The sequence below is a fragment of the Pinus tabuliformis genome, chromosome 6 (assembly GCF_031772625.1).
Source record: "Pinus tabuliformis cultivar Carrire ecotype Pingquan chromosome 6, CPIR1, whole genome shotgun sequence".
Classification (NCBI taxonomy): domain Eukaryota; kingdom Viridiplantae; phylum Streptophyta; class Pinopsida; order Pinales; family Pinaceae; genus Pinus; species Pinus tabuliformis.
The window spans coordinates 500938568-501082746 of record NC_142292.1 but is presented as its reverse complement, the minus strand read 5'-3'; positions in this window follow the sequence as shown (position 1 = coordinate 501082746).

Here is a 144179-nt window from a genome sequence, read left to right as displayed (position 1 = left end):
TAACATGGCCCTCACAGACATGAATGTGTGGGACCCCAATGCCAAACTAGGGGACCTGCAATTAATGGCAATGGCCTCATGGATTAATCATGAAGAATTGAGGGCAACAAAAATGAAAAGATTGATGATAAAAGAGCAGAATGAGACATTAATGATAAGAGCTAAGACATCAGATCCTATGGCACTCATTAGCACAAACAACCTGCTTGCAATGGTCTTCAGATTTCCCCCAAATATCTAACTAATCAAGGACAAGCCATTGCACACTTTGAAGATATGCAAAGGCTACTTGGGGATGACTGTGTGCATGCATGCATGAAAATATGGAACACCTTACCTCACAGTTTGCAGATCAGGGAATACGATTCCCCCATCAGGCTGAATGAGGCAATGAAAAGAGTGATAATGTACAAGCACTCCATGCAAAGGCTGAAGGTCAATTGGATTGGCCTCAAACTGAGTCCTCCACTCCTCTTAGACATGTTGGAAGGTAGAAGAGAAGAAGAAAAAGAGGAGAAATGGAAGGACATAGAAAGAAAGGTAGGGTTGTATGGCCAACATGAGTAGACCACATTAGAAGCTTGCGATGCTATGGAGGCCACCAAGGCCATAAAAGATGAGGAGATTGACTAAGTTGCTCAGAGGATGAGCAACAACTTCAGTAGGGGGGTGATGATGAGCCTTATAAATGGGTAATTATATGGGCTCATTTTAACTCGTAACCTAGTCAAATCAACCATTCTCTTAGCTTATTGTATGTTTTTTTGATTATATGTATGCTTATAGAGTGAGTTGAGTTAGTTATGATGCCATGTGATCTAACATGCATTTAATGCAGATTATTGATGGATTTCGAGGTCAAAGTATAGGATCCAGTGGTCAAAGGGTAATAATAACTTGAAGTAGACAGAGGAGAGGACTTATAGGAGGGAATCCCCCTCATTTATTACTCCTCACTTCAAATTCCCCTTCATTCAGCTCAGAGTACAAGCAGCTGAATCACGCACTAGAAGGAAGTCGAGCAAGTGGAGGATGACTGATAATTATTTCTCGTTTTGGGAGCCAAGCCTCCCTAATTTTAAGGAAGCTGTTGGTAGCTTCAAATGTATAAGTAGGAGGGATAGGGCCTCACTAGGGTTGGATTTTTTTCTTATGTAAACTTTCCTCAAATTTTGAGCTTATTATTTTGTGACAGTTTCATGTAAACTTGCTATTTTTTGATAATGAAGATGGAATCTTTTTTGAGCTAGCACTGAGTTACCTCATAGGGCTGAAGCTCTTGGGTTAGGGCCCAATCCTTGCAACCAAGCTTCTCTTTACTTGTATTTGTATGCTTTACTTTAGTTTGTAGATTAATTTGTTGTTAGATGTATTTATTTCATGGTTAAGAATAGGTTGCTTTTGATGATTTAGTAGTTTGATTTTATTTGTGCTTTCTGTAGCAAGTTAAGTAGTGATTAGAAAAGATTCAAAAGGCTAGCAACAGTGCCTTGGCCTCTCTTCCTCCCTCTGGGACCATGATTTGAGGAAAAGACCCTCTTGCTTCCCCAAAAGCACAGATTTTCCTCCTTTATAGGACTTCTAGTGTTTGCAGCTTTATGGTAGGATAATAGTCCAGTTTTTCTTTGCTTCAGATCTCCCTTATCATATTCACTTCTTGATTTGCAATAGTCCTTTTTCATGCTTTCCTGGATTGCAACATTTCTCAGCATTTCCTTTCATGGGTCATAGTTTAGATCATTTTAATGCAAAACTCTGTTTTTCCTAAATACACTCATTTCATTGTTCGCTTGATCTTCTTGGTTAACTGTCAATTCCTATGCAGTAAATCTCTTCCAATAGTAGGCCATCTTATCAGAAATCACATCCTCCATCTGATCCATGCCCTACAGGTCTCTGAAACCTCACCTCAATTTTGCCCTAGTTTCTTGCATTTTTCATAGAACTTCTTCCTCTCTCCTTGAGCAAACCCAATCATCTTTCCCTCTCCTGGTGGTTCATGGTAGACCTTAGGCACCTTAATACATCCTCCCAACCTTCATACACCTTTTCCACACCCTCAAAATAGCGGAAATTTCTCTCGGCCTCCTCCTGTAGGCCTCTTGTAGTTTCCCTGTTTTCCTCTTGTAGTTCCCCTGTGTCCTCCTGTATTTTTCCTGTAGGCATTCCTTTGAAGATCAAGTGTGGGAAAATCCTCCAGAAGGCCACCTAAGACCTCCTAGGATTAATTCACACCATCTTCCATCCTCTTAAGCTCCAAAACCACCCTTTAACACCACCTGTTCACTACTACACTCACACACAATAAATTAGGTGCATGTCAAATTCAGATAAAAGCACATAAAAGTCCAAAAACATGTTTTTTACTTATTTACTTGCAGAAATAGCATGGTTAGATGTTGTTTACTCTCTTGAGTAGGTAATGACATTTCGTTCATGGTTTTGATAGTGCTTTTGGCAAAAGTAGAGTTATCTTGTTAATTAGGGTTTACTAGGTCTTGCTTTACATTCTAGTTTTTTTCCTTTCTGAAATTAGAATAACTTTTGTAGAGTAATCTTTCTTTTGTTCCATCACACATAAAGCTTTTTCTGAAATCTATAGAAGTTGGCTTGAGCTCCTAGTGATCTCACGCCGGCTAATGAAGTGACAACCTGCAGTGAGAACTAGTACTTGTGCATACAGCACTGATGCTTCCAAGTTTGTTACAAACTATCGGGTTGATAAAATTAAAGTTGGTAGCCCAGGAGTTGCAACATTCTTGTTGCAATACTGGTGCTCACCATACATCTCTTCAGTCTGAACTTTTGCATCAGAGGTTTTCCCACCTCCAGTATAAAGCTCTACCCGATGTAAGACAAAGGGTGACAGGGATGCTCGAATTCCGAGTAGAGAAAGAAGTTGTATGTCCAGGTTGTGCTGAAGGAAAGCTCAAAATGGGACCATTCCTCTCAATCCAAAGCAAGACCTCCGATATATTACAGTTGGTTCACTCAGACATACCTACTATGATGCATGTGAACTCCTTGGGAGGATATTCATATTACCTTACTTTTACAAATGACTATTCTCGAAAGACTTGGATATACTTCTTGAAAAAGAAGGATGAAGTGTTCTCTTGGTTTCGACACTTCAAAGCCTTGATCGAGAATCAAACCGAAAATAAGATCAAGATCTTAAGGAATGATAATGGGACTGAATATGAATCTAACGAGTTTCATGACTTTTGTAAAGAGGCTGGCATTAAGAGGGAAACTACTACACCATATACTCCTGAATAGAATGGTGTGGCAGAAAGGAAGAACCGTATGATTGTGGAAGTTATCCGTGCCATGCTCCATGATCAAAGACTTCTGAAATTTCTATGGCCCGAAGCTGCAAGCACTGCCGTATATGTACCAAACTGATGCCCTCATCAAGCATTGGGTTCCAAGACTCCTGAAGAAATGTTCATCGGTAAGAAACTTGACGTATCTCATTTTAGAATTTTTGGAAGCCTTGTATATTTTCATGTGCCGGAAGAGAAAAGGAATAAATTGGGTGCATCTGGAAAGAAAGGAATCTTCGTGGGCTATGGTGAAAACACTAAGGGCTATAGAATCTATGTAGCTGGTCAAAGGGAAGTCGTAATTAGTCATGATGTCACCTTTGACAAAGATATGGCTCTCAGCAAGGTGAACAATCTTCCTACTTTAAGGAGCTCTCAAGAAGCTGACACTAGGGAACCAAAAGAAAACGATGACGTAACAATGCCCGATGTGGATGAACCCATGGATCCTATTGATCCACCTAAGCCTTCCTCTTCTAGGAAGAGGCCCTCTTGGCTTAGGGGGCTACTTGATGATGCTGAAGGACACACTGCACCCTGAGAAACCTTCCATTAAAGTAAGAAACATAATAGGTATCAGGGATACCTGACCATCATGAGCACGATCATACAAAATGAACCTTCATCATTCTCAGATGCCATTAAGCATCAAGTATGGAGGGATGCTATGACCGAAGAATATGAGCCTATTATGAAGAATGATGTCTTAGAAGTAGTTCCCAGACCCCATGACAAGACAATTGTCACTTCTAAATAGCTTTACAAGATAAAGCATGCAGCAGATGGAAGTATGGAAAAGTACAAGGCTCGTTTTGTTGCTCGTGGCTTCTCCTAGAAGGAAGGTATAGACTATGACAAGATATCTGCACTTGTTTCCAGATATACCACCATCCGCTTGATCATAGCCCTTGCGGCTTCACAAGGATGGAACCTACATCAGATGGATGTCAAGGCTGTGTTCTTGCATGGTTCGATCAAATAAGAGGTCTACGTGGAGTAGCTCGAAGGATTTGGAATTTATGATTGAAAATCTTATGTATGCAGGTTGAAGAAGGCTCTCTATGGGCTGAAGCAAGCACCTCAAGCATGGTATGAGAGGATCGAAAGCTACTTGATGAAGCTAGGTTTCACTAGGAGTGAAGCCGATCCTAACCTTTACTTTAAGGTTGAAGATGACAAACCTCTCATACTGGTACTATATGTGGATGACCTCTTTCTAACAAGTGCAGACCCTCTCATTCACAAATTTAAGAGTGAGTTGGCTTCTGAATTTGAAATGAAGGACCTAGGACTAATGCATTATTTCCTAAGACTTGAAGTCTGGTAGAAGCCAAGGGAAATTTTCCTATCTCAAGGAAAATATGTGGTGAAGATATTGGAAAGATTCGGTAGGGTGGACTGCAAGCATGTTACTACCGCGATGGAGCTTGACTTTAAGAATTTAAGCGGTAGCGCCACTGGACCTGTTTTACGAAATGCCACCAAGTATCGTCAACTCGTCAGAGCATTAATATTCTTAGTGAACTCCCGTCCAGATATATGCTTCGCAATCAACATGTTGAGTCAACATATGGTTGAACCTCACCACATACATTGGATTGGTGCCAAGAATCTGTTGAGATATCTTAGTGGCACAATTACTTATGGGTTAAGATACACTATAGAAGATGTGAGACTACTTGGATACACTGATATTGATTGGACAGGCAATGTGGTGGATCATAAGAGCACTTCCGGGTGCTATTTCTCCTTGGGGATCTACTTTGATATCTTGGATGAGCAAGAAGCAGAAGTTGGTGGCTTTGAGCACTGTCGAGGCAGAGTATATTGCTGCTAGCATGGCCAAATGTGAGGCAATCTGGTTACGGAAGCTATTCAGTGAGCTGTTTGGATTTACATTAGATACCACCATGATCCTGTGTGATAACTAGAGTTGGATTTGTTTATCAGAGAATCTTGTATTTCATGATCACTCCAAGCATATCAATATTAGGTACCACTATATTCGAGATATGGTGTAGTGGGGAGCTATAAGGCTCCAACATATCGGTACAGATGAACAAGTCCCCGACATTTTGACAAAGCCCCTAGGAAAGGTCAAATTTTTTACTTTCTGAGAATGACTTGGTGTCATTTAGAAACCCTCTGATGAGGGTCATGTATGATGTATGGAGCCCTTGGAGCTCTGGGGGGGCGCAGGGTACTTCTTGGAGCGACATATGACCACAGGGTGACTTACCATCCCCTGGTGGTGTACGTGTATAGGATAAAAGAATCAAAAATTTCCTTGTGACACCCCATGGTGACTATGTAATAGGATGATCAGTTCTCCTGTGAGGTCTAGATGATGTGTTCTCCATGACGATTGTGTAGCAGGATGATCAATTCTCCTATGAGGTCTAGATGATGTGCTCTCCATGATGATTGTGTAGCAGGATGATTAGTTCTCCTGTGAGGTCTGGATGATGTGTTCTCCATGATGATTGTGTAGCAGGATGATTAGTTCTCATGTGAGGCCTAGATCATGTGTTCTCCATGGCAATTATGGTACAGGATGATTCACTCTCCTGTGGGATAGGATGACTAGTTCTCCATCGCATCCACTGGATATGATGATTCACTCTCCTGTGGACAGGATGATTAGTTATCCTGTCGAGGCATCCTACACATGCAGTCTGGGACTCATGGGAAGTACCTCTCATCCGATCAATGAGCAAGGAAATGAGGATAGGGACCATAGTAGTACCGATCAATGCATCGATGTATCTACTATACTCCCTATGCTAGGATGATCTTCATTGATCTGGGATCAATGATACTGGTTTGGGACCAGTGGTAGGAGTTGTACCCACTATGAAACTGACTTCGGGTCAGTTGAGGATTGGTCTGCGACTAGTGGTACACACTCTGAGACTGACTTTGAGTCAGTGGAGGATGGTATGATACATCCTCGATCACTTCTTCTTCATCATAATTCGAGTAGAGTAGAATAGAGCAGAGTAGAGCAGATTAGCACAAGGCAAAACAGACCAAAGTAGAGTAGGGGTCAAGCCGTACAGGGTAGTGCATTTGATGGATGAATAGTAGCGATAGTCAGACGAATTGTTGATGAAGTTCTTCCTAGTTGAGAGGGAGTGTTAAAATTGGCAACTAGGGCCAAACTCCATGTGGGTCACCTTATTCATGGTTGATAATATTTTTCCTAGATTCCTCTCATCGAGAGGTGTAGTAGTGATCTAAATATCATCCGATTCCGATAAGTATTTAAGGAGATATGAATTTATTTTGATTATGGAATAATTATCAAGCTGACCAACAACTCATGTAGGCTCAAAAGCCCAACAGATGCATCTATTCATCATCAACATTTTTATATAAATACAGGAGGTCTTTTCCTCATTTGGACACTCACATCTCATCACATCTCTCTCTCTCTCCTGTGCGGAAAAGAGACTCTTCTCCTACTGCGCAGAAAGGGACTCTTCTCTCACATGTGTGGAAGGAAGGATGTAAAATTTAGGGCTACAATTGCAGATCAAAATTTTGACCAGCATTGACCATCGAACTCTCTCTCAAAACTGTGTTGTAGGTGGAACTGACTCTCCTCATAAGGCCGTACACATTGGTGAAGGAATCAAGGCAATCCGACGATCGGTTTGCAAGATATTGTCTGCCCTAGTTTAGCACTGATCTAGGGTTTGCTACTGCTAATCCAAATAATATTTTCATACTATTTCTCTCTGCTGAATTATTGAAGATAAAAGAAGATTTGATGAAAGGGTTTCCCCATATTGGGGTTTGTCCCTGGCTAGCTGCCACATCTTGTGTCTCTTGACTTGGCTTGTTTTTTCTCGATCGTTTAATGTTCTATCTGCACTTTACTTAATGCACATGTGATTGCTAATCCGTGGATAATAATAATAAAAAGAAGTAAACTTCTCTAAGCATAGAACATACCGTATTTTAATAGTTGACCCACCATTAAAATCATTGATTTTAATACTTATGATGATTTCTTTAATTGCAATTGAAAAATATAATTACAATGGTCTAGTGCAAGTAAACAAACTAATTATATATTAACTTCCACATACAATATACTAAAATTTTTAAATTTCAAACCTAATTAATTATATGCTAATTTCTAGAGTCTCTATCTTAGTTGCTTTTGGTGCTTCTTTTAGTACAAATTGTATGTTTATTGTGGGTGTTTCGTAGAACCTAATATAGTTTTTCAACTTACATGGAATAAAAAAAGTTATAAGAATGCAATGGGTCATCCTTCACATTACTAACTTCTAAGAGGTATAATGATAACTTAAACCACGATTGAAACAAATAATTGTAATGATCTAGTTCAAACAAATATACCCGTTATCTATTAATTTTTACATGTAATGTAATCCAGTGTAAAAATTTCTATAGCATGGGAAATTTTGATATGAAAAAATTAAATGACCATTCAAATCAATAATTGTTATCAACACAATATCTCACCAAAAATAAATAAAATAAAAATATTTTATTTCTAGTAATGACAAACTAAATCAACAATTATTTTATTAGTGTCGTGAAATAAAAGCAATAATTCATGATGTCATACATATAATAGCATGAAATAGACATCATTCATCTTAAGGTACTTCTAAATGCAATTCATGGCTATGTATTCGGTCTCGGCAGTGCTTATAACAACCGACTTCTACTTCCTGCTCATCCATAATATCGAAGCAGAACCCAAAAAGAACCAACACTGAGAAGTGCTCTAGTGATCCTCCACACTGGATGCCCTATTAGCATTTGAATAATAATGCAGCTTCATATTTCCAATAGTGTATCTCAATCCATGAGAGATTGTGCCCCGAAGATATCTCAGAAGATTCTTGGCACCAATCTAGTGAGGCTCAACCAAATATGAGCTCATCATGCTAACTGCAAAACATATATTTGAATGGAAGTTCACCAAGAACATCAATGCAAATGAGTTTATGAAACTCAGAGGAATTTCCCAAATCTGGTCTAGAATCACCACCATATAGCTTTTGAAAGTTAAGATCCTCGAGGTAGTCATGGGCTTGCAGTTTATCATTCCATATCTGGAATCCAACTCCCTCTTACTTCTGCAAGTGATAGGGTCTACACTTGTCAGAAATAGGTTGTTCTTAGAAGGCACTGGTATGAGAGGTCTATCATCCACAACCTTCAAACAATGGTTTGGATCACCTTCACTCTTACTGAATCTTAGCTTCATCTGATAGCTATCAATCCTCTCATATCAAACCTGAGGTGATTTGCCTCAAGCCATAGACAACTTTCTTCCACCTACACACATGAGATTCCTGATCATGAATCTCAAACCTCCCCGAGTTGTTCTAGACCTATGGACCTGCTACATGAGGGGAATGGTCCCCTTATGATATTTTCCTTCAGTACATCTCAGGCATGTACCTTCATGCTCCTTTTGAATTCAAGCATCCCTGTCATCATCTAACTCACAGACCTCTGGTGCTATGTGTCAACTGAGATGATCCCCATTGGAATTTCTGCAATTTGATACAAATTACCAACCCTGAACCCATGAGTAAAAGCATCCTTGAAAATTCTATATTCAAACACATACCTTTCCATCGATGAATGCCACCCTAAAACCTTTAACTTCCATTGCAAAAATGGGCACCACATTATCCTCACGATTAGGTACATAAAAGAGATTATGTAAATGAATCGAGTTACCCTCATTCAATTGAGGGGTAACACCCTTTCCGGGATAGGTGGCATCGACTCCAAGTATAATCCCATGAATGTTTCCATCTCTACCAAATTAGAGAGAGAGCACCCTTCTATCTGATGGAGTGCCTTGAAGCACTACAATCAATAAGCTAGATTCCCAAAGAATCTGAAGGAGAGGGCCAATACAAGATAACACTTCTTTATCTTATCATAAACAACATTTGATTCTTCATATCTGGGGTTCCTTGGTTTCTCTGAAGAGTTGGCTGTGTCCTGTCATTCCTCTGATCATTGAAGATCTCCTTGGAATGACTATTATCATCATCAAGTGATGTGTCCCTGCCAGTCGGACACTCCTTTGCATAATGGCTGAGCTTATTTCAACCAATGCATCTGCCTTTCCTTCCACCCTTAGATTCAAACTTCCCATTGAAGTGATCTTCAAGTAGGCCATGAGAAACTACCACTGCACTATTTTGATAATATTCTTTGCTTCGACTTCACCCTTGGTGAATTAGAAGAGGGATGAGTAATCCACTGATCCTTTTGTCCTTTCCCAACTATCTTCGGTGATTGCTCTTTCACTCTTGCTTGGGATTTGTCTTCACCTCAGCTCTGATACCATGTTAAGTTTTGGGTGTGTTCTATTCTAGAGCAATTTATTTCAATTTTCATAGTTAGCTCAATATTTTTTCCAGATTAGAAATCACATCAGCATTAAAGTAAACTACAGATAGAACATAAATATAAATCATAGAAGACAAGCCAAGAAAAGAGGACACAAGATGTGGCACTAGCCAGGGACAAACCCCAATGTGGGGAAACCCTTGATCAATTCGTCTTATATGTTCTTCAATAGTTTAGCAGAGAGAGAGAGATAGTACATATACAACTGAATTCAACACTTTGACTTATCTAAATGAGAGCATAGATCATCTCTAAGAATATTATGCATGAGATCAGTTGAAGACGTACTGCTTCAACTGATTCTCCAAGGTGACTTCTTTTCACCTAACATCATGTTGCATCTCGTCAACATGTTGCACCATGTTGCACCCATCATCACAATGTTGGACCTCATGGATACTACACTTAATGTTGTATTGTTGTCCCATGTGTCATGGTTGAACCATGTTGTCCATGTTTGTTGTCCCATTGCTTGCTTTTTGTCCCTTGCATGCTTGGTGTATTTATTGCTAAGTACCATACAGTTGTCCCAATGTTATTTTGATGTCCCTTACACATTGATGTATCATTTCATGCTTGGTGTATTTTTTGCTAAGTACCATACAATTGTCCCAATGTTAGTTTGTTGTCCCTTACATGATGTTGTACCATTGCATGCTTGGTGTACTTACTGCTATGTACCATAAAACTATCCCAATGTTAGTTTTTTTTCCCTTGCGTGTTGTTGTGCCAATGTGCTATACTTGCAGCACCATGAACTTGCTATATCATACTACTGGACCTCACCATTGTGTTTCCCCTCATTATGTTATGATACACTTCGTCACTATACCCATCATGTTGCAGCATTCATCATCATGTTGCTACATTATATCATCATCATGTTGCTTCGATCATCATGCTACTTCAATGTATCATCATCACTGTTTTGGGGCTTTTATATTTGCTGCATTTTTGGACTGGTTAGGGCATTCTAACAATAGTCCTAACAACCTTTAAAAATGTGGCCAAAATAGCCCTCCACAACTGCGGTTGCCTTTCCAAGAGGGGAGGAAAGCCTTGGCTGCAATGCTCAGCTGTTCCAACCCATATTCCATCCTTCGGCCTCCTCTTATCTATTGTGGCTTGCTACAGCAAGCTATCCCTTAGTTGTGATAGCCCTTCTAAGGGATATTCCTTTACCTAACCACCCCAAAACAATCCCCCTGCCTCGTAACCTCAAGATGTGGGATGCGACCTTCTTCAACAACTCCTCGACCTCCTGGAATAGCCTCTTAACTCCTCGTTGTTCTCTTCTAGGCTTGTTGTGGCTAGGTTATATCCATACCACCCTTAGGACAACGTATAGACTTCTTCATAGGCTACATTAGGGCTTCCTCATAGGGCAGCATCAGGGCTTCTTAATAGGGAAGCGTTAGGTCTTCTCCATAGGGCAGTGGTATTCCTTAGGATCTGTCCTCCTACTAAAACCCAAAGAAAAGTAGAGAGGAAGAGATCCCAAGTGTATGTAGAAATGACTTGAGGGCCACCTCTATTTATACTAAAAGGTTAGGCACAAGTGGGGTTTATTTGGTTGTTGGCCAACCTTGACGAATTGTCCCATAACACAAATAAATTCATATCTCCATGAATACTTATCAGAATCAGATTATCTTTAGATCAATCCTACACCTCTCGATGAGAGGGATCCAAGAAAAATATCAACTACCATTAATAAGATGACCCACATGGAGTTTTTCCCTAGTTTCCAATTTTAACAGCATAAAAACGTTATAGGGTGAAATAAATCTAGCATGTGCTAGAATTACGTTTAGCAAAAAGACAAACATGTTTCCAATGACAATATTACAAAGAAAAATAAATGTAGCACATGATAGATTTATTTCTAGTACAAAAAAGCACATTTCCAATAACAACATTAGAAGGGGAAAGAAATTTAAGCATAATAAAAAAAAGAAAAACTCATATCAACATTGGTAGGTGAAAGAAATCTAAAAAGTGCTAGATTTACTTCTAGCACAAACACAAATATGTTGTCAAAAACAACATTACAGCAAGGTAAAAGAAAATCTAGCACATGCTATATTTCCTTCTAGCACAAACATAAGTAAACAACATTATTGTATGGTTAAAGAAACCTAATACATTTTGGATTTACTTCTAGCACAAACACAGGCATATTATGAATAACATCATTGTAAGGAAAAATGAATCTAGCACCCACAAGATTTTCTTCTAGCACAAAAAAAAACACATTGCGAATAAGAACATTGTAAGGTGAAAGAAATCTAATGTGTGTTATATTTCATTCTATCATAAACACAAGCACATAAAAACATTGCAAGGTGTCAGAAATCTTGTATGTGTTAGATTTACTTCTATCACAAGCACAAGTATATTGTCAACAACAACACTGCAAGAAAAAAAAATAAAAAATTATTGCATCCTAAATTTCCTTCTAGCATAGATAGAAACACATGCAAAATAAAAACAATGCAAGGCATTTGATTTCCTTCTAGCACAAATAACTATATTGTCAAAAATAATATTGCATTGTGAAAAAAATATAACACATATTAGATTTCCTTCTAGTACAAATTCACAAACATATTGCCAACAACAACATTACCAGACAAAACAAATCCAACACATGCTAGATTTCCTCCTATCAAAAGCACAAGCACGTTGCAAATAACAACATTACAAGGTGAAAGAAATAAAATGCATGGTATATATTTCCTTCTAATGAAACATAATCACATAACAACATTCTAGGGTGAGAATAATTTAGTCTATGTTATATTTACTTCTAAAACAAGAATATAAATATTTCCAATGACAACATTACAAAACAAAACAAATCTAGCACAAGCTAGATTTCCTTTTAGCCCAAACAAAAACATGTTAGCAATAACAACATTGCAAGGTAAAAGAAAATCTATCTAACATGTGTTAGATTTCGTATTAGCGCAAACACAAGTACATAGCAACAATGTAGAGTGAGAAATCTAGCAAGCGCTAGATTTATGTCTACCACAAATACAAGCATGTTGCCAACAACAACATTGTAGAGTATAAGAAATATAGCATGTGCTAAAAAAATTTCCAACACAAACACAAGCACATTTCAATTTGAAAGAAATCTAACACATGTTATATTTCCTTCTAGCACAAACACAAGCACATAACAACATTTTAGAACTAAAGAATTCTAGTGCATGCTAGATTCATTTCTATCACAAACACAAGCAAATTACAAGCTGAAGGAAACAAAACACATGCTAGATTCCTTCTAACCATTGTTTTAGGAAACGACCAAGTTGACTTCAACTCGGCCGAGTCAGACCAAGCCAATGCCTCGCCAGGTCAGCTCGATGGCCGAAACAAAATGACTGGTCGAGTTGTTATCGAGCCATTCATTGACTCGGTCAACTCGATAAAAAATTGGTTGACTCGGTAATGACCTGGCTGGCTCGGTAACAACTCGATCGGCTAGGTTATTTGACAAAAATCCTGAAGCACATTTGTCAAAAGTTGTTTCGCCTCCTACATATCAATGGTTGGGTTGTTGTTTATTGCATATTTATATCCCTAAAGTAATCTATTGCTGTGAGAAAGTTTTGAAAATTACAAGGCCGAAGTATGGCTATCCTAGTGGCATGAACTAGAAAACTGAAACAATGCATTGAGCCATACATTGTTTTTAAAAAGGAAAACATTCCGGCAATGGATTAATAAATACATATTTACCTCTGATTGTTCTGGATCTTGACCAAAATTAAATCAAGGGTTTTGAGACTTCATTAGGGGCAGAGAATTGGTATTAATGTTGTTGTTGTCTAGTGATTGTCCTTAAGCTGAGGCAAAAAAGAATCCTGGCAGTGGGGGCTAAGTATGAAATTTGTATTGGACAGTGCACTAAGTGCCATTTTGATTTAATGGATATATTCATGAGCCTACTTTGATCATATGTTGTCTTCTCTCTATATTCTAAAGCTTTATGTTTAGGAACATGAATGAAAATCTTTAAAATTATGTTTTTTATAAAAAAAAAAAATTTAATGTATTTTTTACAACTATCAAGTCATTGAAATCAAACCAGTTGATTCGATACCAATTCAGAGTCAAATTCAGAGCTGACCCTCAGCCATTTCTGAACCAGAGTCAGAGTTCTAAAACATTACTTCTAGCACAAGCAACCATATTTCCAAAAAAAATGCATTGTGAAATAAATCGATTGCATGCAAAATTTCCTTCTAGCCCAAAGACAAGCACATCGCCAATAACAACATTGCAAGGTGAAAAAAATCTATGTGTTTTAGATTTTCTTCTAGTATAAACACACGCAGACACAAACATTGTAAGGTGAAATAATTCTAGCTCGCGCTAGATTTACTTCTAGCACAAACACAACCATGTTGACAACAACAACATTACACGGCAAGGAAACCTAGCGCATGCTAGATTTCTTTCTAACACAAAAAAAGCACATTACAAGATGAAAGGAATATAACCCGTGCTAGATTTTCTTTTAGCACAAACAAAAGAACATAACAACACTGTAGGGTTAAGGAAATATAGCACACACTAAATTTACTTCTAGCACAAACTGAAACATATTGCCAATAAAAATATTGCAATAAAAGAAATCTAGCATGTGCTAAATTTCCTTCTAACACAATCACATACAAAATTCCAATAACAACAGTGCAAGGTCAAAGAATTCTAGCATATTTCCTTCTAGCACAAACAACCAAATTTCCAACCAGAACATTGCATTGTGAAAGAAATTTTGTGCATGCTAAATTTCCTTATAGCTCAAACACAAGCACATAAAAACAATGTAAGGTGAAAAAATTCTAACATGTGTTATATTTACATTTAGCGAAAACACAAGCCTATTGCCAATAACAACATTATCAATAAAAAAAAAGCTAACACATGCTACATTTCATTCTATCATACACAAGTGTATTACTAATAACGACATTGTAAGATGAAAGAAATCTAACGAATGTTAGATTTTGTTTAGCACAAATAAGCACATAACAACTTTAACCCTTAGTATCTCCCACACACATACTTTTATTTTCATGTTTGTTTTTTGACACCTAACATCCCTCAAGTCATTTCATGGACTTTTTTGAGAAGCCAATGCACTTTTATCATAATTATTAAGTTATATGAAACGCACTTTGTATGCAGATGGGGTCTTACCCCCATACTCTTTCATCTTATTTGGTCTATAGTGCTAATGCGTTTATTAGTGTGCATGAAATATCATATTTGCAACACCAGACTTTTTAGCCTCAAAACATATAAAAGCATATGCACATTGATACTCTGGTCCCAAAACATATACACATACATACACATGGGCATGATACCCCCACTAGCCTAATCTTTGCATGTACATGTTATTTACAATCGAGGGGTTGGAATTGGGGTGTTAGAAAAATCATCCAACATAGACAAAATTTTAGAACCTAAAATACACTAGAGGATGTGTTCCACAGTTGGAAGAAGGTAGTTATATTTATCTAATACTTTATTGATATTTTTGAAATCAACGAAAATCTCGATTTCTCCATTCTTATTCCAAACAGGGATTGTATTGGATATCCATAGGGAATGATGTATGATAAAAAATACTTTTCCTCTTATATTCATTTTCATTTTTTATTATATTGTTGAATACATATCTAAGAATGTTTGTTGAATAACAATATATATTTCTTGAATGATATCACATCCTGAATGATTTTAGTGTCATGGGTCTTTGAATCAGTGTAATTCTATGAGAAAAAAGTCTTTATAATTCCTTAAGGAAATGAAAAAATGTAGCCCTCTCAATAGACATGTGTCCAATACCTAGATTAATATTTTGTGGATATTATTTGTTACAGAGATTCGAACCACGTATTTAAGAAATAAGTTCTCACTCTTTGGTTTTTCATCTAGAGGAAATGCGTTAATTTGTTGATCACAATGTCAATTTTCATCAATGATTGATCCCCTAAAAGTATCTCCCTATGTGAGGAATTCTAAAATAGGGGCATCATCATCAAAAAATATCTAGTTTGTAATATTGTTTGGTATAGAAGGTCTGGAAAATTGTTCATTAGAAAACATGTCCATAGAAAACATGCTAGGCACAAACCCCAATGTGGGGAAACCCTTGATCAATTCTTCTTATGTTCTTCAATAGTTCGGCAGAGATCTTCACTAAGAAGATAACACATGAGGTAGCTGATTTGAACTCAGGTGAAGGCATACTACTTCCATTAATTCTCCAAGGTGATTCCATCATAGGGAAAATTTTAAGAACCCCCCCTAAATTTACATGTATAATAAATGGGTGAATCGCCATGGTATATAGGAAAAATGGAAGGTGATTTTATCAATAATATGATATGTATATATAATTTTTTGGCAAATCTCTCACCAAGCATGGCGAATATTTTACTCAATTATAAAATCTTGTGTTTATTGAATACACAAATGAAATCATTGCATTTCTTTAAAATATCTTTTGAAATCAAAATTACCGAAATTACATATCGATAACCTAGTGGGTGTAGGATAAAATTCACCCGTGCCATTCACAGAAAGCATGAGAAAAAACCTAATACTATATATAAAACCAAGAAAAATTCAAATTCATCACTTCTAGGGACCTCGTAACCACCCTGCCAATACACAAGTATGTTCCTGTTTGCAATTAGAAAAATTACCCAAATTACAATCTGTTTACTCCAGCATATGTTGGAAAGTTATAGAAGGATGACTAGTGCAATCAATCCATTCCTTTTAGCCCTGGATTTGCTTCAGTTTAAAACAGAAGTATACGAATATACTTGTCCAATGTCTATGCTTTAACCATTCACCTTAAGATGTTTTTACAATATAATTTCCTAAGTCTATTTAATATCTTCATTATCATAAAACCCAACCTATATCCATCTTAACTCCACATCTACCACTCTTAGGGGGATGAAATTTATTTATCCCTCTGAGCACTTGGTAGACCCAGAATTAAGATGGATCTAAGATGATAGAATTTCCCCTTTAAATAGTCTATGCTCACATGAATACCATGGTATTACCATGGGTCAATACCATGTGTTATCATAAAGCTGGAGCTTAAAAATTACTATTAGTAATTTATAAAAATTAATAAAATTAATATTTTATTTTTATTTTATTTTTTATTTTAACCAAGCTAAAATGTTTAACATACATTAAATTACAACATCCATTTTTACTCTTGATCGGATCAAATATTTTTTCACTCTATGCTAGTTTTCATATCACGATATTTGATACCTCTCGGGGGTTAGTAGATCCAGAGTAAAGATGGATCTATGCTGGTTTAATTCCCCCATTTAAATAGGCTACATTCCAGGTGAATACCATGGGTCAATACCATGTTCCATTTTGGTGAATACCATGGGTCAATACCATGTGCCATTGTTATTTTTATTAATACTAATATTAGGGTTAATAATGTTTTTTTGCATAGTATTAATAACAATCTAGTCCATGGTATTTGTCCCATAGTATTTTGCCCATAGGTTTCACCTAAATATAACGCATTTTTTGAGTGTTCGTAAATATAAGGTGACTTATGGACTAAATATAAAAAAATGTTTTATTTGTTTACCATACCTCTCGTTTATTTATATTTTTATTAATTTACCATACCTCTTTTACAAATATGGTATTTGGCCCATAGGATTCACTTAAATAAAACCTCTTTCTTGAGCCTTCATAAATAGAACTAGGGTTATGGACTAAATATAAAAAGAGGTTTTATTTATTTACCATGCGTCTAGTTTATTTATATTTTTATTTATTTACCATACCTCTCATTTATTTATATTTTTATTAATTTACCATACCTCTTTTATAAATATGGTATTTGGGCCTTTAGCCCATAGGATTCGCTTAAATAAAACCTATTCTTGAAAATGGGCGAATGGAAGGTTGTAACTACTAATTTCAAGGGCTAAATTTACCTTTTTTACCCTCTCCCTTAAAATAAGGTGGGCTATTTGAGGTGATTTGTAAAAATGTACTATGATACAAAATATTCGCCCACTAAAAATTTAAAACCCCTTAATTTCGCCAAAGGGCGAACATTCACCCTTAAAATTTTCTATGCTCCATCACCATGCTGCACCCATCACAGTGTTGCACCGATCACTATGTTGCACCCATCACTGAGTTGTTCTCATCACTATGTTGCTCCCATCACTAAGTTGCACCCATCACTGTCTTGCACTTCATTACACTATGTTGCACTCATCATACTGCATACAATCATCATTGCGCTACACCCATCATGTTGCACTTCATCATCACTATGTTGCACCATGCTGCACTATGTAGCACTATGTTGCACCATTCATCATAATTATGTTGCACCATTGTCATGATGCACTATGCTCCACCATTCATCATCATTATGTTGCATTATTCATCATCACTATGTTGCACCCATCATGCTGCACTTCATCATCACTATGCTGCACCATTCATGTTGCACTATGTTGTACTATTCATGTTGCACTTTCATCAATACTCTCATGGAACAGCCTTACATGCTTGCTATGGCTTGCAGCCTAGCAAAGCAACTAGCTACCAAGTTCTTAAATGGCAACAATACCCTCAGACTTCTAATATAGGGATAGTTGCCCCCAACTTACCTATGCCTTATAACAATTGTCATTAACATTATTGCTACTAGGATTCCTTTGCAATGTTAGCTGCATTCATGACAGTGAATTAAGCCTTCCTCAGGCCTAAGATTAGGGCCTCTTCCAGTCCTCCTTCCTGCGGCTTAGGGCAGCGTATGAGTAGCATATAGAAGGCTAAGTATATGCATCCTCCTTGACTACGGCCACAATGATTAGGGAACTCAAGGAAAATGTTAGGGTGACTGTGTATTCCCTATCATTAGGTTACCTTATAGATCTCAACTCAGTGGATAGAGTCTCCATTATGATAGAGGACATTAGGAGTTGTTCAGACATCAGATTAAGGCTCTCTTTGATTGTATCTTGAGGATATCTTGTAACAACAAATTGTGACCAGTAGCTAGGGCATTTAGGCTTATCCTTCAGTTGAGTGTAAGCCTATTTTACAAGGGCTTAGACTTCATTGCCCTCCTTGACATTGTTGTGTGTGCATCTAGGGCTTATGACTTTAGGGCAGCGTTAGAAGCCTATCTTCATAATTGTGTTAGGCCTTCATCTCCATGCCAATGTTAGGAGCTAGGGCATCTTCTCTTAGGGCAACGTATTCTCTTAGGAACTCTTCCTTCCACTAAAACCCAAACAAGTGGGGAGGAAGAGATCACAAGAGGTGTAAGTGTGTGTCTCAAATGACTTGCAAACCTCTTCTATTTATAGTAAAACATTGAAGATAGATGGGGTAATTTGGTTGTTCAATTGACGAATTGTCACATAACACAATTAAATTCATATATCCATGAATACATGTCAGAATCAGATGATTTTTAGATTAATCCTACACCTCTCGAAGAGAGGAATCTATGAAAAATATCAACTGCCATGAATAAGTAGACCCACATGGAGTTTGGCCCTAGTTGTCAATTTTAATAGTACCCTTCTCCTTCCCACTGGTCAGTCTATCACCATCCACCATACCATACCTTTGGCATTAAATTATTGCATTGGGTATAGGGTATTAGTTGCAGGTGCCACAAAAAACAATGGAAAATGGATTGTAACCTAATTCTTATCCAAAGGATTCAATATCAGGGTTGGTGTCTACAATGTGGACAGTACCAAGAACAGGGTGCTGCTTAACTGAGTGAAGTAATGGGCAATGTTGAAGCTACCATCTATGCAACGAGGTTCCGCTCTTTTTTGGATTTTCTAGCTCATATTTTATGCATGCCAGAGTTTACAGCTCTATCGTGTTTACAACTTTTACCTAACGAGGCGTGGATGTGTAAGAATTATACAACATTGAAAGGCCTAAGTTCCTCTTCTCTCCATTGATTACCTCTGTCTTCACTATTCTAGAGCTCTGACGCAGGCGCCAAGCATAAGGTTAAGATTTTTTTCATCATAAGCCTTGGATTCCTAATTTCCCATTATTCATTTTCAGAATTGCGATTGATAGGTTTAGCAATCTTAGTTTTTGGGTATCTGGGTACTCAAAAAACTATTGATTTACTGTGTGAAAAGGAAGTGGGTCTAATCAAGCACGTCTTCTACAGGATAGAATTTGGGAGGGTTTTCATTGGATTTTGGCACCTGCGGTTATTTGGCATGCTGGGGAAAATTTCCTTGTTCTTTTCCTTGAGGGCCCAAATACCGCTTTTGTGATACATTTTCTATTGTTTCGAATGTTGGGAAAAACTACCCTCGTTCTTTTCCTTGAGGGCCCAAATACCCCTTTTGTGATACATTTTCGATCTAGAAAAACGACCTACTCCCCTTATCGGTTCTTTGTTTCTTGAAACACTATTCTTCCCATGGTAATCTCTCCTGCTACTACAACAATCTTTTCCTTTGATATCAGCTACAGAAGATGACTTACTATGAAATGCTACAATTTTGCTACTAGTGTTCAAGATTTAAAAAAGGTTTGGTGCACCTAGTTTGGTAATAAAAACATGTGTAGAAAGTAGTGATTTTTCTTTATATGCCAAGTTTGGTCCCTTGGATCCTAATATAATATGTGTTGAGTTTAAAATGACCTTGCCTCCAAATAAAAAATAAGACCAAAGAGTCCTAAATGTTGAAGCCCTAAAGGCCTTATAATTTGTTCTTGAGATGAAGCATTGTTTGGTTGTGAGGTTTAGTTTGAGATTAGGAATGAAGCCACATTATGTAAGTTTCCTAGGCAGCGTGAATACAATATACCCCACTACTAAATTTTCAACATATAGATAGGTAAATATACAAATAATGCAAATCTAAATTGTGTCATATCTTTCCTTCCTGCTGTGAGTCAATTGCATTAAAAAATGCCTTGGTTTTAGCAAATAAATGACAACTTTTCAAGTGCATGTAGCACAAATAGTTGGCTATAGAATTTCCAAGCCTCTCTAGTGTAAAACTGATGGTTATGTTCTGAACTTAGAATACGCATGTAAACAAAGATAGAAACCCAAATGTAAAGCCATATGGCCAACATACAAGTATAGACATGAATACTGTTATGTAGATGCAAACCAATTCTTTTAAGCATCTTGTAAAATAGTTTTCATTCAAACACATAACAAATTTAGAGTTATAAATTTTGAGTCATAATTAAGAGAGGATTGTTATTTCCAGGCATTAAGAAAAATTCTCAAATGTTTATTTTGCATCTATAGTCATCATCAAAAGAATAAACCAACTCTGTTGTGCATGTACAATAAAATTCATTCAGAAATTTCATAAAATTTAAGTCTCTTGTCCAGCCAATTAGGGCCAGTTTGTACTAGTTAGGTACCAGTCTAGTCAACAGGCTGGTTCAATATCATGCCCAGTCGAATGGGGTGATTTGGCTAGTTCTGATTCTGGCAGTACCTACATATGAAAAAGCATTAAAATAATTGGATTGCTTTCTGATGTTGAATAATAAGACCCTAGTGCCTATTTCTACTCAGAAAAACCACTATAACACTTGCATGATAAAGATAGGGTAAACACCCACGGGGGTCTATAAAAGATTCTCTAGACCTAAAGCTAAATTACTAGCACTTTCCATTGTCTGAGACTGAGAAAGGGAAGCAAAAACACAAACTGAAATTTCAAATTGTAAACAATGAAAAAATATGGAAAGTTTTACTTCTACTGTCACTTCAGTGATCAATAAACAACCTCCTCCAGTCTCCTAAAAAGACCCTCAAGTATGTCCAAGACTTTTTAGTGATTGTCCTGCCATATCTCTCAACGTGGCTATCAAAGGTAGAGAGTGCAATATTGATATCGAAATATGCATGGGTAATGAAATTTCTTGAAATAAAGATGCACATTCAGCACCGAGAAGCATAGGAACCCACAATGGAAAGCTCACATATAGGGTAGATATTGCCTTGTATGAGCGGAACAAAGCATGTTGTACAATATGGACATGACACATCCTTCTGATTAACCATGGTATATAGGTGTAAAAGTTGCTGCACCACCAACAAAAGGCTTTCTGAAGTCAAAATCATAATTCAATTTTTTGGCATCCTGAAGCTACCTTTCGCATGCCTGCAGAACTTTTTGTACCTTTCTTGAATGGTTTTCAGGGGTTCACTTTCCAATAGTCATAAAGAAAAGTTAGCTGGTGTACTAAATCTCCATCCCTTATAACAAACACCCATGGTATTCAGCAAATCCAACCTCGAATGGAATTTTTAAAGGTTGCTATGACTAAAATAAACTGCAAGCTCTCTCTATTGAATAGTATCATCATTAACTTCCTTTCTCTTGAACTGCTGCATCTAAAGACCCAGAACACAACTGCAAGCTCACATATAGCACATAGATTTCCCTTTATGATTGGAATAAAGTGTGGTGCACAATGTGGACACGACACATACTTCTGACCACAGTATAGAGGTGTAAAAGTTGCTCCAAAAACAACAAAAGGATTTCTGAAGTCATATTCATTATTTTTAGCATCCTGCAACTGCCTCCCACATGCTTGAAAAAATTGTTGGGCCTTTGTTTCATGGTTTGCAGTGAGATTATTTACCAGCAATTATCAAGCCAAGTTAGCAGTTGTACTGAATTTCCCTAACAAACACCTATGGTGTTCAGCAAAGCCAACCTCAAATGGACTTTTTGAATGTTGTAATGAGTAAAATAGGCTGCAAGCTCTTGTTGTTCGATAGTATGATCCTTAACTTCCTCTTGACCCCCATTTGAAGACCCAGAACACATTCTTTAGCAATTCCAATCAATTTCTTCACCTTCTCAACCTCCTAAACAAATTCTACATCAATAACTAGAATTTCGTGCAAGATTGTAAGAAATAACCTTAATGCTTCACTAAACTTCCCATCTACTGTGGCTTTCTAAGCTAACTTCCCATCTGTTGTGGCTTTGTAAGCTAGTCTAAGTTTCTCATCTAATAGAAAAAGCTTAAATACCAAAGCTCATGGACCTCTGACATTTGAGCTAGCAGTCTCACTCCAGCCTCCCTCTATTGCTAAGAAGACCATAGTGCAAAAACAAAAGTAGGGAGGTATGTATGGCTATCCATGTACAGATCCAAAAACAAAGGTTTTATCTTTTAATGGAGTGAAATTCTTAATACCAAGTTGTTTACTTGAGAGCTACATAACCATAAACAAAGTTTTTAACTTTTAATGGAGTGAAATTCTTAATACAAGTTGTTGACTTGAGAGATACATCACCATATTAATGTTACTAGCAGCTACATTCTCACCTACAAGAAAAGATTTTCTATATCCATATTTGAATTACTGGCATACGTGGTGATGGCATAACTAATGACATTATGAGTTGTACCTGCAACATTTGCAGCTTAGACATCTGTAGGGAGCTTCAAATATTCTACATCCCATCCTACCTCATCATCATTGTCTCCTTTCACTTCTCTTTCATTGACCACTAAAACCTCGCCATTTTGTTTTTCAACTCTAGAAGTGTCAAGGTCTTAACCCCTATTGGCTGCAACTCCTTCATCCTCTTCTTCATGGACTGCACCCCCTACATTATCCAACCCACCAGAAGTGTCAAGGTCTTAACCCCTATTGGTTGCAGCTCCTTCATCCTCTTCTTCATGGATTGCAACCCCTGCATTATCCAACCCACCCTCAAAAAGGCCTTCAGTAACCCTCAATAACAACCATTCATGATTGCGAAAAATTGATGGAGGAGGCACAATAAGTGATGATTTCTTTCCAGATGGCAGAGTGGGCAGATTTCCACCTAACTATTAAGTACAAGCATATCAACAATCTCTGTAAGCCCATGAACTGCTGCACTCACATATGGGCATTGTGAAACTGACCCATAACATCATTTTATATTTATGCAATCCCTAACATCTTCAAAAACTTATCAATATTGTTTGTGACAAGACAAAAAATGAAAGCCTTTCAAAATTATTTAATCTTTGGTAAGCATATTCAACAATGGCAGCATTTCCTTACCAAAGGGCCTCAGTTCCAAGTGTATACCAGTGACCTTAACATCTCTCTGTTTTGCAGAAGCAACATCAATTTGAATAGTTTCACCCTACACTGCTAATTTAAATCATGCCTTCTCATCTTTGAAAAAGTGAAGAGCCACTTCTGGGAAGCCCTTCAGATGTAGCTAAGCAATCACTGCCTGTCCACAAATCAGTTCTTAATCATGCTCGTAACATTGTCATACTTCCTTTTTATCAGTGCCATCTTGAATATATACTCATGCATCAATCTGTATGACACGGTTATTTCCAACTGATTCATGCAATTGAAAAAATTCTTAGACACCTTCATTATACATAATTAAACATCAAGTGTTCCAATAAGGCCATCGTTTCTATTTGGACGAAAACAAAGCACAATTGTCACCCTGAGCACCACTCTTAAGTTTTAACACAAATAATCTTATGCAAAGAACAATGTACAAGCTCCTTGCTTCCAATGATGATTGCATGGTTTCTCATCAAGGCTACATTTTCCATGTCATTTGACTAAATGTATTTAACAAATGGAATATGGAGGTCCCTAGGTACAATCCTTTGCTGCAAACCAAGGTTGTTGTCTTTTCTTCCTGCATTGTGTCACTCTTCTATCCCAACATTCTCTTCTGGCCCAAGAAGAAGGTTTTATGTTCCTACACAGAAAATTGTATCCACAATTACTGGACAACTAGACTTCTTGATCATTTTTGCAATTTTTATCACTTGGTTCTGACTCATGCCAGTGACGGCTGATTGATTGCCAGCAAAAAAGGCAACAGGACCTCCAAGTCACTGTCTTTTCTTCCTGCATTGCGTCACTTCTCCCAACACTATCCTCTAGCCCAAGAATAAGTTCATATCACCCACCATCAACATCCAAACATATTAGGACAACATTCTCCATGGGGTTAAACAATAATGATCATCATCCTTAATCCAATTCATGGATCCAACCCTTCTTATATGTATAAGCTGAGAGCATTTTTGAGTTGCAAATTGATGAGCAAACAAAAAATGGTCATTGTTGCAGTATAGGGTTCCCTCGTAAACAAAAAAATAAGATCTTTCTCTTTCTAACTTGAAAACAATCATCCCACAGTCATTCCCAACAGCAAGAAGATTCATATAAAGATGTGATACAAGGATCCAGAAGTAATCATAGTCTCTATGAAATGTTTGGACACCTCTATAATACTTGGACACATTTCAAACTTAGATACTTTTATCTTCTAATTTTTAACAATAATGTCGTGGTGTGGATGGAACATCACATGAGACATATAGTTCACATATCCTCTTAAAAGTTAAAATATCGAACTTTCCAAGCTTGGTACCTGAGAACAAAAAACATACAAACTTTTCACAAAAGAATTATCTAGAAATTTTTCACATGCCCTCCTAAAGTATTCAACTTCCCAGGCGTTGATCTCTGAGAACAAAACTAACTTTTCACAAACGAATTATCTACAAACTTTTAACATGCCCTCTTAAATTATCCAACTTACCAGGCCTTGGTATCCGAGAACAAACAAACTAACTTTTCACAAATGAATTAGATGCAAACTGAGATGCTACTCAAGAAACAGGAGTAACACAAAAATAAAATAAATAAAAAATGGAAATAGATATAACTTCACAAAGCAATTGAATCTGCATGCCATTCAATCTCCTTGGTGACCATCTACTCTTGACACAATCAATGGCAAGATGGGATGAAAAGAAGCAGCCCAGTTCACTCCACAGTCATGACATTCAAAAACATATTTGACAATAGAATCACCCTCTCCAAAAATATCTGTGTTCATTTGTGTTAAACTTAATATCATTAGCAGAAGGTTTTCCTCCTTGGAGCACAAATATCCCATACATAATCAGTTTGATCCAAGGGGATTCAAATGACCAAATCTTCCTTAGGATGAAAATAAACACAGATTACACAAAAAATATCGCCAGTAAGGTCAGATACAAGTTCAATATTACCAGTTCCATATCGTTATTATTTGTACATCATTGGTACTGACAATCTGAGGATATTTATTGTGGAACTTAACTCTCCAGATATAGGCAACGGTGCATATTGTAGTTCCATATATTGATCTTAAAGACATTCCCTGTAACATTAACAAGTAAATTGGGGTTATAACAACTTTTCATAATTGTATTTTTGACTGTTATGTCAGATGACTTGTAGTTAATATTATTTACAATCAAAGACTCTACTCTTTAGATGTCCTAAATATACATGCACAATGTCTACATAAGAAGCTACATGGTTGGGAAGCTTCGCTAAACCTACCAATTCTAAAACAACTTTGTTCCTTGGATGGGAGAGGGTGGGATTTTTTCTTGCAACTCTCCTTTGGCTAAGTGGCTGCACTATGAGAGGCATTTCTAAGCCTGCCAAAATCACCAAGGACTTGTCATCTGGCCCAATCCCCACCAAATCAGAAGGTTTTAAACTAGGTATACTGGTTTGATTACCTTGCGACCTTTCTCCTTACGTGTAATTTCTCACCCCACCCTCCATCCGGTAGTGAGACTGATATATTCCTCATAGCTCCAAACAAAAATTGACTCTATTCCTCATAGCTCATGAAGAAGAGATCCAAACAACAATTGACTCACAAACAGCGAAAGATAACATTTTCTTCCAACCAACCCAAGCTAAACCAATTGACACTGTTAGCGCTTGAGATTTCACCCTAGGCTGAGGAAGGTAAACCTTCAAGGCAACATCAAACCATTTCACCTCGTAGCTAGCCCTACGGGGTATGAGAAGGCTCTCTCCGGTCAAGCTCGGTAGATCTTTCAATAGGATGAGCTGACCCAATTAGGAACACTGATATTAGGCTAGTAAACTGATAAGGAGGGTTGATTTAAAGTTTTTTGGGGTTTTTGGTGGCAATTGGAGGAAGTGCAATTCAGGGTGCGGGGATTGAGCTCAGTTTTTGCAGGTGGGTCTTTGGGGCAAGGTAGGAGTTTGTGCTGATGCCTTTAGCTGAGAAGGATGATCAAGGAAGAAAAAGTGAAGCTAAAGAGGGAAAACAATGACTTTGAATCCTCTCTAGACAGTGGAAAACCTAAACATTAAACAAATTTGAAAGCTGAGCATGGCAAGCATGAATTCAAACTTTATCACTTCATTTGTTTAATAAGCTGCAGTAAAGAAAGAGATGGAACACATAAACACACTTACAATTTCAATAAGAGAACACACCATCAACACAAGAGTCCACAAGAATCCCAATGATGTCTGCAAAACCCTGGTCTTCCTTTTCCTCAAATTGCAGAGATACAAGTAAAATATACAATAGGAGCTTCTCCCTCAAGAGTCCAACCATGAAAATGAGCAAGAGAAGGCATAATATAGATGATCTAACTCCTTTCCCCACCTCTAGGGGTCGAGCTCAGCTTCCTAGGAGCTCTTTCAACTAATTCTAAACTGAGCACTAGATAATAGGCAGTCAAAACAACTTGCCTCTAAAACTTAGGAAACCTATCCATGCATTAAATATTTACCATTTACATCAAAGAATCTTCTAGAAGTGTTCAAGGAGAGTAAGAGTATCTAAGTGCCATGAAAATTACACAAAAATCCATCATTTACATGCCTCAAAAGTCAACCAAGATGAAAACAGTATTTTGCTGGCCGAACTGGTCAAAACAGGCAAATTTCCCTGACTGGTCGCGCACATCACTCTGACTGGTCGCGCACATTCACAGCTCCGTTTGAGGGCCTTCCTGGTGTCCAAATCAGGTCCAAGATAGCTCGTTGGAAAGGTCTGCGAATCTACTTTCCAACCCCACTGGAATTTCTGAATTTGGAGTTGATTTGACCCCTCAAAAGTCATTTCTCCCAAGACAGCTTTCTGCAACTCAAAATAGGGGCAGAAAGTCAAAATTTGCATGTATTTTGAGCTTTTGGAAGCCCAAATCTCCATAAAATCTGAAACCCATCCATAGGCAAGTGTATTTTTGCATGAAAATTCCAAAAATGCAAAGTTTTCCCCGTTCTGAGTTGCCCCCATGTATGGTCGCGCGCGGGGTGAGGCCAGTCGAATGGCCAAAACCTGTAAAATTCCCAAAAATGCTAAAAATGCCTCAAAACTCTCAAAATTTCTTAGGCTCCTCTCTTTTATGATGACCACCTCTGCCTCCCCTACGAGGCCTCCGCTGTACCTCGATCTCTGTGGAAGAAGACCGGTCATCACCTTGCTCATAGGTTTCAGTGGTTGACATGGTGCTTTTGAGCAAAGTGGAGAAAATATATAAAGTAAACTGCTGCCCTTGCCTGCAAAAATACTGAGTTGTATGCTGTTTTCAAGGGGAACAAAATCATGAAGGAAATGTTAGGGGAGGGGATTTTTCATAAGGAAAGGGAAACATATAAAAATAGGGAATTTCTAAGGGACAATTCACAAACTGTCAAACATACAATCTCATCTTAATCACCAGGAAATCATTTGCAAAGAAATGTTTTTATTAGGGAAACATGGATGATAATAACCAAGGGAAAGGGTATACATGCTCAACAGGGGGTAAGAGACAGCATGTATAATAGGGGTATGGGACAGCATTGTTCATTTGATTTTTTGTCTTCTAATGTACATCATAGGGCAAACTCTGTTTTTTCAAAGGGATTCATGTACATTTGGTCATAAGGGGAAATGGGATTTTATTTAAACAGGGATATTAGGGATAAAAGGGAAAACAGGGCTTATGGTTTTGGGAGATACAGCAACATGATTTTGTAATCACCATTCATAGCAATATGTCCTCTGTTTTTGTAAGGAACATGCACAGTCATATTGCCTTTCTTTTAGTTTTTGTCATTTTGCCATCATATTGCCTTTTCCTTTTTGCACATCATTTTATTCTTGCTGTGTTTATTTGTTATCCTTGCTGTGTGAAGGATGTTAGGGTTTTGGGTAGATTAGATGGAGGGCATTACGGTTTAGGGAATGTATGTGAGGGAGGGATAGGGTTTAGGTATTGGGGATGGGAAATTTAACATTCTTTGCAAATGACATAAGATAGAGACATATCATAACAATTGTGAATTTAATGGGAAACAATGGAGGGAATAAATGGGAGTTTAAAACCTTGAAAAAACACCAACCCTAGCACTATGCCTACATGAACAAGCAATAACTAAAATCCATTCCTCTTTACATTCTTGGTAGCAAATATATATCAGCACAAGCCCAACATCCTTGATTTCAAACATCCATCATGTTAGAAGACCCTACCTCGATCAATTTAGCAAGCAAGAGGGCGATTGAGCAAATTTGAAGTGGTTTTGTGGAAGACAGTTTGACTAGTCGCGCACGGGCTTTGACTGGTCGCGCACAACCTGACTGGTCGCGCCCGTTAGGAATTAACACTGCGGAGGAGCTGCTAACTGGTCGCGCACAGCTCCTGAGTGGTCGCGCACCTGAAAATGACCCAAATTCTCTGCAATTCGCCTCCTTTCGCCTTCTTCGCCCTCTCACTCTTCTTTGCAAGCTCTTAGATGCACAATGAGGGTGTTTTAGAGGGAATTTGACTCTTTATAAGCCCAATTTGAAAAAATTTACTTACCAAACCCACTTTCTAATGTTTTGTTTTGGCACTTTCTTTTAACACTGTTTTGAGTTTACTTTTGTCCTGAATTTGACTTTTTGAGTGCTTCAACTCCGTTCTTTTTGCAGGTAGACCATCTGATGGACTCTGGCGAGGAGACCAAGGTTATTTCCGGCATTGTGAAGAATTTTTGAAATTTCCTTATTTTTTACAAAATTGACATGACCTTGGCTTTAAAAACATGGTTTTTAAATCCAAGGTATAAATGAGCTGTACCTGATGAAAATATCCATGAAACATATTTACATACCTCCTTCTGGCTTGCTGGGGACCCATGGACCTCTGACTCATGATCTTGCAATGACATTTGACTGAAACCCTAGACCTAAGACTTTGGACTTCAAGACAAAACAAAACAAGCGTGACACAAGTTCATTAGCTGATATGACCTGATCCAGCAAAGCCAAGAAGGGAACAAGGACCAGCTCCTCCATCAGTTTTATGGCATGCCTAATGGAATGCAAAACTGACATCGATGAGACACCTACTTATGCATATGCAAAGAGTTTTTTGATCACTGATGGAGGGCACAATGACCGACACTAACAGAAACCACTACAAAACTTGCCACTAGACGTGTGTAATTTCCAAACAATTTACTATACAAAGCAAGTAAACGTAATCTCCTAGTTTATCCATGAAATTTTTGTCAAAATACATGAGGGACTCACACAACAGCAATATGTTCAAGACCCTCTCCATGTCACCAAGGTGTTAGACACCCACCATTCCAAGATATAAAAATGTATCCATTAAAACCCATATCAATCGTCCAATTGATGGTACTACTGAAAAATGAACCTTGGTGATCAATTTCAAAGTGCTGCTCAATCTCTGAAATACATAAAAAAAAGAGGTTCACATGGACCACAAAACATGCAATAAATATCCAAGCCAGTTGGCTTACCTACAGACACAAACACGGTCGAGCCTTGTGAAAATGTACTCCTCTAACCGACCCATCATGCTCATCAAATCTATCAATGTTCCCATATGATAATGCCATAACTAAATAACCCCACCATGAAGACTGGCCAAGATCCATGGCCTTTTCATATAAAAGCTCAACCCCTTTACCCTGTTACTCTGGGACTCGAATTTGGTCGACATTGCAAATGATCTTCCAGCCTATATACCATAAAAGGGGTTGAATCAACATACAGAACCAGTACAAACCCTAGACCAAACCCCACATGCAATGTCATGAACGATCCAAACCATTTGCCCCATATTTATGTGGTATTGTAGTGATGTGTTATTATTTCTCCTTTAAGATTCTTATTTATAACAAACTTTTTGAGGCATTCCCCTCCTTTATGGGGAGAAATTGCTTAATGTGAATTTTATAGATGGCCTTGCTCTCACTACAAAGCTCATTTAGTCATTTAGTGGAGGGAATGACACAATGTCTTGATATCGCCACTACATCAACAAGCATCATGGTTAATCAAGAAAAGATAGAGGCCTTTATTATTTGGGCAGGAAGACTTTCTAGATTGGCTTGTCAATTAGGGGATTATTGTTTCTTAAGAGAACTTAAGGTTGGGTTCCCTCACTTGCCTTGATAGTTCCTCTTCATAGAAACTTAAGGTAAGTGAATTCAAAGAAACTCTTCAAGTTATGATCATTTCTGTATTATTTATGTTGGCGATGCATATGTTGGTAATGCAATTGACATTGATAAGGAAAATTTTGTAACTCTCTCAATAAAGGAAATCATTTTCCTTTTCTATAGGGAAATCCATTTACTAGTGAGGGAAGGATATTCCTTTCCTCTAACTCAAGGAATCACCTTGCCAGTATAAAATGAAAGTCCTTTTCTTACAGAAGATTAGAGAAGTATAAATCTCAAAAATAATTAAAAAGTAATTTGAAGAACGAACTTGAGAATTGGTTGAAACATGTTCTTGAGAGGAGATCCTAGAAAGAATCAAAGCATAGTTAATCATTAAAACAGAATGACTTATGGAGACAAAAATGATAACTACCAATACTACAAAAAAACTTTTGGGGGGGTCGTACACTGCCTCCAAAAGTGGGAATTAGAAGCGGTTTTCTTCAGAGATTGAACAAATGCAAATGAAATACAAGACCATACCAATTTCAATTTTGGATTTGAACATTTAGAACTCACTCTTTTTGTTTGTTTCTCACCAGTTATTCCAAAGCAATTAGATTTCTATGTTGAAGTTTTAAATATCCCATAGCTTCCATGAGAGAAAATAGATTTATGTACTGAATTTGCCTACAGATTTTGAAAATTGAAGTTGCCTCCTCTTATCAGGCAACCTAGTCATGTGATTTGATGACCACCAAGATGGTAATAATTCCATTAACTACTGATAACATAAATTTTTTTTCTCACCCCCATCATCTACCGCATTCTCAACGATTTTGAAAAAGTGATTCCCAAAAGAATCCTTGAGAGGCCCTCAAAATAGAATCAAAAGATCCTCCATGCACAAAAATCAAGTTGGCCTAAAGAGAGCAATTTGTACCCCTCACAAGCCTATAAATAAGAGGGAACTCAACCTCATTGTGACTCACCAAAAGAAAGTTCGATCTTCTCAAGATATAAGCTGGTAAAAGGACGAAAAGGAAGGCAAAGAAATAGATCTAAGTTTTTGGGCCTCTCTCTCTCTCGTGTTAGGGTCTCTACATTTGATGGGCAAAAGAATTTGTTGGGAAGTTGAAGTTGCAGAAGAATTTGTTGGGCAAGTCAAAGTTGTAGAAGAGTTTGTTGGGCATATCGAAATTGCAAAAGAATGTGTTGGGTAGGTCGAAGTTCCAGAAAAATCTGGTGGGAAAGTCGAAATTGCAGAAGTTGTTGGAATCAACTTCTTGTCATTTTTCCTATTTCATGCAGTTTCATAAAAAGTCTACCCTGATGTTTTGGCACTTTTTGGACTGTTACCCTATCCATTTACAGAAATTCATTGCTTAACATTTCCTAATTTTTATTTCCTTCAGTTCCTTGATTATTTTGATTTTGACTTATTTGGGGTATAGTGATGGGATTTTTAACTTTCACATTAACAGTAAACACTTAAAAATAATCCAAATCCTGTTACAATCCTTCACGCTAGTTTATCATTTCGTTTCTCATTATTTTGTTACTAAGGTGGAGCACTTGAAGAAAGAAACTAACAATCAATTCCTTGGTGAGGAGCATACAATGATCTCTTTGATTTCGGTGGGAACAAGTGTCAAATAATACACAAAATCCTCAAAATTTTTGCTATAAGATAAGTGTTGACGAATGTACAAGAATGTATCAAAATAACTAATAGCATAGTTAAAACCTCAAATTCGTTTACAACCCTTTGGAAACAAAATGTTTTTCTGAAATGCATCTGGATAACTAGCAAAATAAGGTAAAACATAATGTATTTTTGATAGCCCTCTCGATAACAAAAAGCTAAAACCTACTATATTTTTGGCAACCCTTCAAATTTTGGACCATACTGATCCTACCAGCCATTCATGTCTTAACAATGCTCTTAAGCCACTTTGAAAATGAAGCAGAAGAAACCCTTGCTAAAACTGAAAATAAAAGCTTAATAAAAATTTTGCAAATGCTAGTTATGATCATTTTATATTCGAAGGAAATTTTAGGATTATTTCAAATAGTGTCATTTGAATTAGTAAAATGAGATAGGTTTCCTATAAGAAACCATCTATTTTGCATGTTGTTATGTAATTTTCGTCTTAAATCCCACAAATTTTATTATTCTCTTAAAATAGCTCACAAGGATCTATAGAAAATCATTACCCTTGAAGTTGCTCCCCAATGTTCTTTAAGAAAATTATTTATCCTTGCAAACCCCCAAGTTCAGGGGCCGGTTGCCAAGTTATTCAATCTAATTAAAGTACCACTACAAAATGACAGTTAAGCGACCCTATCTACTCAACGTGGAAACTTATTCTTCGTCATGGGGTTGCATACAGAATGACATTTTCATTGTCGAAGCTTAAAATAAACCAAGAAACTAAAAACCCTAAACTTTTCAGACCCTGATGATTTTAATGAGACCCCAGTAAAAACACGTGGAAAACCACAGTCTATTCTAGAATAATATTTTTACTTAAAAAATAAGATTGAAGACCCAATACATTGTTCGATGACTAAAATGTATAGCCAGGAATGGCTGACTTAAGACAACTTCATTAAAAATATTGGGTATGAAACCTCAAACTAAGAAGAAAACATGAAGATACGAACCTCACGTCTAGAGAAATATTTTGGACCAGAAGGATAGTGGGCAGAGTGAAGTGCATGTCTCCGAACCTATCTCACTCCCTGTATTGATCGCTCTCCTTGCAATTTTTGTAACGTCTTCTATGAGGAGGGCTTTGGCTCCTCTTGGGGATGTCACTTCTACTGCGTCTCTAGTTTCCTCCCATTTTGCCCCCTGCATAACTATTTGATACGAATCAAATGTGAGAGAATCTATGAACAAGTATTTACACAGATAAATTTTCTCTGTCACTTGTTGTGGCTATCTAGCTGATGTGTCAAATGCTTTGTTGCAAGTACTGTGACAGTCCTCAACTTCACAAATGGAGAGAGGCTAAAGGAATGAACGTGTGTGGGATAATAATGGCTTATCTCAATTCTTTAACTCACATTAAATTGATATAAATTAAGATTATACATAAATCATTTATAAATTAGGTAATTATTTATTATTAAATTGGGATTTTATATAAATTATTTATTAATGTTAATTTATAGTGATTTTTAATATATTTTTGTTAAATAGAATTATTTGAATTATTATAGTATCAAGATTTTTGTTGATTTTTCTATTATTATATTTTAATTTGCTTTAAACATGTTTAAAATATGCTTTCATCTTCATGTGTGGAGGTTATCTACTTGCATATTCAAAGAGTTGTTTTTACCTTTATATGTGGAGGTTATCTATTTGCATATTCAAAAAGTTTTGATGTAGCTTTTGCCTTAAAAAATGACTATTGTGACTCTGATGGTGAGAAAGTAATCTATAAATAGAGTTAAGAGTTATTTAGAATAAATAGGAGATTCTTTCCCATTATCTATGACTAATCTTTGAGAGATTGGGTATACATTCCCTAATTATCACATAAACAAGAGTTTAATCTTGCATTTAGTGTTTTATCTCCATGGAGGTTCACTAAACAAAGGGAATACCTCCTCCTATGTGACTTTGATTATCTCTCCCTCTCAAAGGATTGCTAAACATTAAGAATTGAATCTTCATTACTTTAAAGATGCAGTCTTGTCAAATATACCAAAAACATAGTAGGATTCTTTCATTGTGGACAAACTCAAGTACATGTTAGAGGGAAGTATTCCTCTATGGATGGTTAACAAGTTGATCAATAACTACAATCAAATGCTTCAATCTATATATTTAATGATATCTAGTCATCATCTAAAGAGTTCAAGAATCAAATAAATTCCAACCTAACTTCTAAGTATATAGTAAGCTTGTACTTTAGAGGTTCTATTATTGTAAAATTTGACAATTATGGAAGTTGTGGCAAGGTCTTGGAGGAGGGATTGTCATTTTGGAGCAAAGCTAGACTCTTTTTAAAGGATAGTTTCTAAAATTGAATCCATCTTCAATATTTGTCTCTTCAACCCCACTTTAGATTTGAATTTTGAATATCCCCCTACTTATTTTGGGACGAGACAATCTTTCAAAAGGAAACATAAATATATTGGGGATGTATAACAAGATACAAACCAATCAAGGAAGGTTATACACACATGTGTTAAAATTTGCATTGAAGTTGACTTGAGCAAGGGTATATTAATGCATATTTAATTAAATATTAGTGATTTTAACAACCCATCCATTTGATCAAAATAATGATACTTTATGTGTATCTATGTGCAAAGAGAATATACTCGAAAAACACCTTCCCAACAACAAAATGATTATAAGAAAAAATGAAAAAATAACAACTAATGGGTGGTAGGATTGAATGAAGAATCAAGGATCACGAAAGAAGAGGTGTCGAATTTTAGTCCCAATAAAATATTCTTTGACACCCTCCAAGGAATGTGTTATTAACAGTGACACAAACATGATCATGGATTACATGCCAAAATATTATGGGAAAAACAGGAAGCAGCATGAATGAGATATTATGGATTTCAAAGTGAGTTCATTTTATTCAATCCATTGGAAGAAAGGCAGTTGGTGCTACTTGAGCCTCCCTAAGATCTAAATAAACTGGATGAAAGAAAGAAATGCAAAAGAGAAATGCAAATAAAGGAATATTGAGTTGTTAATATGTTGAGAAGTATTTTTAATCATTGGAATTTAGTCTTCAAATCAAAGCAGCCATATAAGAGTTCTACCATTTTCTATTGCACATGTTTAGAGATATTGAATTCTACATGAATTGAAATTTTTTGAGATTTGTGTCCAAGAGACCTTCAAATAAAATAAAATGATCTAGTTTCTTTGTAATATGAGCATCTCTTCGTATATCATTAGGCAAGTTGGCATAGGTTTTGTAGGGAGGATATCACAAAGGCCAATGTCATCAAAAAGGTCTATAAAGAACTTTGAGAGAGGGTCTTCTTGGCCATATGGATCCCAAACATAAAAACCCTCCAAAGAGAAATTTAAATCTCCCTTGGCCATAATGTAACCTATTACCGCTCAAACTAGCGGGGGTCCTAAAAGGGGATCCTTGAAGGGTTACTACTAGCCTAAGGGAAACAATAGACCAATAGCCCATTGTCACCTTGGCTTAGGCTCCCTTCTCTTTACAAATTTTCACTGATGGGAGAAGACCCATTATGATAAGGATCACAAAATTGATGGACCAATGAGAGGGTGAGGGGTGATCCTAGAAATCTATTCACAAGAGAGTCTCAAATATGTGGCTTGATTCTCTTGGAAGACAAGATGTAAGGCTCTTTGTGAAGGGCTTGGGAAAAATTTATAAGGTTAGGTTTTAAGTATGTGCCTTATAAAGGAGATCCCTAAGTCCTATAATTCTTGTCGAAACTTAGGTTCCATGTGATGTTTGAAGAATTAACCTTGATAGTGCATGGAACCACACGGGACCAAGTGGACCCGAGGTTCAGTCAAGGGGATAGGATTTAGCAACCAATGATATGCTTGACCTAATTAGGGAGGGGAAAGGGATCAATGAATGAATTTTCAATGAAAGACAATGCAAGGATACCAACAATGTTTCTAGTCTAAGGGAAACCAAGGGAAAGAATTGGTCTTTGAACTATGGCTTGTGATATCTCAAGATCCCACCATCAAAACCTCATGAAATTTTTGAGGGATTATTGAGAAAACAAATGTATGTGTATGTATTGATTATATGCATATGGTGTCACAGTCTCAAAGCTATGTATGGTGAACTCTTATCTAGTGGGTATTTGATCCAACCTTGTGAAGGCAGAGGGGCATTAGTCATCATGGTTGATCACATGACTTAGAGGCTTGAAATGTACCTGAATCACTTCGTACCTTATATGAGTCATCTACAAATTTGTGAGCATACTTTTCAGATTTATGCATAAACCATGTAAAGGACATTGGTTTGCTGCAAAAAGAGTCATGAGATACTTAAAGGGGACTCAAGATTATGGGCTTAAGTACACCAAGGTGGATGAATTTTGTCTTATTGCACATTCTAATTCATACTTCAATGGGGACAAGGAGAACATTGTATCAACTTTAGGATATCTCATGAATCTTGGATCAACAATGGTCTCCTACACGAGGCTTCACTCAATGAACCTCTCACATATCACGTGCATTCATGGCATACTAAACGATACCCCTAATTTGCTTACATATTGAAAAACACCTCTATAAATCACATTATATAACCCCATTATGAATGAAAGTGGTATGGTATTTCTCCCCAGATGAAGCCCTCGTGGTCTCCTAGAGGTCATACAAGCAATCAGTTTCGATAGATTCAACAACAAAAGCAGAATATGTGGCATTCGCAGAAGCGACAAAGGAAATTGTGTGGCTCAGGAAAATAATTGAAGGCTTGCAAGAGAAACAAGTGAAATCAACTCCTTTACGTTTAGATAATACTTCTGCAATCAAGTTGGCCAAGAACCCAAGATTTTGATCGAAGCAAGCACATCAATATGAAATATCATTTGATTCGATATTATGTAGAGGCCAAAACTATTCATCCAATACATTGTTCTACAACTAAGCATATTGTAGACATCTTCACCAAAGCTCTAGGAAGAGAAATATCTGAAAAGTACAAAATGATGCTTGGGCTAACAAAAACTCCTTCAAATTAAAGGGGAGAATGTTAGACATTGCAACCCTTCGAGATTATAGTGTAAAATAATTAGATGTAAAATTAGGTGAGGTAACGAATAATGGGTTGGGTTTTAATAACTATATTTTTATGTGATAAATTTGTTCTCATTTCTCAATGAATGACCATTAAAAATATTCGATCCTCAAAGAGTACAACCTTTCAAACCCATTTCCTTTTTATCTTTCCTAAAAGAATATCCTTGCTTAAATGACAATGAGCTTGAAAATAAATAAATAAAAAATAATGCACTCCTTAATAGTCAAAAACTTCAAAAAATAAATAAAAATACACATAATTTTTCCAATATTCAAATTTTAAAATTCTACATTCTCTTGCACCTTCCTTGTGTGACCACAATATCTCCAAATTTGAGTAAAAGAAAAATAAAATCTATTTATGCAAAATAGAGAGTATAATGATTCTAAATTATTTCCTCCAAATTTACTAATTTGAATTATTGCCTCCAAATTTATGAATTTGGTCAAATTTTCACAAATCACTAAATCAATGTGCAATCCGAATTAAACCATGTGAAGAGTTTCATATTTTTCCCCAATGAGGGAGAGAATTCTATAGTAATTGGATCCCCTTTCCCCCCTCCACCATTGATTCTTGTATAATGACAATATGAGGGTAGTGAACTTGATTAATCTGTTTATAGCTATTTTTTTTATAGGGTTGGCTAAGGACTTGCAATTCAAGGATAAGATTTTCATTTTGAAAGATATTCAACGTTTGAAGCTCTAAGGTGAAATATGATATATATATATATATATATATATATATATATATATATATATATATATATATATATTCATGGAGAAAATTTCAAAATTTTCATATTTATGTTCCATTGACAAAAAGGATTTTCCTCCTCTCTTGGGGACATTTAGCCGATCATTGCTATGAGGCCTCAACCCTCTACCAGAGTCTAAAAAGGGATGTTCGATGAGTGAAAGAAGGGGGAAACAAAAAGGCGAGTAGAGAATCATAAACTATAACAAGGGGGGAGGCTAAAGAGGAGGAGGGTAGCAGGGGAACAAAAGTAATAGGGAGAGAGGGGGGAATAGAGGGGAGGGAAGGGATGAAGGAGAACATCAAGGAGGAAACAGAAAAGGAGACTCTTGGGAGAAAAATTATGTTGTCCCTAAGATCCAAGGGGGTGGAAGTGATTCATGGAAGGAAACTAAAGCACAAAAACACAATAAGACATAGGCTAGGAACTAGAAAAAAGGAGGTTGTTGCTTTGGGAGGGAGGGCCCTACTATGAGGTTGGAGGAGCTTGTCTGATAGTGTCTAGAAAAATCGATTGAAGTTGAAGATCAGGAGCACTCTACCGTGCATGACACAAGGGAGAAAAAGAGGCTCTAGATTATGATATTCAAGGAGATGCTTGAATGTGTGGAGTTATGAGAGGTTTTCCATTGATGCCAAAGAAAGGGTCATTGCTAAATTGGAGGTAAACCTTAATATGTTGCTTGTCTCATCAGTCTTATTGAGAAATGTTCAAGACTTCTTAAAATATTGCCAACAAGGAATTCAGTATCCCCTGAAGTTGACTATAATCCCTTGCCTAAAAGAATTCAGCATCACACCATGTGTCAAGCAAAAGATTCAATGCTCTCATAATAGGAGGAAGCAATTGCATAGTAAAAATGCAATAGAGTATGAATAGTGTAGACATGTGTGTAGATCAATAAATAATAAACATATGTATGCCTATATGTTGATTGTATGCATATGGTATCACAATCTCAAAGATGTGTCTGGTGAACTCTTATCTAGTGGGTATTTGATCCGACCTAGTGAAGGCAGAGGAACATTAGTCATCATGGTTGACCACATGACTTAGAGGCTTCAAGTTTACTTGAAACACTTTGTACCTTACACGAGTCATCTACATTATTTGCATAGAAGATGACAATTGAGGTAGTGAACACATTATCTATTGATGGTTGGATGTCATTGTCCAAACATGGCTTGGGGGATGTCACTATTTATATAAAGTCTTTGTCAAAATAAATAAACCATATATCATCGTTAAGTAGCCTATGTTCAATAGACATGATCATCTTGAGTGTAAAATATTCTTTGCTTTTACAAGAGGTTTATATTGTAGACATATTGAAGGAATGATTTTGAAGTAATTTGATATATATATATATTTTTTTGAAGTATAGTTAAAGGCTTGAACATAAGAGGATTGATGTCCTCATATTGACTAGGTTGGTGCCTAGATTGGCCTAAGAGGCTTTTTGTCCTCATTCAAGGTTGGTGCCTTGAAGAATTAAAGAACTTATATTACAAGTTGGAGCCCATATTTATAAATCAGAATCAAAGTCCTCACTATATTTAATAAAATTAATATTTTTGTTCTACTTCTTATGTTCTGTCTTAACCTCTTAACTAACATAATATAACAATTGTAAGAAGTATCAATTCACCCTCCCAGTATTTCCAACAAGGGTTGAGACATATTTGGACATACCAAAGCCCATCATTATGTTGTTTATGTGATAGATAAGTATTTTCCACCTACGTGTCCACTGAGACCCTCTCTCTCACACTATAATTCTATAATGGTTAGTAATGGAAGCAAAACTACATGTACAAACTACTTGCAATATGTTTCAACATATAATTTTCTAAGTTGATATTCAGATCTATCATTAGGTAATGGAGATATTTTGCACTGATTTTTCAAACTATTTATCATTCATAATTTCAAACCCTCATCATATAGCCTATATCAACAAACTCATCTGCTCTCCAAAGTCATCTTCAAATAATTAGGAGGTTGATAATAAGGGAGTGTTCCCCAAATAGATTTGTTGACCTCAGAGTGTAATGTACCAATTGTGCTTTCCACATACTCTCGAGGTGGGACATTCCTTCAAACAATCTAACAAAATCTTCAAAATAGAAACATGTGCCAAGATGGTAGCTCTCATTTAATAAATCCATATCTATTTATAATGAGGTCATGATAAGCTCATTAGATTCTACTTATAATCGTTGTTCCAACTTACACCTCAAGCCTCGAAAATGCTCTTTCTAAATTCAACTCAGCTGGTAAATCTCTCAACTTTGCGTCAATTATGTTGGATGTTTAAGGGTTTAAAATGGGTCTAGATTGGTGCATTTCTATTCTCAAACTGCTTGATTCATCTTCCAACTTATGTTGAATCCAATGATAAATATTAGCATAAATGATTCCCTCTAACAGACTCCCAAAAAAGCACTTAAAGTTGGGCTAGTGCTTTCATTCCCTCCAAAAATCTAACAATTTTGAAAATACATCTCAATTTTTTAATTTATATATTTTACTAAAAATATATTTATATTATCAAGATAATTTTTTTTAAATATATATAATTAATATATATTGAATCAATAAATTTTAATTAACAGATTAAATTAAACAAAATAAAATAATTAATAAATATTAAATCAATAGATCCTAATTAACACATTAAAATTATGTAATTATTACATAAATAAAAAATCGATTGGGCACTTTTCAAACAATTTGGTGGGAAATTTTCAAATTTCAAGCGCTTCTGGAACAATTTGGTGTTGAAGCATTTTGGGACACTTTTTAGCAAACAGATAAACCGTTTGAGGAACATTAGCTGGTGCACACAGCTATAGATATATGATTAACTCCACTATCCTCGGGGAGTATCATGGAGCATTAACAGGTGAGGTGCTTCTGGCAATAATCCTTCCGCACCATAAGACATGTTTACAAGCTATGTAGTTATAGCCATTCCTTCTACAAGGCCCGATCTTCCATGGATTTTGCAAGGCCCGATCTTCCATAGTTTTTTCCTAAAACAGGTATTTTTTTGTTCTTCTCAAAAATTAGCTCTTTGAATAAATTATCATCTCCAGTAGGTGAAAAAGGAAAACATTATCTAGTCTCTCCGTGATAAGGATTACACTTTTTCCCTACAGAAAAGATAGGTGGTAGAACTACAGGGCACTTCAATCGACAAAGTTTCCTTTAAGTTAGATTGAATACATAAGCAATTGCTCCCAGTAATGAGAAATGTAATGCTTGAGACAATAACAAGGGTCAAACTAATTGACTCGAAGTTTAACCTTCAAAACTAGGACAGCAGACAACCTGAACTTTAACCTTACTGTCAGAACAAGACACCATGCAGAAGACATACTGGTACATATATGCTATTTAGTAGTCCATGCCTCCCATACTGTCTGTCATACCTGGGATTTCCTTCTTATCCTTCATAATCACAACAATGATGCACTCTGTTGTGGTTAACAATTAAGACACACTTGCAGCATCAACCAAAACAACTCTGATCACTTTCATGGGATCAATAATCACTTCCTTCACCTTATCAATGTATTCACCTTAGTCAGCATCATAGCGAAGGTCAAGATTATATTTCTCATTAATTTCCCAACAACCATTGCACCTTCCACACCAACATTTGCAACAATCGTACATGAAAACATCTTCAATCGTATATGCAGTTTGACCTTCCTGAGGCAGAGTTCATCATTTTTCCCTGAGGTAGGGTTTGGACCCTTTCTGAAGTAATTTGGGCTTTCACTTCCTTATTTTTATGCAATGCCAATTCATGAAAATCTGTAGATTGAATTATAACATCCTTGACAATATCTTACAGATCGTTTTCTTTCAAAAACAATGCTACCTTGGCTTTCGATGACACCTATCTGGAGGCACCATCTAATTTGTCCTCAAATCTGAGACTTGATGCTGCCATCTCTGAGATATATTTTACAAACTTTTCAGATATGAAAATAAAACAACAAAAATATACCTGTTTAGTTAATTTAGTATCCTAAATTGCTTTGCATAAATTATCAACCAAGGCTCGTAAGCTAATGAAGTGTAGTGCATTGTATGTGCTAGTTAACCCTTCTTACATCGTTGTTTTGTATTTTATATTGTTTTGGGGGTTTCTGTTCTTTGATCCCTAATGATGTACAATTTGAACTATGAGAAACCGAATCTAAAATTCTTAAAGGTGAATCAAGAGCTCAAAAGCTAGTCAAAATCTAAGTTAAAAGAAGGAAAAAACTGAGTGTTTATTTGATTTTGTCATTGATCCTATGTAAAGAATTAAAAGGTGAGATTTGTAAGGAAAATTGAAATCATTACAGAGAATGAAACTAACTGAAGTACTTCCAGTTGCCCAAACCTTCAATTTTGAAAGATAACTTTCTTGAGATGGCATACAAGCAACTTCATGTACTGTGTGGTCCAAAGAACTAAGTAAAACATGCAGATAGTAACTGATTGGTTTCAATCCTTGTGTAAAATGAATGTTTAACCATTTAGTTTGGAATTGATATCAGCTTGAAATGGTGGTCAAAAACATTTATTCACACAGTACATTGGCAATCTGAACTAGGAAATAAATAACCAACAAAACAATGAGTAAACTAATCAACAATGCATCCTTATTACTTTTCAACCTTACCCTGTTAAAAAAAAGCAAGTTTCATTTATGAAATAGATAGGAGAAACAAGAGTGCACCATTGAATTCTAACATTATGCTATTAATTAGAACTAAAAGAAAACAAAATACAGGGAATCAACCTAAACTAGAAATACTGCTGAAAGTAAATAATGAAACTAAACTAAATAGTAAACAAAATAAAAGGAAAAACCTCCTTCAGTGCAGGGGCCCTCTACAACTGATTGAGTTGAGCTACTAATTAGTTGAAGGTATTCTTTGAAATGATCACTTGGTCAAACAAGGCTTCATATTATTAATAGGAAAACAAGTTCCAAAATTACAGAGCCGTAAATTTGAGCTTAATACATCCAAAAATTCAAACTCTTTTCTCTCAGTTCTGTATAACTGATATTTAAAGAAACATTCCTAACTATATTTTGAGAGAATTTAGCTACAGGTGGTCTACATGTTTACAACAATTCTGCGTAAGTGGTTGATCAGCTATAGGTGACTATAAGTTAGCAATATGGTTGCACGAAACCATTATCACCGATGGCTGGTTCAAGTTATTACTACAACAAAACTGTCGGGTTTCATTAATTAACCATGAAGAGTGGACAAAGTGTCCTATTGCTCTTAGGTTTCTTCGTTTCACTCCTCCTTTGACTGTGGTCTTGAGCTGGCTTTTTTGTCGATCTGGGCTGGGTGACTAGGATAGGATCCATGTCGAGGCAATTCTAGAGATTCCCATGTGGCCGGTTTCTTCATTTGACATCTGTAACCTGTTCAACCATGGAAGTAGCTACAAAACACATGGTTAGCTGTAGAATAGGCTGCGTTATGTAGCTAATTTGCAAAAACTTATTTCTAATAGCAAAAGCATAAAAGTATAACATGTCAATCATTTAATGTCTTCCTTGAGACAAAATCTATCATTTATCAGTGATGGGGATCTATCTATTATGGAAAACAAGAGAAATAAGTGAGAAAATTTGTCAAAGAGAGTAATTCTGAGGTCCAACATACCCCCACTGCAAAATCATTGCATGTCCCCATGCAATTTTGCCAAAACTGTGAACTCTTCTTTCTTATTGCACCTGCTCAGGTACCTCTGCTAGTACATCTAACTTGCTTCTCTTTCTCCTCCGAACTGATTACCATCCTTGGCTTCTTCATAAGAAGTTTGCATTTAAGGTTGATGACTGTTTTGTTCAAGTTTCTATTCTTCCTCTTCAACTTCCTATTATTCTTGTACCACAGCCCTAGGTTCAGTATTGTATTATCATGAATGGCTTTATCCAATTTTCTTTATTCCTTCAGGGTTTCATTTTATTTCTTGATATGCCTATTCAATATCTCTAACTCATAGATTTCCTATTTGAGAGAGTCAGTTAGAGGTTCTTGTGGATTGACAGGTTGTTCTGGATTGGCTGAGGATCTTGGATCCATTGAGGCACTTTTATTTTTCAGTGATTCTATGTAATCATAAATTTGTTGCTGCACTGGGTCTATGCCTGGGGATCCTCTACTGGGGCTACCTTCAAACACTGTTTAGGAGAGTTTTGAGGACTGTATGTAAATGGAACATTTTCAGGAGATGGTACTGGGGTTTCTTCTTCTAGATTTATGAACTATGTTCCCTTTGATGATACTTTCTTTACCATACCTTGGAGTCTAGAGCTCCTTCTAAGTTGTAGGGGGTTTATGTTCTCCTCCTTTGTACCCTTTTTCTCCTTTCCTATCTTTTCCTTCCTCTTGATTTGTTTCCTAATCTCTGTCAATTTTTTAGAGATCAGTTGTTCATCATCTCATTGTAATGAAGATTCAGGTTTGTTCTCAGTAATTCCACCAACTTTCTTTTTTATCTTTCCTTTTTGCCTGATCTACTCCCTAATCTCTATCTCAGAGACTGGCTCTTCATCATTTTTTTGTGTGGAGGACTCAGGTTTTCTTTGAATGGTCATATTTGTCTTTTTCCTCTTACTACTTCTGACATTATCCTCTTCAAGTGATTTTGGTGTCTATTGGAAATAGTTACTTATCAAGAAGTTTTCCCAAGTATCTCCTATTATTTTCAGATGACACTCAACCAATATTTTTACCAACCCATGATGGTACACAGTTGTGTCTATCAATTCTATTTTATTCTATACATTTGAAGCCATCCTCCTTAGACTATTTAGAAGGAAGAAAGAGAGGTTGATGTTTCCATTTTCTAGAAAGTTCATCAATAAACATATATGATAAACATATGTGAATCTGAATCTTCCCTCATAGGTAATAAATTTTGTAATATCAAATGCATGCTTCTCCATTTATTTTTAAGTGCTGAAATAGAAATTCCTTTTCTAAACACAGTGACATCCATACCTGGGTTCCTAAGGATTACCTTCCACGATTCACTATGAAATTCTTTATTTTTGAACCACCTCTCACCAAGTCTTGGCAGTTCTGTAGCCTCTATTATATAAGATTTTGTTACTGCAAACTTAATGTCTCCAATCTCTAGTTCTATACCATTGAATGATCTAGCAAAAAAATTTATGATCTCCTTGTGATATCCATCAAATTTTTCAATGAAATGGAGCCATCTAGTCTTCTACAACATCTCCTTAAGTTGTGGGTACCCTTCCACAAACTTTTCCCATATGAGCTCTACCCTGACAATGAGTCCCATGGTCTCTGTTTCGTAGAATTTTCTAACCTTCAAAATTACTCTCCTGGTCTATGAAATGGACTAACTGCGGGTATGGTGAAAAAGAACTATGGGTTTTCATGGAATAAGTAGACGGTGAGGGTTCGGAGAGACGTGAATATGTTGGTCACATCATAGTTTTGACTGTTAACAGATGGAGTTATTAGAGATCGTTTAAGTACAGAGTAGTGGAGGTGTGGTATGATGAAATCATTATAGACCATTTGGTATCAAATGTGGAAGATGTGGCGGAGATGTGGTATCATGAAGTGGAAGTCAAATCAAATGATGACTTGTTAAGGAGACATATGATCATTCATATTATACATGACTTATGTTTATGACTTGTTGTTTGAAATAAATTTGCATTTTAACTTTAGAACTTAACCTTTTTCTTGATAATTCTTTTGGTGTTGATCCGTAGGTACTTTGAGCATGGTTGATCTCCAAAACTTGATTCTTCAATTTCCCTGCATTCATGATTTATTTGTAAGTTGTACAATTGTACCAGAGCTGATAAGTAAATTGTAGTTGCAGAATCAGATTAGTTGCGGAATGGAATAAGCTACAGAATGTGAAAAGAAGGAAAAGTGAAATATGTCTTATGAAATATGGATGTAAAAATAAAATGGAAATGAGTTATGACAGTGAGATGGAATGAGATGTAAGATCAAATGAAAAATAGGGTGAAATGTGGTAAAACTGTAAAAAGATAAAATGTAAATGAAATATGACAGTGACATGAAGTGGAACTGTAGAAAAAAAATGAAGACAGGATGAGATGGAATGAGATCATGAATTTGCAGACTCTAAACTATAAATGAATGTAGTTTTTTGTCACTACTTATTACAGAAAGGAAATGGAAAATATAGGATGTTAGAAATCTGTGATTTTCACCCTGTAGTTTCTATATAAGGATGCCAATAAATGATTGGTTTTCAACCTCATACAATTTTTTTATTATTATTTTTTTTTCTTTTTTTTTTTCATCAGGAAAAATAAAGACTATGTTAGTGGATAAGAAGAATTCTTCTCCACTAGCTTCATTTCAGAGTTATCCTGGAAAATCTTAATGAACTCCTCTCTTGAAACTAGTTTTTGATATATCTTCAACCAATGACCATTCACAAGAAGAGGTATTTTGCTTCCATCTATTGTCCTTATCTTTACTGCTCCGTTATTAAAGACTTCATCAATATCATATGGTCCAAGCCAATGAGTTTGAAACTTCCCTTGAAAATATTTGAACTTTGAATTGAACAACAGTGCCCAATCTCCTGCTGAAACTTCTTCTCCTTAATATATTTATCATGCCATTTAGCCCTCTGTTGTTCGACTATACTAGTTCTTTGGACTGCATCTTGCCTGATTTCATCAAGTTCATTGAGTTGCTCCAATCTATGTTTCTATGCCTCTGATAAATCCAATCCCAATTGTACTGACATCTTGAAGGTTTTGATTTGAAACTCTGTAGGGAACAGGGCTTGTTTCCCATAAACAAGTTCATAGGGTGTATGTCCCGTTGTGTTCCTCCATGTAGTTCTATAGGCCCATAAGGCTTCAGGAAGCCTTTCTACCTAATCTCTTCTATGTAGATGCACAATCTTAGTGAGAATTCCTTCAATCACCTTATTTGTAGATTCAACTTGACCATTTTCTTGTGGATGATAGGGAGTAGATTTCCTATTTTTGATCTTGTAATTTTCCACAAGACCCTTCACCATTTTAGATGTAAATTGAGATCCCTGATCTGTCACAATTTCTCTTGGAACACCAAAACAAGTGAAGATGTCCTCAAAAACAAAATTAACTACATATTTTTCATTAGCAAAAGGTAATTCTTTGACCTCTACCGATTTTGGTGACATAATCAATGCATACAAACATATAGTTCTTTTGCTTAGATGAAGGATTAATTGGCCCAACAAAATCTAAAGCCCATTTTCAAAAGGTTCAATGAGTACCTGAATTTGTAGTGGCATTTGATTTGAAGGAGAAGGTTTCCCTACCCTTTGGTACCTGTCACACCTCTTCACATATTCTTTGGCATCTTTGAAGATGGATGGCCAATAATATCCTAAAGAAAGGCTTTTATAGGTTGTCCTCTTGTCAGCAAAGTGTCCACCACACGGCTCATCATGACATGCCTTAAGAATCTCAGGCATTTCATCTTCCCTAACACATCTTCTGATCATAAGATCTGGGCCTATTTTATATAATTCATTAGTGATCCATGAGTATCTTGAACTTATATGAATGATTTTTTTTTTCTATAGGAAACAAATGTGAAGGTAATTTCCCTATGACTAAGTACTTACCAATATCTGCAAACCGAGGAGTTTGAGTATTCACTGCGAAAAGATATTCATCAGGAAACTTATCTTCTACCGGAGTTTCATCTTTGATATTTTTAATTCTGGATAGGAAATCAACAACTATGTTTTGTTTTCCAGGTCTATCTAGCACAATAATATTGAATTCTTGCAAGAGTAAAAGCCGTATTGTAACTATGCCATTAGTAATAGGTTTATTCATGAAATATCTAATTGCAGAGTGATCTGTATGAACAAAGGATTCATAGCCTGTTATATAATGTCTGAACTTGTTGATTGCATGAACAACAGCTAAAAATTCCTTTTCAGTTACAGTATAGTTCAACTCAGTGGGAGTCAAATTCTTACTTGTATAGTAGATGGCATAGGGAATCAAGTCCTTTTGTCCTAATACATCTCCCAGAGCTGTATCAGAAGCATCGGTTGAAATGTGAAAAGGTAGTTTCCAATTTGTACCTCTTAAGATGGGTGCTTCAAAAATTGCTGTTTTTAAAGTCCCAAATGCTAACTAGTAATCAGGATTCCAATTGAATTCACAATCCTTGGTGAGTAATTTGAAGAGTGGGGATGCTATTTTAGTGAAATTTTCTATAAATCGTCTATAGTATCCTGTGAATCCTAGAAAACTTCGAACATCCTTTTGGCAATTTGGAATTGATAATTTAGAGATGACTTCAACTTTAGATTTATCAACTTTAATCCCATCTTCTGAAATGTGATGCCCTAAAACAATACCTTCTGTAAACATCATAAAACATTTTTCATGGCTTAGTGAAAGGTTTTCTTCCTTACATATTTTAAGAACTTTTTCCAAATTTTCCAAAGCTTCTTCAAATGTATTCCCATAAACTATAAAGTCATCCATATATACCTCTACACAATCATGTATTATATCAGAAAAAATTCCTAGTACTACTCTTTGGAATGTTGGAGGTGCACTACATAACCCAAAAGGAAGTACTCGGTAGGCATAGGTTCCCCATGGACAAGTAAATGCGGTTTTATCTTGATCTTCAGGTGCCACCTAAATTTGATTATAACCACTAAAACCATCCAAGAATGAGAAATACTTATTACCTGTTAATTTATCTAACACTTGATCTATAAAGGGCAAAGGAAAATGATATTTAGGGGTAGCTTTATTCAATTCTCAGTAATTGATGCACACCCTCCATTTACCATTCTTTTTAGGCACAATTACTAAAGGGGAAACCCATTGGCTGTCTGAAATTGGGTAAATGAAGTTTACATTCAACAGTTTTTGTAGCTCTTCTTTCACAACTTCACTAATATTTGGATTCATTCTTCTCTGAGGTTGTCTAATAGGTCTACAATTTTCCTCAATGTAGATGTGATGTATACAAGTCTTAGGACTAATTCCTTTCATGTCAATATATTCCCATGCATATGAAACAGAATGTTGTTGTAATGTCTTGATTAGATTTTGCTATTGTGATTTCTCCAAGTTATTGTTTATGTTCAATGTTCTCCATGGAAAGATTTCAACTGTAGAGCTAACAAATTCTTCCATAGAATAAAGAGATATTTTCCTAGATGACAAATATTCAATATTGGATTTTTCTTGAAACTGATCATGTTCATATTCTGGAGATGATTCAAAATTTTCCATTGTATTTAAGATTTGACTATCTTCCCTAATATCTGAAATAGTAAAGAGAGGCTGAATGTCATCTTCATCATCAATCCATTCTTTGTCATCTATTTCTGTGATTGTTCTTGTTGGAGGATATGGAGTGAATTTCTTTGTTGAATTCTCGTCAGAAATATACATATCACCAGATCTATAGCTAATGAAAGCATCAGCTGTGGTCAGCCAAGGTCTTCCTAATATGAATGGATGCCCTCCTATATTATTCTTGGGGGTTAAGATCATAAAATCAATAGGATATTCCCAAGAATCTAAGGATACTGAAATATCTTCTAACACTCCATCTGGTTTGATTACAGATCTATTCGCTAATTGTAGTAATGTAGGGGTGTAAAGAAGATTAGGAAGCTTGAGCTATTCCAAGGTTTGTTTACTCATGATGTTCATTGCTGCCCCTAAATCAATCAATGTATTTGGAATTTCAACTCCATTGATATGTGTTTTCACAATTGGACTTCCTAGATCTACATATTTGTGTATAGCCATTTTTCCTATCATTATATATGCTATTTTTCCTACCAGGTGAATTCTTTTTGTTTTTTCTGCTTTTCTTCCTGGTTTCTTTATGCTCAACTCCTTTACTGTTTTAGCTAGGATTGGAATCTCCTTAATGGCTTGTAACAAAGGAATTTTGATACAAACATTTTTTAATTCATCTAGAGAATCATAATTAGGCAACATGATCTGCTTTTCTACTCCTCTATCAACTTGTAATCTTTCAGGAAAAGGAGGTGTAGAAGTAGATACTGGCTGCTCAATGATAGGAGTTGAGTTCAGTGGTTCTTTCTATTTTTCATTTTCAGTATTTTGGTTTTGGAGAGATGTTCCCTCAAAATTTTCATTGGGTTGTAGAGAATCTTCCTTAGAATTGTCTTGTTCTTGAATAACTACATAAGGCCTTTCCTTTTCTAATACCCTACTAGATCTTAGTTGAACATCATTGAGATCTAGAGGAGTGATCATATAAGTTGGAAATTGTTGTCCTTCCACCATGTAAGTATTCTGAGGATTTTTATTGTTGGGGTTTGCTAATGGTTGGGCAAGTAGCTGATTTGGTCTTTGCTAAAATGGCATTAAGAGTTGACGACTTTGGTTTTGTTGTGGAATTTGTTATGGATTTTGTTGTGGAAATGGTAATGAAAGTTGAGGGTTCTGATTTTGAAGTTGTGGCTATTGATTTTGTTGTGGAATGTGTGGGGGAGGATAATTCTGATATGATGGAGGATATTGATAATATTGAGAAAATCTCCCATAAGGATTTTGTACTCCTTGTGCCCAAGATGAGATTGAGATTGAGGTTGACGCCAAGGTTGCTACCAAGAATTTGAATTTGATGGGGGCTGAAGATACATTTGATTGTTAAATCCTTGATTTTGTGGCCCCTGCTAAGGTTTTCTAGAGACAAAGCAAAGGGTTTCTGCTGAATTTGGAACTGCTTCTTCTTGAAAAACAACCGTAAGACCTGGAATCGGAGGACAACCCTTGGCATGATTCTCTGAGCAAATCATACAAGTCTCTACAATTTTTGCATCTAAAGGGCATTCTCTTAGAGCATGTTTTTTTCTGCATTTTGGATAGAAAATAGCTCAAGCATCAGCCTCAGTTTTCTACGTGTTTTGCAACTTAAGGGTGTCTATTTGCTCACTAAGACTCCCTAGAATATTTGTTTTGAATTCATCAAGCATATTACCAATTTCTGCCCTACTCACTAATCCAGTTGCAGATTTATTTACTCTAACAAGAGAAGGATCTCTTGGACCTTTCCCAGATTTAGATTTCCCTCTTGAGAGATGAACACATAATTCTCCTATCTCATTTAATGGAAGTTGAGAGATATCTCCCTTCCCCATCATGTTAAGGATATCTATCCACTCATCTCTAATGCCTTTTAATAAAAGAGCTTTTAAGGTATCTTCATCTAAATTGTCCATCTTTGCTCTTTTCAAATTATAGTTGAATCTCTCAATCAATTCCTCTAAATTTTCATCCTCTCTTTCCATCATTTTGAACACTTCATCTTTGTGATTGGTAGGCATGCAATAATCCAAATACCTATCCAAAAACACTTTTTTCATGTCATTCCATGTTATAATGGACTGAGTGACTAACCCCATGAACCACTTCAAAGCAGCTCCTTTCAGTGTTGAAGGGAACAACTTAAATTTTTGAGAGTCTTCTAGATAATCATAGGTTCTGCATAAGACCTCAAACTCAAATAAAAATGTTTCAAGATCCTCACTTTTTAACCCATGGAAGTTTGAGAGGACAGAACGTGAGATATTTTTCATTGTGGCATTTATTTCTTCATCCACTATAGGGAATCAAAAAGAATTATCTATTTCCCTATTTCCTCTACCTTTTCCTCTACCCCCTCCAAATAGTGTGAATTCTCCATCCTCTCCATCTTTTGCCATTATAGTTTCTTCAGGGTTAGTATAGGGTTCAACCTGTAAGGTTACTTTCTCCTCCTCTGGTTCTTCTATTAATGGGATATGGGATAGAGGTACTACTTCTTCTTCCTCACCAAGTATTCCTAATTCTTCAACTAAAATGTGCTCCCTTGTAGAGGTGAAAAAGGCTACTCCTGCTGTTGGAGATCCAAGATTTTTCTCCTCTAGGACTGACTTGGTAGATGAAGTAGGAGATTCTTTTGATTGGATTTCTGCCCATGGAATTTCAAGAGTTCTATGGTTGCGAGTATGAGGTTGGGATGGAGGTGTATCTCTTCTTGTTCTTGGTGGAGTAGGTGGTGTTGTAGGAATTGAACTCCTGCCTCTAGCTATAAATCTACAGCTAGAGTCTCTTTCTCTATGCATATCATTTATTTATTTTTAATGTAAGAGATAAGGTTACCTAGTTACACTTCCCCGGAAATGGCGCCAAAATATTTAGTCAATTTAGTATCCTAAATTGCTTTGCATAAATTATCAACCGAGGCTCATAAGTTGATGAAGTGTAGTGCACTGTATGTGCTAGTTAACCCTTCTTACTTCGTTGTTTTGTATTTTATATTGTTTTTGGGGTTTCTGTTCTTTGATCCCTAATGATGTACAATTTGAACTATGAGAAACCGAATCTAAATTTCTTAAAGGTGAACCAAGAGCTCAAAATCTAGTCAAAATCTAAGTTAAAAGAGGGAAAAAACAGAGTGTCTATTTGATTTTGTCATTGATCCTAAGTCAAGAATTAAAAGGTGAAATTTGTAAGGCAAATTGAAATCATTACAGGGAATGAAACTAACCAAAGTACTTCCAATTTCCAAAACCTTCAATTTTGAAAGATAACTTTCTTGAGATGGCATACAAGTAACTTCCTATACTATGTGGTCCAAAGAATTAAGTAAAACATGCAGACAGTAACTGATTGGTTTCAATCCTTGTGTAAAATGAATGTTTAACCATTTAGTTTAGGATGGATATCAGCTTGAAATGGTGGTCAAAAACATTTATTCACACAATGCATTGGCAATATGAACTAGGAAATAAATAACCAACAAAACAGTGAGTAAACTAATCAACAATGCATCCTTATTACTTTTCAACCTTACCCTGTTAAAACAAAACAAGTTTCATTTATGAAATAGATAGGAGAAACAAGACTGCACCATTGAATTCTAACATTATGCTATTGATCAGAACTAAAAGAAAACAAACTACAGGGAATCAACCTAAACTAGAAATACTGCTAAAAGTAAATAATGAAACTAAACTGAACAGTAAACAAAATAAAAAGAAAAACCTCCTTCAGTGCAGGGGCCCTCTGCAATTAACTGAGTTGAGCTGCTAATTAGTTGAAGATTTTCTTATAAATGATCACTTGATCAAACATGGCTTCATATTATTAACAGGAAAACAAGTTCCAAAATTACAGAGCTGTAAGTCTGAGCTTAATACATCCAAAAATTTGAAGTTTTTTCTCTCAGTTCTATACAACTGATATTTAAAAAAACATTCCTAACTATTTTTTGAGATAATTTAGCTACAGCTGCTCTACATATTTACAACAGTTCTACATAAGTGGTTGATCAGCTACAGGTGACTTTAAGTGAGAAAGGTGGTTGCATGAAATCGTTATCACCGGTGGCTGGTTTGAGTTATTACTACAACAAAACTGTCGGGTTCTATTAATTAACCATGAAGAGTGGACAAAGAGTCCTATTGCTCTTGGGTTTCTTCATTTGAATCGTCCTTTGACTGTGGTCTTGAGCTGGCTTTTTTGTCGATCTGGGCTGGGTGACTAGGATAGGATTCATGTCAAGACAATTCCAGAGATGCCCATGTGGTCGGTTTCTTCATTTGACACATGTAACCTGTTCAACCATGGAAGTAGCTACGGAACACACAGTTAGCTGTAGAATAGGCTGCATTCTATAGCTAATTTGCAAAAACTTATTTCAAATAGCAAAAACATAAAATTATAACATGTCAATCATTTAATGTCTTCCTTGAGACAAAATCTATCATTTGTTAGTGATGGGGATCTATCTTTTATGGAAAACAAGAGAAAGAAGTGAGAAAAGTTGTCAAAGAGAGAGTAATTCTGAGGTCCAACAATACCCACAAGAGTGGTTAGTCCTTCAAGCAACAATAATCCAACCCTCTAACTGCTGGTATTTGATTCCGGTAGTTGATCTACTGTTGTAAACTCTTGCTAATCTCAATTAGAGATGATCCTCTTATACCATGTAAAATGTTTCTAATTCAAGAGGAAAATTGTCCTGTGTTTCTTTCTCAAATAACTCAGATCTTGAATTACTTTAATAACTGAATAAAATTTTGAACATGGAACAGTCACACATATAACTGGAAAACCTAAACAGTGGACTAAAAATACCTTTTCAAGTACACACATAATTCTGTCCTTCAAAGCAGCTTATCATTAATGATAAAAACTTACAAGGACACATCAAAACTGAGGTTTTCAGCTTCCTGGACACTCAAATCTGCTCTATCTCCTTGTTGGATACTCAAACCCAGACTTTACTGAATTGTTGTACAACACTGTTCAATATGAATTCTGATCTGACCTTGGCTCCTCTCCTATGCTTTGAATCTTCTCAACTGATATTTCTCTAATCTCTTGTCTTTTTGATGTCCAAAAATGTTTTCATACAACTTCTCTCATCTTGCTCTATTTATGCTCTCAGACTCTACTTGAGAAAATTAATCTCCCCTATCTTAGTAACTAATCTCTTTAATCTGATCAACCACCTTTTCTCAACAATTATGTGTACAACTAAGATTAGATCAAATGCAAATCACTAATATTCTGAAAATATCTAGAATATTTCATTTAGATTTTTAAGAGTTAGGAGATCTAGTGAAATTTGTCTTTCACTTTTATTTACTAAGTGAAATTACAAGATGGTATTATTTCACAGTTTTACTAGGTGGTCACCAAAAGTTTTCTTGAACCACTTCTCACACATTCACACCTTACATGTGTAGGAAGTTCCTACATGAGTTACACTTATCGACATATCCTATATAACTTTACCTACATGAGTTACACTTATCGACATACCCTATATAACTTGTACCTAGTTCCAAATCAAAGCAAAGGTCTTAGTAGAATGCCATTTCTCACATGTTGTTGGTCACACTGGCTTCTTTAAGACATATAACAACAAGAGCAATTTCTTTTAGAATGGACTCTAATAAGAGGTTAAAAATATTTGTTGCTTCATGTGAGACTTATTAGAGGAATAAAATAGAGCCTGTGAGAAGTCCAGGACTAATGTATGCCTTGGCCATTCCGAATAAAAGGTGAGAATCCATTAACATTGTCTTTAGAAGTTTGCCTCAGGCTGGAGGGAAAATCTCCATCTTCGTTATTTCTAGGGTGATACTGACAAATTCTCACACGTTTTTGAACCATTCATGCCACATGTTTATAGGCTTCATGGATTTAAGAAAAATGAGTTTGGAGTTAGAAGAGCCAAATAGGTTGAAAGAGAAATTTAAGGCTGAGTGGCAGCTTTAGGGTTTTCATGTGGGTAATCTAAGAGAAACAGATTCCTAGTTCAACTGCAGTGTCCATGTTCCTCTTAGACAGGCATGGATTCACATCTAAACCTATCTAGGAAAGCATTTTGGGGTAATGCTTCAAAAAATGTGCCTCGAGTGGCTGCACCATGGAGCAAACTTTCATTGGTGTAAGGTGTGAATTTTGAGGGGTATTTATTGGCGGAAGGTGTGAAATCTGAGGGGTATTTATTTTGCCAAAATTTCTCAGGACATGCACCAAGGAGAAGAGTTTCATTGGCGTAAGGTGTGAACTTGACCGGTATTTATTCTTCCAATATTGCTCAGGATATACACCCAATCTAATCCCTTTAGATAAAAGTGAGAATGGAACCCTGGTGGACAACAAAACACTTGTTCACCTCACCAGTGAGTCAATCACCCATTGGCAGGAAAAGCCATATTATCCTATATATTGTTGAATCATTTTCTTTTTCATATTAATAAAGGCTCTATTTTGAGGGTTTTCCACAAATATTTGAATGTTGTTCTTCTTTATTGTCAAATATTGAACGTTTTTATTCCAAAATTTAGAATTTTATTTCAAATTTCAGGTATTTCGAAACAAATGTTTTCCCAGGGAAAAGTATCATAATTTTCATTATCAAGGAAAATTACATGTTGTAAATGCCATAAGCATATGCAGAACAGCGACCATGGTCATCTGAGAACTATTTTGTACTGTAGAAACCTATACAAAAAACCCAGAGAAGGGTGTGCTGCTAGTATCTTATCATATACATTATTATTTACACATTCAATTTTTTTTTAAATTTCACCCATGGTGATTACTATTCCTGTAGATGAAAAATAAGTAATAGAAATAGATAAGTTAGGGCTTGTCAACCCTATGCAGTTCCTGATCCATGTATTTTCTGTGGAAATACTGGTAGATCTGTTCTAGTATGTGCTCCCTGATCAACCATTCCCCTCTAGGATGATGCATTATCGCTTTTGAAAGCTGGTCCGTGGGTTCATTGTGGTCCCTGTAGATATGAGCACATGAAACATGATAAAAATGTGTTTTTAAAAACAAAACATCAGCCAATATGGTTCTGAGTGTATATGCATGGCATGTATAAATGCAGTTGAACCAGTTAATAACAATATTGGAGTCCCCATAAACTTGTAAATATCTACAGTTTTTTTTTATAGCAAAATATAAAAGATGACGAAGTGTAAGGAGCTTCACAAAGTTATTTGTGCCATCTCCCAACCCCATACAAATATGGAAATAATTTGTCTCAGATATATGGAGGATAATGCCACTGCCACAACCATATTCCAATGTTGATCCATCGAAATAGGCCCAAGGGTGCGCTTTGTCTATAACCTCTGGGGTGATGGTTCGAATCTTGGCAACATGTTCATTAACCGAAATTTCCATATAACTGTTACAAATATTAGTAATAATCAAAGGCTAGACTATATGCTTCCCATGAAATATGTTTTTGTTCCTGCTCATCCATATGTGCCAGCACACCATTAATGGAAGATTTCAAGATGTTGGGTTTGGAGCTTCAGCCCACCACCGGTTCCAGGCATTTAGTATACCATCGCCAACCCAAGTAAGTGATAAATTAAGAGTATGTAAAACCTACACCTAGACTTGTTGTGTTGTAGGGCATGAGAGAAAGAGATGGTGATTTGATTCCTCCTCCTCACGACATAATACACACCATGTAGGGACTCCCTGAAAATATCGTTTTTTGAGATTAGTTTTGTTCGGGGTTTTGTCCATAATGATGTTCCACATCAAAAGACGAGTACCCGATAGGCCTTTTAACTTCCATATGTTGCTCCACCAACTATCCAAAGAATCAGGTTTATGGCTAGCATGGATAATAGGATATCCATCCTTTGGAGTATAGATCCCATTCTGTGCAAAAACCCAAATCAGTTCGTCATCCTCATCCATTAGTCTCACATGGATTCAGTTAAAGCCACCGAATATCTCCTTCACTCCATATGCCACTGATCTGGTATATCCAGGGCCTCCGCTGGTATATGTAGTGATGTTGTATAGGTCCCCAATTTGTGTGATGTATGCCACTCCATTATGATTTAGGAAGGCAATAAAGCCAGGAGGGAGATGGTGTGAGTTGTCGCAACCAATCCATGGATTAGTCCCAATGCGGAAAGACATATCGTTGCCGATCCACCAAGTAAGACCCCTTCTTATGATGGGAAGGGTATTTATAACAGCCCTGCAAATCACTGATATTCCTTTCCTATTCTAAGTAGGTAACCTTAACCAGTCCATGACCATGCGCGACCATATGTATTTATAGGTAACCACCTCTGAAAAAAGACTCTTTTGCTTCAAGAGAAGCCATCCTAATTTGGCTGCAAGTGCTTGAGGATAGGTAGAGAGGTTCTTGAGGCCCAACCTCCCCATTTTTTGGGAGTTTCAATTCTACTTCATTTAACCCACACATAGGGTTTTCCCTCCTTGCGACCCTTCCATAAGAAGTGGCAGCAAACTCGTTGAATCCTTTGTAATATACCTTGGGGGATCTAGGCAAGAGACATCCAGAAGACTGGTGTTTCTTCCAGAACCGATTTAATGAGCACTAGTCTACCTTCTCTGGATAGTAGACGATGGCTCCAAATATTTAATCTTCTTTCCACCTTAGCAATCAGCCAGGTCCAATCCGCAATTTTGTATCCATCTTCTTTTATCCTGAAACCCATGTACTTCAATCCATCCTCCATTGTCAGGTTCTGGAAGGGGAAGTTTTGAAGTGCATGATAGGTCTCCTATTGAGTACAAGCTAAGAGAGAAATAGTGGATTTGGCCCCATTTATTTCCATCCTTGTTGCGACACAAAAAAGATTCAATACTTTAGAGAGAGTGTTATTGTCCTGAATGCCTCCATCTAAGAAGATGAGCATGTCATCCACAAAGATCAAATGTGTTAGAGTGCATTGCTCCATGATCTTGAGACCCTTGAGCCTCCTGGCTCTTTTTTTCGACACAATCAGCCTGCTAAAGCCTTCCATCACAATAAGAAAAAGCAATGTGGAGAGAGGAAACCCCTGCTTAATTCCTCACTCTTCCTGAAAGGAATGGGAGACTGATCCATTGATTAAGGTTCCAAAGGATATAGATGTAACGTGGCACATTATCCATCTGATGAAAACCAGTGGAAAGCCCAGGTGAGTAGGGATCATCCTTAAGAATAACCATCTAGCCCTATCAAAGGACTTTGAGAGGTCAATCTTGAGCATCACCCATTTAAGCTTCTTCTGTTTGATGGAGTGTAAGGCCTCTTGTGTTGTGCCAATGGCCTCATGGACTTGTCGATTGTGTAGGAAGGCAAACTGTTCCGAGGAGATGTTGCCCGATAGGATCATCTTGATGCAGTTAGCAATGATCTTCGCAAAAATTTTGTATAGGTAGTTACATAGGGATATAGGCTTGAATTCATTGAAGGATGGTGGGGAGTTCATCTTGGGAATGAGGGCTATATAGGTGCAATTCATAGGTTCATACATTCTACCTGATGAATGACATTCCTCAATCACATTGGGTAGATCCAGTCCAATAATGTCAAAGAATGTAAGATAGAATTCCACGGACCAACCATATGGACCTGGAATTTTTTCCTTCTTAAACCACTTCATGGTGCTCTCTAGTTCCCCCATAGTAACAGGTTTTATGAGATCCTCCACAAAGTAAGGTTCCACAAATCTAGGAAAATGCCCTGCAATGTGAAAGATATTAGCTAGAGGTGTGCCTAATGGGGCTTTTAACAACTACTTGAAGTGAGTGTTACCCAACCATGCTAGCTGATTATAAGTTTTAGCAAGCAGACCCTATTCCATAGGCATCTTCTAGATAGTATTGCTGGCTTTCCTTCCATTTGCAAATTTATGGAAGAATTTTTTATTGCCATCCCCCGCTTGTAACCAAATTTCTCTGCTTCTGAGTCTCCAAGTTTCTTCCCAGTCCAGCAGAATCTTTGATCTCTGGGTTTCCAAGTCCATGAGGTGTAGTTTTGTTACTATAGAGGTGTACCCTCTTGCCTGTTCATCCATTAGAGTGGCCAACTGATTTTCAATATCACCAAGGGTATGTTCCTCCTTGGCCTTTTTCCTTTCGGCCCAATCTATGGATAATTGCTTGAGTTTGATCAGGTTACTACAGAAATCCTTAGCCTTCCTCTAGAAATTTGGTAAGGGATGGGCCTTCCAAAATTATGAAACCAACCTAAGATATTCAGGGTCCTTTAACTAGGTCGAATTAAACTTAAACGGAGCCCCAGGTTTTTTGAAGGATCCTACCACTTCCAGATAAATATCGGAATGATTCGATATTCCTCTAGTGCCCACCCACTGTCTGTAATTTGTGAGGGAAGTAAGTAGATCTTCATGAATGAGATACCTATCTAGTCTCCTCCCCAGATATGCATCTGTAGTCCTTCTGTCGTGCCAGGTTGGTAGCTTATTGTTCATAGGGACATCAATAATACCATGTTGCTCCAAGAGGATGCTGAGCTGATCCGAGAGTGGATCCAGCTGTGAGTGGTGTCTGTGGAGTGATAAAAAGGTGTCTTTTTAACTCCTAATTACCTTCACATTAATTATCAACCCAAGGATGACTTTTTATTTCAAGAGTGTACTCAGTCTGAGGTGGCTATTTACTCAAGAGTAATGTTTTGTAGTATAGTGCTTAAAATGCAAAAGTAAATGAAAGCTGAAAACAAAATCTAATTGGAACAGCAAGAAACTGAAATGTTCTAAACTAAATCATTCACTCAAACAACCATCAATCGAGGATACAGTAGCAATAACTCATTCCTCTGGATTTTGATGCAATTGAAATCAAACTGGAACAAGACAATCAATCTAGGAATGAGGAAGCAATAACCAATGTTGTCTACAGTTGACAGTCATGCTTTAAAGCAATCAAAAGGAAATCGAAATTGAACTAAAGCTGCCATTGAAGGAAAACTAGGAAAACTCTTTAAAAGCAAACTATTGCAATTAATCAACAGAAATGAACAACAAAGTAAATGGGTAGCAAACTGTAATTAAAGGAATATGAACAACAAACTATAATTAATGGAAATCAACAACAAAATACCTTGAAGCCTAAATCATTCATTCAGAAAAATAAGCAATGTATCAGTCAAGGGTTCGACAGTAATAGCCCATCCCTTTGGAAACTGATGGAAAGGAAATTAGAGCATGGACCACGGGTCTGGGAGCTAGAAAGTAAATGCCAAGGCTCACTACAGCCACAGATCGTCTCTCATACCAAAATAAAGGTAATGCGAATAACAGGAAATGGAACAACAAATAAAATATGAATGTACAACAATCCAAATCAAGCACGCAACACACTTATCATTAAAAGGGACAGTAATCCGAGCTTCGATACAATATGCATGAATTACAGCTATAAAGTAACAGCAAGTGTAACGGAACAACAATCCCGAATAAACAACAGTCACAATTTAAGAATACATCATTCAGTTGTGCTGATTTAGGAACATACAACGCGGTTAATCTATAATTGAATGTCAATCTGTAAGGAACAACAATGTTATATCAATTATCAAAAGGAACAGCAATGCGATACAAAGTTAAAATGATAACATAGCATTCCTATTGCAGATAACGATAGTATCCAATCAAGTATATCTAATAGCGCTGATATGTAAAACAGTAAAGTGCATCAGATTACTCAACAGAGTAAAATAAAGAGATCAAACCACACATGAAGCATAAAGATATAATACAGCAACAACGTACTCCACCAGAGGCTCAGCCCTTAGCCGCCAGCGGATGCTGCTGGGTTACTTCAGGATCAAAGATGGAATGGCAACTAGATTTATATTAAAATATCAAAGCAGAGTTACAGTGGATTACAACAAGAAATCTCTCAATCTCTCAGCCATTATCCATTCTGTCTGCCATCCTCAATTCTGAATCTCTAATTCATCCTCAATTCCATCATTTGAATCCCTCCCATCTTTGATCTCTCTTTTCATTTAAATAGAGAGAGATCAGAGAGAAGTTACAATAGAGATAACTACAACATGATTTATATTACAAAATTGGATTGTTTCCAACCAATTGATAAACAAGAAGATATATTTCCATCTAGCTTTCAACAAGAGCAAGACGAATTTGGCTTTGCAGCTGAGATTTGGAGGACGACTGCAAGAACAAATCTGAGAAAATCATGCTCAAAGAACCCTGCGTTTCGCTTAGTACAAGCCAAATTTGGGCAAACCGTTCTGTAATGAAGTTAATTGGGTCCGTTTTGGACAAAACCCATGTTCCAGATTTTCCAGATTCTGCTTCATTTGCTCAGAATCTCAACCGCAAAACCATTACTTCTTATTCCAGCGAATTACTGAGTTGGCACTTTTAATGATCAAATCTTCAATCTGGAAATTATCTTGGAGGCTAAAAATGGTGAATAATGTTACAACTGATTTATTAAAACTATCGTTGATAAAATCATGCATAATCATCAATTTATTAGAAATAAAGGAGAATAAATAATATTCATCCATAGAAGCATAAATCATCATAAAATGGATTTATATAATAAATTATAATAAATGACATGATGAAGAATAGTAGAAATGGGTGGAATAAGTGTTCAAAAGTGATAATAATAATGGCATATTAACAGCCCAACATACCCCCACACTCAATATGTTGCATGTCCTCATGCAACAAAAACTGAATATATTGCATGTCCTCATGCAACCCAAAGACAAAAACCCATGTGTTAACCAAGCAATAAAAAATATGTTCATCTCAGCTCATGAAATGGATAGAACAAATGAATTCTTCCTTAATTAATGAATATTCACTTTTAGTAATCTTGATAAAGGCATAACAATTTCTACATTGACATTCAACTATATGTATATATGAAGTTGCAACAAAATATGATATAAGTAACAACAAACTTCATTAACCATTTTCTCAAAACCTACAAACCAGCTTTTGTTGAAATTTGGCAAGTAAATTTATAATATATGAATGCCTTTATGATCCAAAAATCAGACTGGTTTGATGCACGGATCATGAGATATAAACAAAATGGTTGTAGGTGAGAGTGCATGATTCCCGAAATTTTATGAACCAATTTATCTTGAAATTGTCCGGGTTTGTATTAATGATATGTCTGTGTTTTCCAAAAATCACAAGAATTGAGTTCATAGCTTTAAAAATATTATGAAAATCAATTTTTACACTGAAATTGTATGCCTTAAATGAGAAAGAAAATAGAAAACATCCATCATGCATAGCAATTCCTCCCCCTCTTTGAAAAATTAGCATGCCCTCATGCGATGCTAGAAAAAAAATATAGGTGGTTGTTACTATCTGTTGAAGTCTATGCTTGGTGTAAAACAACATGGAATAAGGGAGGTGTTGAGAATGAATAAGAATAGCAATGGATGATAAAGAATATGAATGGCATGGTCATAAGAAAGAAATGAATGAAAGCAACACTCCCCCAAACTGAAAGATGATATGCCGCTGAAAAAGGGGAAGTGGTAAAGATGTGGAATGAAGGATGATAAATAATGCTCAAAATGGATTTCATTAAATTCTCCTAAATTCGTAATAAATCAGAAAATTATGTTATTTTACCTCAAGTTTTACCTCCAAAAAGAAAAATGTGGAATGACATATATGTACTGGCATTTGTTGAAACTGATGTAGGCAGAGTTGGTGCTGAAAGTGATACAAAAGGTGGAATCCAGGTAAGCACATCATGTCTGAAGAATTGTTCACGTGCGCGAGCCTCTTCTGTTAAGTGCAATAGTGTGGTCATGCTATGAATAGAATTCTGCCCATACTTGTTGTTTTCCTGCAAACAAAGCACTATTTGGCATACAATGTTCTTGAATCCATAGTGTTAGTTTTGAATAGCAACAGATAAGATGCATGCAAAAATTTCAATCAGAAAAACTTTTGTATACATGCAATACTGATATTTTGTCAAATCAACAAGTTATCGCAGAGTGCAGTAATCATGTCACATGCAATCCCATAATGCATACATTCCCCTCTCCAATTGAGAAAGGGATTTCATGACCATAAAGCCTATGAAAGGTGTTAAGCTGATGGCAAGGCAAGGGAATGAACAATACAGCAGTAGAGTACACATATCAATGATAGGACGATGAGAGTTATGGTTATAATGAGAGCAGAGTGTGTAAAGATAGTTATGAATAAGAGATAGGACGCTTTGAATTGATGATAAGTGATGAAAAAGAGAAAAAGAACAACAATATGCCAATAATATGCTTTAATGATAGTATGTTAGCTGAAAATGATGAGATTGATCATAAAACAATTTCTCATGCATAAAGGTTCAAAACAGGGAAAAAGTTAAGGAAATAACTTCTCCGATAAAAAGAAAAAAAAAAGGGTATTATAATAATAATTGACGATAACATATAACTTCAATACCATAAGCAGAGCCACTGCTACCAGCAGGCGTCCATAGCCTCGGCAGGGTTGCTTTTTAACCCATATGAGCCAGGATCCTCAATTTATAAATGGAGAGTTACAGTGTTGTTCTACAGAAGAGATCAGTGTGCTGGCGTGGTAACCAAATAATCACACTGCCATTCACTGGGATGTAGCTGTAGAGCATTGGAAAGGTATGTTTTAACGAGTAACTTAGTGGTGTTTCAAGCAATAGATGTAACCTTTTCTTTGTTATAAAATAGGAAAATGTAATGAGAATGAGCACGAATGACCCAATCACTAATAGTTATCTTCTCTATGCAGGAAAAGACAAAAGGAGGAAGGCACGGTGCAAAACGAGAGTTCCATGAGGAGATAACGGCTGTCTCTCCAGAAACAAATAAAATCCAGACCAGGGCGAGTAAATCACGGCAGATCAATCCAGGACGAGATGAAGGACTGTTAGTTCGGAAGGCTAGGCAGAGAAAAGAGAGGAGTTAACAGTTTAACAGATCCCTCAGGATCTTTGATCCTGAGGGATCGTTACTTTCAATTATTTTGTTGTATAGTTAACTCCGCCATTACTTGTATAAAAAGGCGCAGCATCGAAGACTTAAGGGACTTTTTGATTATCTTGTATCTTTACTTTCTGTTTACAGACTTCAGTTGGTTAAACTCAGACTATCGAGTCTCTTTGAGACTTAGTTTTGTTGTACTATCATTGATGCGTTAATATAATATATTTGGTGTTACCTTCTCTCTGCATCTGAAGTAAGCTACGGCAGTGTGCCATTGGAAGCTAAGGGCCCGGCTCCAACGGACACTGGCTGATTGTATCATTACAGTTTGGCTTTGTGTGGTTTCTTTATTGCTCTTAATAATCTGATATACTTACATGCTATTCCATACTCGTTCATCAATAGTTTTCCTTTTTGTAAATCTTTGTAACAAGTTTACATCAGATTTCCAGAATTGTTCACATAACATTGTTCTGAGTTGTTCACTTCTGTTACAGAATTTATAAGTGGAATGTTTTAGCTACATATGGTTGGAGTGACGATCATAAGAAGATGGAATTAACGCTGTGTATGGACTACTGGTGATCATTTCAGATTATGTGTACATATGATTGACGTTTCCTGTTTATTTGATTCAGCTGTATACTTTTGTATATGATTGACGTTTCCTGTTTATGGTGGTTTGCTGTTCCATTTGATTAAGCTATCTACTTGTACAAAATATTGCTCTTTCTTTGTATGTAAGTTGATGCCAAGAATTGAGAGTGTTGAACTCGCGAGATTTAGTTTCTTTACTGCTGTTCCTTTTACTGCTGTTCCATTTCTGAATTGCCGTTCCATTCTGCTTTCTTGTTGTTCCTTTTTACTTGCATTCATTGGTTTGGTGTGGGAGGAGGATCAAGACTGTCGTGAGACACAGCAGACGCTATTATGCTCCCAGATCCATGATCCATACTCTAATTCCTTTTCCTTTATCAGTTTCTAGAGGGATGGGTTATTATTTCCGTACCCTTGACTGGTAAAGTTGCTGTGTGTGATTTCTTTATGCAAAAGTAATTTAGCCATAGCTTAGCATCCGTTTACTCTTGTATTTCTTAGACCTATACTACTAAGCATTACTCTGACAAATAACCTCAAATTGAGATACCCTTTACAATAACAAAGCGCTCCCGGATTGACTTGTAATGTGAGATAACTAGAGCTGAAAAAGGCCCTTGTTACAGCTCTACATTTTGGCGACGTTGTCGGGGAAAGGGTATAGCCATTTGTCTTTTAAATAGGGTAGTGTACGAATCTGCTAGGGGAGAGTTGGATTTTAAAAACGGAAGGTAAGAACCTGCGTACGGAGCATGTAAAAGCCCTGCTCCACCATCCGCTTTCCTAGCAGAATTGATTGGTTAAATAGGATTTAGCAGTTTAATTGGAGTGCATGACTAAGCAGAAAAAGCCAGAGAAAGATCAAAAGCCTGCATCCAAAGCCCAGGGGCCGATGACCCTTGGACGAACGACCTTCATAGACAAAATCTATAAGAAAGCCAACTCTCAGCCATCAGTAGGTTATAGGAAAATCACTTCTAAACAGCCTACTAGTTCCCTTCAGGCCTCAGGATCACCATCTGAAGCCTTTGCTGAAGTGCACAGTCAAACAGAGGAGCAGGACTTTCAAGAAATTGAAAATTTGACTCCTGGACTATTGCACGAAGGGAATCTTAGTAACCTTTGCGAAGGAGGAGGAGAAACAGGGGAAATCGGGGAACCTAGATCTCCTATTGAACCAAACCAGCCTTTAAATAGCCCGGATAAAGGAAGCGCTGTAAAAATCCTCGTTGAAGGAATTCATTCACCTCAGACAGTTGGGACCATCATCATCCCTGATAAAGGAAGTGTTGTCAAAACAATTCCTATTAAGACTATCCCTTCTCAACCAAGGAACACTCTCTTGGAAATTCCTGAAGATTACTGGCATATATTCGATCCCATGGCGCAGAATTAGCCAAACGCCCAGACCTCCACATTGCAATATCCTATAGTAGATTCTGCAGCAAATGCGCCCATGAAAGCTATCCCTCTCCAGCATATCCCCACATTTCATGGCCTTACATCAGAAGATCCGGATGCATTCTTGTTCGAATTTGATGTATTATGTAGAGGATACGATTACACCACCGATCCCCAGAAACTAAAATTATTCCCCTCCACATTAAAAGGGGCTGTGTTAAGATGGTTTATGGGCTTAGGTGGTGGGGTTATTAACAATTGGGATCAAATGAAAGAAGCCTTTTTAAAGAAATATCAGGATTACTGTAGGTCAAGAGAACTAAAAGATGAAATCTTTCAAATGTCAGCCAGACCAAACGAAACTCTAGAAGAATATGTGGAACGTTTTCAATATAACTTGCAAAGATCTCCCTATGCATCTTTACCTCTACCTGATAACGTGTTGAAAACCGCATTAATTAGAGGTATGAAAGAACAATGGATTGAAACATTGAATATTATGGGGAAAGGAGACATTTATCAGGAAAATTTTGCTGATATCATTGATCTGTGTATCAGGAGCTCAAGAGGCAGCACGAGGATAAAACCAGCAGAATATGATCGCTTTACCAGAGATAACAGAACATCAACAGAGGGAGTAACACGTGTGGAACTTGGGAATTTGCTAGAAAATTTTAAAACTGATATCCTGAGGACATTAACTACACAACTTGATATTGTGCAGGCTAAACAGAAGCAAGCAGAGGCGGAACAGAATCTAGCGGTTTTCTGCCCTCGATGCAGGAAGAAACATAGCCACAAGGAATGCCCGCTGGATACAGTTCAAATATGTGCTATCTGTACCAAGGACCACCTGACTGAAAGCTGCCCCTCACTTCCTGGTTTGAAGGCAGTATACAAAGAAGTAGAAGAGGAGCCAGAATCAGCATATTTTATTAACCAGCGTCGTCAATGGCAGCCTAGGCAACCTGGTATGTTTTCTGACCCCTCCTCTTCTTTTTAGCCCCTGCAGTTCAATGCTCAGCAACAGAATATGTGGCAAAACCAATCTCAGCCCCCGTTTTCGAATTGGTCACCTCAAATGTTTACTACTCCGAATCCTTGGATGACCCAATTTGGTTGGCCAAACTTCCCTTACCCCCCACCATATTGGCCGAATAATTCATATCCTCCGCAGTGGACCCCTTCTACTTCACAAGGTTCACCCTGGCAGACAAGCTGGCCAAGATCGACATATCAGCCAGCAGGATCAATTCCACTCCCTCAACCAACTCTGCCAGCCTTACAACAAAATCCCCAGCCTAATCTGAGACCGCAACTCCCAGCCCAACCCAACCCTGATCCAAATAATAGACCAGTTCAATCTCTTCAAATTATAGAATCCTCAGAGATTGAATCTGATCTGCGGGAGTGCAATGATCTTCAGTTAAGATCTGGGCGAATAATAGAAACTGAGGGACATAGAACAACTCACATCGAAGATCAGTTACCTATAGAACAGCCATCACAACAGGAAGATGTAAATAAAGACCAGGCTCATCAGCAAGTAATTACATCTCCTCCACCTTTCCCAGAACGATTGGCCATTCCACGACCAACGCAATATCCAGACTTTGATATTTTGGGAGAACTAAAAAACTTGTATATAAGAATTCCATTCCTTCAAGCTATACAGGATATCCCCGTGTATGTGAAAACCATAAAAGACCTGTGTAGCAGAAAATCAAAAAGAAATCTAACCTCTAACCCAAGAGTCCAGGTAGTCGGCACCTTATCCGACCTCCTATCAGGAAAAGAAACACCAGTTAAATACGAGGACCCTGGAAACCCAATTGTCACCGTTCAAATCTATGGGCAGACCTTGACCAACGTCTTAGTTGATCTAGGGGCTGCAATTAACATCCTGACAACATCGACTTGCCAGAAGCTCGGAATTACATCGGTAGAACCTACTTCCACTTTGTTAGAACTAGCTGACCGATCAGTAATTAGACCAGAAGGCACCTTGTATGATGTCATGGTTTCAGTGGATTCCTGGGAATACCCGACCGATTTCCTGATAATTAATCCAAGAACCCGACTATATGGACATCCGCTAATTCTAGGTAGACCGTGGCTCACTACTGCTGACACCTACATTGGTTGCCGGCAAGGAAACATGACCATAACCAGAGGGCTGGATATCAAAAATCTAATCTTGTACCCTCCAGCGCAGCCAAGCATCACGATGATGAGAGCCAACCTGCGCCCTGCCTCATATATCACTGACAATATTAGACCCCCATTAACAGTCCAGGAAGCGCTAGATTTCAAAGATCAAACGGAAGACGATGTTATCAATAAATTCATTAATCAAACAGAATCCACATCGTATACACAATGTTTTATGATAAAAGCGGCATTTGATAACGAATTAGAGGAGGATCCTCTAAAAGACGAACATGACCAAATTATACCTGTGACTTCTGTCGCTAATAGCAAAGTAGTGCAAATTGAACCGGGGAAAACTTTAAACATTAACGCCAATCTGACACCAGATCAAGAGACGAAACTCATCCAGCTGTTACGAAAGTATCAGGAGGCATTTGCATGGGACTATCCCGATATGAAAGGGATTGATCCCCAGCTATGCACACATCATATTTATATCGAAAAAGATGCAAGACCTATTCGACAACCGCAAAGAAGACTCAACCCCCATTTAAAAGATGTTGTAAAAGCTGAGCTTCAGAAACTTTTAGATGTTGATTTTATTTATCCTATTTCTGACAGCAAATGGGTCTCTCCACTTGTGGTAGTACCTAAAAAGAACGGGAAATGGAGGATCTGTGTGGATTATAGAGAATTAAACAAAGCCACATAAAAAGATCACTTCCCTCTTCCATTCATAGATCAGGTACTGGACACTTTAGCAGGCAAGAAATTCTTTTCTTTCTTGGATGGCTTCAGCGGATACAATCAGATTCAGATTGCCCCTGAAGACCAGGATAAGACTACTTTTACTTGTCCCTGGGAAACGTTCGCTTATCGAGTCTTACCTTTTGGTTTATGTAATGCTCCAGCCACATTCCAAAGGGCTATTCTCAGCATCTTTGCAGATTTAATCAGTGATGGATTGGAAGTCTACATGGATGACTTCACGCCATATGGAGATGACTTTGATCCAGCTCTAGATACTCTCGAAAAAGTCCTGCAGCGCTGCATCGCTACCAGACTTTGCTTGAGTCACGAAAAGTGTTACATGATGATGACCGAAGGACTCATTCTGGGACACTATATTTCAGCAGCTGGTATTCAGGTAGACCCGGCTAAAATTCAAATACTTTTGCTTATTCCAACCCCCACTAATCAGACAGAGGTACGCAGTTTTCTTGGTTTTTTCGGGTATTATAGACGATTCATACAACATTATTCACATATTGTCGCACCTTTACATGCATTAACTGGAAATGTTGACTTCTTATGGACAGAGAAATGTGATCGAGCCTTCAAAGAATTAAAGAAGCTGGTATCTACAGCTCCAGTTCTCCGAGGACCTAATTGGAATTTACCATTCCAAATTTCAACTGACGCCTCAGACACAGCAATCGGTGCAGTTCTGGGCCAAGAAGAGGATAAAAGACCATACACCATCTATTACATCAGCAAAAATTTGGCTCCAGATGAATTAAATTACACTGTCATCGAAAAAGAATTTTTAGCTGTGATACACGCTGTTAATAAATTTAGACACTATATTACAGGCTATCCCGTTATTTTCTATACAGACCATTCTGCTATTAAGCATTTAGCAAATAAGCATGTTACAAATGGAAGAATAACCAGGTGGTTGATCCTGTTGCAGGAGTTCGATATTACAATTAGAGATCGACCAGGGAAGGAGAACCCTGTAGCGGATTTCCTCTCACGAATACCAAAATCAGTTGAAGCAGCAGCAGTCGAGGACCAATTTCCAGACGAACACTTATTTGCTGTCGCTGTTCAGACTCCCTGGTACGCTGAGGTTGCTAACTATCTTGCAGTAGATAAGCTTCCAAAACATTTAACCCCCAATGAATGGAAGCAGATTGTTCAGAGAAGCAATCGATTTTCGTGGGTTGGGGGCTATTTGTTTCACACAGGAGCAGATATGGAAATCAGAAGATGTATTCGAGAGGATGAAATCTTTGATATCTTGAAAGCCTGCCATGACGGGCCATGTGGAGGACATTTTGCTGATCGAAGAATAGCACATAAAGTGTTACAAACGGGATATTACTGGCCTACAATTTTCAAAGATGCGAAAAAATTTGTCCAGGCCTGTGATAGCTGTCAGCGTGCAGGACGACCTGGTCCAGCCGATGAAATGCCTTTGCGGCCTCAATTAGTGATCGAACCTTTCGAACGCTGGGCTCTGGACTTCGTCGGACCCATCAGCCCACCATCAAACCAAAGAACCTACATTTTGGTGGCAACTGAATATGTTACCAAATGGGTTGAAGCGGAGGCATTGCCTAGAGCCACAGAAGATTCAGTAATACAGTTCTTGTTCCATTTGTTTGTACGTTATGGTCTTCCGAGGGAAGTAATTACAGATGGAGGACCACAATTTGTGGGGCATCAATTAGCTGCAACACTCAATAACTATCATGTCCAGCACAAAATTACTACCCCATATCATCCTCAGGCAAATGGGCAAGTGGAGAGCAGCAATAAGGTAATAGAGTCTATTTTGACAAAAACTGTTGCCTCACATCGGCGTGATTGGTCCGCCCGACTACCCGAGGCACTGTGGGCTTATCGAACCACATGGAGAAGCACCACCGGCTATTCACCATATCACTTAGTGTTTGGAAAGCAGCCCATTTTTCCTATAGAATTCGAGATCCAAACGCTGCGAACGGCCCAAGAAGTCGGATTGGATTTAAGTGAAGCACAGAAAAATCGATTACAGCAAATTAATGAATTAGATGAAATAAGGCTCTCTGCATTACAAAATACAGCACTCATTCAACAGCAGCGAGCCAAATGGCATGATGCGCTTATCAAAAACAAGATATTTCATGAAGGAGACTGGGCTCTGTTATATGATTCTAGATTTCAGGATTTCCCGGGGAAGCTTCAGACTCGTTGGTTGGGACCATACGAAATTCAAAAAGTCCATGACAATGGGACCCTTACTCTGATCACAATCGATGGGTCTGGATATACATTTAAGGTAAACGGCCACCGAGTTCGTCTGTATCGCAAATCGCTCACTCGGGAATCTTTTTGTCAGCAGCTACGCCAGGATACTAACATTGAGATTATGGGCGAGGAAGCAAAAACTTCCTCACCTGTAGATCAGTGAGAAATTCATTTTTTTTACCACATCTTGTATATAAGATTGTAAATTTTGTATATATGTTTTTCGTATTTGTGCGTGCTGTTCCTTTTCAAAAGGAACAGCACTTGTGTGTTTTTGTTGTTCCTTTTCAAAAGGAACAACAAAAGGAACAACACTTCAGTGTTTTTGCTGTTCCTTTTCAAAAGGAACAACACTTGTGTGTTTTTGCTGTTCCTTTTCAAAAGGAACAACACTTGAGTGTTTTTGCTGTTCTTTTTCAAAAGGAACAGCACTTGTGTGTTTGCTGTTCCTTTTCAAAAGGAACAACACGTGTGTTTTTGCTGTTCCTTTTCAAAAGGAACAGCACTTGTGTGTCTTTGCTGTTCCTTTTCAAAAGTAACAACACTTGAGTGTTTTGCTGTTCCTTTTCAAAAGGAACAACACTTTTGGGTTTTTGCTGTTCCTTTTCAAAAGGAACAGCACTTGTGTGTTTTTGCTGTTCCTTTTCAAAAGGAACAGCACTTGTGTGTCTTTGTTGTTCCTTTTCAAAAGGAACAACACTTCAGTGTTTTGCTGTTCCTTTTCAAAAGGAACAACACTTTTGGGTTTTTGCTGTTCCTTTTCAAAAGGAACAACACTTGTGTGTTTTTGCTGTTCCTTTTCAAAAGGAACAACACTTTTGGGTTTTTGCTGTTCCTTTTCAAAAGGAACAACACTTGAGTGTTTTTGCTGTTCCTTTTCAAAAGGAATAGCACTTGAGTGTTTTGCTGTTCCTTTTCAAAAGCAATAGCACTTGTGTGTTTTTGCTGTTCCTTTTCAAAAGGAACAACACTTGTGTGTCTTTGATGTTCCTTTTCAAAAGGAACAACACTTGAGTGTTTTGCTGTTCCTTTTCAAAAGGAACAACACTTGAGTATTTTTGGCTGTTCTTTTTTCAAAGGAAACAGCATTTGTGTGCTTTTGCTGCCTTTTTTTAAGGCAATACATCAGATGAACTCCTACTCACCCTCCCTTTCAAAAAGGAGTAGTATGCTCTTGTCCCTTTCATATAAGGGATGTGTTGTCCATCCTCTTTCCAAGGCCATAAGTAGCAGCTATACATTTATGCAATGAATATAAAAGTCAGGATATATAGAGATCAGCATATCATAAATCGCTATCTTTAACAGCCCTAGTATTGATGCAACAACAAAGGAAGGATCCACACACTCATCATTTTTGCTGTCATGGTCTCACCTCCTCTGCCTTGTTGGAAAATTTTATCATGTTGAGTTCCTACAACTTTCTCTATTATTACTTGGAAATAAGAACAGAAGATTTATATCTTCCTATTGGGATGACAAGACTTCTTCCGCCATTCCCACTCTTAAGGAGAGCTGAACCACCCTTATGTGTAATTATACAAGAGCAAAGTCTGTTTAAAAAAAAAAAAGAGGCAAAAGCAAAATAAAAACAAATTACTTGTCAAATGCAGGATAGGGGGTTTCATTAAAGAACCAGCCTACTATGATCATAGGATTGGAAGCGAAGTGGCATTCCCATCATGGCCACCACACCAGGGATATGGTCCAACGGGTTCACTACAAACCTTGGAACAGGGGGTCTCATTACGAGCCGGCCTGCCCACGTTTCGCGCCTCTCTGGTGAATGGCATCATGGTTATCTGGTTACCAAGCCAGCATGATGGCCTGCATTTTGACAAAGAATTGCTCTTCAAAAATACACAAAGGACCATGGTTCCAGGGTGAAATAAACAACTTTGCCAAGGTTATGAACACCTGTCGACAGCAGAGCTCTGTTAATGGTATCGGAGTCGTAATATATATACCAATTTGGATCATATCAAATACTTCTTTCTATCCTTGTAATAATTATATCTTACACTTTGATGGATACGTCGCATGAATATCTATCACCACCAATCATGGCAAAGGTATTGACTATGACTACCTCAGACCTTATATGAGTGCCAGATGTCCTATCCTCCTGTTTTGCATCACATCACGCAGGCTTATGCAAAACGCGATCTATCTTTCGCCTCGATCTCGGTATTTCTTTGTCTAATCTGAATCATGGCAAAACTCTATATGCTGTTCCTTTATGACTTGGTGACGGGACGGCGGCTCCTCCTCCATTTGACGGCTGGGACAGCCTATCATATTGCGAGGGGGGAGGTGACCTCATTATTCCGCCGGCCACGTGTTAGCACATCATTTGGAGATGATATGGTACGAAGGTACGATATGGGTTAACGGCATGACAATGCTATTTTTGCAATAAGTTGTTATTTACAATCAATTTTCATGCATGCTCTGTGTTTTTTTCCTGCTGTGATTATGTTCTTTGCGACAGGTAATTGTTGTTCCATCCAGGATCTCGAAACAGAACCATGCGAGGCAAGGCTATCAGAAGCGAGCCTAGTGAGCTAGTAGTCTCCGAAGCTGCTCGGGAAATCCTAGAAAGGGCAGGGTGGCTAACTTATTTCAGCCGCCTGCGTGAATCAAATGAAACTGTGGCCATGGAATTCCTGCAGAATTTTCAGGAAGAACACTCCGTAGTGGGTGGGAAGCAGATAATGGTCACGGAGGAAATAATCGCGGAAGTAACAGGATTACCAGCATCAGGACCAATATGGACGACAAAGAAAGAGAGGTTGCAAAAGATCATAGAAATTTTCCAAGACGAAGGACAAAACCTAACAGTGAAGGGAAAAGGAGTGCTGCCGGCAACGCTAGGAGAACCCTGGAGCGAATTGGCAAAAGTGGTGCAGAGCTACATCACCTGCGAAGGGCGAAAAGATGTGGTAAGACCGCGTCACCTTAAGCTCCTGGCTGTGTTAAAAGGAAAATGTTCTGTGCATCTCCCTGCATTGTTAAATTCATTACTGCATGATGCCTCTCGGAGCCTGAAAAAGGCACACCATGAAGACGCAGTGGTTAGCCACCATGGGTTGATTCGCCTGATAGTGAGCTACAGTCTCACTCAGCAGCAGAGTAGCTGGGGGGAGCTTATTACAGCAATTGGAGGGGGAGTGGCATCACCATCCCCAAAGGCTAAGCATCCTGCTAGTACCTCTGAAGCACCCAAGGAGCCCAGAGCATCACCATCCCCAAAGGCTAAGCATCTTGCTAGTACCTCTGAAGCACCCAAGGAGCCCAAAGAATCACCAAAACCCAAGCATCCCTCGGATAGACCCGAGCAACCCAAGAAACGCACGGAGTCAGTAAAACGAAAACGTTCCTCTGGAGCATCTGGACATGCAGAAAAACATAAGGAACTGGCCACAGAAGAGCGTGCTGCCTCGAAACGTAGGCATTCTTCTGGCACGCCAGAACAATCTGAAAAACGCAGAAAGGTGGTGGTGGAAGAACAGGTGGCCAGCACACCTGAACGGCCCGAGAGGCCTAGGAAGTCAGCTCGGTTGGCAAGAATAAAAGGCAGGTTGGAGAAGATCCAGCCAAGCATTGACCAGCCGATCGAAATAACAGATGAGCCACCAGTGCCAGAACAGGAACCTTTGAGGGAAAATGTGGAACAAATTGAGAACGAAGCAGAAGCCGAGGAAGGAAATGAACATTCTGACTCTGAGGCCGAGGCCGACTATCCGGAGGCAGCCACTGAGCAGCCAATTCAGGAGGAGGAGATGGAACAATTGGGGGACAGCCCTCCACAGGTCCCTGTGGAGGAAGAAGAGCTGGCCACCATCTTGGCCAGCCTGGGAGATTATGCTTCACCTTCCAGTCCAGCAGACCCTCCTGAAGGACCCTCTGGGGAAGAATTGCATGAAGAGACGCATGAAGAATTGCATGAGGAAATGGCGGGAGGAGAAAACCTCCCTGTTGTTGACAGAGAAAAAGTAAATACCGACCGGGAAAAATCCATTCCCAAGACACCAGAAGAAAACCCACCTGCTGATGACGTGGAAAATGAAAATGCTTGTCGGGAACAGTTCGTTCCCAGAATGCCGGAAGAAACCCTCGATGAAAGAGCAGCAGAACTGAGGGCCACTCATGCACCCACTGTCGAGGCAAGAGAAATTAAGAAATTGAGAAAGAAACAGCAGAGACTGCTGAATATTATAGCCCAGCTTCGGCAGAAAATTCGAAGTTTGAAAGCCAGTCTGAGAATAAGAAGGACCATAAGGAGAAAAAGAAGGACAAATGCAGCAGGGTCCTGTCAGATGAGAAGGCAAAGGGCTTATAGGCGTCTCGTAGGTCAATACTCTGCTGATAGACCTACGACTGCTCCAACCAGCACTGAGGAACAAAATGCCGTTCCATCTGATATGGAACAACAGAATGCCGTTCCGGAACAGACTGCTGTTCCAAATAGCCCATTGGGACCAACTGTCGTTCCAATCAAAACCGAGCCGCAAGACGACATTCCATTTACAGAGGGGCCATCGTACCCCTTTATTCATGTGAAGAAAGAAAGGGAAAACAAAGCAGTCCAAACTGAGGCATCACCTTTAGGGATAATTCGGGATACGAATTCCAGGCAGCGAAACGTGAAGGTCCAGGCAAACCTCCCTGCCTCTGAGAAATCATGGAAAAAGGATCCAAAAACCAAGGCCTTGCACCACAAGATGAAGCAAGCCCGACATGAGGCTGACCAGCTAAGGGAACAAATGATCACTCGGGAAAAGTACGAGGAGTTGCAGCAAGAAGCTGAGCAGCTAAGGGAACAAATGATCCCTCGGGAAAAATACGAGGAGTTGCAGCAGGAAGCTGAGCAGTTAAAAGAACAAATGATCCCTCGGGAAAAATATGAAGAACTGCAGCAGCAACTGCGGAACATGAGTCAATCAGAGAGTCAGGCCTTTGAAGGATGGCAGAAGGAACAGGAAAAGGCTGCCAAGGTAACACGTCGACTAGATGTTGTTATTAAACAATTGGACAATGTATGTTCGTTGTATAATGATGTTTTGACTTGCAGGGCCCCTGCAAAGAATTATGCTTTATTTCTCCTTGAAAGATACTTAAGATTGAAAATAAAAGCTGTCAGGGCAGGTGCCCCTATTCAGATTAATACTGTTAATGATTTTATTGATTGTTGCAAACATTATGGGGTTAAAGTCCAACGGTTGCTATGTGAATTCTATCTGCACAATATGGTGCTTGAGCATGAAACTGATTTAAACCCTGGCCCTTTCGTGGGAGATATACAGCTACAAGCCTTTGTTTCATTTGGGGTCAATCAGTTAAAGTGGCTCAGGGCTTACAATGCCTTTCAGAGGCAGGAGCACAGCCTAGATCTATGGGTCAGGGCCGAGCCTAGAGACCCAGTTCACCTATGGCAATCACACAAAAGCCTTATGAGAACCCAGGGCGTCATGGAACTGTTAGGACCCATGCATGAGGATTTGATCCGAAATAGCGTGGAATTCTTTCTGGCTATTAAGGATTCTGCCCTGGATGCTGCCAAATTCTGCTACCGGATTTCTACCCTAAGCATCCAGCTCAGGGAGCCATTCAAATACGAGAATTTTGAGCTGGCTGCTGAACGGTTAAGCCTTTATGGCCAGCGCATTTTGCAAGCTGGGCCGTCTTGGTTAGGATACCGGTTCCGTAGCCCAATTATTTGGCACCCTGCACCTGGGTATCAGGCCTTGTATGATATGCCTGCAGATCAATTGAATCAATTCTTTGATAATCTGGTTGCTCACCATGGTTGCAGACCTCCTCACGAGGTGCCCTCTCCTGCCTATTCTCTTACCGCTCTCCATGTTAATTATAACGTTTTCATGAGGCCATGAAACAGAGTAAGCCGGGGGGTGTGTAGAGCATTGGAAAGGTATGTTTTAATGAGTAACTTAGTGGTGTTTCAAGCAATAGTTGTAACCTTTTCTTTGTTATAAAATAGGAAAATGTAATGAGAATGAGCACGAATGACCCAATCACTAATAGTTATCTTCTCTATGCAGGAAAAGACAAAAGGAGGAAGGCGCGGTGCAAAACGAGAGTTCCATGAGGAGATAACGGCTGTCTCTCCAGAAACAAATAAAATCCAGACCAGGGCGAGTAAATCACGGAAGATCAATCCAGGACGAGATGAAGGACTGTTAGTTCGGAAGGCTAGGCAGAGAAAAGAGAGGAGTTAACAGTTTAACAGATCCCTCAGGATCTTTGATCCTGAGGGATCGTTACTTTCAATTATTTTGTTGTATAGTTAACTCTGCCATTACTTGTATAAAAAGGCGCAGCATCGAAGACTTAAGGGACTTTTTGATTATCTTGTATCTTTACTTTCTGTTTACAGACTTCAGTTGGTTAAACTCAGACTATCGAGTCTCTTTGAGACTTAGTTTTGTTGTACTATCATTGATGCGTTAATATAATATATTTGGTGTTACCTTCTCTCTGCATCTGAAGTAAGCTACAGCGGTGTGCCATTGGAAGCTAAGGGCCCGGCTCCAACGGACACTGGCTGATTGTATCATTACAGTTTGGCTTTGTGTGGTTTCTTTATTGCTCTTAATAATTTGATATACTTACATGCTATTCCATACTCGTTCATCAATAGTTTTCCTTTTTTTAAATCTTTGTAACATGTTTACATCAGATTTCCACAATTGTTCACATAACATTGTTCTGAGTTGTTCACTTCTGTTACAGAATTTATAAGTGGAATGTTTTAGCTACATATGGTTGGAGTGACGATCATAAGAAGATGGAATTAACGCTGTGTATGGACTACTGGTGATCATTTCAGATTATGTGTACATATGATTGACGTTTCCTGTTTATTTGATTCAGCTGTCTACTTTTGTATATGATTGACATTTCCTGTTTATGGTGGTTTGCTGTTCCATTTGATTAAGCTATCTACTTGTACAAAAGATTTCTCTTTCTTTGTATGTAAGTTGATGCCAAGAATTGAGAGTGTTGAACTCGCGAGATTTAGTTTCTTTACTGCCATTCCTTTTACTGCTGTTCCATTTCTGAATTGCCGTTCCATTCTGCTTTCTTGCTGTTCCTTTTTACTTGCATTCACTGGTTTGGTGTGGGAGGAGAATCAAGGCTGTCGTGAGACACAGCAGACGCTATTATGCTCCCAGATCCATGATCCATACTCTAATTCCTTTTCCTTTATCAGTTTCTAGAGGGATGGGTTATTATTTCCGTACCCTTGACTGGTAAAGTTGCTGTGTGTAATTTCTTTATGCAAAAGTAATTTAGCCATAGCTTAGCATCCGTTTACTCTTGTATTTCTTAGACCTATACTACTAAGCATTACTTTGACAAATAGCCTCAAATTGAGATACCCTTTACAATAACAAAACGCTCCCGGATTGACTTGTAATGTGAGATAACTAGAGGTGAAAAAGGCCCTTGTTACAGCTCTACAGTAGCAAAAGTGATCAGGCCGGCTCGTGATGAGACCTCCTGTTCCAAGGATAATTTGGCTATCCAATGGATCATAACCCTGGTGTGGTGGCCATAATGGGAATGTCACTTTCTTACAACCTTATGAACATGGTAGGCTGGCTCGTAATGAGACCCCTATCCTCCATCTGCGAACAAAATTTTGTTGTTATTACACATTTTTATGATAAAAAGAGGGAGGCTCAGTACTCCTTAAGAGCAGGGATGGTGGAAGAAGTTGAACATGCCAATAGAATAAAAAAATATACCCATAATCTCATTTATTACAGACAGAGAAGATTATAACCAGGGAGGATGGAAGCAGCATGGTATTAAGATGATCAATCAGTGTCATGTATAGCAGAAAACAATGCAGTAAAGTAACATATAAATAATTCTGTCCCTTTTGAAAAAAATCTATCATCAAGGAGCTGTCCTGTAAAAGATCATAACATGAATGATATTAACTCGCTTCTGTTGGCATTATGATTCAGGTGTTGTCCTTGATGGCAAACCCTTTCAGGTGATAAATCAAGAAGGACGCAGGAAATATGTTCAGCAAGTGCGTCCCCGCAGGTATACCATACAGAACCCGCGTCCAGGGACGCCGGCCAGCCGTTCAGGAGGTGCGTCCGCCCAGTGCACACATTTCAAGGCAGAGAAAAGCACGTGGGGGTTTCTTGCGTGGTATCTAGCCGACGGTTTTGTGTTTCTATGGTGTCGGCTCGTGGTATTGTTCCATGTTTTGGGGAGAAGCTTGCCTATATAAAGCAAAGGAGTTCATTTGGATTAAGCATCATCTTGGTTGAATATCTTTTGGTGAGATCTAGTCCAGATCTATGAGGGCGAATCTTCTAATGGACTGTGATCTCTATGGCGCATGATCAGATCTGTGGATCTGAGTGTTTGGGTTGGTTCTGAAGTCCTCATATCTTTTATATCTGAAGGGACGCAGGTTCAGTGAAGGGCAAGTGCGCCGGGACGCAGTACAGTAAAGGCTCAGGTGCGTCTCTGAGGCAAAGGACGCGGCGCGACTGTGTTATTAGGTGCGTCTCTGAAGCAAAAGACGCGGCGCGATAGTGTTTCGGGGTGCGCCGGTCGCAGCAAAGCATAGAGGAACAGTGCGTCTGCACGCAGAACAGCGGAGGGTAGACTGCGTCCAGTCGCAGGCCACAGAAAGAAAATATGCGTCCCTGTCTTAAGATGATCTGTTGACTGTATATTTCTGTTCATAAGGTGTTCTGGGTTATTTCTGTAATTACTGATCTGATATCTGTAGTCGACTGTATCTGTTATATACTTGTTGGTCATTTGATTCTTCATGAAAAGAAGTAGGGGGTTGTAGCTCCCTTCCAGGAGAAACTGGAAAACGAGAGAGAGTTGTAGCTCTCTGCAGGTTGCAGCCTGCGTGCTGGTAAAGGACTGCACCAGTACAAAATCATTGTAAAAGAATTTCTTGAAAGAAGATAGAGACATATTGCAGCAGGTGGTTTTCTCCCGCATTGGGTTTCCACCTTACATCTTGTGTTCTTTGGTGTGACTGTCTATTTTCTTTATTCAAGCTCATTATTTTATGGTACTGATATGAAAGAATAATTCAAAAGATCAAATAAGGAAGATTTGGTAAATTGCTTAATAATACTGATTCACCCCCCCTCTCAGTATTATTTCCAACAATTGGTATCGGAGCAGGTTCTTCAGAAAAGCTTGATCGCTTGAAGGTAGATCGTTCATCATGAGCAACTACGAGAGAGAAGCATCAATTAGGCCACCAGTTTTTGATGGGACAAACTTCAATTATTGGAAGGTAAGAGTTACTGCATATCTTCAATCTCTTGGTACTGAAGTTTGGGACATTGTAGAAACAGGCTATGCTTTTCCTTCAGCTACTCCTACAGATCCAGCTGAGAAAAAGAAGTATGAAACAAATGCAAAAGCAGTCAGTACTCTATTAGGAAGTATATCCCAAACAGAATTCATGAAGGTAATGCACTTCAAATCAGCAAAAGAAATATGGGACAAAATGATCACAAGCTATGAAGGAGATGAACAGGTAAAACAAGCTAAACTTCAAACTCTCAGGATTCAATATGAGACTCTCAAGATGTATAATGATGAAAGTGTGGCTAATTATTTTCTTCGGGTAGATGAGATTGTTAATTGTATGAAAAATTTGGGTGAAGAAGTAAAGGAGTCCATAGTAGTTCAAAAGATTCTAAGATCATTATCCCCCAAGTTTGAATCCAAAGTATCTGCAATAGAAGAAAAAGAAAATCTCCGTGTTCTTACTATGTCTCAGCTACATGGAATTCTAACTGCTTATGAAATGAGAAAGGGAGGACCATCAGACAGAAGGGAGGCTGCTTTTAAAGCATCAGGCAAAGAAGATTACTATGAAGCAAGCCATGATCCAGAAGAGGAGGAAGAAGAATCAAATTTTGTCAGAAATCTTCAAAAAGGTTCTGGAAGGTTCAGAGGTAAGCTACCTTTCAAATGCTTTGCTTGTAGAAGAGTAGGTCATTATGCTGCAAAATGCTCTTATAAGGATAAAGGAAAGGAACCAGTTAGATGGAACAAGAAACAAAGCGCAAATAAGAAAAGCTACTACACCCATGAAGATAGTGATGGCTTATCAAACAGTGATGAAGATGAACAAGGTAATAAATATAGGTTGTTAATGGCATTTGAAGATGATGATTATGAGGATGCTGTAGATGTGGATAACCTTTATGATGAAATTACTAGACTCAAGAGATGCATAGAAGAAAAGAACATGATTATTGATACTCTACAATTTCAAATTGATGAAAAGGAAAAACATCTTGAAAAATTAGAAGGTGAAATTGTTGGTCTTAGAAAAGAAATTGAGAAAACAAAAACTATTAATCTCAAGTTTGTCAAAGGATCTGAAACTTTGGATGAGATTATCAGTGTGCAGCGGTCTCCACTAAATAAGACAGGTTTGGGCTATAATGGAGAAACTTCTCAAGCATCCACTTCAAAAAGTTATCTTGATGCAGCAAGAAGAAATGAGCAAAAGCACAAGGAAGATCATCAGGTAAAGCAGGGACAAATGTCAAACAGAAACTATCAGGGGCAATCCAGCAAAAGCCACAACCAGCCACAAGTAAAATCTTCTCAATTTGGTTCAAGAATAGATGAAAATAGAAATTACAATCAGTTGGCTGGTAGATCCAATAATCACAGAAGCTTCTTCAATGGACAATGCTTTTCTTGCCATAACTTTGGTCACAAAGCAGCTCAATGTGTTGCGTATAAAACAATCATGACTAGGGAAGCTCAAAAACAAAGAAGTATGACAGGGATTACAAAAAGGACCTATAACAACTTTTCAGCTCTTGAAAATGAAGTTGAATGTTCTATTTGCAATAATTTTGGACATAAAGACTTTGAATGCAGAAGCAGGTTTCCGGAAAGAAAGGTACAAGAGCAGAAAAAGGAACAAGCCTCAGGCACCAAAACATGGAGAATAAAGGAACCTCAAACAGAAAGATGTGGGATAGCATTTTATGCAGAAGGACAAGAAAATCTATGGTACATTGACAGTGGATGTTCGAAGCATATGACAGGTGATAAAGAAAAACTTGAGTCTTATTCTAATTTAGAAAAGGGAAAGAAAGTCTCTTTTGGAAATGATACTCCTGCAACTATAAAAGGAAAAGGTATTGCTCCTTTAAAAGAAGATGTTAAGGCTGGAAATGTTTTGTTTGTTGATGGATTGAAGCATAATCTACTAAGTGTCAGCCAGATGTGTGATCAAAGAACCGAGGTTATATTCAGATCAAATGGATGCCTTGTTCGTGATCTTGATACAGGTAAAACAGTTCTCAAAGGAAAAAGAACTCCAAATAATCTATACATATTTGATGAAGGACAACAACAATGCTATCTAAGCAAGGATGAAGAGCACTGGCTATGGCATCGAAGGTTGGGACATCTAAGCTTCTCACAAATAAGGAAAGCTTGCAAATATCAGGCAGTTCGCGATCTTCCAGATATCAAAATTCCTGACAACACCATATGCAGATCATGTCAGTTTGGAAAACAAACCAGAACTAACTTTCCAGAGAAAGAAGGATCAGCCAGCATGCCTCTTGAGCTAGTACATACAGATGTATGTGGACCATTCAGAAAAAGAACACCTAGAGGAGAGGAATACTTGATATTATTTATTGACGATTTCTCCAGGTTTGTTTGGTTAGGACTTATGAAGCACAAAGATGAAGCATTCGAAAAATTCAAATCCTTCAAAGCCTTGGTTGAAAATGAATCAGGTCACAAAATTAAGTGCCTCAGATCTGACAGAGGTGGGGAATTTACTTCAAATGAATTTTTCGATTTCTGTGATGAACATGGGATAAGGAGAGAATTTTCTACAGCTAGAACTCCTCAGCAAAATGGAGTGGTTGAAAGAATGAACAGAACAATCCAGCAAATGGCTCGTGCTATGCTTGATGAATCAGGAACCCCTGCAACCTTCTGGGGTGAAGCTGCACATGTGGCGGTTATTATTCTCAACAAGACAAATGTCCGAGTGAACAGCACTCAAACTCCTCATGAGCTCTGGAGTGGTAAAACTCCTTCGGTAAAGCACTTCAAAATCTTTGGGAGCAAATGCTATATCAAGAATACTGAGGAGCAGCTTGGTAAACTTGATCCTAGAGTAGATGAAGGTATTCTTCTTGGGTACTCTCCACATAGCAAAGCATACAAATGCTACAATAAAAGACTTTGCAAAATTGTTGACAGCATTGATGTAGTGGTTGATGAGAAGGGATACATTCCTAGGCAAATACATCGTGAAGACATCGAAGAAGATGAAAGCCACCCTCAAAGACAGAATGATGAAGAAGAAGAACCGCAAGAAGAATCTCAAGAAGAACCTCACGAAGAAGCAGAAGAACGAACAAGAATAGAAGAAAAGACTCCATCCAGATATGTTCAAAAGAACCATCCAGAATCTCAGATCATGGGACAGAAAGAAGCAGGTATACAAACTAGAAGAACAGTTGCAGAAGCTTCAAGTTATTTGGCATTACTCTCCTCTACTGAACCACAAAATGTGAAAGAGGCATGCAAAGATGAATGTTGGGTGAAAGCAATGGATGAAGAACTTGAGCAAATCGAAAAGAACAACACTTGGGAGCTGGTTCCTAGACCAAAGGATAAGAATGTTATCGGAACAAAATGGGTCTTCAAAAATAAATTGAATGAAAATGGAGAAGTAATTAGAAACAAAGCCAGACTTGTTTGTAAAGGATATGCACAGCAAGAAGGAATAGACTTTGAAGAAACTTTTGCTCCTGTTGCAAGACTTGAGGCCATCCGAATGTTCCTTGCTCTCTCAAGTTCTCAGAATTTCAAAGTATTTCAAATGGACGTAAAATCAGCCTTTCTGAATGGAGACTTGGAAGAAGAAGTGTACATTGAACAGCCAGATGGGTTCATTCTTGGAAATGATCCAAATCTTGTATGCCGATTGAAAAAGGCTCTCTATGGTCTCAAACAAGCCCCAAGGGCTTGGTACTACCGGTTGGACAAATATCTTCATCAACAAGGTTTTTCAAAAGGTTCAGCAGATAGCAATCTATATATAAAAATTGAAAATGACAAATTGCTAATACTTGTTGTGTATGTAGATGACATTATTTTTGGCAGCAATGAAGAAGCTATGAGTCAAAGCTTTGCCTCAGTCATGCAGAAAGAATTTGAAATGTCCTTGCTAGGAGAACTGACATACTTTCTTGGTTTGCAAATCCAACAAAAGGAAGGAGGAATCCTTTTATCTCAAACCAAGTATCTCAAGAAGATTTTGAAGAAATATGGCATGGAAGATGCAAAACCAGTATGTACACCCATGGTCACAGGATGCAGTCTCAGTGCAAATGATGAATCTGCAGCAGTACATCAACCAACCTACAGATCTATGATTGGAAGTTTACTATATTTAACAGGTACCCGACCAGACATCATGCATGCAGTTGGAATAGTTGGAAGATTTCAGGAAAATCCGAAGGAGACTCATCTTCAAGCAGTGAAGAGAATTTTCAAATATCTTCAAGGGACTCAAAATTATGGCTTATGGTATCCTAGAAATACAGATCTTACTCTTCATGCCTATACAGATGCAGATTGGGCCGGAAGCGTGGATGACAGGAAAAGCACAAGTGGTGGTGCGTTCTTTATGGGTCCCAGACTGGTCTCTTGGTTCAGCAAGAAACAGAGTTCAATTGCCTTGTCTACAGCTGAAGCAGAATATGTTGCTGCTGCATCTTGTTGCACCCAACTCCTTTGGATGATGCAGACTTTGCAGGATTATCAAATCACTTGTACACCTCCAATCTCTATCTTATGTGACAACACAAGTGCAATCAGCATCTCAAAGAATCCGGTTATGCATTCAAAAACCAAGCACATACCAATCAAGTACCATTTTCTCCGGGAACAAGTACTTGAACAGAAGGTCAAGTTGGAGTATGTTCCTTCTAAGGAACAAGTTGCTGATATTTTCACCAAACCATTGCCCAGGGACACTTTTGAATACCTCAGGCAAAAGCTGGGGGTTGTTGATGCATCATCTTACTGTTGATCATCTTCCTATTGGTGGTATAGGCTCAGGGGGAGCACATAATGCATTGTTGGCATTATGGAGAAGGAGATCTTGGAAATAGCTGCAGTATGTCTCTATCTCCTTCATGATGGATTTCTGGTTATAGATCTGGAGATGCATGAGCATAAGGGGAGCATACCCTTTGCTCTTGATGTCAAAGGGGGAGAATGAAGCTGAAGATTATGTGGTTGCCATCAAGTCCAAAGGGGGAGATTGTTGGCATTATGATTCAGGTGTTGTCCTTGATGGCAAACCCTTTCAGGTGATAAATCAAGAAGGACGCAGGAAATATGTTCAGCAAGTGCGTCCCCGCAGGTATACCATACAGAACCCGCGTCCAGGGACGCCGGCCAGCCGTTCAGGAGGTGCGTCCGCCCAGTGCACACATTTCAAGGCAGAGAAAAGCACGTGGGGGTTTCTTGCGTGGTATCTAGCCGACGGTTTTGTGTTTCTATGGTGTCGGCTCGTGGTATTGTTCCATGTTTTGGGGAGAAGCTTGCCTATATAAAGCAAAGGAGTTCATTTGGATTAAGCATCATCTTGGTTGAATATCTTTTGGTGAGATCTAGTCCAGATCTATGAGGGCGAATCTTCTAATGGACTGTGATCTCTATGGCGCATGATCAGATCTGTGGATCTGAGTGTTTGGGTTGGTTCTGAAGTCCTCATATCTTTTATATCTGAAGGGACGCAGGTTCAGTGAAGGGCAAGTGCGCCGGGACGCAGTACAGTAAAGGCTCAGGTGCGTCTCTGAGGCAAAGGACGCGGCGCGACTGTGTTATTAGGTGCGTCTCTGAAGCAAAAGACGCGGCGCGATAGTGTTTCGGGGTGCGCCGGTCGCAGCAAAGCATAGAGGAACAGTGCGTCTGCACGCAGAACAGCGGAGGGTAGACTGCGTCCAGTCGCAGGCCACAGAAAGAAAATATGCGTCCCTGTCTTAAGATGATCTGTTGACTGTATATTTCTGTTCATAAGGTGTTCTGGGTTATTTCTGTAATTACTGATCTGATATCTGTAGTGGACTGTATCTGTTATATACTTGTTGATCATTTGATTCTTCATGAAAAGAAGTAGGGGGTTGTAGCTCCCTTCCAGGAGAAACTGGAAAACGAGAGAGAGTTGTAGCTCTCTGCAGGTTGCAGCATGCGTGCTGGTAAAGGACTGCACCAGTACAAAATCATTGTAAAAGAATTTCTTGAAAGAAGATAGAGACATATTGCAGCAGGTGGTTTTCTCCCGCATTGGGTTTCCACCTTACATCTTGTGTTCTTTGGTGTGACTGTCTATTTTCTTTATTCAAGCTCATTATTTTATGGTACTGATATGAAAGAATAATTCAAAAGATCAAATAAGGAAGATTTGGTAAATTGCTTAATAATACTGATTCACCCCCCCTCTCAGTATTATTTCCAACAGCTTCAAAAGAATCCATAATTCTTGTCTTCATAAAAATAATGTACTTCATGCCATAAAAGGGAATCAGTAAAATGTGGTTGAGATGGATTAGGAATAATCCCACAAGAAGAAAGAAGGGTTGCTCTCGAAAAATATTCCCAAAATGTTGTTTTTTTGAAGGAACAGCAAAAACACTCAAAAAGAAAGTGGTGTTCTGTGTAGGGAACAGCAAAGAAAATGCATGTGAAAAAGTGTTGTTCCTTAAGAGGAACAAAAAAAAAAAATGCGAAAATGTTGTTCCTTTGAAAAGGAACAACAAAAATGTGAAAGTGTTGTTCCTTCAGAAAGGAACATCAAAAATGTGAAAGTGCAGAAGTGTTGTTCCATTCGGAAAGGAACATCAAAAAGTAAAAGTGTAGAAGTGATGTTCCATTCGGAAAGGAACAACAAAAAGTGAAAGTGCAGAAGTGTTGTTCCATTCAGAAAGGAATAGCAAAACATGAAAGTGTAGAAGTGCTATTCCATTCGGAAAGGAACAACAAAAAGTGAAAGTGTAGAAGAGCTATTCCATTCGGAAAGGAACAGCAAAATGTGAAAGTGTAGAAGTGTTGTTCCATTCAGAAAGGAATAGCAAAAAGTGAAAGTGCAGAAGTGTTGTTCCATTCGGAAAGGAACAGCAAAATGTGAAAGTGCAGAAGTGTTGTTCCATTCGGAAAGGAACAGCAAAAAGTGAAAAAGGAACAACAAAATGAGTCATGGAAAAGGAACGGCAAAATGAACCGTGAAAAAGGAACAACAAAATGAATTGCTGACCAAAAAAGTGTTGTTCCTTTGGAAAAGGAACAGTAAAATGAAATTTCTATCCCTTTGAAAAAGGAACAGCAGAAACGACAAAAGTGCACATAAACGATGTCCCTTCAGAAAAGGAACAGCAAAATGCACAAGCATGAAATGCAAGCACGCAAAGAATGAATTAGTTGTTCACTGTATTGATGCTGAGGATGGGTCACAGTTTGAATGAAGCAACACCTAAAAGACAAAATATAAGAAATATGAGAAAAGAAACAACATTTTATTTAAAAACAATATGTAAATAACTAAATTAAGTTACAACAGCTATGATGTTATGTTAAAAAAAATGATCTCTTTGAAAAATGTTTTGGCAGCAGTGATAAGACATGAATCTTCAAATTGAAATCAATTCTTCATTTGTTCTATTACGAATCCGTTGGGTAATGAGTTGGACGAAATTCCTTTGTTTTATTAAAATTTGTTTCAAGAATCACTCGTCCATAAATTGACCTTCTTTTTCTCCTAGGACCTGCAAAAAACGAGTGTCTACCTACAACAAAACATTAAATCATGGAGAAAGAGAGGTGATCGGGCTCCCTAATCCAATAATTATGCAAAAAACAACAAGTAGTTACTCTGTATAACAAATCCATTGAGAAAATAACAAAGTAAAATTTATCTGTCACTTGCGGGAGAGCAGTGGCCAATCATGCTAACCTGCAATGTTTTAATCACAACTTCTTTGTTTTTCGTCGAAATCGAGTGATTCCAAAGAAAAATGAGAGCTAATTCAAAGGGTTATCTCCAGTAGCAACAGGTTTTAAAAATTCAATGCTATGATATGTCAAATTTGTTTAGAACAACCTGCATAATAGAGTCATTTTCGATTACCCAATCTAGACCAACGATTGATATTTCAAGCATAGATTCTTCGTTTGATGTCGGATTCAAATGATTCAAATTGGAAATGAAATTAGATTCATTTATTTATCTCCAATAGAAACAGGTTTTGAATAAAAGAGGAATTTATAGGTCAAATACTGTAAGGAACAGCCAGAAAGACATAGTTTTAAGGGTGCTGATTTACGATAGACAGTCAGTATTTTGATCATAACTTCCCCATACGATATCAAAAATGAGAGATTCCAATTGCATTGTAAACTAGATTCATAGAGGAATCTACCATAGTAACAGGTTTTAAAAATTCAGACATTTATACCTCCAAAAATGGACTGTCCCAACTCTGTTCCTGAGCTGCCCACTAGACACCCTGTCAATGTTCTGTTTCTAACTTTTTCGTTTCAAATCCAAATTGAGTGATTCAAATTGGGTTATAAATTAAACATCAAGGGCCACCTAGGGTAGAAACAGGTTTTAAAAATATTCACTTTTGGTCCCTCCAAACATGACTGTCCCGATTGTTTTTCTAGAAACCTCATCAAGCCCGAAAGCCAAAAAAATTATATTCAACCATTTTTTCATATTGATGATAAAATGAATATAAGTGTTTGTAGAACTATTATTTCTATTATAAGTCATCTACATACACAAATGAAAAAAATTTATCGTCGATGTTGATTTCCATAGCATGTTGCAACAAAAAACAACTAGCTTTACAAAAATAAAAATAAAAAAGATGTGTTTGTTTTATTTGTTTATTTATTTTATTTTCTCCACTATCCTACTCTTATTTGAGAATTGAATATGTTTATGTATAAGAGTATTTCCAGTGGAACCATTTTAGAATTAAGGCTTTACGTATGCACATACCGAAATTTGAAAAATGCATGTTGATAAAAATTAGGGTATGAGAAGCCAACTTCCCTTGAAAAGATGGTATCAAAAATTGTTGAAGTATGGAGTGATGATGCAAACACGTGATGGAGTGAAACCGATCTTCAAAATATCTGTTACTTTCTTGATTTCCCATCATACCATGAAGTTCTTGAGCTTTTAAAACGGTTTGTTGGTGCAACCTACAAGAAACCTCATTTTCTTCCATAGCTTCTACAATTTTTGAATTTGAAACATTCTGAATCTCATTGTAAGTTTTCTCTAATGGCACATGTGAGAGAGAATGGGTGGGAAGGTTGGGCAAATTTGACAATTCAACACTGTAAGCATGTTGTACTAGTTCATTGTGGTGAGGGTGTGGAATTAGTTGAGCAAAAAATTCAAAAAAATGTTGGGCAGTTTCTTACCATAACAGAAGATTTTCTTCATGTGTTCCTTCGAAGCTCCTTCTTCCAATGTTCCTGTCAATTAGCTAGTGAAATGGGTGGTGCTTACATCACCAATCATGTGATTGCTTTTTCAAAATTTCTATTTTTTTCCTAGTCATTCACACAAAAATTCAAACATCTATTCTACCCAACAAAAATTAACAAATCTGCCGGAAAGCGGGCGGGGGAGCAGGTTTGTTACATGCTCCATACGCAGGTTCTTACCTTCCATTTTTAATACCCAATTCTCTCATAGCAGGCACTCATCAGATTCACTCTACTATTTAAAAATGGCTACACTCTCCCCGGCAACGGCGCCAAAATGTGGAGCGATAAAAAGGTGTCTTTTTAACTCCTAATTACCTTCACATTAATTATCAACCCAGGGACGACTTTTTATTTCAAGAGTGTACTCAGTCTAAGGCAGCTATTTACTCAAGAGTAATTTTTTGTAGTATATTGCTTAAAATGCAAAAGTAAATGAAAGCTGGAAACAAAATCTAATTGGAACAGCAAGAAACTGAAATGTTCTAAACTAAATCATTCACTCAAACAACCATCAATCGAGGATACAGTAGCAATAACTCATTCCTCTGGATATTGATGCAATTGAAATCAAACCGGAACAAGACAATCAATCTGGGAACGAGGAAGCAATAACCAATGTTCTCTATAGTTGACAGTCCTGCTTTAAAGCAATCAAAAGGAAATCGAAATTGAACTAAAGCTGCCATTGAAAGTAAACTAGGAAAACTCTTTAAAAGCAAACTATTGCAATTAATCAACAGAAATGAACAACAAAGTAAATGGGTAGCAAACTGTAATTAAAGGAATCTAAATAGCAAACTCTAATTAATGGAAATCAACAACAAAATACCTTGAAGCCTAAATCATTCATTCGGAAAAATAAGCAATGTATCAGTCAAGGGTTTGACAGCAATAGCCCATCCCTTTGGAAACTGATGGAAAGGAAATTAGACCATGGACCACGGGTCTGGGAGCTAGGCAGTAAATGCCAAGGCTCACTACAACCACAGATCGTCTCTCACACCAAAATAAAGATAATGTGAATAACAGGAAATGGAACGGCAGATAAAATATGAATGTACAACAATCCAAATCAAGCACGCAACACACTTATCATTAAAAGGGACAGTAATCCGAGCTTTGATACAATATGCATGAATCACAGCTATAATGTAACAGCAAGTGTAACGGAACAACAATCCCGAATAAACAACAGTCACAATTTAAGAATACATCATACAATTGTGCCGATTTAGGAACATACAGCGCGGTTAATCTATAATCGAATGTCAATCTGTAAGGAACAACAATGTTATATCAATTATCAAAAGGAACAGCAATGCGATACAAAGTTAAAATGATAACATAGCATTCCTGTTGCAGATAACGATAGTATCCAATCAAGTATATCTAATAGTGCTGATATGTAAAACAGTAAAGTGCATCAGATTACTGAATAGAGTAAAAGAAAGAGATCAAACCACACATGAAGCATAAATATATAATACAGCAGCAGTGTACTCCACCAGAGGCTCGGCCCTTAGCCGCCAGCGGATGCTGCTAGGTTACTTCAAGATCAAAGATGGAATGGCAACTAGATTTATATTAAAATATCAAAGAAGAGTTATAGTGGATTACAATAAGAAATCTCTCAATCTCTCAGCTATTATCCATTCTCTCTGCCATCCTCAATTCTGAATCTCTAATTCATCCTCAATTCCATCATTCGAATCCCTCCCATCTCCGATCTTTGTTTTCATTTAAATAGAGAGAGATCAGAGAGCAGTTACAATAGAGATAACTACAACATGATTTCTATTACAAAATTGGATTGTTTCCAACCAATTGATAAACGAGAAGATATATTTCCATCCAGCTTTCAACAAGAGCAAGACAAATTTGGCTTCGCAGCAGAGATTTGGAGGATGGTCGCAACAACAAATCTGAGAAAATCGTGCTCAAAGAACCCTGTGTTTCTCTCAGTACAAGCCGAATTTGGGCAAACCATTCTTTAAAAAAGTTAATTGGGTCCGTTCTAGACAAAACCCATGTTCTGGATTTTCCAGATTCTGCTTCATTTGCTCAGAATCTCAACCGAAAAACCGTCACTTCTTATTCCAGCGAATTTTTGAGTTGGCACTTTTAATGATCAAATCTTCAATCTGGAAATTATCTTGGAGGCTAAAAATGGTGAATAATATTACAACTGATTTATTAAAACTATCATTGATAAAATCATGCATAATCATCAATTTATTAGAAATAAAGGAGAATAAATAATATTCATCCGTAGAAGCATAAATAATCATAAAATGGATTTATATAATAAATTATAATAAATGACATGATGAAGAATAGTAGAAATGGGTGGAATAAGTGTTCAAAAGTGATAATAATAATGGCATATTAACGGCCCAACAGTGTCCCCAAAATTCTTCACGTCCGATGGAGAAATTAAGATCTCCCCCTAGAATAGTGGATTGGTCTATCAGCGGATTCTCAAGGAGCTACCGCCAGAAATCCAATATATTGTGATTGGGTGCATAAGTGTTCATAATATAGAGATTTCTACCCAATTTAGCTGAAAATATATTGATACCCAGGAAACCTTGACCTCCCCAAGCCGATGTAACCTAGATGGTTTGAGGGTTTATCCTAAGAACTAGACCCCCGGATCTCCTAGAAACATCCAGGGCTTGAAAGTGCCACCCTGGCATGATAGTTAGAAGGGTCCTAACAATCAGCTCAAAGCTACCTAGGGTTTCTTGAACAAAAATAATGTCACAAGGCTCACAGCTCAAGAGTCTTTTAAGGGCTAATTTTTTAGAGGGACTAGCTAATACCCTATAGTTGAAGGAGAGCCACTTCATGGGGGAATATTGCCAAGGGTTTTTGGTGCTCTAAGCACCCTTTCAATGGCGTTTTCTCTGCCCTGAGCTACATCATCCCCAACAATCTTAATGGCTTTGGACATCTTGGAAGGTCTCCCCCGGGTGGGTTTATGCTCAACATTAGAGGGTGTGATACCAAATCCAAGCGAGTCAGGGATTGCCTGGTGGTGGGAATGGAGGTTGTAGGAATGTGAACCCAAAGAAGATGGGGAAATAGGATTGTGTTGGAGCCCCTATCCAAGGACAGCTGGGGGGGTGGTGGAAAAGATAAGCGATGGGTGATCAAGTGCACAAGTAATGGGAGAGGTAACCAAACAAGGTGAAGGTGCAAAAAATGCCAATGAGAAAAAAATATTGATTAAAATTTAGTGCAGACAATAAGGGAGAAGAAACTGTACCCGATGGAGCAGCCTCCATAGTAGACCAGGATCTAGTCATAGGAGGGGAGATTGGCGATATCTGGGAAGCACTAGATGGCTGAGCAGTGACCCCAGCCACATCCTTTGGACTATCCTGACCTGAGGGCTGCTCATCCACAATCGGATCTTCCGTCTGGCGATGTTTGCTTCCCTTTTGTTGGCATTATGATTCAAGTGTTGTCCTTGATGGCAACTCACTCAGAGGTTGGTACAGGTGCTCAGAGGTTGGTACAGGTGATGGCAACTTAATCAGAAGACAGATCCTAGTACAGCATCCAAGGAAGTTCATATACGCAGGTTCTTTAAGCCCAAGTCGCGTGTACACGCCGGTTGGCTTCAGCAAAAGCGCGTGTATGTGGAAAAGTACCTTTGGTCCATGGCGGTTAGTCCTTGGAAGTTGTGCCTATGGTTTCGGACCATTGTGTCTCGACGGGCGTGTCGATCCCTAGTTTTGAAGTTGATGGTATTGTGTTACTATGGTTTTGGCTCTTGGTATTGAGCAAGGCCTAAGGCTATATAAGGAGAAGAAGATCATTAGGCAATATCATCTTTCGACAAGGCTTGAATATCTAAAACAGAAAGAGATCTGATATGCAGGGTCTGGGTTGCTTGATCTGAGCTAAGGAGAAATCACATCGGTTGATGGAAGACTAGATCTAAGGATAAATCGGGATCTAATGGTTTGAAATGCACTATTATGATATGGTTGATTATGCGTATTTCTAGATCTGCATACTGTCGCAATATTATGTTCTGGGTCTAACTGATGTCTGGTACAGCTGCAAGTTGAGAGAATTTATTTTTAGATCTGTACGCAGGTTGGCTTAGGTAAAAGCGCGTGTATACGCGGGTTTCGCTCATTGAAGTAGCGTATATCTCTTGAAGCTTGATTTTTGGGTTTGCAGTTGGATCTGACTGTTATTGCAGAGTTCTGTAGACTGCTCTGTGTTCTGGTATCTGGTGATTGACAGGGTTCAGTGGTTCAGTGATTCAAAGTTTGATAATGCTAGTATTGGTTTGTTGTGAAAGTTGAATGAATTGGGGTCTACAGATTGTAATGTTGTGCTTCAGGAATATCCAGTCTGAAAATGTATGAAAGGTGGTACCTGAAAGAAAGAAGATTGTAGGTCAGCACCTACGTACTAGTATCTTAGCTAGTACAAGAGCAAAGGGGGGTTGGAGCTCCCTTCCAAGGAAGTTTGGAGAACGAGAGAAGGTTGTAGCCTTCTGCAGGTTGTAGCCTGCGTACTGGTATAAGGCTGCACCAGTACAAAAAGATTGTAAACTGAAGTTTCATATTAAAGAAAGATAGAGACAACTTGCAGCAGGTGGTTTTCACCCACATTGGGTTTCCACCTTATATCTTGGTGTTCATGTGTATGGTTTCTGTGTGATCTGTTCTACTGCATCTGCTTACTCTTAATATGGTGAATAATGTCCTCATGCACTTAACTGAAGATAAACTGACTGAATTATAAGATTTCTAGTTATACGTTGTTTTCTTTATTCACAGTTGCGTGTACACGCTGGTTCTCTTAACGAAAGTAGCGTATATGTTTCTAAGCATTGAAAAAGTTTTATAGTTCTGATAATACTGATTCACCCCCCCCTCTCAGTATTATTTCCAACAATTGGTATCAGAGCAGGTCCTTCAGAGAAGCTTGATCGCTTGAAGGTAGATCATTCATCATGAGCAACTACGAGAAAGAAGCATCAATCAGGCCACCGATTTTTGATGGGACAAATTTCAATTATTGGAAGGTAAGAGTTACTGCATATCTTCAATCTCTTGGTACAGAAGTTTGGAACATTGTAGAAACAGGCTATGCTTTTCTTTCAGCTACTCCTACAGATCCAGCTGAGAAAAAGCAGTATGAAACAAATGCAAAAGCAGTCAGTACTCTATTAGGAAGTATATCCCAAACAGAATTCATGAAGGTCATGCACTTCAAATCAGCAAAAGAGATATGGGACAAAATGATCACTAGCTATGAAGGAGATGAACAGGTAAAACAAGCTAAACTTCAAACTCTCAGGATTCAATATGAGACTCTCAAGATGTATAATGATGAAAGTGTGGCTAATTATTTTCTTCGGGTAGATGAGATTGTTAATTGTATGAAAAATTTGGGTGAAGAAATAAAAGAGACTATAGTAGTTCAAAAGATTCTAAGATCATTATCCCCCAAGTTTGAATCTAAAGTATCTGCAATAGAAGAAAAGGAAAATCTCCGTGTTCTCACTATGTCTCAGCTACATGGAATTCTAACTGCTTATGAAATGAGAAAGGGAGGTCCATCAGACAGAAGGGAAGCTGCTTTTAAGGCATCAGGAAAAGAAGATTACTATGAAGCAAGCCATGTTCCAGAAGAAGAGGAAGAAGAATCAAATTTTGTCAGAAATCTTCAAAGGGGTTCTGGAAGGTTCAGAGGTAAGCTACCTTTCAAATGCTTTGCTTGTGGAAGAGTAGGTCATTATGCTGCAAAATGTCCTTATAAGGATAAAGGAAAAGAACCTGCTAGATGGAACAAGAAACAAAGTGCAAATAAGAAAAGCTACTACACCCATGAAGATAGTGATGGCTTATCAAACAGTGATGAAGATGAACAAGGTAATAAATATAAGCTGTTAATGGCATTTGAAGATGATGATTATGAGGATGCTGTAGATGTGGATAATCTCTATGATGAAATTACTAGACTCAAGAGATGCATAGAAGAAAAGAATGTGATCATTGATACTTTGCAATTTCAAATTGATGAAAAGGAAAAACATCTTGAAAAACTAGAAGGTGAAATTGTTGGTCTCAGAAAAGAAATTGAGAAAACAAAAGCTATTAATCTTAAGTTTGTCAAAGGATCTGAAACTTTGGATGAGATTATCAATGTGCAGCGGTCTCCTCTAAACAAGACAGGTTTGGGCTATAATGGAGAAACCTCTCAAGCATCCACCTCAAAAAGTTATCTTGATGCAGCAAGAAGAAATGAGCAGAAGAACAATGAAGATAATCAGGTACAACAGGGACGAATTACAAACAGAAACTATCAGGGACAATCCATCTTAAGGGTGAACAAAAGCTACAACCAGCCACAGGTAAAATCTTCTCAGTTTGGTTCAAGAATAAATGAAAATAGAAATTAAAATCAGTTGGCTGGTAGATTCAATAACCGCAGAAGCTTCTTCAATGGACAATGCTTTTCTTGCCATAACTTTGGTCACAAAGCAGCTCAATGTGTTGCATATAAAACAATCATGACTAGGGAAGCTCAAAAACAAAGAAGTATGACAGGGATTACAAAAAGGACCTATAACAACTTTTCGGTTCTTGAAAATGAAGTTGAATGTTCTATTTGCAATAATTTTGGTCATGAAGACTCTGAATGCAGGAGCAGGTTTCAGGAGAAAAAGGAACAAGCCACAAGCACCAAAACATGGAGAATAAAGGAACCTCAAACAGAAAGATGTGGGATAGCATTTTATGCAGAAGGACAGGAAAATCTATGGTACATTGATAGTGGATGTTCGAAACATATGACAGGTGATAAAGAAAAACTTGAATCTTATTCTACTTTAGAAAAGGGAAAGAAAGTTTCTTTTGGAAATGATACTCCTACAACTATAAAAGGAAAAGGTATTGCTCCTTTGAAAGAAAAGGTCAAGGCTGGAAATGTTTTGTATGTTGATGGATTGAAGCATAATCTACTAAGTGTCAGCCAGATGTGTGATCAAAAAACCGAGGTTATTTTCAGATCGAATGGATGTCTTGTTCGTGATCTTGATACAAGTAAAACAGTTCTCAAAGGCAAAAGAACTCCAAATAATCTGTACATATTTGAAGAAGGACAACAACAATGCTATCTTAGCAAGGATGAAGAGCACTGGTTATGGCATCGAAGGTTGGGACATCTAAGCTTCTCACAAATAAGGAAAGCATGCAAATATCAGGCAGTTCGCGATCTTCCAGATATCAAAATTCCAGACAACACCATATGCAAATCTTGTCAGTTTGGAAAGCAAACCAGAACTAACTTTCCAGAGAAGGAAGGATCAGCTAGCTTGCCTCTTGAGCTAGTCCATACAGATGTATGTGGTCCATTTAGGAAAAGGACACCTCGAGGAGAAGAATATCTGATATTATTCATTGATGATTTCTCAAGGTTTGTTTGGTTAGGGCTTATGAAGCACAAAGATGAAGCATTCGAAAAATTCAAATCCTTCAAAGCATTGGTTGAAAATGAATCAGGACACAAAATTAAGTGCCTCAGATCTGACAGAGGTGGGGAGTTCACCTCAAATGAATTTTTCGATTTCTGCGATGAACATGGGATAAGAAGAGAATTCTCTACAGCTAGAACTCCTCAGCAAAATGGGGTTGTGGAAAGAATGAACAGAACTATCCAACAAATGGCTCGTGCTATGCTCGATGAATCAGGTACTCCTGCAACCTTCTGGGGTGAAGCTGCACATGCTGCTGTTATTATTCTTAACAAAACAAATGTCCGAGTAAACAGCACTCAAACACCTCATGAGCTTTGGAGTGGTAAAACTCCTTCCGTGAAGCACTTCAAAATCTTTGGGAGCAAATGTTATATTAAGAATACTGATGAGCAACTTGGCAAACTTGAACCAAGAGCAGATGAGGGCATTCTTCTTGGTTATTCTCCACATAGCAAAGCATACAAGTGCTACAATAAAAGACTTGGCAGAATTGTTGACAGTATTGATGTAGTGGTTGATGAGAAGGGATATATTCCTAGGCAAGTTCATCATGAAGACATTGAAGAAGATGAAGGCTACTCTCAAAGGCGGAATGATGAAGAAGAAGAACCTCAAGAAGAAGAAGAATCTCAAGAAGAACCAGAGGAGCAGACAAGAATAGAAGAGAAGACTCCATCCAGATATGTTCAAAAGAATCATCCAGAAACTCAGATTGTGGGGCAGAAAGAAGCAGGAGTACAAACAAGAAGGACACTTGCAGAAGCTTCAAGCTACTTGGCATTACTCTCCTCCACTGAACCAAAAAATGTGAAAGAGGCATGCAAGGATGAATGTTGGGTCAAAGCAATGGATGAAGAACTTGAGCAGATCGAAAAGAACAACACTTGGGAATTAGTTCCTAGACCAAAAGATAAAAATGTAATAGGAACAAAATGGGTCTTCAAGAATAAATTGAATGAAAATGGAGAAGTAATTAGGAACAAGGCCAGACTCGTTTGTAAAGGGTATGCACAGCAAGAAGGAATAGATTTTGAAGAGACCTTTGCTCCTGTGGCAAGACTTGAGGCTATCCGAATGTTCCTTGCTCTCTCAAGCTTTCAAAACTTCAAGGTATTTCAAATGGATGTGAAATCAGCCTTTCTGAATGGAGACTTAGAAGAAGAAGTATATATTGAGCAGCCAGATGGTTTCATTCTTGGGAATGATCCAAACCTTGTATGCAGATTAAAAAAGGCTCTTTATGGACTCAAACAAGCTCCAAGGGCTTGGTACTATCGGTTGGACAAATATCTTCACCAACAAGGCTTTTCAAAAGGATCAGCAGATAACAATCTCTATATAAAAGTTGAAAATAACAAATTTCTAATTCTTGTTGTTTATGTAGATGATATTATCTTTGGCAGCAATGAGGAGACTATGAGTCAAAACTTTGCCTCGGTTATGCAGAAAGAATTCGAAATGTCACTACTTGGAGAATTGACATATTTTCTTGGATTGCAAATTCAACAAAATGAAGGAGGTATCTTCTTGTCTCAAACCAAATACCTCAAGCAGATCTTGAAGAAGTATGGCATGGAAGAGTCAAAGCCAGTATGTACACCCATGGTTACAGGATGCAGCCTCAGTGCAAATGATGAATCAGCAGCAGTTCACCAACCCACTTATAGATCCATGATTGGGAGTTTGCTCTATTTGACAGGTACCCGACCAGATATTACACATGCAGTAGGAATTGTTGGAAGATTTCAAGCCAACCCAAAGGAAACTCATCTTCAGGCAGTCAAAAGAATCTTCAAGTATCTTCAAGGGACCCAAAACTATGGCTTATGGTATCCTAGAGATACAGATCTCACTCTTCATGCTTACACAGATGCAGATTGGGCTGGAAGTGTGGATGATAGGAAAAGCACAAGTGGTGGTGCTTTCTTCATGGGTTCCAGATTAGTATCTTGGTTCAGCAAGAAACAGAGTTCGATTGCCTTATCTACAGCTGAAGCAGAATATGTGGCTGCGGCATCTTGTTGCACACAACTTCTTTGGATGATGCAGACCTTGCAGGACTTTCAAATCACTTGCACTCCACCAGTTTCTATCTTATGTGATAATACTAGTGCAATCAGCATTTCAAAGAATCCAGTCATGCACTCAAAGACCAAGCACATACCAATCAAGTACCATTTTCTCCGGGAACAAGTGCTTGAGCAGAAGGTCAAGTTGGAGTATGTTACTTCTAAGGAACAAGTTGCTGATATTCTCACAAAACCACTGCCCAGGGAAACTTTTGAATATCTCAGACAAAAGCTGGGAGTAGTTGATGCTTCATCCTGCTGTTGAAGCTTGTCTGTTCTACAGAAAAGTTGGTATACGCAAGTTACGAAAGGTTTATACGCGTATACACGCGGATTTATGCTGGGAAAGTCGCGTGTATGGTGTACGCTTGTTGCGGAGAGTATATCCGCGTCCATACGCTGTTTCATGCAGGAGAAATCGCGTATATGAAGTTCTGAACAGCAAGGGCAAACTCTGGAGTTCTGAACAGCAATGAGTATGTCAGAATTCTTCAGGCACGGTTTCAGGGGGTGCAGCAGGCACAGGTTCAGGGGGAGCAGCTTAAAAGTCTCAGAAAGCATTGTTGGCATTCAGATGTTTTGGTTATTGGTTTCTCAGAAAGAAATCCTGGTTGCTGATCTAAAAGATGTTTATCAGATGCTGCTGATGACTTTCATAAAGTCTTGGTCTAGATCTGTTGTCTCTATGTCATGCCTCTCTTTTGTGATATTTCTTTTATGGTGTCAAGGTCATGTAACGGCCTATGTTGGTTTCCCCACTATGCCTGGGATGAATGCTGTAATATAATTGGTTGTTTCTGATATGTCCCCTCTTGGTAGGGAGTATGGATGTATGTATTGAGTCTTTTGGTGATAGGAAGGTCCCTTATGGTGTATAAGTCTTGGTTCTTGTTGAAGAACATCTTTTGCAGATCTGGCCTACTGTCAGGGGGAGCATGAGTCAGCACAGCCAAGCAGAGGTATCAGCATGTCCTCAGGGGGAGCACAGCCCTTTTCCCTTGATGTCAAAGGGGGAGAGTGACTTGGTGTGGTGGTTGCCATCAAGTCCAAAGGGGGAGATTGTTGGCATTATGATTCAAGTGTTGTCCTTGATGGCAACTCACTCAGAGGTTGGTACAGGTGCTCAGAGGTTGGTACAGGTGATGGCAACTTAATCAGAAGACAGATCCTAGTACAGCATCCAAGGAAGTTCATATACGCAGGTTCGTTAAGCCCAAGTCGCGTGTACACGCCGGTTGGCTTCAGCAAAAGCGCGTGTATGTGGAAAAGTACCTTTGGTCCATGGCGGTTAGTCCTTGGAAGTTGTGCCTATGGTTTCGGACCATTGTGTCTCGACGGGCGTGTCGATCCCTAGTTTTGAAGTTGATGGTATTGTGTTACTATGGTTTTGGCTCTTCGTATTGAGCAAGGCCTAAGGCTATATAAGGAGAAGAAGATCATTAGGTAATATCATCTTTCGACAAGGCTTGAATATCTAAAAGAGAAAGAGATCTGATATGCAGGGTCTGGGTTGCTTGATCTGAGCTAAGGAGAAATCACATCGGTTGATGGAAGACTAGATCTAAGGATAAATCGGGATCTAATGGTTTGAAATGCACTATTATGATATGGTTGATTATGCGTATTTCTAGATCTGCATACTGTCGCAATATTATGTTCTGGGTCTAACTGATGTCTGGTACAGCTGCAAGTTGAGAGAATTTGTTTTTAGATCTGTACGCAGGTTGGCTTAGGTAAAAGCGCGTGTATACGCGGGTTTCGCTCATTGAAGTAGCGTATATCTCTTGAAGCTTGATTTTTGGGTTTGCAGTTGGATCTGACTGTTATTGTAGAGTTCTGTAGACTGCTCTGTGTTCTGGTATCTGGTGATTGACAGGGTTCAGTGGTTCAGTGATTCAAAGTTTGATAATGCTAGTATTGGTTGTTTAATGCTTCAATGATCTGTTGTGAAAGTTGAATGAATTGGGGTCTACAGATTGTAATGTTGTGCTTCAGGAATATCCAGTCTGAAAATGTATGAAAGGTGGTACCTGAAAGAAAGAAGATTGTAGGTCAGCACCTACGTACTAGTATCTTAGCTAGTACAAGAGCAAAGGGGGGTTGGAGCTCCCTTCCAAGGAAGTTTGGAGAACGAGAGAAGGTTGTAGCCTTCTGCAGGTTGTAGCCTGCGTACTGGTATAAGGCTGCACCAGTACAAAAAGATTGTAAACTGAAGTTTCATATTAAAGAAAGACAGAGACAACTTGCAGCAGGTGGTTTTCACCCACATTGGGTTTCCACCTTATATCTTGGTGTTCATGTGTATGGTTTCTGTGTGATCTGTTCTACTGCATCTGCTTACTCTTAATATGGTGAATAATGTCCTCATGCACTTAACTGAAGATAAACTGACTGAATTATAAGATTTCTAGTTATACGCTGTTTTCTTTATTCACAGTTGCGTGTACACGCTGGTTCTCTTAACGAAAGTAGCGTATATGTTTCTAAGCATTGAAAAAGTTTTATAGTTCTGATAATACTGATTCACCCCCCCTTCTCAGTATTATTTCCAACACCTTTGTAGCAGCCGGAGTAGTAGGCATGAGGAGTGGGAATTCATTGAAAAGTTGTCCAACCTTATGGCATCATCTACACCTGAAGGAAACACTTTTGTAATCAAGATTTTGTCAGCGAGAGAAATGCCTCCAATGTAGGGTGATCTTTTCCTCTAGGCCTTCTCTGGTGTCCAAATGAACCAGGATGTGAGCCATAGCCATATTCCCTGATGTTTCATAGGACTGATCATGTTCTAAATAAGTACCTAGTGTGTTTCCTATGCACTTAAAAATGATTGGAGTCTAGTATTACATCAGAAGGCGTGGTAATTGAACCCAAATCAGCCCAACTCCCATATGTTCCCTCTCAGGAACAAATAAGGGATCCCATATTTTCAACAGAATAGGGGCTAATTTGATATGCCAGAATCTAGAGAGTATCCAGTCCATGTACTCTTCCATGTGGAAACGAAGGGCAAACCATCCTCATGCAAGCACCCAAATGGTGGGTAATTGTTTGAGTAAAGAATCCCAAATCTCCAAGGTCCGGAGATGAAATCTCTCCACAATATAGTTTTGCCCCTGAACTCAACCCACTAAGACCTTCTTGGCCGTATAAGAAACTTCCCCCATTGAGAGGTCTTCGCCCAAGGATAGGTTGATGTCCTTGTCGACAGCTTTTAGGCACCTTCCTTTCTTTAGCTTGTCAGATCTGTGAGTTGTCAGATAGTCCCAAAGACATCCTCATATGCCCCAGTTAACCATCTATGGGGTGGATGGGGTAAATTTAGGGTTTAGGATAGGGGAGCTGAAGCATCCAAAATGGATAGGGGTGTTGCGAGATGGGTCACCAAGATTAAGGGTGCTACTAGATAGTGCAGGGACAGGGTGGGTAGCTGTCCCAGGAGGGGGAATGCCAGAGGAGGAAGGGTTGTAGGGCGGGCGCAAATGTGGGGTAGATGGGGTAGCAGTGCGTCGAAAGTGGGCGATGGTTTCAGGCACGTACTAAGGAGATTCAGGGTAGCTGGGGAAAGCGGTGGGCAGTCCAAGCCGAAGGCGTCTTTGATGTTGACAGAGGGTGGAGAATGGGGCACAGATGGCCCAGGTCAATCCAGTGTAGAGCTAGGAGCTGATAGAGGTCGCAGAGATGTGGCAAAGGGACTAGAGCCCGACACAACGTGATGGTGAGACCAAATGACCTCATGGGGATTAGGGTCCTCAGTATATTCCACCTTTTCCAGGTCCATTGCAACCGACAGGAAAATGGTCGATGGTGGTTACGAACTACGAGGAAGGTGGTAGGACCAGAGGAACAGAAAACACCAGAGAGCCTGCGGGAAGGAGGTAAGGTTGGACAGAGTCTAGCGAGTCGTGGAGGTTAACCCTAACCATCAGGTGCCTGGCAGCAGTTCCACAGTAACTCCATTATTGCCGACCATCAAAGCTCCATTAGGGTTTCTTTTCCTCTTCAATTTCCACCATTTTAAAAACAATTATTTGTTTGTGTTCTTGTATATATTTTTGTTTGGAATAATTTATAAAGATATAACAGTCAGGTGGTTTCAGATTTTAGTTGTTTCATCAAGTATATTCTAGTATAATATTGTATTCCAGCTTTGTTTATCAGACAATATTTGTTCAGGATCCTAACATGTCATATTTGGCCACAATATAATTGTTTACTATTTTAGTATTACAGTGACTTGATCAATGGACATAGGGTGCCTGTAAGAGATTAACTACATACATGAGATACATTTTGGGTCTTTTGAGTACACCAAACTTTATTTATAAGATATTCAATACCTGATCAGGTACACCAAACTTTGTGTTTAAGGTCTCCAATAAAGAGAGATACTTTACTTCATTATTACTCTAGAATGAAGTCTTTTCTCTTAACCTGTCATTAACTTTGTCAATATTAACTATTTAACATGTTCTTTAATTTGTTTAAACCATCAGCAGATTGTTGTTGTAGTTGGTGAATTTTTAGTGGGAATATACCATTTTGTTTGAACGCTTTATTTAGTTTATTTTTTACACAAAAGTTCTTATGAAGAGTATTTCTATGGATGTCACAGTTTGTTAAAAATGAGGACTCATAAATAGTGAGCACCTTATTCACATCCACCTACTCATGCTTTAAAGTTTATATTGAATCACAATGCAAGAAATTCCGGGGATTCTCCTCACTTTAGTGCTCTATTCTGATTACTGAAAGAACATGGATCTTGGAAATGATACAAAATTTCTTGTTATGAGGGGTTGCAAGTATTTTTGGAATGCACTTTCAGAATATACGACTAGTTTGATTGCTACTCTTGCTGTAGGAATCTTGACACAGTTACCACAGCCTACACTTCTGTATTTGGTATTGATTAGCATCATGCACTTTAAACTGGATAACTTGCAAGTTAAAAATATATTTCTTTGGCATCTTCATTGTGCTCTGGTATTCCTCAGTTACAAACTAGAAAGTTTTCATGTCATTGTCTACTTTGAGAATATGAATGAACTTGCATAGATTCCCTTTGAGAATATCTTATTGGGAACCTGTTTTATTTTTTTTTGTTAGTTCAATCACTTATTTCTTCCATTTTCTTTTTAGTACCCTTAGATGAAATGGAATTTTTTAATTTTTGGAATGGGTTATAGTTGTTAAGAAGTATTGAATAGTTCAAAGAATTCCTTCTTTCATGTATGAATGTAGTTGCTTACCTTTGGACACATATTAATAGAAAGTGTATTCTGTCTCCAATTAAGAGGTTTTTGGAACTGCTTTGCACTATATTATAATCAGTATTCTGACCTTTAATCAAAATGAACGAGTACGTCTTCCATAATTTTCTAGGGTTCTAACATTAGAAAATACTTTGACTGCATTTGATTTCGTGTATAAAACGTATTTTCCGATTGGATGTTACATGGTATTTTTGATGCCCACCTCTAGTATTGTTGTTTTCTGGAGTCAATGAGTTTACACCAGATTCTTTGATTAGAGACTTGAGGTGTTTGGATGTTTCTAATATTGTGTAATTGCAGTGATGAATGGACTGATAAGTTTGACCCAAGTAATGGTACAAAACTTTTGTTTAAGGTCCATTTTTTTTTTATTTAACTTCATCCTATTGCCATTGAAAAATTAGATCCTTCAAGGTCATGCACATTGGATCAAGAAGACCAATAATACCCACAAATGGTCGTTTCTCATTCAAAAATTGAACACACAATGAGGGGAATTAGAAAGATGTAACCTGATTGTTTTATAGTGGTCCACTATAAGTAACGCCTTAGAGTTTGTTTATGAAATATAATGGCCAAAAAGTGATACAGACACACAACACTTCATAGTGGTGCTTGTATCACCATCAAACCCTAAACCCCATAAGTCGAGTGGTCATAGCAGCCAGATCTTGTTTATGACTAGGTTGAGAAAACGTCCTCTTGTTGGTTTCAAGATCATTTTGACCTATATCATTGATCATTCCATAGTGAACCTTTTTCAGGCCTAAAGTTGTCCCTCAGCATTGACTTCATGTGAATTTGTTAGAGGTTCGTTGTCTACATTTCCTTTTAAAAATCTAGTGCATGAATGATTGTCCACATGTTCATGAGGAAGAGAACATCTTTGCATTTGATGTGGTCTAGAGAGAAATTGTTTATTTGGTTAAGCCTGTATTCTTCATCAATTATTTTCTTGACATTGTTTTCATTCTTGACACTGTAGCTGTATATGCCATCGAGGGTTTCATTATAGGTTTCATCAATCTTCTGGGTTGTCCAACTTTTTTATTGTCAACAATAGAGCCATCTAGAGGTGGAAATGGATATGTATGACTGAAAGCTTCAATAATTGTGTGTTTATAACATATCCTTTGTTCGTCTACCAAGGAATATCCATTACATATGTCAATAACATTTTCTTCCAGATTAGTATTGATAGTAAAAGGAAGAGACTTCCTTATCCCATCAGGCTTGAGGAATAAATTTAGATTGTAGGCATAAAAAATAGCAAGACTGTTAGATTCCATGATATAGGATCTTTAAGGATTGAACTATAATATTAATTGTTTCTTCACCCAGATAATAATAATGGTCACATTATTACTTTGTTGGATTTGAAAAACCTTTTGAGTTTATTGACCTCAAACTGTAGGAAATCATGATTACTTCCATTTATTTCTTACACGATCATGATTAAAATAAAAGTTCAACATGGGGGTTACATTACTCAAACTCACAATAAAATGTTAAGGTGCCAAGTATATTACCATGAAAGTCTACAACTCCCTTAATTTCAGTGTCTATGAAAATAGGATTAGTGTGATTGAACTATATTTCTGTGAAAAGTGTTTTAAGGATTTAAATTATCAGCAAGGGAAGCATGATCTTCATCATCCTTTTCATATGGTTGATATTTTAGGGTAGAAACATGATTTCTACCTATCTAGAATTGCATATGGGTTGTATCATTGGTGGAAATATGAAAAAATTCTTCATTTTCTCTGTTTATCACTTTGTCATGTAGGAAATCATGACTCGCATCCTCACAATGGTAAAAATTATTATCATGCTCCTTGTTTTCATGCAAATCATTCATAGAATCTAGGATGGATAATAAACACGTAGTTGTTCTCTGATGAGGATGGGGTTTAATGTGGGGCCACGTTGGTCAGAAGTAGCCTGTCCATTAAGAACTAATATTGTGAATTTGGAGGGTCTTTTTCAGTGATACTATTATCATCTTCAAGAGAGGTGGGAGCTTCTTCTTCTTGTACCTCTACCACAAGGTCTTGAAAGGTATTTTCATATCCTTGGAACCCAGGGCTCCAATGCTCGAGAAAGCCCTCAATTAGACTAGCAACAGAAGATATTCCCTTTGGACTACCGGATCTAACCCAAGCCTTTTGTTTTTCCTCAAGATAGTATAGAATTAACCTCATGCATAATGTATCTATATTCTTTTGAGAAGAGTATATATATTCTTTTCAATCCATGTCCTTGCCTTGCAGGACCTTGAGAGGGGTATATAAATTCTTCTCAATGGAAAACAGTTTCTGTTTGTATGATTGTTTATGATCTAATCATCTGCAGAATATAATAATGCAAGGATTGTTAGGGGATCTATACTCAAAAGAAGGCTTGAAGATAATATCCATTATCAAATCAACCAAGGGTAGGCTTAAAAGATGAAATTGAAAAACATTTTATTTCTTAATTGTCCCTACAAAAGATTTTTCAATTGCAAAGACTAAGCATAATGAATATTGTGTGACTAGTCTTTGACCTTGGGTAAGCTAGTTGCTACCCTATCAAACATGATCAATGATGATGGTAAGTCTTGGGATTAGACAGATTCCAGTGTGAATTCTATAATGCTACCTAGTACTTTGTTAATCCAAACATTTTGTATAGGTTGACAAAGAATCCATCACAAGAGCAATCATTGAGAACCAACTTAAACAAAGGTATTTTCAAGTTTATACCCAAGCCCAATGATTCCAAAGTGACCATGAGCTGCAAGCCTATCACTTTGTTAAATGTCACATGTAATAGTCTTCCCAAAGCTCAATGTTCATAATCAAGCATATTCTCATGATTATTATCAAACTTTGGCAGACTTGTTTCATCAAAGGGCGATTCATCATCGCCAATATTGTTGCAGTCTGTGAAGGCATGGAATGAACCAATCATTATGGCCATAACATCCTTGTCATCAAAACCAACTTTGAAAAATATTATGCGATAGCATGGTATCCCTTTATTCTATCTCTTGAATTTGAGCCAATTTCTCTAAAGGCTTTTAAGATATTATTCACCAAGACCTAACCTTGCCTCTCTCTTAACGAGTGTAAACCAGAGTTAATCATTTTCCGATCAAGTTGCCAAACAGAGGCCAATGTATGTCTGATATCTCATAGGGTCAAGCAAGGTGTCATTAAAGTGGATTCATCTGCACAAACCATATCGAAATAATCTTTTTAATGGGCTGAAACTCATTGTATATATTGGAGTCAATTGATAATGTGTTATAGATTACTTAGGAATTTTCTGCAAAGCCCTTAGCTCTAAACATTCAATGAGTGAAAACCTATTGCTACAGGTAGAGCTCACAAAAAATGCCAGATTAACTTAAAGGTAGAGCTCACAAAAGATGCCATATTTACTTAAAACACAAGGGTGGGTTTGGGTCAAGTCAAGCCAAATTTTTAAATTCCTAGGAATTCCTTTTCTTTTCAAGAAACACGCGAGGAAAATGGGATATGCTTATCCAAATGTGGGAAAATAATTTTGGTAAATGGATTTATAAGCCCAAGACCTTAGCAACATGATTTCAGATCTGTGCTATGTGTTGGCTTCTATGCATGTTATTCCTTATTGTGGGTGCCCTTGGTTGCTTCTTTGTGCCAATTTTGACAGGGGGATGGGTTTCAACTTTTCATAGATTCAGGAGCCTTTAATATAGATGGAGGGAATGGAGTGGCTTTGGTATTCCCAGAACATCTGTAGAACTGTGGTTGTGTGTACCTTTTTTTGGGTTGTGTTATATTCTTTCCACAACTAACATACATAGTGAACCGAGGGGTTAGAGGGGGGGTGGACCCCCCCTTCATTGCACAGATTGTGCAACGGGGGGCTCACAGGGGGGGCCGCAGCCCCCCTATCCAAGGGGTTTGAGGGGGGTAGGTAGCGCCCCTCTATGGGGTCTAGGTCAGTGCCCCGAGAACAGTCTTGCATATTACTCTTATTTGCACGAATACACAGCTTCTAAACACAATGTTGAAAAGTGTGCAACAAGAAATGCTTGTTGAGATTGTAACAAGATGATGGAGCTTAGTGAAAAGAGTTGCCTTCACTAAGTGGGCCCGCAGGCTATTTTTGGCGCAAGTCTATTTTTAGACTGTCTATTTTTAGACATATGGATCATGTCTATGGATTGCAGGTTGATGTTTATGGATGATTGGTCAAGTTGGGAAAAATAGATGGACTTCTATTTTTTGATCAAAGTGTGAGTGATCACAGTGTGAGTGATCAAAGTCTATTTTTAGACTGGCTCTCAAAAATAGAAAAGTCAAATGTTATTGTCTCATAATAATATTTGGACTATAAACTTGATCTTATTCTATTGGAGCACTTCAGGATGAGCTACGGATGTGGTACATGCAGATCCCAGAAGGAAATACGTGGTTACCTATGGGATGACTAATATTTGCATGCAGGACTTCAGTTAGAACTCAAGTGAGTTGAGTTTAGTGGACTGGAGGTGCAGTTGATGGAGTTGTGTTCAGTTTAGCTTTGTTAAACTGGTTGTATTTAGTCTAACTGATCAATAGACTAGAGATGAGTTGGGTGAATTAGTTATTAATTAATTCACAAGTTATTAACTCATAATACAACTATAGAATACATCAGTTAACTCAGTTGCATGTAAGTGCATGTTCAGTTCAGCAGGGACAAGTGGTAGAGAATGAGATTGCTATCAGTTATGACTATAGTTGTGCACCAGATCTTGCACAATAAAGGGATTGAGTATGCCAATGAGTTTGCTCACGTATTTGCCCACATTATAGCTTGTGCTCACGTCCAACAAAGTGTGAGTGATTATTTTGAGGTGAAATACGAGTTTGGTGAGCCATTCTCATCAGTTCTTGAGCAGGTATTGAGCTGTGGAGGCAGGCAAGCAGTCGAATAGATTTGGAGATCAGATCTGAGCTGTATTGTGTGTAACAGGTGGAGATACTTGTGAGAAGTATTATGCTGTGTATTGTTACATGATTCAATCAATATAATATATAGATAGTGTGGGGTTTTTAGCGAGATGCTTTCCCCGGGATACATACTGTGTTAATGAGTTTGATTGATGCTTCTATGTGTGCCTGTGAATGTTTCTGCTTCTGTAAATTGATGATCAACGTAGAGGAGATTATGTATTATACATGTTCCGCTTATAATTGTATGATCAGGATAATCTCTATGAATATGTGTTAAATTATTCAAAATTTCTACACACAATATATATAGATATATATATATATATATATATATATATATGCACAAAACGTTTTTTCTTATTATCTCTACTCCGTTTGTTTACACGAAGTCGAACCCCGACAATGGTTCGTTTCACCCGTTTTGTAATTCTGTCTACAAAACAGTTTTCTTTTGGTAAATGTTGTCAGTTATATCGTTAGTCTCAACAGTTGTTCCTTATGCGGTTTTCTACAGTTAATTAATACATTCTGTTTTTCTTTGTATTTCTCAACCGCAATATGGTTGTTTGGAAAGCACAGAAATGCTACCTAATCACTACTGTTCCTAATTAAAATTAAAAACTATAACAATATTGTTTTTCCTTGTTTTTGGCAATTTAAAGAGTACATTAAAATAGATAATAATAATAATAATAAAACAAAGACAGATCTACTGTCCATCCGACGAACCGTGTCCTCTGTCCTTTTCGGAAACCACTGCCCTGTTAACCAGATGCTCCTGCATCAGGCTCCCGGGGTAAAAGAAATTCATGGCTCCGTTCCATGAGTTCCTCCACCGAATAGCCAACCTTTTGTATCTGCGTCGCGTCGAGCCATGAGCTGTCTTCCATTGGACGGCCTCTCCACTTGACGAGGTAACGCAGATATTCCTTCCTGCGCGTCTTCTTGGCTACCTGGGTGCTGAGAATTCCTTCAATCTCATGGGATTGAGCCGAAGGCAATTGTTTCTTCCAAGAACCGTCTCCAAATTGGGTGTCCCGTTCTGGCTGTACCTCACTATCATCCTCTGCCTGGGCATGATATGGGAACAGGTCTGCCACGTTGAATATAGGTGATATGCCTATGTCAGGTGGCAGTTGAATCTCATAAGCGTTGGCTGAAAACTTCCGCAGGATCTTGCATGGACCAATTTTCTTGTATTTCAACTTGTTATATGTGCCCTTAGGAAACCGTTCCCGGTGCAGATGCGCAAGGACCTCGTCTCCAACATCAAAATGCAACTCTCGTCGCTTTGTGTCTGCTTGCTGTTTGTATTTCTGTATGCTGTCCTGCAATCTTAGTTTGACTTTTTCATTAAGCTCGCTCATTGCTTCTGCAAAATCTTCCCCATCCGCGCTTCTTCGTTCTAGCTTTCCCAAATCTCGCAGTTCATGTATTCCCCGAGGATGCATACCATACAAAATCTGAAATGGGCTAAATCCGGTGCTACGATTAGGCGAATCGTTATAAGCGAGTTCCACCTGGGCAAGAGCTCGATCCCATAATCGTGAATTTTCGCCAGTCAAACTTCGTAATAAATTTCCCAAGCTCCTGTTCACCAATTCCATTTGTCCATCAGTCTGCGGATGATACGCAGAGCTAAAATTCAATTGCGTGCCCAACTTTTTCCATAGTGTGCGCCAAAAGTGTCCTGTGAACTTTACATCCCTGTCTGAAACAATAGTTCTTGGTAGGCCATGTAATCTAACAACTTATGTGAAAAACAGGTGTGCCACGTACGTGGCGTCACTGGTTTTTCGGCAAGGAATGAAATGAGCCATATTTGAAAATCTATCTACCACCACCATCACTGAATCATATCCCCGCTGCATTCTAGGCAGTCCTAGGACAAAGTCAATGCTGATTGAATCCCACGGCCTGCTTGGAACAGGTAGGGGTATGTAAAGTCCAGTATTTTGACTGTGTCCTTCCGACAGTTGGTAGACTTTACACCTGGTTACATATCTCTGCACATCCCTGCTCATTTTAGGCCAATAATAAAAATGCCTGAGCTGCTCCAAAGTTTTGTTGATGCCAAAATGTCCCACTAGTCCACCACTATGTTTTTCTCGTACTAGATTCTCCCTCATCGAACAGTCCAGAATACATAGCTGCCCACCTCGAAACAATAATCCTTCCTGTAAATTATAGTCTAGCCATGGGCTTGTGTTCCTCAATACTGGATTTTGGCAGGCTTCAAAAGCTTCCTTGAAATCCGTGTCCATCTGGTACAAATCCTTCAGATATTCGAATCCCATCACCTGTATGCTACTTTCCTGTAAGAGCAAGGCTCTTCGGCTTAAAGCATCTGCCACTTTGTTGGCTTGCCCACTTATGTGTTTTAGCACAAAAGTAAAACTCTGCAAGTATTCTACCCACTTGGCATGCTTATGGTTTAACTTGTGCTGCTGCATTACATATTGTAATGCCGAATTATTGGAAAACAAGACGAACTCACTGCCCAGTAGGTAGTGTCTCCAATGTTTTAAAGCTTGGACCACTACATAAAATTCCTTGTCATATGAGGAATACTTCTGCCAACTCTCATTTAGTTTTTCACTAAAAAATTCCACTGGTCTGTCCTCTTGACTGACCACAACGCCAATAGCTATTCCACTTGCATCACATCGAACCTGAAAAGGTTTATTAAAATCGGGCAGCCTCAAGATCGGCCTCTCCGTTATCTTCCGTTTCAAAAGTTGAAAACTATTTTCTGCCGCCTTGGTCCAACAAAAAGGTTGGCTGGCCTTTTTGATGGTCTCTAACATTGGTGCGCAAATTTCACTGAAATTTTTAATAAATTTTCAATAAAAACTTACTAGACCGTGAAAACTACATACCTCAAATAAACTCTTTGGTGACGGCCAACTTATAATTGCTGCAATCTTTTCTGGGTCCATCTTCAATTCATTTTCTGCAACTACAAATCCCAGATAGACCAGCTCCTTCTGCAGGAAAGTGCATTTCTTCAAATTTATTAGTAGCTTGTTCTGCTGCAACTTCTCGAACACCTTTCGAACATGTTGAAGATGCTCTTTTTTTGTTGTGCTGAAAATTAAAATGTCGTCAAGATAAACTATCACAAACTTACCAATAAATTCTTTTAACATCTCATTCATCAACCTCATAAAAGTACTAGGAGCATTACTCAATCCAAATGGCATGACCAGCCATTCATACAACCCTTCATTGGTCTTGAAAGCTGTTTTCCTTTCATCTCCTTCCCTAATTTTGATCTGATGATAACCACTCTTCAGATTGATCTTTGTAAAATAAGCTGCTCCACTAAGACAATCCATCATGTCGTCCATCCTGGGTAAGGGAAATCTATATCGAATCATAATTTTGTTTATAGCCCGGGAATCTGTACACATCCGCCATTCTCCACCCTTCTTGGGTGCAAGTATTGTTGGTACTGCGCAAGGGCTCAAACTTACCCTGATAAGTCCCTTATCCAGCAGCTCCTACACTTGTTTACGAATTTCCTCATTGTCTTTCGGGCTCATCCTATATGCTGACTTGTTTGGTAAGATCACTCCAGGTATAAAATCTATATGATGGCTGATACTCCTCTTGGGAGGCAATTTATCCAGTAAATCATCAACTACAATATCTTGGAATTCTTCCAACAACTCCTGAATTCCTACAGGCAGTTCCGATTTTTCTGCATTCAGCAACATCGGTCTTGTCCTCCTTATAATTGCATAATTGACCTCATTTTCCTTTAACTATTTCACAAACTGTTTTCCTCCAATCAATAAGGTTCTTATTCCGCTTGGTTCTGCTGTGTCTTCCTCTCTGATGGGTACAAGCGTGTGTTTGATCCCATCCTTTGTAAATTTATAACAATTTGTCTTCCCATCGTGTGTCACCTTTCGGTCATACTGCCACGGTCTTCCAAGCAGTATATGGCACACGTCCATTGGCATAATATCGCAGACCATCGTGTCGTGGTACTTGCCAATGTGAAATTCTACCTCGCATTGTTCATCAACTAATAGCTAGTGGCCTTTTTGTAGCCACGACACCTTGTAAGGTGTGGGGTGCTTAAGCCGCTTCAGTCCCAGCTTTTCCACCATTTCGGTGGCAACCAAGTTATCCGTAATTCCACTGTCTATTATCAATTTACAGCACTTACCCTGCGACTTACAAACTGTTCGAAACAACGCCTTTCGCTAGGTCTGTTCAGCCACCTCCTTGGCTGGTTTCAACAATACCTTGTTCAAAATTAAAGCTTCCCCTGTTTCTGCCAAGTTTTCTACCTCCCGGGGTTGTGCTTTAGCTTCCTCAAGCTACGCAATAAGTGTTCCCCTCTGGCCAGTCTGTTCCACCTCCGGGTATTTGAAGGATCTGTGCCCCCACTTATGGCACCTATAACATTGGACATTAGTCCCTCTTCCGCGGCCATTTCCTCGTCCCCGCTGATATGACCGGCCTCCTCTAGTGCTCTCCCCCTTCTCTGCTGCCCCTGAAGCTCTGGAACTGCTGCCTTCTTCACTGTTTGCGGCAGTTCTCCCTCTACCGTAGGATTGTCCCCATCCTCTACCATTTCCTCTCCCTCTCCTGTTGTTCTGTTTTCTGTTGATTTTCTCTTCAGCCTTTACAACACTCTGGAAGGTTTCTCCAATATTTCGGGGAGAGAGAATACTGATTTCGTCCAATATTTCCATCCTCAAGCCCATTCACATACCTCGTTGTTTTTTCTGGAGTATCATCCGTATAACCAGCACGTAAATTTACTCGATAAAACTCTTCTATGTACTCTTTGACAGTCATACCTTTCTGCCTTAAATTCTGTACTTGCCGATAAAGTTCAACCTGGTAGTCTTTCGGCAGGAATCTACCCTTCAGTTTTGCCACCATCCTTGGCCATTTTCGTATCGGCAGTTTGTTCATTTGCTTTCTGTCCGCTTGGACGCTATCCCACCATAAGAGGGCGTGCCCTTTTAATTTAGTTGCAGCGAATCTAACTCTTTTATCCTCACTGACTTCCTCATTTTCAAAATACTGATATAATTCGCTTATCCAGTCCAGCAGGACATCTGCGGATAGACTGCCATCATAGTTGGAAATCTTCGTTTTGGGTTTGCTGCTAGTTAATAAAACTGATCGCAGCAGCCTCAACTCTGGAGCTTCTTCGTTTGACCCGTCTGTAGGAGTTGCTGCCTCCTCCTCACTGTCATCCCCAAGTTCCGGGTCTCTTCGCTTGCCCGCCTCCACTGCTTCCAAACGAGCTGTAAGAACTCTGAGTTGTTCTCTCAATCCTTCATCTGCTCCTCTACACACACCTCTCCCACGTCCTCATATTTGCACTTCCATCTTCCTCAAAACGCTGCTCTGATACCACTTGATGGGGCCAGCCCACGTGGTCCTGCCTCTGGTAAGCTGAGGTGTAAACAATCCGCGGTGAACGTAATATTGTGATGGGTCTGTTGGTTGATTGTGTGGTTTAATTCGGGATCGGCACCATATGGATTCGTTTTAATGAGGGTAGTACCTTAACCCTCCATCCGTTTAACAGCTGTGCGCCTCGGAGTTCCGCAAGATTGTATGGGGTTTAGGGTTCTCGACCCTTCGCGCCCTCCTCACTTTTGCTGTTTCACTTAGTGTTTTTCTTTCTTCGCTCTGCGAGCTCTGTGACCTACGGTCGATGCTTCTGGGTGCGGTTTCCTGTCGTTTGGTTATTCAATCCACTGTTCCGACGCCCGGTTGCCCTCTCAACTCTAGTCATTGCTATGTGCCCGACACGACCCTGTTCTTCCGGTGTTTTATGTTTGTTCTGGTAAGGTTGGATGGCGTTGCTTCTCGGCTTGCATGTCAAATATTGTTATGGTTTGAGTTTTCGTCATTTTAACTCCTTAGAGGGTTCCCGTCTCTGCATATATTATTGGTATTCTGTGTATGATTCGGTTCTTTTTTTCCTCTGTTGACAATGGTTACTCCTAAAACTACCATGTGCTTCCGGCACCGGTTCGACTCCTCTTCACGGTCCTCGGTGGCTCGATGGCGGCGTCCTCAGTTGGAAACTTCGCACGCGAACATGGTAAGTTCCGAGTTCTATGCTGGATTCTTTTATAATCTTATTTTACTGTTACTAATGTTATGGCTCCTTCGTGAGCAGGAGTCCTCTTGGGTTGGCCGGAGGTTTTGGTTCCGTGAACAGGTAAGCTCTGTCTCTGTCTCGTCTGCTCTCCCTTTTGCAGAGGTTCTCTTTGTCTTTCTTTTACCGAGCTGTAGTGCCGCCTTGACTAATCTTTCCTGCGCATGTTCTTACAGGTGGGGTTGTTCATGGTCACCGTTGTCACGCTTCCGACAGTTCGCAAACATGGGTAGTTCTTTCCTTTTGGTGTTTGGTAATTGGTCTTAGGGTGTTTCGACTTCAAATGTTGGACTTGTTTGCTGGCTTTAGACTATTCTTCACATATGTTGGCCCTTCGTTGTTTTCTGGTTGTGATTGTAATACTGAATCTCGGTGCGAGTCAGTTTTTGTTCACGGTAGGGTTAGTGACTTGTCTGTGGTCCTAAATTGACTCTCTAATGCAGACAGTATGTAAATAAAACTTGTATCGGGGGTCTATATATATATATGCTTGACCGACTGTGCGGCGTATTCATATGAATTGTTAATTTGGAAAACGACAAGGCCTGTGTCGTGTTTTCACATACCTGTGATTCGGGTTGTATGAATTGTGTTACAGCTTTTCCTCTAGTTCGTTATTCCTCTTCTGAGCATGACACTTATAGCACACTTACTCAACAGTCTTGCATATTACTCTTATTTTCACGAATACACAGCTTCTGAACACAATAGATATATATGCACAGAACGTTTTTTTCTTATTATCTCTGCTCCGTTTGCTTACACGAAGTCGAACCCCGACAATGGTTCGTTTCACCCGTTTTGTAATTCTGTCTACAAAACAGTTTTCTTTTGGTAACTGTTGTCAGTTATATCATTAGTCTCAACAGTTGTTCCTTACGCGATTTTCTACAGTTAATTAATACATTCTGTTTTTATTTGTATTTCTCAACCGCAATATGGTTGTTTGGAAAGCACAGAAATGCTACCTAATCACTACTCTTCCTAATTAAAATTAAAAACTATAACAATATTGTTTTTCCTTGTTTTTGGCAATTTAAAGAGTACATTAAAATAGATAATAATAATAAAAAAAAGACAAAGACAGATCTACTGTCCATCCGACGAACCGTGTCCTCTGTCCTTTTCGGAAACCACTGCCCTGTTAACTAGATGCTCCTGCATCAGGTTGGGTGAACCTACCTATGGTTTTCGGTCCATGGTTTTGGACGCAATGGTTTTCGATCCATGGTTTTGGATGCGATGGATTTCGGTCCATGGTATTGGATGCTTCGACATGTATAAATATGTATTGTAACATTGAAAGGAACATAATGAAAAATCAAGCTGGTAGTCTCGGTTTTGGGATCCAGGGGAAATCTTTGTGTATATGTGTTTTATGTGTTATGCTCTCGCATTGTTTATTTTTTGTGTTTTAGAATTCGTATGCAGGTAATTCTTTTACATGGTTCAAACCTATATTTGGTATCAGATCTGTTTTGGCTTCAAAGGGACATGGCTTTGTTGCTAAGGGGTTTTGCTCGGGCCTGTGGTAGACCATGTTCAGTGGGAGATCTGCGAGATCGATTTTGGTGGTGAAAGAAGATGGCGAGCAGTGGAAAGATAGAGATCGAGAAATTTAATGGTCAGAGTTTTGAGTCGTGGAAACTCAAGATGGAGGATCTATTGGTGGGTAAATATTAGTGGATGGTGGTAGATCTGGGTACTAAACCAACGAGAGTGTCCAATGAAGAATGGAAGAAGTTGGATAAGAAGGCAAGGAGCACAATATGGTTGTGTGTCTCAGATTCAATATTGTTGAATGTATCAGGGGAAGCTACGATGAAGGCCTTGTGGGACAAGTTAGGGACTTTGTACCAATCTAAGTCTCTGGTGAATAAACTATTCCAGCAGAAAAAGCTGTATAACCTAAGGATGAAAGATGGAGACTCGATGATAGAGCATCTAAACACATTCAATACTGTGGTATGTCAGTTAGCATCTGTTGATATTAAAATTTCAGATGAAGATAAGTGCATCAGTTTGTTGTGTTCTCTACTAGATTCGTGGGATAGTCTGGTTATTGCAATAGGTAGCAATGCAACTGCCTTGCAATTTGATGAAATAGTCTCATCCTTACTGATGGAGGAGATGATACGGAAATATATGGAGAGCTAGAATGGTAATGCCTTGGAGATGAGACGGAAAGATATGGAGAGCTAGAATGGTAATGCCTTGTCTGTACGAGGACAGTCCAAAAACAGAAACAAAAATAAGTCATCGAGTGGGAAATCTAAATCTAGAGGCTGATCTAAATCTCTAGGAAAACTTGTAAAGGTGGTGTGCTAGAAATTCGGAAAGGAAGGGCACTACAAAAGGGACTGTAAATCTAAAGCTCTTGATAAAGGAAAGGGATTTGATGATGCTCCTTCTGCAGAGGCGAAAACCATCTTAGATGAAGGTGGGGATGTGTACTTGGCTTCTTCAAGTACACATGTAGATCATCAAGCATGGTTGATTGACTCAGGTGCATCCTTTCACTTCACTCCCCATAGAGAGTGGTTCTGTGATTATGATAAATACGATGGTGGTGATGTCTTCTTAAGGGATGATAGGAAGGCTAGAATCATTGGTCGCGGAAAAATAAAGTTGAAGTTACAAGGTGGAAGTGTTAGAACACTTCTGGGTGTTCTGAATATTCCTGCATTAGCCAGAAATCTAATTTCTGTAAGAAAGATGGATGATGCAGGTGTAAAAATAGTGTTCGAGAAGGATACCTGCAAGATGGTTCAAGGAACACTGGTATTGATGTGGGGAGTTCAGACTGGAACTTTGTACAAGCTGCAAGGTAGCACTGTTGTTGATGGGTGCAATAGTTCTGTGGTTCTTGAATGTGGAGCAAAAACTATAGTGTTCTCTTGAGAGAAGACCATGTTGTGGCACCAAGGGCTTGGACATATTGGAGAGAAAGGCCTTCGAATACTTCATGGTAAAGGTATGGTAGAAGCTATGAGTAATAGCTCTCTACATTTTGATTTCTGGAAAAATTGTGTATATCCTCTGGTGGTAAGAGGGCGAAACATATATGAGAGCTTGTGCACAGTGATGTGTTTAGACCTATGAAGGTTCCATCACTAGGTAAGTCTATGTACTATATATCATTTATAGATGACTTCTCAAGGAATGCATGGATATATTTCCTTAAGAAGAAATTTGAAGTCTTTGACAGGTTTAAAGAATTTAAGGCTCTAATGGAAAACCAGATAGAGAAGAAGATAAAGGTGTTGAGGACAGATAACGGTGGAGAGTTTTGCAGTAAGGAATTTGAAGAAATTTGTAAGAAGTGTGGTATAGCACAGCAAAATACCACTCCATATACACCTCAACAAAATGGAGCTGCATAAAGAATGAACAAGACGTTGATGGAAAGGGCAAGAAGCATGCTCAATGGTGTTGGGTTAGGACAAGAATTCTGGGCAAAGGAGGTGGAGACAACATGTTACCTGGTCAACAGATCACCTTCATCAATGTTGGAGGATAAGACTCCACAAGACGTATGGACTGGTAAGAAACCCTCTCTTTCACATCTGAGGGTATTTGGATGTGATGCATATGTACATGTTCCTGAGGAGAAATGAACCAAGTTAGATAGTAAATCTAGAAAGTGCATCTTTATTGCGTATAAGGATGGTTTAAAGGGTTATAAGCTTTGGAACCCAGCAACAAGGAAGGTTGTGTATAGTCGAGATGTGGTGTTTAGAGAGGTGAAATATGTTATTAAACATGAAGTCCAACCAAAGGAACTTGAGAAGATAGAGTTTGAGCTAAAGGAGGAAGATTGAGACTCTACAGCAGAGGAGGAATCAGAAGATGAAGAGCCACAAACTCCAGGTGTAAGAAGATTAGTTCGAGAAAGTAGGTAGCTTGAAAGGTATAGTCCATCTACTTTATGTTTAAATTTTTCTTTATCTATTATTGATGATGATCCTAGAACTCTGAAGGAAGCAATAGATTCAAAGGATGGAAAACTATGGAAAGAGCCCATTATTGATGAAATGGAATATTTGCACAAAAATGAGGCTTGGGATCTAGAGGAGTTGCCCGCTGGAAGGAAACCCATTGGAAACAAATGGGTGTTCAAGAAGAAGACAAATGCAGAAGGAAAGGTGGAGAAATACAAAGCTCGGTTGGCAGAAAAAGGTTATTCCGAGGTGCCGGGAATCGATTTTGGTGATATTTTTTCTCTTGTTGCCAAGGTAACTTCTATTAGATTACTTTTATCTGTTGCTGCTGCTTTTGATTTTGAGGTAGAAAAGATGGATGTGAAGACAACATTTCTTCATGGGGATTTGGAAGAGGAGATCTACATGAAGCAACCTAAAGGCTTTGCGGTGAAGGGTAAGAAAGAACTGGTATGCAAGTTAAAGAAGTCTTTGTATGGGTTAAAACAATCACCAAGAATGTGGTATCATAAATTTGATACATTTATATGGGGACTTGGCTTCACCAGAAGCAAAGCAGATCACTGTGTGTATTTTAAGTTAATTGGTGACTGTGTTATTTATCTGGTCTTGTATGTGGATGATATGTTGCTTGTTGGAAATGAAAAAGAAATTATCCAGGATCTGAAGACCCAAATGTCCTCCAAATTCGACATGAAAGATCTTGGTGCTGCAAAGTATATTTTGGGCATGGAAATTAAAAGAGATCGGGAAAACAGGAAGCTCTAGTTAAACCAGAGGAAGTATGTCAAGACAATATTGTAGAGGTTTAATATGCAGGATAGTAAACCAGTGCAGGTTCCTATTCCTGTAGGTGTAAAGTTATCCACGGAACAGTGTCCTAAGACACAAGAAGAGGAAGAGGATATGTCCCGTGTTTCATATGCAAGTGCAGTCGACAGCTTGATGTATGTGATGGTATGTACTCGACCAGACATTGCACATGCAATGGGAGTATTGAGCACGTTTATGTCAAAACCATTGGAAGGAGCATTAGACAATACTGAAGCGGGTTTTCAGGTATTTGCGTGGCACTAGTGATTATGGTTTGTGCTACCAAGGAAGACCATGATTGGACAGAGTGTTCGATATTCATGGCTTTGTTGATGCAGACTGGGCTAGAGATCTGGATCAAAGAAGATATACAAGTGGGTATGTGTTTAACCTATTTGGAGGTGCAGTTAGTTGGATGAGTAAGAAACAATCTGTAGTGGCACTATCAACTACAGAGGTAGAATACATGGAAGCCACTCATGCAAGCAAGGAAGCAGTTTGGTTGCACAGATTGTGTTCAAGTATGGGGTTAGTACAGGGAGCTATAAGGATAGACTGTGACAGCCAAAGTGCAATTTTCTTGGCAAAGAACCTTGCTTATCATTCAAAGATAAAGCACATTGATGTCCAGTATCACTTTGTGAGGGATATGATAGAAGACAAAAAGGTGTTGCTGGTAAAGGTGCACACTTTGAAGAATACTGTAGATGCATTGACAAAATTTGTGAGCTCTGAGAAGTTCTCTTGGTGTAGAGAAACAATGAGCATTTCAGGGCTGGAAAAATGACTAAGCTCTCTTGTGGCCCCCTGTGGAAAGAAAACAACAAGTGGGAGAATGTTGGGTTGTGTTATATTCTTTCCATGACTAACCTACGTAGTGAATTGGGGGGTTAGAGGGGGGGGTGGAGCACCCCCTTCGTTGCGCCGATTGCGTAGTGGGGGGGTCATAGGGGGTTTGAGGGGGGCGGGTAGGCCCCCTCTATAGGGTCTGGGGCAGCGCCCCGGGAATTTATTTTTTGGACCCTATATCAGGTTGGACAAACCCACCTATGGTTTTCGGTCCATAGTTTTGGATGCGATGGGTTTTAGTCCATGGTTTTGGACACGATGGTTTTCGGTCCACGGTCTTGGATGCTTCGGCATGTATAAATATGTATTGTAACATTGAAAGGAACATAATGAAAAATCAAGCTAGTAGTCCCGATTTTGGGATCCAGGGGAAAATCTCTGTGTATATGTGTTCTATGTGCTATGCTCTCACATTGTTTATTTTATATGTTTTAGAATTTGTATGCAGGTAATTTTTGTACGGGGTTCAAACCTACACCTTTAATGTATTTGATGACCACTACAAATTTTTGCAAGAAGGCAATCCAGTTGAAAAGATGTCTTTGGTGCACCTTGGAGTGGATTTGAAGGAATTAGAAAGGCTTATGATATAAAAGGATAATTGTCTCTTGCCCCAATAATTTAAGTTATTGATGTTATGCATAAAAATTGTTGTTATATTCGATATTCTGCCAACATGCCATGCAGATTTTGTTTCTCAATGTGCATTCATGTATTAATTCAACTATTTTCAAACTCTTTTATGTGATCAATGATATGCAGAGGAACTTTCATGGGTGTTTTAGATCCTAAAAGGGTGAACTTGCATACACAGGAGTTTATATATAAAAGTGAAGATATGATAGGAAATAAATTTTATCATGCTATAATAACCAACTAGGGTTTTAGTGAACATTCTTTTGAAAATATAGTCCAATGGTTCTTATGTGTATTTGTATTCCTGTAGCAGGATAGTTCCAACAGGATTTGATTTAGACAACTTCCAAGAAAGCCATTAAGGTAATTTTTACATGTATTAGCTACAACTACAAACTATTTTAGCACACTTTGTCTTGATGCTCTTTGTTTGTCACTAAGGATTAAAGAGGATCACTATTTCATTGATAGCTTTGTGCACAAACATTAATGATTAAATAGGTTATTTAATGATACCACAGTTGTACATATTTTTTGTGATTAGCCTTTTGTTCCTGAAATTGGTTTGATATCACCAAAATCATGCTACACCTTATTCATCTTTCCACTTTATTTTCCCTGGCAAACAATTCCCTATCTAATGCATAAGGCTTATGGTGGGCCACACCATATTTAATGACATGAATTTGAGTCATACATTATGAAAATCCTATTTCTTGTGTCACTTTAGTATAGGTGACATATCTATTAGAGGTTGATTGCAACCAGGAAAAGCCATTTTGGGATCTTGTGATTTGATGTGAGCTATTATAGGAAAGGTCCTGAAAGGCTTGCCTTGGTTCTGTTGTTAAAATGTTAGGTCATTAAAGTAATGGTCAAATTTGAAATTAGTGTACATGAAACAATTGTGTGTGGTGTAATTTGAGGGTTTGTAAAATGGAAAGTCAATAAGAGGACAAACTTGGCTACATATGTGGTGAGAGAGAGATTATAGGAAGTGAAAGGTTATTGGGAAAATAAAGAGTCATAGGAATTGGAATTTTTAGTGTTAAAAGCTCTATTATGTGTTCATGTGCTTCCAAATCCATTTTCCTTTGCTCTGTCTTTGTAATAAAATTGTCAGTGTCTCATTTCATAGTATTTTTGTCTTATTGAATGATCTATGTGATCTAGTTCCAGTGATAAAATGATGCTAATTTGCTTCATTTTTGACCTAGTGTCAGAGCTGAAGCATGTGTTTTTGGAAAGAAGAATATGGATAGATTTGAAATATATAAATTGATAGCAACAAAAATCACAAGTTAATTCATAGTGACATTTGTGGTCCTATCAATACAAAATCAATTTGAGGAGCAATCTACTTAAGCATCTTTGCCATGTGAGCCCTGGAACTCTTGTTTCTAGGAAAAAGAAAACTGTAAAAAATAGCAATTTCTAGGAATCTATTGAAATTGACTCTGTAGCAATCCCTAATCACTATAAAGACCTAGATACCCTTGTCATCAAATGTAGACCCTGAGGTATATTGACTACTCAACAGATTATGAATCTTAACAATAGATTTTATTCAAGGTTGAATATGCCAGATGAAGGTATTGTACTTTTGGAAAAATGAAGCCCATACATCATCAAGATGTACCTTGACTTTCATACATAATCATACTAATAGTAACATATTCTTACTTCCCAGGATATCAAAGAAACTGATTTAATATTCTATACAGTTGTAGACATATGGAAAATACTTTGAAAACCTTGGTAGCTTTGCTTAAGCTATTAAGCAAGCCTTCGAACTTCTGATCAGAAAGTCTTCCATGTTTCATCTTCTTCCACATGCATCTTGTCATATGAGTCACCAATACTATAAATCAGCTATACAAAATTTTGACATATCTCACTCAATGACAAACCCTAGGCACCACTAAGAACATCGACTCTCAATCTTGATGTGCATTGTACTACCTCGCAATCGTTATTTCACAATTGTGTATGCAGTAGTACTGACTCATGTATAGTGATCTCAATGTCAAGACTTTCACAATTCTAAACCTTTGCAAAATGTATTTAACACCTACTCTCAACAAATGTAACTATCTGAAAGTATTGTCAATAGAATATCTAGAGAAGCAATTGAAGTGACCTTTCGAGCTATTTCTTTAGAGACAATGACTTGATATTTCAATCTCCAGAAGGGATATAGCAATATTCAATAGTAGTAAGCCACCAATCAATTATGGATGATCAAGTGAACAAGGTAATCACCATAGTGTTCCAAGGGTGATCTTCACAAGATGAAAATCTTAGGACATACTACCTCAAATTATATGCTTCAGATTTGAGCCACAAAGGTATTTTAAATAATAAAATTAGATCTTGAAAGGTTGACACAATACAAGGGTGTGATCAACTTGAACCCCACATGATGCTTTTGTCATTTATCTTCATCCTCAGGATTGTGCCATTTATATTTATACGATATACCATCAGCTACAGGGTTTACTGTGCTAAAGACTTAACCTTGTCAATGTTACTTCTATGCAAGGTTCTTATCAATTTATAACCCAGATCGAAGGAGATATATCGTAGATATTGATTTTAGGGCACTGAGATAAGGTTGTATTATAGGAGCAAGCTATCTCTGGCTAGATTATAGTTCAAACTACTTAAAATAATAATCACAGCTGCAAGATTGATTAGTACAAAGTTAATGAAATATGAATTATGTTATACTACGAGGTTACAACAATAAAAATATGTTATAGATGAGAATTGTAGTCACTATCATGGGATTTGTAGAGCATCAATTTCCATGTGTCATATCTTATCCATCGTATCATGACCAATATGGAGTTTGAATAGACTATTTTACATATCAAGCTGTTGTGTAGGCATAATGAGTCATTGTCATGCAACTAGAGAGATTTGTAGTGATTCTTATAAACACCAGGTGGGCCAGATTTTATAGAATTCAAATCATAAAATGTGAGTCATAGAAACAATGCAAGTCGAGGATATTAAAGGACTGAAACACTTCTATAATGATGAACTGAGATAATGCCAATTATTGAGAGTGTTTGATGGCAAACTATTACAACCTTCTTTCTTTTCTCCTGGACCCCTACCTGACTATGGCCTTCCTCCAAACACCTCTATTCCAATTTGCTGATGGTTTGGACTATTATTCAAACAAAAGATAAGAGTCACAGTCTCCCATCCAAGAGATCCAAGGTCTATGGCCTCCTACCAACATTTTAGCCTCCTGTCCAAGGCTATTAAGGCCTGCAGCCTACTTGTAACACACAGCTAGGGCTGTGGCCTACTATAGGAGAGAAAATTGCAACTAGGACAAGCCCAAACATCATGCATAATTCCCTCTCGGATGCATCTTCCTCCTTGCTGCAGTTTGGACCTATGAGAGATTACAAAGTAGTCCCAAACACATGGAAGAGTGCTTGACCTAGCTGCACTCTAGCCTGGGCATATGTGGCCTAGAGAGAAGGATTTTACACCCTCCAAACCACTTACCAATAAGTTGTTGTAGTAGCCCTCTTTCTGTGGCTTGTAATAGAGATGAAACACACCAAATGGCACAGAAAAATACCCAATGAGCATACCTCTGACTGCGGCCCTATCCAACAAGAAACTCACTCTCATAATCAAGAGTTAAACTTCCCGGACAATCCTCTAGCCTCCACCCATGGTGCCTCAGACCTGCAACTCTCTCCTAAGGAAAATACACCCTAAATAGAGATAAACATCTTCATAAACTTGACTCTTGACACCTACGTCCTTGCCTTAGATGTCCACCTTCCTTAGAGGCATGGATGATGCACTTGGATGTGTTGAAATGTGGTGAGAGGACACCTCTATATATACAATTCGATGGGGGATCATGGGATGTGACCATTAGGCTTGATGAGTTGACATAAGGATGAGGCCAACCTTATAAATTTACTTGAGAGAACATAGATTCGAAAACCCATTTTCCTTATCCAAATTTGGTGATCTTTAGATCGATTTTGGTCTTATCAAAGAGAGGAATTTAAAGTTGCAATAATATTTCCCATAGGAGCTCTCCAAAGTGGAATTTGTCCCTATTTGCCAATTTTAACAAACCAACATGTTGGAGTCTAGCTAGATTAACCCTCTAGTTGTGCAAGGAAATTTTTGGTTCACAGACTTACCTTGTATAGGACCTAGTTCATTCTAACAAACAAGAAATGCTTGAGAATTAGTGCCATGTGTCATTTCAAATGCTGCAATGGATTATGAGTTCTCCAGCAATGTTCTCGAGGCAACTGTTACAAAAATAACAAAAAATTATCTTTGGTCATTTCATTGAGATTGTTTTCCTTTAGAAATAGAGATAGATTGTTTTTATAATACCTTCTTTTTTTGTGGCAAGTAAGTAGATCTTGAGAGTAATTTAGAATAGGAAAACCAGTTGGTTATCTTGTGATAAAGGTGAGTAACTTCTTGGACACCAACCTCTAACCCTGCTACATTCTTCTATGAACACTGGATCCAGAAATCTCCAAGGCTTTAACTACACTGATTATGTCATAGAAGTTGGAAGAACCATATATGCCATGGATTTGTAACTGTTAACATTCTGAAGACGATAGCACGTGTGTCTTTCAAGGTTCATCACCAATCATAGTCCAAACAACAAATTATACCACTAGTATAGTTCCTTGGTCATGGATATCAATCAAACCTAGTTAGCCTTACTTGCATGGTAAGGAGATGAGGCTTCATGCTTCCCATCTTGTTTTCCCAAAAGAAAGTTATTCTACCAGTTTAAATTATTCATTACTTTCCCCTTTTACAAGAAAACACTTGGAGAAAAAAGGATTTCACACCTGGGAGTGCTTTGTAGGATAAAGGGAAAGGTGAGTGGGTATCCTAGTAGTAGTTGCATTGGTCTTATCATCATTACACGACTTTTCATATGGGTGTTCAAAAAAGAGAATCACCGTTACACTTTGTTGATTTATAAGCAATGATTTGGCTGAGTGACTTGGTGCAAAGTCACTAGGATATATGTCATTTATAGATCAAGAAATATCAAAAGATTTGCCTTGTATGGATCATACTAGAATAACTGAATTGTTTCAGAGATATGGGAATGACGACATTATATTTCTTGACCCGTCAAAGATAGCAGATCAATGCCAAGCAAAGAAATTACACATTATATATGATAAATGGGATCACCCATGACAATATTTACTTCAACCTAATCTAAGTGAATTCAAGGGGCCTGCTCTCATACTTACTTTTGAAGAGACTATGCTAAGTATGGAGGAAATATGCATTCTCCATCTTAATCCTCCATGGAAACTTCGAGGTCAAACCCTTAGCTATGGCTCAGGCTTACTGAGTTGTTACCTGCTATGTGACCTTCCCTTGATAGTTTCTAATGGATTTCTTTATTTATTTGATCCTTTGGGTTTGGTCCTTAATATGTCTTTGAACCCTGGTCATTTTTTACCTTCAAGATCACCAAGTTCAAAAATGTATTATTTACGAGGTAAAAATTTTCCTGGGAGGTTCCAAGATCAATTTCTTCCACTTTCTGTTAGAAAAACTCTTTCTTGGGGCTCATCTGATTCTAAAATTATTTGTACGCCTTCGAAGTCTAACTCTACAAAAGACGTTGTTGAAAGTGGTGATCAGAGAACCAAATGATTATTTAACAAATTTAAAGATCATGGTTTTGTTGTATTGTTGGTTTTTATGTCAGTTGAACATGTGTTATTGTCAACTCGGGAAATAAGATTATCATTTCAATGCCATAAATATGTTGTCTCTGTGGGTCCCACATTTTCCATTCTAAGGAGTTTATTTCTTGGAAGAAAAAGTGGAGAAAATTTCAAATATCAAATCTATTTAGTAGCTCAAGTGTTGCGACGAAATTGCATACTATAGATGTATGCATAGCTGAATATGGGAGCGAAATTACTGACAAATGTCTTGTTGCCATTATCCTTGGCTCTAGATAGACAAGTGTGGCAGGACAGGAGGTATATGTCTTACAACTTGGCTCAAATTGCTGGTGTTGCTACAAATGTGTCCCAGAATGGAAAAACTACGAGGGTTTGTATAGATAATTGCATCTTAACCCCCCTTCCATTAAATTTCTCAGTCAGCATGCTAGTGATGATCATTGTATGTTTTGTTATATTCCACAATGAAGGGCGATATCTATTTGAAAATGAAGCCTTTGTAACTGCTTTGGGAAATAAACATGACACACACAATCAACTTATTGCCTCTTGGAATAAGGAATTGATGGCTTTTGTTCACGATTCCTATGTGGAATTAATGGTGGAATTTCAAAGACTTAGAAAGGATCCTTTAACTTCACCTGTGGACTTATCTATTGCTCAAGTTGTGAGTGGGATCTTGCAGATCTCTATTGATAAAGTTTATTCATTTTTGCCACGGGAAGCCTAAAATACTACCTCCTAATCAACTTCCATCTATTGAAGATTTTATGAGTACTTCAAAAATTCCAGATGTTGAGTGGCAATGTCTGATAAAGGGAGTTATAAGGCCTTTTTATTCAAATCTTGTTGAACTACTTGTTTGGCAAAAATGTTGTTGTTTGCTTGTGTTTGTACTATCGTAAATCTAACACGTGTTAGATTTTTTTCACCTTGCAATGTTGTTATTGACAACATGCTTCTATTTTGGCTCGAAGAAATATAGCATGCACTAGATTTTTTTTCACTACAATGTGGTTGTTAGCAATATGCTTTTGTTTGTGCTAGAACCATGTGCTAGATTTCTTTTATCTAGAAATGCTATAATGTGTTTGTGTTTGTGCTAGAAGGAAATCTAGCATACATTAGATTCCTTTCACCCTTCTATGAGTTTATTGACAATGTGGTTGTATATGCGTTAGAAGGAAATCTAGTGTGCACTAGATTTCTTTCACATTGCATTGTTGTTGTTTGCAATTCAATTGTCTATGCTAGAAGGAAATCTAGTATGTATCACATTTCCCTCACCTTACAATGATGTTATTGGCAATGTGATTGTGATTGTGCTAAAAGGAAATCTAGTATGTGGTATATTTCTTTTTCCCTAGAATGTTGTTGGTAATATGTTTGTGTTCTTGCTATAACAAAATATAGCATGCACTAGATTCTTTAGCCCTACAATGTTATGTGTTTGCGTTTTTGCCAGAAGGAAATCTATCACACACCAAATTTATTTTGTCTTGCAATGGTGTTTTTGGCAATATGCTTGTTTGAGCTAGAAGTAAATCTAATATGTGGTATGTTTCTTTCACCCTACAATATTGTTATGTGCTTGTGTTTGTGAGAGATGGAAATCTAGCATGTGTTAGATTTCATTCACCTTGCAATGTTGTTATTGGTGACATGTTTGTGTTTGAGATAAAAGTACAAATAGCATGTTAGATCTAATTCACCTTGCTATATTGTTATTTGAAATATGCTTATGTTTATGATAGAAGAAAATATAGCATGAGATAAATTTCTTTTATGCTACAATATTGATGTTGGCAATATGTTTGCATATGGTGGAAGGAATTCTAACATGCACTAAATTTATTTTGCAATGCACTATTGGTGTTAGAAACATACTTGTGTTTGTATTAGAATAAAATCTAGTATGCAATAGATTTCTTTCACAATGCAATATTGTTGTTGGCAACATGCTTGTATTTGTGCTAGAATGAAATATAACTTGCATCGGATTTATTTTTCAATGCAATATTGTTGGAAATTTACTTGTGTTTGTGCTAGAAGGAATTATATCATGCGTTGGATTTCATTTGCCCTACAATGTTATTGTTGGAAATGTGCTTGTGTTTATGCTAGAAGTAAATCAAGCATGTGCTAGATATCTTCCACCCTACAATGTTGTTTTTGACAATGTGATTGTGTTTGTGCTAGAAGAAACTCTAGAATGTGTAAGATTTCTTTTACTTTACAATGTTTTTGTGAGTAATATGCTTCTATTTACGTTATAAGGAAATTTAGTGTGTGGTGGATTTCGTTCACCTTATAATATTATTATTGTAAATGTGCTTGTGTTTGTGCTAGAAAGAAATCTAGCATATGCTAGATTTATTTGACCATGTAATGTTGCTTCTAGCAATGTGCTTATGTTTGTAGTAGAAGGAATGGTATTGATTGTTAGCTTTCATTTGAGGTGCAATGTTGTTGTTCGAAATGGGCTTCTACTTGTGACAGAAGGAAAGCTAGCACATTATATTTCCTTCATAATGCAATGTTGTTATTAGAAATATGTTTGTCGTTATGCTAGAAGGAAGGTTAGAATGTGTTAAATTTCCTTCATCTTGCAGATGAAAATGTGTTTGTTTTTGTGATAGAAGTAAATATTGCATGCGTTAATTTTTTTTTCACAATGCAAAATTATTGTTGGAAATGTGCCTGTATTTGTGTTAGAAGGAATTATAGAATGCACTAGATATTTGTTCTTGTGCCAAAAGGAAAACTATTAAGATTTCACCCTCACCAAGGTTAGTTCTCTGATATTTTTCTTGGCAGCGCATTTTTGATTATGCAAGAAGGATACCTAGTGATTACTAACTTTCTTCTAGACACTTTTACACTTATGCAACCAATGCTCTAGGAGTGACATTTGCTAAATAATCACAATGGTTAGAGTTATAGCTTTTGATGTGCCTTTTTATTGAATTTGGAACAATTTATGAATATCAATGATAGTGCAAAATAATCATATATAAATATATGTTAGTGTTGGCCCTACATTTGTGCTTGAGTTGGAAGGAAAGATAACGGTATAGATTTCCTTTTGGCAAAAACTCAATAATCCAATCATAATTATTTGATCCATGGAGAATAATGTGAGCTTTGTATAATTTTTAAGTTTATCAATAAATATCTTATTGAGGTATACTATATTTTTCTTCCAATGCAATTTCTTTTCTTTTAGAATAAAATGAGAATTATCTAGTATTTACAATACCAAAACTTTTATTTGGAAGAAAACCTCTAGTTTGGCTTTCGATTATCAAGTTCAAACATCAAACATCTCCACTAAGTGAAATATAAATATAATTTCTCCTTCTCATGGGGATTTTAGACATCTTATGTAGCATCAATCTTGGAATTTCTTATATTTTCCAAAGGACCATGTTTTGGTTCTTCAACTTCTACAAATTTCTTATGATCATTATTCATACACATGCATCAAGACTACAAGCGTAATTTCTAAAGTTAAATAGGAACTTGGTGGTTTGATATGAGGTTATATTTTTCATTCTATGATACTATCTACATCTCTAATTTTTCGGTCTATATATATATATATATATATATATATATATATATATATATATATATATATATATATATATATATTTGTGTAATTTGTATGTAAAGTAATTTTTTGTGGTAGGCACTAGATGGTGAGAAACAATGTTTCATTACATACAATATGACTACGATACTATTTAAATTATTGCATCTATATTATTTTTTTGTATGTTGTGGTTTTGCGAAAATATAAAGTCACACTTTACATGGTTCGACCTTTTAATTACATGTTACAATTTAATTTTTGTTACAGAATTGATACAAGCTACAATGGAAAATATATTTTTGGCAAAAGGGGACTATGTTGATCTCCTTATTAATGACCAGGTCATTGGGCTAGGAAGGGTCGAATATACAGAGTCTAGAACTTTATGTCAGAGAAAGGGTTAATGCAGGTTATGTTAAAATTTTGATAATTGGTATCACTCAACCACATTCGATTGATGAGGATGTTAATGAAGGGGACATAGATCCATGGAAGATCATAGATTTGAGACATAACATAGGTAAATCAAAATATTGAGGCATGTCTTAAATATTATTGATAGTATAGTAAATGTTTTATCGAGTAAATACTAACCTTATTTACATTTTTATAGGTGCAAATGTTTCTTCTACATTTTCTATTGGATACAAGGTAGATCTTCTGCAACATGGATTGAAGTTGGGTGAGGGCTCCATATTCAATACAAATCTTGGGCATAAAGTGCATATAAATATGGTAATTAAAGGATTCATAGTGGTTAAAATTGATAAGGTGTTAAAACATGATGCTCCTCTACCACATCCAACATGATTTGAGCATACATTAGGGGGTGCATTGGAATCTTATGAGATTTGGCCAGAATCAGATTTGGAGCTTCACTGTCATGATCATGCCATAAATATTCCCCAAGATAGGGTTAGATTCGTATGTACAAAGGTTTTTCTTACACATGAAATCATGGGAAAAAGCATGTGCATTGCCAAAGGAATGCTAGTTAATGTCTGCGAGGAGCACATTGTTGAGGGTGAAACACTAGGTGAAATGGAATTTGGAATTTTTTTGGAAGAGATAGATGGAAATTGTGAGATATAAAGAATTGGGGATAAGTCTATATACTATTTGGTTATATGGCCAATAAATAAGTTGGTGGACAACAAAGGTGTGATATTAAGGGTCAAAGAAAAGTTCAAGGAGCCACTGAAGGAAATGGTGATATGGGATGTTATAGAGGACAAAAATCCCTTAAAAAAATGGGATGGGTATGTTTGTAATGAAAAAGATAGAAACTCAATTGATATGCATGTAAAAAGGCCATATAAAAGGATTAAATGAGCTATGGCTACAAAACAATTTGCCAAATGTCAAACAAAAATAGATGAAGTGAAAGCAATTCGACTTTTGGCAGCAGGTGTATGTTGTAGAAAAGATTGTCTTCAACATGTGGATAGGAAGGCCATTACAGGTGCTAGGAGGGGCTTGAGACAAATAAATAAAAATGGTATTAGGGAACTTGTCTTGAATTCACTCATGTCAAACACAGTCATGTGAAAGAGCCATGGCCATGGCCTACCACCTATTGCTAGAAATGTAAAGGACATGAGATTTAATGGGAATATTATTTGTAAGAAAGCCGGGTATAAGATACATAAGAGTCCTGAAAGCACATTCTATAATTACCAACATTATTTCCAACATGGATAGATCAAAGCTATTCATGGTAACAATAACACATGCAAAGCACGAGCTCACACAAAGGCAACCATAGAAATATTGCACAAAATTGTAATGGATAATTAAGAATTTTCACCAAACCAAACACGTCAAGTTGAAGAAGATGGAACATATTCTCCTTCGATATTGCTTCCTTCGAATTACACACAAAATTCTTTGTTAAAAGAGATCAATAAGACTCTTCAAAAGCTCAATTACCCATCAATATCACAGTCAACTATGAGCAATATCTAGAATACTAAGTTTTGAGATGTGGCATTTTCAAAGAACACCAACTTCAGTAAATGCAATGAATGTTTTGTGTTGAAAGCACAAATGAAGTCAGAAACTACAAAAGAGTTGGAAGAAAAGGCACGAGGTAGGTTGAACAAACATAACAAGATTGTTATGTGTGGAAGATAATGCTACTATGCCCACCTAATTATGTTAGAGTAGTTTCCAAAGGAGTATTTGAGCATTGTCCATGATAAAATGGATGAAACAAAGACTTCAATCCCAAGGCTACGTGTCAAATCAAAATCTATTGTAGGAAAAAATTTAGGTTTGTCACTGACAAGTATGCTTACAGATGGGCATAAGACAAGAATTTTTGGTCATTTCTCTTTACCATTTGTACATATGGGATCACAATTTACTATTACATCCCTTGTAAAGTTCTTAAGGGAACTTGAAGACCCACAAATGGATATGTATGGTGATCTACTTTATGAAAGTGGGAGTTCAAGAAACCCACCTACAAATGCATTACTTGACACCTCTATTTACTCAAAATGTCAAGTGTAAAAGGATGATTTTATATCTCATGGAAGATTGAAAAGTCAAAATGTTGATTTTAAACCTCTTCCTCGACATTTGTTATTACAGTTGGACAATGCAGCAAGTGATAATAAGAATCACTATCTTTTCACATTTCTATCATTTTTAACTGCACTTGGTGTCTTCATCACTATTGAGGTTGGGTTCTTTCCTGTGGGGCACACCCATGAAGACATAGATGGAACCTACAGAAGAATGTCTTCTAACCTAAAAAGTAAAGATATATATCCTTAACCTGAAATGATGGATACATATCGCATAATTGAAGAAAATCGAGTGTTTCCACCTATACATATTGACAAGGTCTATGACATCAAAATTTTCCTTATTGGATACACCACGGAGGGAAAAAATGCACTAGTTAGACATCTTAATGTCCAATACTTCAAATTTCTTGTACTCAATGATGTTTCAATACTAAGGTACAAAGAATCAATTAGAGATACTAAGTGGTCAGAACAAGTTGAGTTATGGAGATGATGAAGGTCGAACTATAATTCCCATAGGGAAGACATCTTTATGAGCTTCCAAACAGAATGATGTCTATTTAAAATAACTAAACAAAGGGATAACATCATACATAAAAATCTGGAAAGAGACTACTAGGAATGAGGATTCACCAACTGTTACAGAGGAATGGAAAAATAAAGTAGTGTATTGGGAAAGAGTTCTTGATACATTAGATGGAATCTATAATGATCATAGAATAATATATGGAAGTGATTCATCTTCTGAGGATTTTTGGCCCAAGAGAAGGCAAATCATTAATGTTGATTGTAATGCACTCCATCTAATCTCAAGTATTATGGATGGAGATTTTGATAATGCGATAGATGAACCAATATATGTTGGATCCAAATGAAACAAGCCAAAGCCAAAATTTAATCTGATGATTGATGTTTAGAAAAGAAGGATGTTGCAAGTTAGATCAGGAAATGAGGATGCAAGAGAGATGATTTGGATGGAAAAATCCATCTCATATATCTTTAGGGATAATGAAATTAAGAATCTTCATGTAAAGGTTGACTAGTGGAAGCCTATGTCAGGGAAATACAATGGAAATTTTTTAGAGCAATATTGGATACCAAATCTTGATGACACAAAACTTGGTTATATTCTAATTGATACCATAGTGTGGGCATGGATGCCAAAGAAAGAACATTGCAAGAGAAAATATCTTAAGATTAGGTTTATATGATTCATGAATGTAATTTTTTTTGAAGGATATATTAATATACATTCAGACACGCTTTTCAATATTTGTTGTGTATAAAATATTATCTTCATATTATTTTTGGAGTCTTATATTATTTAGTATTTCAATGTAATCATGTGTTGATACAAATTACATGACAACGCCGTAAAATATTTAATTTTCCATAAAATATTTAAGTTTTCAAAGCTTTATTTGACCAACATGACTTCTCACCATATCAAATATGCATAATCAAATTCAATATTACACTTAAAAACATCTTGTAGACTTGGTCTATTAAAACAAAAGTGGGGTACCTAATTAGTATTCTATTTAATATAAATCATTTAAACACTTAATGAATAGATGCTAGACACTTGTAATAATGTTTGATGTGAGTTTTCCTTAATATTCTTTATTATAATTGATATAAATCAAATTTCCTATTTTGTTGCACTCTAATTTATAAAAAAAAATATTTTGGTCATTGAACAACACAAGTAGACTTATAAAATATTTCCTCTTATAGATTTTGCAGTGGTGCCAACATTGTACTGTTATAATAAATTTGTACTCAACTTAGGAAAAGTAGTTAGTGTCAATTTAAAATGGTCAGTAACAGTAAGCGAAACAATATTAATATATTGTTAAAAACCTTTATAGGTAAGATTATTTTTACAAAATCTATTATTCATGAGTCAAATTTAATACATAAATATAAATATTAATGATAATAGAAATAATTTAAGGAATCTAAGTTTTAGATGAATGTTAATATGTTCTTTTCGATACAATATCCTTAAAAACTACATGGATAAAAATTAAACATTTGTAATAAATAGTTTAGCCAATTTTTTCTCTTTCCTCTTGTATTTGAAAATAATAAAATTGTACTACTTTGTTACTATTCTAATTCATGATTGATTTTAATCATTAAAATGATTAGTAATTGAGTTGAGAAGCTCATCCTACAACCCAGTATGAGGATATGTGTAAGTTTGTCTGTCTATTTGTGCCCCTTTAAAATAAAAATTATGTTCTAAATAGAAAAATAAAAGAAATGAATATGTTGTAAATTAATCAAAAGAAAAAAAAATGTGTGAATTATATGTTTAAATGTTATACTTTTCAAAAATATTTCAGCTAGAGATTCAAATAAACTATTTGAAGATTTATGTTAGCTAATTTATGTCAATATCATCTTCATATATATCTATATATATAAAAAAGAAGTTTTATGGTTAAAATTTTTATTGGTCTTATGTATACTCTATTTAACATTCAAAAATACAATTTCAACAATGAAAAATAACACATTATATTTTGCACTCTAAAAATGTTCGCACGTGAAGAAATTTGATCCCTACATTCGTACATAAGATGGATCTATGTTGGTATATATTGGACACATTACTATGATCATTTTTCATTAAATAATTTTATACTTAACATGTATCTTGCATATTAATCTATTATTCATTAAGTAAGCCTCAATCAACTTAGTCTTTAACAAAAAAGTACAAATAATAAATAAAAATAAATTATGGTACTACTAGCATTCAACATTTAATTTGATCCTAAAAGAACATTTTCTCCTCAACTCTAAAATGGTGCAAATTTCCTACAATAGTATGAAATGATGATGGTGATAATGATGATTATCATCCACTAAGACCAATATGGTATATAAGAAGGCAAAAAGATATTACCGAAAATTATTTCGAATTTAATTGTTATGCTCAAAAAGCATTAAAAGAAGTGTTTCAAGCTCATCATAATTTTGCTTAGTTAAAAGATCAAGAAGGTTGGCAGCATCACATATATTTTGAAATTTAAATCCAATATGAGTATAATCTCGATGATCTATGAGAGTTTTTAAATCTTCAACAATATTACTAGTGTTGCAAAGGTGATAGACTTTTAAATTGTGCCAACATTGTCTTAGTAATAATTGTAACTTAACACACACATGATATTTACTATATCGGATTATAATGAAATGGGTTAATAATAGTAAAATACACATCATTATTTTCATAAAATAGCCTTAACAAAATTATATTTTAATACAAATCACAAAAATATTAAAATAGATAATGTAAGGAATACAAGATTAAGACGCGAAAGATTTGCTTTTGCAAGTTTATATGAATTTGTTTAATAAAGTTTATCATGATAATTTTTTCACAAAAAATGATGAATATCTACATTAAAATTAGTGAACTAAGTGAATTTATAATTCCCCATTTTTAAAAACCTTAATCTAGTTAAAGTTATATATATTCTAGATCCACTGAATACTTCCAAATTTAATGAAATACGTGCTTTACGTGGGTGCATATTAGAAGTCATTTTTTTGGGGGAGAGGTGGGGGGGTGGGGTTTGGGAACGATATGGAAAATAACCTCATGCAATCAAGAAAGTAGCTATAAGAGAGTGGAAAGAAAATAGCCATGGGTCGCAAAGCACAGCTAAAGAAGATTAAGAAAAGGAATCACAATGAAGAGGCATAGATCGTTGCCAGGTTTAGAGAGGTTCTGGCCGTAGCTAAGGAACTGAGAAGTCTAACATAAAACAAAGAAGAAATTGAGGCTGATTGGTGTAGCTTTGATCTGGTACCAACTCCTATGTTTACTTATGAATATTTTGAAATTTGGGTTATTAAAATGCTAATTTTTCTTTGAGCTAAAGACTAGTCTAATAACCCATATGATGAAGTATGCGATGATTTAACATTGAATTTTATAAAATAGTGATTGGATGAGAAGATTTTGTCCAAGTTAGTAAAAGCTACAATTTCCAAGGAAGTGTGGAATATCTTGGAAGAAGAATTTGGTGTAAGGGGGAGTGACATGTAGCAATAGTTTATGTCATAGGTAGAGAAGGTAGTCACAGATTTGAAAGTAGATGAGAAAGACTTTGACAATACAACAGAGCTTGGATAATCCCACTCAAAAGTAGATGATGGTCATGAAGACTATAAAAGTGAAACCCATTACACAAACATGCATATGGATGAAGAAGATGTAGCAAAGATTGCAGAGAGAGAACTTGAATCCCCTATGTGTGAACTGAGCAAGAGCATATAAATTCTCAAGGACTCCACTGTAACGTGGATGGTGCAGATGATGCTGAATCACACTATGACAAAACACATGTGTATAATGATTGCAAAGTGAGATGTTGATTGGTGAATCCAACTGCAGCTGATGGGTTTGGAATTGTCAATAAGAACATGCATGCTCAGATATCCCACCATAGGGTGGATGAACATGATGTTCATGATATGTGTGGTTTCTTTTTTAAATAGGGATTGATTGTGGAAATATGGTAAGCACCATGTTTGATGAAGAATTGAAGGTTGAAGCTGCCATTGTAGCAGCAAGTTATGAAACAATTGGAACTGCTCATGAAGTAGTGTGTGAATAAGTAAAAGCTAAGTTTGGCATAGGTAAAGCTATCAGAAGAGAAACAAGTAGTTTGTTGGATCCAACAATTAGAATTATTGATGTTAAATTTGATGGAGAACAATGAACTTGTGATGAGTGGTTGGACATGATGCAACATAATGAACATATTAGTATGTTTTTATTTGGTGAGGAAATCTCAATTATGTCTAGAAAGCCAAGTGGAGGACAACTTGTTTGTAGCAATAGAGGTTTGTAAAAGGGCAGAAAATGAAAATTATGAAGTAGCGATAGAACAAAAGAAGGAAAAGAAGGAAGAGGTAGAGCAGGAAGCTCTCACTAAAGAGCATAAAAAAGATGTTTTTAACATTGTTTTTGAATATGCAGTTGTTCAAAACAGCACACGAAAGTTGAAATTAAAGTTTTTAATATGTTTGATGCATATTTGAAGCTCATTGAAGCATGGATTTAGAAGCCAATTGAACAAATTTATGAGAGTGTTAAAGCAACAATTGGAATAAAATAATTGAATGAAATGGTGAATAATGATCTTGAGTGTGCAGATTACAGGAAAAAAAGCAGCAGGACCTGATAATGAAAGTGAAGAGGAGGATATGGAAGTTTTTTAAAACAAATAAGAATTTATTAAAACCATTTTTCAGCAATGGAGTCAAGAAGAGATAAGATTTTTCTATCAAGAAATATGGCAGAAAGAAAGTCATGGATATGAAGCGCAGGAAGAAGCGCGAAGAACACAGTTTGAAGATAAAGAGTTATGGTAGTAGTCCATGAGTGAAAGACTCCTTGAAGAGGAAGCTGTGGAAGGCTAAATCAGATGAAATTCAAGACAAGCCAAAGAAAAATTGCAGCAACAACAAGTAAAGAAATATGGATCCTATAGTAAGAATGTGCAAAAAATAATGAAGCAATTTCGAGGATATAGAATTTGGAAGAAATGAAAAAGAAAATGCAAAATTGTAAAATTTTTGAGTCATTGTAAGCCTAGCTAAGACTTGCAGCAAACATGTTTGAGTGATGATTGAGTCAATTTCTATTGTAAGCCTAGCATGTATAGTTGAGTCATGTTGAGTCATGTTTAAGTTATGCCGAGTCATATGGTCATAATTAAGGGGGAGTGTTAGAAACTGTAATTACTCCCACATGCAAGAGTTGGCTAAATTTAGAGAGTCGGTTAATTAAGTCAAGTCGAGTGAGTTTGAATTAAGTCTTACTTTGGGAAAAGTAAAATATAATGTGTCTTTGCATGTTAAATTTGTTTTGAGTGAGTCAGTAGCTGGAAAGCATAAATAACCCATGTTGGGTTCATTGTAATCATCAATTTTTGTGTGATAAATTGAAGAGTTACAACTCATATTGTTTGTGTGTGTCAATTTTTGTGTTTCTCATCTATGTCTTTCCAACAAGGAGATAGAGATCTAGAGGATGTACAACAACTTTTGTGTTTCTTGTCTTTTTCTTTCCATAATCTAGATTGTGCCTTATGGGGGCACATATTGAGAATCATATTTTTTTCGAGGGCGATATGGAAGATAGCCTCATGCAATTAGGAAAACATCTATAAGACAAAGGAAATAAAATAGTCATGGGTCACAAAGAATGACTGAAGAAGACTAAGAAAATGAATTGAAAAGAAGAGCCAAAGTTTGGTTCCATGTTTAGAGAGGTTTAGACTGAAAAGGAAATACAACAATCATGCGTTGCAAAGATTTGTTGGAAAGACAAAGAGGAGTAAAACATAAATTTGGCACACAAGAGTTGTTTCTCTTCTTTTGATCAACCAAACTTTATTATTACAATGAACTTGGTGAGGGATATTTAAACTTTTTCATCTTGTAACTCACCCAAAATAATTTCACATGCAAGCACATATTAAATTCGACTTTACCAAAAAATATGACTTAACTCAACTTGACTCAAATTGACTCAGTTAACCGACTCTCCAAATTTAGGCAACTCTTGCAAGTAGGAGTAATAACAATTTCCAACACCCCCCCTTAATTACAACCATATGACTCAACATAGCATGACTCAACTATGCCTATTAGGATTACAATAGAAATTGAGTCAATCATCACTCAAATATGAATGTTGTTCTATGTCTCAACTAGTCTTACAATGACCCAAAAACTATATAATTTTGCATTTTCTTTTTCTCCTCTTCCAAAATCTATATCCTCGAAATTGCTTCATTCTTTGTTGCACGTTCTTGCCGTAGGCTCCATATTTCTTTACTTGTTGTTGCTGCAATGCTTATTTGACTTGTATTGAATTTAATCTGAGTCATTCTTCCACAACTTCCTCTTCAAGGATTCTTTCTATCATGGATTGTTTCCAAAACTCTTCATCTTCAAACTGTGTTCTTCGTGCTACTTCTTGCACTTCATATCCATGACTTTTCTTTTTCCATATTTCTTGGTAACAAAATATTATCTCTTCTTGACTCCATTGCCAAAAAATTATTTCAATGTAACCATCTTTGTCTTCAGAAACATCCATGTCTTTTCCTGCATCCCATTCTTCATATTCTCTTTTAGCTGGACTGTTATCATGTTTACCTTCACAATCAAAATCAATGATAAAATATCTTCATTATGATCTTCAATGAGAGCTTCATGCTCTATCTCTTCCTTCTCTACCTTCTTTTGTTTTGTCATTGCATAATAATTTTCATTTTCTACCCTTTTACCAACCTCTATTGTTACAAACATGTTTTCTTCCACTAGGCTTCCAGACACAAGTGGCTTTTCTCACCAAATAACAACATATCAATATATTCTTTCGATTGCATCATATGCAACCACTCATCACTAGTTAATGGTTCTTCATAAAATTTAACATCAACAATTTCAATTGTTGGATCCACTGAACTACTTGCTAGTATATTGATAGTTTTACTTATGGCAAACTCAGTTGTTGCTTGTTCACACATGGCTTCATGAGCAATTCCAATTACTTCATAACTTGTCGCTATAGTGGTAGCTTCAACCCACAATTCTTCATCAAACATGGAACTTACCATATTTCCACAATCAATCCATGTTTCATAAAGAAAACAACACATATCATCAGCATAACGTTCATCCACACTATGTTGGGATATTCGAGCATGCATGTGCTCATTAACAATTTCAAGTTCCCCAAATTCATCAGTTGTGGTTGGATTCACTAATGCACATTTCACTTTGCAGTCATCATCCACACATGTTTCGTCACCGTGAGATTCACCATCATCTACACCATCCACGTTACTGTGGAGTCCTAACGCATTTATATGCTCTTTCTCTCTTTCACACACAGAGGCTTCAACTTCTCTCTTTGCAATCCTTTCTGCATCTTCTTCATCCATATGAATGTCTGCATTATGGGTTTCACCTTTTATAGTCTTCATGACCATCATCCACTTTTGAGTGGGATTCACCAAGCTTTGTTTTCCTCTTAGAGTCTTGCTCATCTACTCTGAGATTTGTGACTCGACAAACTATGACACATCTTGTTGCTGCATGTCACTCCCCCTTGCACCAAATTCTTCTTCCAAGATCTTTAACACTTCATTATAAGATGTAGCTTTTGCTACCTTGCACATAACCATTTCATCCATTGCTTGTTGAATGAAACTCAAAGCTAGGGCATGAGCAAACATACGAGGTGGTAGCAGATCCACGCTACACCAATCAACCTCGATTTATTCTTTGTCTTCTGCTAGACTTCTCATTTCCTCGACTGAACATCTCTAAAGATGAAACCAATCTCTGCCTCTTCCTTTTGATTCCTCTTCTTAGTCTTCTTCAGTCGCACTTTGCGACCCATGAGTAATGTATTTCCTCTATCTTATAGCTACTTTCGTGATTCCATGAGGCTATCTTCCATATCGGCACCCCAAAAAATATGATTTTCAATGTACCCCTTGTAAGGCAGAATCTTCACCCAAAACACTGTTATGTTTCACAAAATATTTTTTGTAAATATTTTTTTTTACAAAGCCTTAAAACTGTTTTTTCAATAAATCTCTTTTCTTTCTCTTTATATACCAAAATACCATACACTTATATTTTAAAAAAAAAAAAAAAAAAAAATCAATACTATTTGCTCTCAACCATGTCTCTTAACCTCAAGCATTTGAAAATACTTTCAAAACCATTTATAGAAGTTTTTGAATAACTTTTCAAAAACCTTTGTTTTGATAACCACTTCCAAACCTTTTAAAAGGGAGTCAAGTACAAAGGTGGAGGAATTCCCTGGGCGGCTAAAAGTGATGGAGCTGGGATGGCTAAAAGCGATTGAAATCTGATTTAAAAAAATAAAAAAATGGTAGAAATGATTCAGCACCATCAAAAATGTCTAGAGCACCTAAAATTATGAATTTTAACTACTTTTACTTATATTTACAAAAATCCCTCCCGATTTTTTTCAAAATATTACCAAAATTTCCATAACTTTCAAGGAAAAAAACATATATTTTAAACTAATGCTTCTAAAAACTCTTTATTATATAAAGAAAACTTTATAAAAATGTCACGTTCCTTTTTGAAAAAGCTTTAACATGGCTTAACACGGCCAAAATCCTTTAATTTCTCTTCTGGCCAAACCTTATTATCCAACTTGTTTAAAAAATGTCACGTTTGCTTTTAAAAAGGCTTTTACATGACCTAACAAGGCCACGCGACTCTTTGATCTTGCAACAAAAAAAGAAAAAACTCAGAATGTGTTCTTAAATAAGATCCTTTTTGCCTTCGCACGCACCTTGGTCTTGAACTCTG